Source organism: Podarcis muralis, chromosome 2, assembly GCF_964188315.1.
Source record: "Podarcis muralis chromosome 2, rPodMur119.hap1.1, whole genome shotgun sequence".
NCBI lineage: Eukaryota > Metazoa > Chordata > Lepidosauria > Squamata > Lacertidae > Podarcis > Podarcis muralis.
Window position 1 is genome coordinate 8,770,188 of NC_135656.1, and position 141,222 is coordinate 8,911,409.

At 47.4% G+C, this 141,222-nt stretch overlaps 7 protein-coding genes across 12 annotated transcripts in view; 4 read left to right on the top strand and 3 right to left on the bottom strand.

Moving 5' to 3' along the window:
• Positions 1-5,209, top strand: part of VDR (vitamin D receptor) — an 87,190-nt gene extending 81,981 nt beyond the window's left edge. For both annotated transcript variants that reach the window (XM_028721522.2, XM_028721525.2), the window contains one exon: positions 1,068-5,209. In XM_028721522.2, the coding sequence (XP_028577355.1) occupies positions 1,068-1,327 (260 nt within the window). In that variant the 3' untranslated portion in view covers positions 1,328-5,209. The remainder of the gene's footprint in view (positions 1-1,067) is intronic.
• Positions 5,210-8,332: 3,123 nt separating this feature from the next.
• MYG1 (MYG1 exonuclease) lies at positions 8,333-23,201 on the top strand. The gene is made up of 7 exons (XM_028721526.2): positions 8,333-8,509; positions 10,754-10,866; positions 13,435-13,594; positions 15,607-15,756; positions 17,987-18,109; positions 20,122-20,303; positions 22,931-23,201. Exons 1-7 carry the CDS (start codon positions 8,348-8,350, stop codon positions 23,115-23,117), a joined length of 1,077 nt encoding a protein of 358 aa, XP_028577359.2. The 5' UTR covers positions 8,333-8,347; the 3' UTR covers positions 23,118-23,201.
• Positions 23,202-31,696: 8,495 nt separating this feature from the next.
• On the top strand, positions 31,697-36,899 carry LOC114593041 (leucine-rich repeat-containing protein 3-like). The gene is made up of 2 exons (XM_028721527.2): positions 31,697-32,198; positions 35,468-36,899. The coding sequence occupies exon 2, from the start codon at positions 35,538-35,540 to the stop codon at positions 36,288-36,290; it is 753 nt and encodes a 250-aa protein (XP_028577360.2). The 5' UTR covers positions 31,697-32,198; positions 35,468-35,537; the 3' UTR covers positions 36,291-36,899.
• A 3,314-nt stretch (positions 36,900-40,213) lies between these two features.
• AAAS (aladin WD repeat nucleoporin) lies at positions 40,214-70,479 on the bottom strand. Of its 3 annotated transcripts, XM_077923842.1 has the most exons (17): positions 70,341-70,478; positions 67,015-67,141; positions 66,001-66,128; positions 65,103-65,215; positions 64,278-64,369; positions 63,903-63,949; positions 62,228-62,326; positions 60,431-60,574; positions 58,521-58,641; positions 57,422-57,546; positions 56,883-56,943; positions 56,212-56,302; positions 52,968-53,061; positions 51,225-51,292; positions 48,635-48,716; positions 42,672-42,756; positions 40,214-40,629 (listed from the first exon to the last, which is right to left on the bottom strand). In XM_077923842.1, exons 2-17 carry the CDS (start codon positions 67,135-67,137, stop codon positions 40,486-40,488), a joined length of 1,617 nt encoding a protein of 538 aa, XP_077779968.1. In that variant the 5' UTR covers positions 67,138-67,141; positions 70,341-70,478; the 3' UTR covers positions 40,214-40,485. The 3 variants fall into 3 exon arrangements, with proteins under 3 accessions (XP_077779968.1, XP_077779969.1, XP_077779970.1); XM_077923843.1 differs by lacking the exons at positions 51,225-51,292; positions 52,968-53,061 and having other exon boundaries at positions 70,341-70,479; XM_077923844.1 differs by lacking the exons at positions 66,001-66,128; positions 67,015-67,141; positions 70,341-70,478 and having other exon boundaries at positions 64,278-64,468; positions 65,103-65,181.
• Positions 69,941-77,321, top strand: LOC114593044 (uncharacterized). Of its 2 annotated transcripts, XM_077923845.1 has the most exons (4): positions 69,941-70,188; positions 75,451-75,530; positions 75,679-75,791; positions 76,253-77,321. In XM_077923845.1, exons 1-4 carry the CDS (start codon positions 70,026-70,028, stop codon positions 76,272-76,274), a joined length of 378 nt encoding a protein of 125 aa, XP_077779971.1. In that variant the 5' UTR covers positions 69,941-70,025; the 3' UTR covers positions 76,275-77,321. The 2 variants fall into 2 exon arrangements, 1 of the variants encoding a protein (XP_077779971.1); XR_013391745.1 differs by having other exon boundaries at positions 69,941-70,220; positions 75,451-75,791.
• LOC114593043 (rho guanine nucleotide exchange factor 1-like) lies at positions 76,999-80,712 on the bottom strand. Of its 2 annotated transcripts, XM_077923846.1 has the most exons (5): positions 80,624-80,712; positions 80,345-80,470; positions 79,180-79,343; positions 78,413-78,483; positions 76,999-77,585 (listed from the first exon to the last, which is right to left on the bottom strand). In XM_077923846.1, exons 1-3 carry the CDS (start codon positions 80,684-80,686, stop codon positions 79,272-79,274), a joined length of 261 nt encoding a protein of 86 aa, XP_077779972.1. In that variant the 5' UTR covers positions 80,687-80,712; the 3' UTR covers positions 76,999-77,585; positions 78,413-78,483; positions 79,180-79,271. The 2 variants fall into 2 exon arrangements, 1 of the variants encoding a protein (XP_077779972.1); XR_013391746.1 differs by lacking the exon at positions 78,413-78,483.
• Positions 80,713-113,133: 32,421 nt separating this feature from the next.
• SP7 (Sp7 transcription factor) lies at positions 113,134-117,155 on the bottom strand. Its single transcript, XM_077923847.1, is given in 2 exon segments — positions 113,134-117,073; positions 117,075-117,155. Coding segments are annotated over 2 exon segments (1,215 nt in total). The 5' UTR covers positions 117,129-117,155; the 3' UTR covers positions 113,134-115,912.
• Positions 117,156-141,222: the final 24,067 nt, after the last annotated feature.

A 141,222-nucleotide genomic window follows, 5' to 3' on the forward strand; every position in this document is an offset into this window, starting at 1 on the left:
AAAGTCCGGCAAGTGGTGCAAGGGGTCTCTTTTGCTGCCTACACAACAGGGGTGGGGAGCCTCCAGAGGCCAAATCCAGTTATGGAGGCCTCTCTGTCTGCCCTGTCCCTGCTCCGCACCTCCTTTGAGTATTTTTGCCTGGGCTGGAATGTTTCCTTGAACCAGTCATGGTGCCACTTGCTTGCTTGGATGAAGAGAGTCACTTCTGACTTTTGCATGGCTGGAATGTAAACTGCTGTACAAAAATAAGAGTCTCATCCATTGCTCCACCCACTTTTTTGCTGTTTGCCAATGTCATGGGTTCCTCAGAAGAAAAATGGCAGCTGGGAAAGCTTCCCCACCTGCTATAAAAGCTGCAAAAGGAAAGAGATGGCTGCTTTCTTCAATAAGTTAAGAACAATCAGCAGGGGCAGTAAGAAAGTAACATGAGCCTCAGCTCTGATAATTGCATAAAACACAACCTAAGCTGCATTCAGTGATCTGAACTGTTGCTCTTAAAGGCCCGATGCTCATTTTTCCCCCATACAAAAGAGACCTGGGCTGATATCTTCCGCTGCTTTATTTTAGCAGAAATGAAACATGGTATTTCACGATCCTTGGATCTTAATACTCCATTTCACGCCTCTGCTTTTGGCACATGGCATGAAACGTCTTAGAGCAGTGTTTCCCAACCTTGGGCCTCCAGCTGTTTTTGAACTACAATTCCCATCATCCCTGACCACTGGTCTTGCTAGCTAGGGATGATGGGAGTTGTAGTCCAAAAACAGCTGGAGGCCCAAGGTTGGGAAACACTGTCTTAGAGGATGTGTGAGTGTAACTGCAAATTCAGCAATGTTTTGTAGATTTTTAAGAGCCGAGTTGGTAGCTCTGAGAGTAGTTGTGGGGATGCCCATAATAGGAAACTAGTATCAGACAGCATGGGCCGATTGTCGGGAACTAGCATTCAGAAGACAAAAGAGGGGAAAGGACAAACTTAGCCACAAGTAGAGGGAACAGAAGACTCTTGTTGTTTTTGTCTTTTTGCCTACCCTGGTCACTGGAGGTGTGTTTGTGTTTTCTGTTCCTAGACCGCCCTGGCGTTCAGGACACGGCTCTGGTGGAGTCCATCCAAGATCATCTTTCAGCTATCCTGCAGACATACATTCTCTGCCGACACCCTCCTCCGGGCAACCGCTTGCTCTATCCCAAGATGATCCAGAAACTTGCAGACCTCCGGAGCCTGAACGAGGAGCATTCCAAGCAATATCGCTGCCTCTCCTTTCTTCCGGAGCACAGCATGCAGCTCACTCCTCTGGTCCTCGAAGTCTTTGGCAATGAGATCTCCTGACTCCGTGGCTGGGAATGAAACCTGTTGAAGTAAAGGGAGAAGTCAGCCCAGCTTCCCGCTGGTGGCAAACTGAGAGCTTTGGCCCAAGTTGAAGTTTTGTATATTCTGTCGGCAAGAGTTTTGATTTTTTTTTTCCTTTCCACACTACCAGAGGGACTGCGTTGTTTGTATATCTTCAGCCTCATATTTTGCATTGCTGCTGAGCAGCAATTCGCAAGCTAGCCCCTTCTATCCTGCCTATCAAAACTAAAGAGCTTTCTCACTTGTTGCTTTGCCATGATGAAACCGCTTGTGGCTTTCTTCAATGTTGAGCTTTTCAAGCCAGCAACTGAAACGTCTGTGCTGTGTCTTAAATGGAAGGTGAATGGTTGAATAACAACTGGTGGAATTTAAGATTTGTGATGGATTGGACATGGGATATTCTTTCTTTTAACACGTTGAGAGCTTTTGGTTCAGAATGGCTATAACATGCAGGGAAGAGTAACTGTTATTCTCGGTGCAAAATGTCAACGCCCCTCACCTCTCATAATTTTCTGCCAAACCTCAGAGCTCGTCAGTACTAGAAAAAGTATTTATTAACCTAAGAATAAACAGGAAAAACACAGGCTGTGTACACATTACCAGCTTAAAATGCAGCTAGGTTGCTCTTTTCCTTAATTTGGATCAAAGGTGATTTGGGGGGAAATGCATCAAAATGCAGGAGAGATGGAAGAGAGATACGGATTAAGATAATATCGTATGTACACCTCTTCCGAAACCAGTGGTGGGAGTGCATTGGCTGCAGAGTAAAATGGGGGGGGGGGGTGTACACAGCCAAGTTTACAGGAATAAATAACCTGTGTCATCTTTCTGACTTTTTTTAAGTGTGTATAAATGTGCCTGGCACATTGTTGTCACTAAATAAATTTGTAATGGGAGGAAAATTATATTTGGCCTGTGACCTGGTGTAGACACTCTGGGAGTTGACTTCCTAATAGCCAAGCCCCTGCCTGGAGCGCAGCCTTGTTTCCCAATAAATAAGCCTGCTAACAACTTATGTCCTGTTTGCAGCATTAGTTCTTACACTGTTTCAAGCACGGCCAGCTGCCAAGAGGCGTACAGAACTGGCTTCTCATCTAGCCAGCAGGCTTGAGTTTGTTCAGGATCACATTGGGTTACTTTAGAGTGGCAAGGGGAAAGCCCTGTTTATCAGCCACATGCAAAGTAGCACCTAAAATATTCCAGCCATCATATTGAGAAGTACTCTGCAGAGGTGATTTTCAGATGTCTCCATGCTGGAGCCATAATCAGCCCTTAGTAACACTCAGGGAGGCTGAAAGTGACATTTTGTGAGTTTGACAACTTCTGGACTACTGTATATGACCTCTGGAAAAACAAAGCACATGTGAACTGTGTGCTGAAAAGGGAAGTAATTCATTGCCAATATTAAAATAATTTATTTGCAGAGAACATGCTTGGGATATTTAGTTGTAGCTTCATTGGTCCCACAGAATCCAAAGTAAGATTGGAGGATATATAGCTAATAATTGCACAAAACAGAAATGTAAAATTAACTGTCAACAACAGAGAGAGAGCAAAGATGAATATAGATGTTCTCTCCTAGTCACTTGATAGATAGTGGCCTATTCATCAAATACGTACAAGCGTACTACTCTCTTCAAACACATAGTGTACATTCACCAATGTGTTATTGTATTTGTGTGGGGTTTTTTTATTACTGCAATAGCTGCAATTTGCACACTGTATGCACAGCTACAGATTGTCACTTAAAATCTCTGGTGAGACGATGAGAATTCAGTTCCTTGAATAAAGGAAGGTCACATTGAACCCCTTAGTTTAACAAATCCTTTAGGGTTGTGCTGGTAGGGTTTTGCATATGGGAATAAAGGAAGGGAGCTTCCTTTATTTGGATTGAAATCTCCCTCTTGCTCACTAGGTGTCAGTAGGGTAATAGGGTAGGGTAGAAAGTAATTATGGTGCAAAGTGCCTTGAGTCTGCTCCAGAGCAATGAATCGGTTCCTCCCAAAGTTATGGCTAGATTCTTTTACTCTAAAATTAGTCTTAATTACTAGGATTTGGTAGGATTCATCAAAGTCTTTAACTTCCTTCTATGCTCGTTGGAGAGTTGGCACAAGGGCAGCCCACCCACATGGAGTAAGTCTGTGGTGTCCCACCCCCCAACCTCCCAGCAGTACAACTATTTCCCTTTTCACAGACCTCTGCAGCCTGGCAGTGGGGGCGAAAAGAAAGTACCCATTTGCTTCATGTCTCTTTAGATAGCTAGGCTTGTAATGCAAGCCTTCCAAACTCATTTTCAAAGCCCAGTTGAGTTGCAGGGGCAAATAACAGCCACTTTATTCAGCTACTTCAGAAAGGCTCGTCAAATGTTTTAAATAAAAGAGATATTTTAGGGGTTTGTGGATACTTTAGTGGCATTTGCAACCTGACTTTGCATGTAAGCATACAGCCACTTACATGGTTAGCAGTGTTTCAGCCTCATGCTGTTGCCACGAGTGCCATAAGGTTTGAAAGGGAGATGTGCATCTGTGCACACACGGTGGGCATGCGCCAGGGAGTTGTGGCAATTCCCTGGCATGCGCTGCTGTGCTGAAAGATGCCCAGCTGCTTATCCAGGAGAACATTATTGAGTGGACACACTTTGCAAAGCCTGCCCGCCTCCCAAAATGTGAGAAGCAGCTGTGCTAAGTTAGAGGGCACGCTGCCGATTCTGAGAGAGGTTTCTGTGTGTAGCTTTGCTTGTTAGGCTTATTTGCAAAGGGGAAATTAGCAGTTCCTTGCCATTCTTTCTTTGGTTAAGGGGTGGAGGGAGAGTGGGACTTGCCTGAAACAAAAAGGCGTATAACATTTGTAGGAATCACAGTCTTGGGTGCAAGATTTCCATCCTGTCTCAGGAAATAACCCTCAAGCCTAAAGGGATGGAGGTATCAATATAATGCTTGTTCTGTCAATGTGGAGAAGAGTGGAACCTAACATGCTCCTCCAACCCATGTGTTATTATAAACTGCTTGTAGACGAGCTAGCCCTGGGTTATTTTTTTTTTCATTTTTTAAAGCCAAGCCAGCTCTTAGTTCTATTGTGAATCTTTCGCACAGATCTATTGCTGTTTTTCCTCTGATTCTTTTTTTTTTAAAGAAGGTTTTTTTGGGGGGTTGTCTTTGGTTGTCTGCCCTAAGCCATGAGGATAGAAGACTGTTTGCAATCATTGGAAAACAAACCAGGCCGCTGTATTTTCCCAGTAGCTTGGGAGAGTGGTTTAGATACCCAGCTCCTGTGTTAAATCCATTAATGATGCCTATGCTGAACAATTTGCACCAGGTTTTGTGGTATAATTGAATGTGTAAATAGCTATTTAATATGGGTTGAAAATGGTCTATTGTAAAATGTAAATTGGATTTTAGACATTTTAAGGACAATGATGTTTGAATCATAGCTGCTCTTTTTTCAGAGATGCTGGGGTTTATTTTTGCCAAGTCTGCATGTGAAAGCCAAACCTGTACAATAAGAGAGGAGTAGCTTCTTTCCAAATGTGAAACACAAATCATCTCTTGTTGCCTTGTGTAATTTAAATCATGCAATGCACTTTATAAAAAAATCAGTAGAATTATTTAAAGAGACAAATCTATATTTTAATTATAGTGGTGGTAAATATGATGAAGACCTAGAGGCGAATGCTATCTTTTTATTCCTCTGTACATCTTTGGGCTTTTTTTCTAATGGATAAATAGATCTAATATTTAAAAAACCAAAACCTATTCCAGAGCTTTATTGACAGGACAAAGAATGATTGAATACTGTTTTCGTAGTTGTAAGTGTAGAATGCTGTTACCTTATTAATAAAAACGTACTGCTTTGTGAGAAAAAGATCATTTCACTTGAGTGATTTACTTACATATTATACATGTCTGCTCAGAATTAAATCCCATTGAGTTTAGTGGTGCTTACTCTCCCAGGCAAGTAGAATAGGATTGCCACTTCATTCTCTTTGGGACAAAGTTGAGCTGCTCATAACCAGGTTTTTAAAAGCAGATTTCCTGGCTGCACCAATTCCCCGTTATATACCCCACAAAGAAGAAGAAAATCCAAATGTACACAGAGCTTTGCTCCACTCTTGCACCGGTTGTGGTGGTGTCTCCATAGGAGTCTGTAGTTCTTATCTACTATACAGTGGTACCTTGGGTTAAGTACTTAATTCGTTCTGGAGGTCCGTACTTAACCTGAAACTGTTCTTAACCTGAAGCACCACTTTAGCTAATGGGGCCTCCCGCTGCTGCCGCGCCGCCGGAGCCGATTTCTGTTCTTATCCTGAAGCAAAGTTCTTAACCTGAAGCACTATTTCTGGGTTAGCGGAGTCTGTAACCTGAAGCGTAGGTAACCTGAAGCGTATGTAACCCAAGGTACCACTGTATAGCGACAATTCATTTAAGAACCTGCCTTCTTAGTTCAGTAACTAACAGACACAGACACAGTAAAGGAGCACTTCAAGGATATTTTCAAAGATGCAACATGCCTGAAGATGAAAGCAAAGAAGAGTTTCTGTCCCCAAAGAAGGTGTTTCAACATGCTTTGTGCAGTTTCTTTTAAACACTGAAACAGTGTGTATTCTAATTGGATGGGGGGGGGCTGTGGGCTGAGATTCCTGCATTGCAGGGAGTTGGACTAGATTAAGGTTACCAGATTTTTTTCAATGAATCCGGGGACAGTTTTCAATTTCCTACTAAATAGATGGATTTTGTCAGGGGACTGATTTGTAAATCCGGGGACTGTCCCCGTGAAACGGGGTCGTCTGGTAACATTAGACTAGATGACCCTGGGGAAGCCTTTCAACTGCACAATTACACACACACACTTTAGCACAAGGTTATTCAAAATCACTGCTATCTGCCATCCTCATTTGTACCAAACATTAGAAAATGGGGAGAAGCATTGCCAGAAGTCCCTGTTACACTCTGCATGAGCAGGAAATGCTTTGTTTGGTCTGCAGACTGTCTCGCTCCTCTAGAGGGGTGAAAACTGCCTTTTTTGGAAGGAGGTTTCTCAAATTGGGAAAGAAAATGCAAAAGAAAAAGAATAAAATGCTTGTCCCCTAAATATACTTACACATGGCTTCTATTTGTGTTCAGGAAGGCGGGTGGGTAGGACAATTACTGCTTTAAAACAACAACTCAACAACCTTCACCCTTCCTTAAGAAGGGTCACAACAACCCTGTGAGGTAGGATAGACTCATAGCTGTCAACTTTCAGATTTGAAATTAAGGGCTTAGCAGCCTCAAAAATAAGGGATCAGCAGCCTCACCTGTCCTGGGAACAGTCTATGGGATATATAACAATCCGGGATAGCAGCGGGAAACGGCGCTGGAATAAGGGAATTTCCCGCAAAAAAGGGAAGGTTGACAGTTATGGATAGACTGAGAGGGAAGGAGTGACTGGCCCAAAGTGAGCATGTGCAGCTGAGGGAGCATTTGAACCCAGGTCCTGTGCAAGACGACACGCAACCCACCACAGTGGCGCGTGTGTGCGTGTAGCTTGGGCTTTAAACATTTGAGAAACGCGTCTCGAGACCATGCCTGGGCGCTCCTCACGTTATTTTTCCGAGACATGACAAAGAAGCATTGCGAGGCTGATGGCTTCAACTCGCAGCCCGCTTTTTCGTTGTTTAGTCATTTAGTCGTGTCCAACTCTTCGTGACCCCCTGGACCAGAGCACGCCAGGCACTCCTGTCTTCCACTGCCTCCCGCAGTTTGGTCAAACTCATGCTGGTAGCTTCAAGAACACTATCCAACCATCTCGTCCTCTGTCGTCCCCTTCACTACTTGAAGAAGTTTGTTCCAGCCTTATGTCATATTCATTAGCCCGAGGGAGTGGACTCTCGTCCATAAATTCATGCCACAATGAATTTGGTAAGTCTCTAAGGTGCCACAGAACTCTCTCCTGATCTGGCTGCAACAGATTGATAGCAGGGGTAGCCAGCGTGAACTACATTTCCATCATACTTGAGCATTGGCCATGCTGGCCGAGGATTATGGGAACTAGTTCAAAACATCTGGAGGCTGCCTCACTGATCACCCTTTTAAGGGATAGAATTCTTGTTGTTTAGTCATTTAGTCGTGTCTGACTCTTCGTGACCCCATGGACCAGAGCACGCTAGGCACTCCTGTCTTCCACTGCCTCCCGCAGTTTCGTCAAACTCATGTTCGTAGCTTCAAGAACACTGTCCAACCATCTCATCCTCTGTCATCCCCTTCTCCTTGTGCCCCCCATCTTTCCCAACATCAGGGTCATTCCAGGGAGTCTTCTCTTCTCATGAGGTGGCCAAAGTATTGGAGCCTCAGCTTCAGGATCTGTCCTTCCAGTGAGCACTCAGGGCTGATTTCCTTCAGAATGGATACGTTTGATCTTCTTGCAGTCCATGGGACTCTCAAGAGTCTTCTCCAGCACCATAATTCAAAAGCATCTATTCTTTGGCGATCAGCCTTCTTTATGGTCCAGCTCTCACTTCCATACATCACTACTGGGAAAACCATAGCTTTAACTATACGGACCTTTGTTGGCAAGGTGATGTCTCTGCTTTTTAAGATGCTGGCTAGGTTTGTCATTGCTTTCCTCCCAAGAAGCAGGCGTCTTTTAATTTCGTGACTGCTGTCACCCATCTGCAGTGATCATGGAGCCCAAGAAAATAAAATCTCTCACTGCCTCCATTTCTTCCCCTTCTATTTGCCCGCTTTTTCACCCCTCCATAAAATCCCCCTGATGGTTCATCCCCAGCAATATTTCCCAAACTTGTAGTCGTTATTTCTGGACTATCATCCCTGACCACTGGGTCTTGCTAGCTAGGGATGATGGGAGTTGTAGTCCAAAAAAACAGCTGAGACCCGAGTTTGGGAAACAGGAGGCAAGGACTTCGTAGTGCGCTTGGAGTCTCAGGAATACGGTAGAGGCGGGCGGGGCGAGCGCGGGGGAGGCAGGAAGCAAAGCGCCTTCCCGGGCCGGCGTCCCTTCGCTATGCGCATGCGCCGCGTGTTGGCTGGGCTTCCCCGCCTGACTCGCAGCCTCATGCCCGGCCCGAAGCGCCCCCGACCGGCCCGCATCGGCACCCACGGCGGCACCTTCCACTGCGACGAGGCGCTCGCGTGTTTCCTCCTGCGGCTGCTGCCCTCTTACCAGGTACGCAGCTGGGGGCTTCTTATGCGCAGGCCGCTTACTCCGAAGTAACGCCCCCCCCTCCCCGCACGTGTGTTGCGACCTCCTGAATCCGGTTCCGATTCGGAAGCCTTTTCGGATAGCCTCCATTTCCTCCCACACCCGAGATTCAATTCACACGTGACGTTCCACCCCCGTGTTGGGTTCTTGCAGGGCCTGATCTTGGGACCCCCCAGCAACTGCGTGGATGCGGCAGCCTGCACGCCACGCCACGCCCCCGGGCAATGCACTTGCGCAAATATTTGAATTCCTAAGCTAATTGCACCAGCCGTGCAATTAGAATGAGTGTGCATTGATGTATAAATGGGGGGTCGCGGGGGGTGTCCTATCCTGGTTGTGACAGCAGCGTGGAGATGCGATCTTTAGCTGTTCCGGTATAAATGCACGTGGGCGTAAATCTCCGCTTGCGCATGTGTAAAACCTGGAGGTAAATAGCAGGGAATGTAGCTTGTTTGGTTTGCGGTATTTTATACAGTGGTACCTCGGGTTACATACGCTTCAGGTTACATACGCTTCAGGTTACAGACTCTGCTAACCCAGAAATAGTGCTTCAGGTTAAGAACTTTGCTTCAGGATAAGAACAGAAATCGTGCTCTGGCGGCGCGGCAGTAGCAGGAGGCCCCATTAGCTAAAGTGGTGATTCAGGTTAAGAACTGAACAAATTAAGTACTTAACCCAAAGTACCACTGTATCCTTCCCTTTGGTCAAGACAGCAAAAGCAAGCACAAGTTATTAAATTGTAGTTCTTACAACTCAGTGGCCATTCTGGGTGTAAAGAGAATTCCACCAGCACCATCACAACACTTTCCCCAGATCAGATCCAGGAGCAGAATAGATGGCAATGCCCAGGCCAGAAGGGCAAGGCAGTTTTCCCCTTTACATCCACATGTCTATTTATACCTGACAACTGAAGATCACACTCTGTGCAGCTACACCACAATAAAATTTGTTTGTCTTTAAGGTGCCACAAGACCCTGTACAGTGGTACCTCGGTTTAAGAACAGTCCTGTTTTCGAAGGATTCGGTTTACAGACTCCGCAAAACCGGAAGTAGTGTCCCGGTTTGCGAACTTTACCTTGGTCTAAGAACGGAAGCTGAAGGGTGGAAGGGCACTGGCGGCAAATGGGAAAGCACGCCTCAGTTTAAGAACGGTTTCAGTTTAAGAACGGACTTCCGGGATGGATTAAGTTTGTAAACCGAGGTACCACTGTAGTTTTTGTTGCAATTAATTTGTTGCAAACCACACCAAGTCCTAATAGCATAAAGGCAGGAAGCAGGGGCATTGTGCGACTGGAATGGTGTTGGTTTACTCCCTGCAGAAAGGCAATTTGAGGATTTCCATCTTATTAGGACTTGGTGTATTTTGCACTTAATTATAATTCTGCACCAGGGAACCTATATAGATTATCCAAATTTTCAAGTAGTTTTGCAGTTTCCGTAATTTATACAGCTTCTCCTATCAAGCTTTGGAGGGGGCGGGGGACAGAAGCTGGTGGGAGCTCTCTCCTTGCTTTCTGAGATGTCACCAGGTGTTGCCGAGATACTTTAAATACTGTCTTCAGTGTCGTGAGAGCTAGAAACTGTTCGCTGTTCGTTTTTTTAAGCCATCATCATGCAAAGGGACATGGGTGGCGCTGTGGGTTAAACCACAGAGCCTAGGACTTGCTGATCAGAAGGTCGGCGGTTTGAATCCCCGCAATGGGCTGAGCTCCCGTTGCTCAGTCCCTGCTCCTGCCAACCTAGCATTTCGAAAGCATGTCAAAGTGCGAGTAGATAAATAGGTACCACTCCAGTGGGAAGGTAAACGTTGTTTCCGTGCGCTGCTCTGGTTCGCCAGAAGTGGCTTAGTCATGCTGGCCACATGACCCGGAAGCTATACGCCAGCTCCCTTGGCCAATAAAGCGAGATGAATGCCGCAACCCCAGAGTCGGCAACGACTGGACCTAATGGTCAGGGGTCCCTTTACCTTCACCTTTACATGCAGAAACACACACCTAATGAAGATGAACTCAAGAGCTTGCATATAGGAGCAAATGGTCCCAGTCACAGCTGTTCATCCTGCTTACCTTGTGTATCTTTTTCACCTGAAGGCACTAAGGAATGGTGAAGGGATAGAGCTCAGAAACTGCAAAGTGGACAGCCAGGAATAGCACTGGGGCACGTTTTGTTTCACGGCTTTTGTTTGTTTTCGCCCTGCTGTGCCCTCAGGATGCAGAGATCATCCGGACACGGGATGCTCAGCTGCTGTCAGAGTGCGATGTGGTTGTGGACGTTGGAGGCGAGTATGACCCTCAAAAGCATCGCTACGACCATCACCAGAGGTACTGTGGAATTCCTGCAGCCTTTCCTCCCAGGGCTGCCAGCTTACCCTGGCAGTGGACCTTTCAAATCTCTCTTTTTTTAAATGATGTTTTTATTAAATCTTCCAAATCATTACATAACTCCAAACATATACAGTGGTACCTCTGGTTGTGAACGGGATCCGTTCCGGAACCTCGTTCGCAACCTGAGCAGAATGCAACCCGCATGTGCGGGTCGCGATTCGCCGCTTCTGCGCATGCGCATGACATCATTTTGAGCATCTGCGCATGCGCGAGCGGCGAAACCAGGAAGTAACCCGTTCTGTTACTTCCGGGTCGCCGCAGGACGCAACCTGAAAAGATTTAACCTGAAGCAAACGTAACAAGGTATGACTGTATCTCATTTTTTTGTCACACATTTTCTTCTTGACTTCCTGTCCCTCCTTCCCTGGTGGTGGTGGTGGTGTTATTTATTATTATTATTATTATTATTATTATTATTATTATTATTATTATTATTCCCCCTTAAGAGCTGCATTAAAATACATCTATACAGTCAAACCTCGGTTGCCGAACATAATCTGTTCCGGAAGACTGTTCGACTTCCGAAACGTTTGACAACCGAAAACTGAAAGTGGAAGCCTCAATACAATACAATAGGGAAACTCAAAACGGAAGCAGCGTAGCACGTTCAGCTTCTGAAAATCATTCAAAAACCGAAGCAGTTACTTCCAGGTTTTCGGCGTTCTGGAGCCAAAACGGAGGCGTTCAGTAACCGAGGTTTGACTGTATTTATTTTCTAAGCCCCCCAAATCCATTCTCCACATTCTTCCATTGCTCATATCTCAAATCCTGCACATGATTTCATAGAAGAATGATAGTTTGATTGGTAATCCACCAATGGCTTCCATTCTTTTATGAAGATATCATTTTGTCCTCTTATTTTAGCAGTCAGCTTTGCCATTTCCACATAGCCCATTGGTTTTATAAACAATTCTTCCATTGTGGGGAGTCTCTTTGTCTTTCCATTTCTGTGCATATAAAGTTCCAGCTGCAGTTGTTGCATACAAAAAAAGGTTAGTCAGGGGTGTTGGTTTTTTTGAATCTCCGCCCCAATTATCCCCAACCAAAAGGCTTTAGGTTTTTGGGGGATGGTCAATTTCAACATCTTTTTCAATTCATTGTATATCATTTCCTAGAAACCCTTAGCCTTTGGACCTTTCAAATCTAGTCCTATCCTATCTAGTGCTGCCCACCACCCTCTCATCTGCTGTGCAGTCCATGCAGAACTGAAAAGGTGAAAGAAAATAAGCGCAGGAAGAGCCACATCAGGACAGAGAGCCTGTGGCCCTCCAGATATTGGGCTCCATCAGCTCCAGCCAGCACCACCAGTGGTCAGGGATGATGGGAGTTGTAGTGCAACAACATCTGGAGGGCCACAACCTCCCCATCTTTGTTGTAAGAGGTTCAGCCCTAACTAAGGAGAGTTCTCTAGTGGAGAAAACCTTGGTAACTTGGAAAAAGTTGTGCAAACTGACATGCCTATTTAAGTGCCCCTAATTCCCTTTCACATGGGACGCGGGTGGCGCTGTGGGTTAAACCACGGAGCCTAGGGCTTGCCGATCGAAAGGTCGGCGGTTCGAATCCCCGCGGCGGGGTGCGCTCCCGCTGCTCGGTCCCAGCGCCTGCCAACCTAGCAGTTCGAAAGCACCTTCGGGTGCAAGTAGATAAATAGGGACCGCTTACTGGCGGGAAGGTAAACGGTGTTTCCGTGTGCTGCGCTGGCTCGCCAGATGCAGCTTGTCACGCTGGCCACGTGACCCGGAAGTGTCTTCGGACAGCGCTAGCCCCCGGCCTATAGAGTGAGATGGGCGCACAACCCTAGAGTCTGTCAAGACTGGCCCGTATGGGCAGGGGTACCTTTACCTTTTTACTAATTCCCTTTCACATTCCACGTTTCCTTCAACAGCTTGTTCCAGATATATAATGCACTTCCCTCCTTAGAATACTACAGTTGCACTGCTGTTGCCAAGAGTTGCCCATTAATAGGTAAAGGGACCCCTGACCATTAGGTCCAGCCGTGGCCGACTCTGGGGTTTCGGCGCTCATCTCGCTTTATTGGCCAAGGGAGGCGGCGTACAGCTTCTGGGTCATGTGGCCAGCATGACTAAGCCGCTTCTGGCGAACCAGAGCAGCGCACGGAAACGCCGTTTACCTTCCTGCTGGAGTGGTACCTATTTATCTACTTGCACTTTGACATGCTTTCAAACTGCTAGGTTGGCAGGAGCAGGGACCGAGCAACGGGAGCTCACCCCGTCACGGGGATTCGAACCGCCGTCCTTCAGATCGGCAAGTCCTAGGCTCTGTGGTTTAGGCCACAGTGCCACCCGCTTCCCATTAATAACACACACTAATTGCAGTAGTTTGTATATGAAAGGGAGGGTCTCCTAGTTTTGGGTCTGGGGCCCTGGGAAATTTCCATCTCCTTGTAGTTGGTATTATTTGCTTGGAAAGGGGAGTGTTCCAGGCTTTCCTCCCTCCTTCGGGTTCTTCCTTATTGACTCTCCCAGTCCCTCCTTGTTCCCACAGGTCATTCGGGGAGTCCATGCACAGCCTGAAGCCTGATAAACCTTGGCAGACCAAACTGAGCAGTGCAGGGCTGGTTTACACCCATTTTGGCTCTGAGATTTTGGCAAACCAGCTGGGCCTCAAGGAGGAGGATCCTGTCGTGCGTGTGCTCTATGACAAGGTACTTGCGTGTCTGCATATCTGTGAGACCCCTTCCCAACATCAAAAGCCTCTGGAACAATGGGGGAAATGAACGAACTCAACCGCTTGGCTCTTGCAGGGATGCAGAACCTGTTTTTAATGTTTAATGCTGTTTTTAATGTTTTTAATGTTTAATGCTGTATTGTGTTTTTAATATTTGATTGGGAGCCGCCCAGAGTGGCTGGGGAAACCCAGCCGGATGGGTGGGGTATAAATAATAAAGTATTATTATTATTATTATTATTATTATTATTATTATTATTATTATTATTGCTGGGCATCTCCTCCCGTGCTTGAGAGTCCTGCAAAAGATCCTTGGTGTATTCCAAAGTATTCTGGGCCAAGGTGGAAGAAGCACAATGCACCCTACATTTATTTCTGAATTAAGACAGGAGGTACATTTCGCTTTTGAGGCCAAAATATTTATTTATTTATTTATTTATTTATTTATTATAAGATATTTATTAGCATTTTCACAAATTTTATAAAACATAAAAATCACACAAAAATAACACAAAAAAGAAAATCAAAAATACATACGAAAAAGCAAAAAAAAAAACAAAACCACATATATAACTTCATTCCCTTAAGTTCTTGAAAATTACTTTCCCGACCTCCTCATACCTGTCCTTACTGCATTCCATTCTCTAGTTAATTCTCTTCAACAAATCCTTCCCTTAATTTCGATTAAATTTTTGAGCTTTCTTTTCATATTACATAATAATTACAGCTAGCAACCCCTTAATTTCAGAATCAACATCGTCTTAACATTCAACAATTTTACAATATTTCTTAAGATAGTCTTTAAATTTCTTCCAATCTTCTTCCGCCGTCTCTTTCCCCTGGTCTCAGATTCTGCCAGTCATCTCTGCCAGTCCCATATAGTCTATAACTTTCATCTGCCATTCTTCCACGGTGGGTAGTTCTTCTGTCTTCCAATACTTTGCGATAAGTATTCTTGCTGCTGTTGTGGCATACATAAAAAATGTCCTGTCCTTCTTTAACACCAATTGGCCGACCATACCCAGGAGAAAGGCCTCTGGTTTATTTAAGAAGGTATATTTAAATACCTTTTTCATTTCATTATAAATCTTCTCCCAGAAAGCCTTTATCCTTGGGCACGTCCACCAAAGGTGAAAGAATGTACCTTCAGTTTCTTTACATTTCCAACATTTATTGTCAGACAAGTGGTAAATTTTTGCAAGCTTGACTGGGGTCATGTACCACCTATAGATCATTTTCATAATATTTTCTTTTAAGGCATTACATGCCGTAAATTTTATACCGGTGGTCCATAACCGTTCCCAGTCTTCAAACATAATATTATGACCAATATCTTGTGCCCACTTGATCATAGCTGATTTAACTGTTTCATCCTGTGTATTCCATTCCAACAGCAAGTTATACATTTTCGACAAGTTCTTAGTTTTGGGTTCTAACAGTTCTGTCTCCAATTTCGATTTCTCCACCAAAATATTTATTTTTAAACAATGAAAGAGCCAAGAACTATCTGCCTTGGGTCCCCTTTGTTCCTGCACGAGTCACTGTTTGGAACATGCGATCTAACCGGAGACTGCGTGCTCTAGAGCGCCGTCAGTTGGAGCCAATACAAAACGCCAAATGAGGGCATCACAGCAGGACGTTGTTATTAAATGGGTGCAGAGCTAGACTTGGGTATTGCTATCTGATTGTGGCCACAATGAATGGGGTGGTGAGATCTGGAGTCCCAACAACATCAGGAGGACCACAGGTTAGCCACCTTGGTGGTGGTGGTACTGATCCAGCACTGCTGCAATATGCATATATCTGTGGGGCTCCCCCTTGATGCCCTTTCTGCTGCATGTGACCTTGGGAAGTATCTGCCATGCCCCTAAAGTATGCAGGCATGGGGGCTGAATCTTACCTGGCTTCCAACCTCTCTGTGATCCACAAAACCTACTTTTCCAGGGCAGGTCACTAAACTGAACTTTCTTGTTCTCTCCCTCCCTCTAGTTGTACGAGAACTTTGTGGAAGAGATTGACGCCATAGACAACGGCATCTCCCAGTGGGAGGGGGAACCTCGCTATGCCATGACCACCAATGTGAGCTCCAGGGTTGCCTACCTGAACCCCCGCTGGAATGACAAGGATCAAGACACCGAGGTAGGGATCTGAATTTTAGTTGTATTTTCCAGCTCTCTGTGTCCCCGGGTAGGAAAAGGAATGCTGTCAGTCATTTTGCACTCTGCACATGCTCAGAAACACTGGGCCCATAACCTGTCAGTGTTTGTAAAAAAAACAAAAGGGTTCTGACCTCCCTTTGTCGCCTCAGCCTGGTCCTCGGACCCTTGTCGGCATAAAAGAGTCCACGAGAAAAGTATCCTTGCAGAGTACTTTCTGCTTTTATTCTTAAAAGTCTTTCTGCAAAAGCAACTGACCAACTGTACATACATCAACACTACCAGCTTTCACTAACCAACCAACCAACCCAACAACAAACTAACATTTCTCACTCTATATATACAACCCGGTGCTGGCCGCTGACTCATGCTGACCCAGCTTTTTTTTTTTTTTTTTTGAAAGATATTTATTAAGGTTTTAGACAATAAAACAGACTTCACATTCACAACCAAAAAGAAAAAACACCATCACAATCAATCAAAAAAACCAAAAAAGAAAAAAAGGACAATAAAAAAACCCCCATACAAAATAGAAGAAAAAAGACATGAAAAAGGGAAAAAAACATAAAAAAACCAATTTCTTAGATATTATTTTCATAACCCTCCTTCCAGACTTCCTCACATCTCCCTTTTCTGTGTTCCCTTTTACAAAATCTTATTCAGCAATACTTCACCCTCTTTCAAATCTGATTTTGTATTATACATTTCAACTATTATGTCTCCAATTTTTCCCTTTATTATCAGTTATTTAAGTTTGACATAACCTTATTCTAGCTTCACCTTTGTTCTTATTCTTTTTGCATACTCCTTTCAGCTATGTCACTAATGCCGTATTATCTTTATATCCTGCATCATTCTAACATTCATACAATTTACAATGCTTTTGCAAATAGTCTTTAAATTTCTTCCAGTCCTCTTCCACTAGCTCTTCTCCCAGGTCTCGGATTCTGCCAGTCATTTCTGCCAATTCCATATAGTCTATCAGTTGCATCTGCCATTCTTCCAGAGTGGGCAAATCTTGTGTCTTCCAATGTTTTGCGATGTGTATTCTTGCTGCTGTTACTGCATACATAAAGAAAATTCTATCCTTTTTTGGCACCATTTGGCCATCAATGCCCAAAAGGAAGGCCTCTGGTTTCTTAGGGAAGGTATATTTAAATACCTTTTTCAATTCATTATAGATCATTTCCCAGAAAGCCTTTATCCTTGGGCACGTCCACCAAAGGTGAAAGAATGTTCCCTCAGTTTCTTTACATTTCCAACACTTATTGTCTGGCAAGTGGTATATTTTTGCAAGCTTGACTGGGGTCATGTACCACCTGTATATCATTTTCATAATATTTTCTTTCAGGGCATTACATGCCGTGAATTTCACACCAGTGGTCCATAACCGTTCCCAGTCAGCAAACATAATATTGTAACCGACGTCTTGGGCCCACTTTATCACCAGCTTTTTAAGCATTAAAGAAACAGCGGCCATTTTAGCCGCGACAGGAGTAAATAGACCTCCAAGTAGATTCAGGCATAAAATAATAATAATCAGACACATTTGTTAACTTGTGCCTTTCACTAAACGAGGAGCTGGTTCTGAATGATGGTGCTGCATCCTTAAGAACCACAGAGTGTGACCTCAGCGGTTAATTCTGGAGATCTATGGAAAGAGCAGTTTAGATTGGCACCGGTGCCTCTTCTAATCTGCACGAAGCAGTTGTGAGTGGAGGGCCTCAAGGTGTTGTGCGAGTGTGTACCCCAGATTGGTCAAGCTTTGCAACGTCTCAAAGCGACCGGCAATTTGTACTGGGACGTCCGTTCCAACTTCCCAAAGGCTTTTTCCACCCGTTGCTGCCAACTCGGGTTCAAGTGCTCCGGGGCCTGGCACCGCAGCTCAGCGCCCTAATCTCTTTCCTTGCTCCTTGTGGCGTCTGTGGCCTGGTGTCTGCCCCTGCCTGACCATCACTGGCTAGGACGTGTCTCTCCTGCCCGCTGGAGCAAATCTCAGCTGATAAAGAGCAAAGAGGCAGCAGCAAGATTAAAAACCCGAGTCGTTGGATTATCTCGAACGGTGTTGAGAGAGGTTTTCCAGGGCCGCCACTTTGCACTCTCCAAACAGGCCAGTAGCTCAGGCATGTGTGGGGCGGGCTGCATGACCCGAGGGAGCGATTCCACATGGCTTCAGAGTAGATAATTTGCCAACCCTGTGCTTTGTTTCCCAGCCTGGTTTCCAGAAGGCCATGGAGCTGGTAGGCAACGAATTCTTGGACCGCCTAGATTACTATTACCGGGCCTGGATTCCTGCGCGCACCCTTGTGGAGAAGGCCATCCAGCAGCGCTTTGAGGTACCACTGCCAAGAGGAGGGCTAAAGTACAGTGGTACCTCGGGTTACATACGATTCAGGTTACAGACTCCGCTAACCCAGAAATATTACCTCGGGTTAAGAACTTTGCTTCAGGATAAGAACAGAAATCATGCAGGGGCAGTGCGAGGCCCCATTAGCTAAAGTGGTGCTTCAGGTTAAGAACAGTTTCAGGTTAAGAACAGACCTCCAAAATGAATTAAGTACTTAACCCAAGGTACCACTGTACTCTGAGGTAAAGGTAAAGGTACCCCTGCCCGTACGGGCCAGTCTTGACAGACTCTAGGGTTGTGCGCCCATCTCACTCAAGAGGCCGGGGGCCAGCGCTGTCCGCAGACACTTCCGGGTCACGTGGCCAGTGTGACATCGCTGCTCTGGCGAGCCAGAGCCGCACACGGAAACGCCGTTTACCTTCCCGCTAGTAAGCGGTCCCTATTTATCCACTTGCACCCGGGGGTGCTTTCGAACTGCTAGGTTGGCAGGCGCTGGGACCGAGCAACGGGAGCGCACCCCGCCGCGGGGATTCGAACTGCCGACCTTTCGATCGGCAAGCCCTAGGCGCTGAGGCTTTTACCCACAGCGCCACCCGCGTCCCACTGTACTCTGAACACACCTCTGAATGTGCTTCCTTTCCCGTGAGATGAAATCTCTCTTGAGGTGGCTCCCCAAGGAGGAGAAGGGTGTACACTGCAATTTCAATTTCATGATGTGTGCACATCTTGCTGTGTGTTTGCATGAAGGGGAAGGGGAAGGGCCATAGCTAAGTGGCTGAGCCTCGGTTTTGCGTGCAGAAGGTCTCAGGGTTTAATTCCTGGCAGCTGCTGGTGGGATCCAGGAAAGCCCCCCCGTCTGGAAATCCTGGAGGGCTGCTGCCAGTCAGTGTAGACAATACTGGCCTAGATGGATCAGTGGCCTGTGTTCCTAGCAGGTAGGAGGACATGGGTGGAAATGACTGGTACACAGTAATAAAATAATAATAATAATAATAATAATAATAATAATAATAATAATAATAATAATAATAATATATTTATACCCCACCCATCTGGCTGGGCTTCCCCAGACACTCTGGGCGGCTTCCAACTGAACACTAAAATACAATAGTCTATTAAACATTAAAAGCTTCCCTAAACAGGGCTCGCTTCAGATGTCTTCTAAAAGTTTGGTAGTTGTTGTTCTCTTTGACATCTGGTGGGAAGGCATTCCAAGGGAGGGTGCCACTACCGAGAAGGCCCTCTGCCTGGTTCCCTGTAACTTGGCTTCTCGTAGCGAGGGAACCGACAGAAGGCCCTCGGCGCTGGACCTCAGTGTCCGGGCAGAACGATGGGAGTGGAGACGCTCCTTCATGTATACTGGACCGAGGCCATTTAGGGCTTTAAAGGTCAGCACCAACACTTTGAATTGTGCTCGGAAACCTACTAGAAACCAGTGTAGGTCTTTCAAGACTGGTGTTATATGGTCTTGGCGGCCGCTCCCAGTCACCAGTCTAGCTGCTGCATTCTGGATTAGTTGTAGTTTCCAGGTCACCTTCAAAGGTAGCCCCACGTAGAGCGCATTGCAGTAGTCCAAGCTGGAGATAACCAGAGCATGCACCACTCTGGCGAGACAGTCTGAGGGCAGGTAGGGTCTTAGCCTGTGTACCAGATGGAGCTGGTAAACAGCTGCCCTGGACACAGAATTGACCTGAGCCTCCATGGACAGCTGTGCCTCTTGCTTTCTACCCTGGCGGAAGCTCACTTTGCACCCCCTCCAGTTGTGGAGCCGTAAGCAGAGAGAGCACGTAATACTAAGGACTCGAAACTTTAAAAGAAATATAGAAAGAGGAGAGGTTAAGACCTCCAGCGGCCTGATGGTGCCCCAAGGTTTTGCACAAGAGTCTGGAACAATCTTACCTGGCGGACATCTCTCACCTTCTTGCACATAGTCCTCCTATGTCTGTCGTTCAGGTGGTGCAGTTGGTGACTATGAATGACATGCATCTCCTTCCTTGGCAGGTCGACCCTAGCGGAGAGATTCTGGTGTTGGCCCAGGGTGGCTGCCCATGGAAGGAGCACCTTTTCAACCTAGAGCAAGAGCTGGGCGTCAAGAAGCCTCTCAAATTTGTCCTGTACACGGATCTGGGAGGCCAGTGGCGGGTCCAGTGTGTTCCTGCTGGGCTGCACACCTTCCAGAACAGGTGAGCAAGGACTCCGAAATGCCCCCCCCCACTTGTGTGCTGTATTGTGGGATGGGGAGAGCATTTTGAAATCCCATAGCTCTGGGGGCCCCCCAAATTCAGGACACCATCTCTCACCCTTGCACCCTAGACTTACATTTTTATTTAATCACGAAAAACGAAGATCATGGCCACTGGTCCCATCACCTCTTGGCAAATAGAAGGGGAGGAAATGGAGGCAGTGAGAGATTTTACTTTCTTGGGCTCCATGATCACTGCAGATGGTGACAGCAGCCACGAAATTAAAAGACGCCTGCATCTTGGGAGAAAAGCAATGACAAACCTAGACAGCATCTTAAAAAGCAGAGACATCACCTTGCCAACAAAGGTCCGTATAGTTAAAGCTATGGTTTTCCCAGTAGTGATGTATGGAAGTGAGAGCTGGACCATAAAGAAGGCTGATCGCCGAAGAATGGATGCTTTTGAATTCTGGTGCTGGAGGAGACTCTTGAGAGTCCCATGGACTGCAAGAAGATCAAACCTCTCCATTCTGAAGGAAATCAGCCCTGAGTGCTCACTGGAAGGACAGATCGTGAAGCTGAGGCTCCAATACTTTGGCCACCTCATGAGAAGAAAAGACTCCCTGGAAAAGACCCTGATGTTGGGAAAGATGGAGGGCACAAGGAGAAGGGGACGTCAGAAGATGAGATGGTTGGATAGTGTTCTCGAAGCTATGAACATGAGTTTGTAGGGAGGCAGTGGAAGACAGGAGTGCCTGGTGGGCTCTGGTCCATGGGGTCACAAAGAGTCGGACATGACTAAACAACAACAACAATTCTATCCCTTAAAAGGGTGATCAATGAGGCAGCCTCCAGATGGTTTGAACTACAGTTCCCATAATCCTCGGCCAGCATGGCCAGTGTTCAAGTATGATGGGAATGTAGTTCACGCTGGCTACCCCTGCTATCAATCTGTTGCAGCCAGATCAGGAGAGAGTTCTGTGGCACCTTAGAGACTTACCAAATTCATTCTGGTATGAATTTATGGGCGAGCGTCCACTCCCTCGGGCTAATGAATTGAATACGACATAAGGCTGGAACCAACTTCTTCAAGTAGTGAAGTGATCACCTAAATGGGCGTCTGAAGAACATCAAACGTAAATCATAAAAACAAGATTCCAAGGAATCTCCTGGACTTCCGTCCTCCCCTTTGTGGGTCCTAATTTAATCACTTCCTCCCACATCTTCCGATCATTTCAGCATAGTCCATCGACTTCATCTGCCATTGCCCTCTTCCTCTTCTTGTTGGGTATCATCCTTCCCATTTTCTTCGGATGCCCTTCCTAGAGCTAGTGTCACATACTGGTCAGAGTCTTGGTCTATAACCTGGGAGACCAGGATTCAAATCCTGACTCGGCCACAAAGCTCGCTAGGTGACCTTGAGCCAGTCGCAGCCTCTCAGCCTGAGCTACCTGACAGGGTTGTTGTGGGGGATGAAATAGGGAGAAGAACTCTGTACGCCCCCTGGAGCTCCTCTGAGGAAAGGTTGGTTATAAACATGATAAATAACATTAGATTCAAAGCTTTTGGGTTGAATTAATTTTATAATGAATGATTTTAGAGTGTTGTTTGTGCTGTACTTTTGTACTGTTTTGTTGTGGTTGGCCGCCCTGAGCCCGTTTTCGGCTGGGGAGGGTGGGATATAAATAAAATTTATTATTATTATTATTCCTGGGGTCCTTTGGCTGGGTCGGGACGGTATGGGATTGGGGGCGCAATTAGTGCCAGCACCGTCCTTAAGCCAGTAATCTTCGACACCTCCCTTTCCATGGAGGCGCAGATTGCAGCTATAACAAAGGCAGCATTTTTCCATCTCCGCCAAGCTAAGCAGTTGGCTCCTTATCTCTCTCGCCCTGACCTAGCCACTGTGATCCACGTGATGGTCACCTCCAGACTGGATTATTGTAACTCCCTCTATGTGGGGCTGCCCTTGAGACTTACCCAGAAACTCCAGTGGGTGCAGAATGCCGCGGCGAGACTCCTTATGGGGTCCTTGCTGCAAGATCACATTCACCCGGTGCTATACCAGCTGCACTGGCTCCCGGTGGAGTACAGGATCTGGTTTAAGGTGCTGGTTTTAACCTTTAAAGCCCTATACGGCATAGGAGCCTCATACCTATGGGACCGCCTCTCCTGGTATGTCCCACAGAGGACCTTACGGTCTTCAAACCAAAACTTCTTGGAGGTCCCAGGCCACAGAGAAGTTAGGCTGGCCTCAACCAGAGCCAGGGCTTTTTCAGCTGTGGCTCCGATCTGGTGGAACGCTCTGTCACAAGAGACTAGGGCCCTGCGGGACTTGACATCTTTCCGCAGGGCCTGCAAGACAGAGCTGTTCCACCAGGCCTTTGGCCAGGGCACAGCCTGACTCCCTCCTTCGGCAATCTTCGTGGAGCTCTGGCCCAATGGTTGTCATTGGTTTGATTTGAACTAATTTTATAATGAATGATTTCAGAATGTGGTATTATTTTACTGTTGTTAGCCGCTCTGAGCCCGGCTTCGGCTGGGGAGGGCAGGATATAAATAAAATTTTATTATTGTCATTATTATTCTTTCAGTCACTCTTGGCTCTCTGGCTCTCCCTCCCCTCAGGTTGTCGCTTCTGGCCGAATGGTGTGGTTTACGCGACGAGGAGCTCTCTCAGGCCAGCGGGATCCCCGGCTGTGTCTTTGTGCACTCCAGCGGCTTCATCGGGGGGAACCACACCAAGGAGGGGGCGCTAGAAATGGCGCGGAAGACATTGGCGCAGCAGGTCGAATCCGGCGCATGCAGCTCATGAGGCGCAAAGCCCCACACAGTTGGACTCAGGGGGGACGGGGACAGGTTGTGGACTTGCCATAAACTTTAATTTTTTAAAAAAGCAGCTTTTTTGTATCTTTTGTGAGGGAAATTGTTGATAGAAGCAAAGGGGCTGGGGGAAACCCAGCCAGATGGGCAGGATATAAATAATAACATTGTTATTATTATTACTACAGTGGTACCTCGGGTTACAAACGCTTCAGGTTACAGATGCTTCAGGTTACAGACTCCACTAATCCAGAAATAGTACCTCGGGTTAAGAACTTTGCTTCAGGATGAGAACAGAAATCGTGCGGCAGCAGGAGGCCTCATTAGCTAAAGTGGTGCTTCGGAACGAATTAAGTTCTTAACCCAAGGTACCACATTATTATTATTATTATTATTATTATTATTATTATTATTAATATTTAGGGTCACCAACTGGGGGTGGGGCTAGTAGCGCATTTGGAATTTTGGGGAAGCGTTATTATTTGGTGCCAGTCACAAGACGACTGCAGTACGTGTGGTGGGGTATGACCCAAGACAATATGTCGGTCACTTCTTAAAGAGAAGGAAATGAGATGGGATTACAAAAGGGTGTAGGCAGCCCCCTTCCCCAACTGCTTCGTAAGTGGGGGGAAAGGCATCTACATAAGCCGCTGCCCCCACATTCATTTGGAGAATATTTTTGCACCTCTCCACAGTTCAGAATGGATAGGAGGGTGAGCATTCAATCTTGCCATCCTATGAAAAATTTGTGGGCACATTCAATGAAGGAGAGGCTGAGGCAGGGCAAATGGGAACTGAGCAGGAAGAGCAAACAGCCTCTTGTGCAGTGCAGATTTTTCTGGGTATATTTTACAGAGACTGTTTTGTGGGCACCGCAAGTATTGAAGGGGACACAAGGGCCTGTAGGTAAGCGGTAAACCCTCAAAGCCGCAGCAGGACAACAAATGAAAGCAAGCCTTTGGGAACGGGCTGAAAGCTTCGCCTGCTCTTCCCAGAGTCTTTCAGGAGTTGGGCACATGGGAAGATAACCCGGGCTTTGGGGGCTTTTATTTATATAATAATAATATAATAATAATAATAATTTATTATTTATACCCCGCCCATCTGGCTGGGTTTCCCCAGCCACTCTGGGCGGCTTCCAAAAGAATATTAAAATACTGTGATACATCAAACATTAAAAGCTTCCCTAAACAGGGCTGCCTTCAGATGTCTTCTAAAAGTCTGGTAGTTGTTGTTCTCTTTGACATCTGGTGGGAGGGCGTTCCACAGGGAGGGCGCCACTACCGAGAAGGCCCTCTGCCTGGTTCCCTGTAACTTGGCTTCTCGCAGTGAGGGAACCGCCAGAAGGCCCTCGGTGCTGGACCTCAGTGTCCGGGTAGAACGATGGGGGTGGAGACGCTCCTTCAGGTATACTGGACCGAGGCCGTTTAGGGCTTTAAAGGTCAGCACCAACACTTTGAATTGTGCTCGGAAACGTACTGGGAGCCAATGTAGGTCTTTCAAGACCGGTGTTATATGGTCTCGGCGGCCGTTCCCAGTCACCAGTCTGGCTGCTGCATTCTGGATTAGTTGTAGTTTCCGGGTCACCTTCAAAGGTAGCCCCACGTAGAGCGCATTGCAGTAGTCCAAGCGGGAGATAACCAGAGCATGCACCACTCTGGCGAGGCAGTCCGCGGGCAGATAGGGTCTCAGTCTACGTACCAGATGGAGCTGGTACACAGCTGCCCTGGACACGGATTTAACCTGTGCCTCCATGGACAGCTGTGAGTCCAAAATGACTCCCAGGCTGCGCACCTGGTCCTTCAGGGGCACGGTTACCCCATTCAGGACCAGGGAATCCTCCACACCTGCCCGCCTCCTGTCCCCCAGAAACAGTACTTCTGTCTTGTCAGGATTCAATCTCAATCTGTTTGCCGCCATCCATCCTCCAACCGCCTCCAGACACTCACACAGGACCGTCACCGCCTTCACTGGTTCTGACTTGAAAGAAAGGTAGAGCTGGGTATCATCTGCATACTGATGAACACCCAGCCCAAACCCCCTGATGATCTCTCCCAGCGGCTGCATGTAGATGTTGGAAAGCATAGGGGAGAGGACAGAACCCTGAGGCACCCCACAAGTGAGAGCCCAGGGGTCTGAACACTCATCCCCCACCACCACTTTCTGAACACGGCCCAGGAGGAAGGAGCGGAACCACTGTATGACAGTACCCCCAGCTCCCAGCCCCTCAAGATGGTCCAGAAGGATGTTATGGTCGATGGTATCAAATGCCGCTGAGAGATCCAGCAGAACTAGGAAACAGCTCTCACCTTTGTCCCTAGCCCGCCGGAGATCATCAACCAGTGCGACCAAGGCAGTTTCAGTCCCGTGATGAGGCCTGAATCCCGATTGGAAGGGATCCAAATGGTCCGCTTCTTCCAGGCGTGCCTGGAGTTGTTCAGCAACCACTCGCTCAATCACCTTGCCCAAGAATGGAAGATTTGAGACTGGGCGATAGTTGGCTATCGTGGTCGCATCTAAAGATGGTTTTTTAAGAAGCGGTTTAATAACCGCCTCTTTCAACGGGTCTGGGAAGGTTCCCTCACGGAGGGAAGCATTCACCACCCCACGAAGCCCATCGCCCAGCCCTTCCCGGCTAGCTTTTATAAGCCAGGATGGGCAAGGATCCAGGAGACAGGTGGTTGGTTTCACTCGTCCAAGCAGCCTGTCCACATCCTCGGAGGTAACAGATTGGAATTGATCCCACACAATTTGACTAGACAGGACTCTAGCACTCTCCCGCCCTGGCCCTGCTCCCACGGTGGCGTCTACCTCTTCCCGAATCTGAGCGACTTTATCTGCAAAAAACTTTGCAAAATCATTGCAGGAGATCATGTGGCCCGTACTGGGCCCCGATGTAGCAGGTGGTTCCGCTAAATTGCGGACCACCTGAAAAAGTCTCCTGCTGCTGTTTTCTGCAGATGCAATAGAGGCGGCGAAGAAGGCCTTCTTCGCCGTCGCTACCGCCACTTGGTAGGCTCGACACTGAGCTCTAACCTGTGTCCGGTCAGCTTCAGAAAGGGTCATCCGCCACCGGCGCTCTAGCCGTCTCAACGATTGTTTCATTGCCCTCAGATCCGTGGAAAACCACGGGGCTGTCCGGGCTCCATGCAATCGGAGAGGGCGCTTCGGAGCCAAACAGTCAATAGCCCTGGTTAACTCCACATTCCAGCGGGCCACCAGGGAATCAGCTGAAAGGCCATCAACATGGGATAAAGCATCCCCTACCACTCTCTGGAAGCCATTTGGATCCATTAAGTGGCGGGGGCGGACCATCCGAATCGGTCCCACCTCCCTGCAGAGGGGAAGGGTCGCGGAGAAGTCAAGTTGCACCAGGAAGTGGTCTGACCATGGCACTTCTTTTGTTTTGCTTTTATTTAGTGTCAGAACACCAACATCCATGGAGGTAAACACCAGGTCCAAGGCATGTCCGCGGCTATGGGTTGGGCCAAAGTTATTCAGGGACAGCCCCATGGAGGCCATGCTTTCCACGAAGTCCCGAGCGGCCCCTTGTAAGGTCGTGTCGGCATGGATATTAAAATCCCCTAGGACAACCAAACTAGGTGTCTCCAGGAGAACATCCGCCACGACCTGAAGCAGCTCGGGCAGGGAATCCTTGGTGCAGCGGGGAGGTCGGTACACCAAAAGGAATCCTGTACTGCCCCTATTGCCCAACTTCCAGAACATGCACTCAGAGAACTGGGTCTTCCTAACAGGACGCCTGGTGCAAATTAATGACTTCCTAAAAATCACTGCAACCCCCCCTCCCCGCCCACAAGGCCTGGGTTGCTGTGCGTAAGAGAAACCCGGTGGACAAGCAGCAGCAAGAACAGGCCCATCTGCTTCATCCAACCAAGTCTCTGTTACACAAGCCAGGTCAAATCCTCCATCCATGATCAAGTCATGGATGGCAGTGGTCTTATGAATCATTGACCTGGCATTGCACAGCAGCACCTTCAGGCTATGTGGGTATCCCTTGCTGATTCTAGTATCCGTCCGGACAGGACCAGACCCGGAGGCAGGGATAGTCCTCAGACAACGACTAAACCTGCCTCCTCTGTAATGACATGGTCTGGTCTTAGCGTAACTCCCTCCATATCCCGCCTTTCCCCTGGACTACACAGGTGGCGCTGTGGTCTAAGCCACTGAGCCTAGGGCTTGCCTATTGGAAGGCCTGTGGTTCGAATCTGCGCAACGGGGTGAGCTCCCATTCCTTGGTCCCTGCTCCTGCCAACCCAGCAGTTCGAAAGCACATCAAAGTGCAAGTAGATAAATAGGTACCACTCCGGCGGGAAGGTAAACTGCGTTTCCGTGCTTCTCTGGTGTCGCCAGAAGCGGCTTAGTCATGCTCACCACATGACCCAGAAAAACAGTCTGTGGACAAATGCCGGCTCCCTCAGCCAGTACAGCGAGATGAGCGCCGCAACCCCAGTCATCCGCAACTCGACCTAACGGTCAGGGGTCCCTTTACCTTTTACTTCCCCTGGACTGGAACTCAAGGTGGCTTACAAGACCTACATTGGCTCCCAGTACGTTTCCGAGCATGATTCAAAGTGTTGGTGCTGACCTTTAAAGCGCTAAATGGCCTCGGCCCAGTATACCTGAAGGAGCATCTCCAACCCCATTGTTCAGCCGGGTCACTGAGGTCCAGCTCCAAGGGCCTTCTCTGCAAGAATTAAGGTTAAAGGGAACCAGGCAGAAGGTCTTCTCGGTAGTGGCACCCACCCAGTGGAATGCCCTCCCATCAGATGTCAAGGAAATAAACAACTATCTGACTTTTAGAAGACATCTGAAAGCAGCCCTGTTTAGGGAAGTTTTTAATGTTTTGACTTTTTTCGTATTTTTAATATGTTGTTGGAAGCCACCCAGAGTGGCTGGGGAAAACCAGCCAGATGGGTGGGGTATAAATAAATTATTATTATTATTACAAAATGAAAGCAACATGGATAAAATACAGAACGCTAAAAACATGGAAGAGGCCGGTTTAAAAGTAATTACGCTATAATAGAATTAAAACAATATTAAAACGAATCATTAAAATACAGATTGTGAAAACGGCACAGCACTATTCAAAGCCCTTTTTTAAAAAAAGTCAGTTCCCAAAAGGCTTTCAGAAGAAAATGGTTTTCACCTGCCAGAGGAAGGACAAAGAGAGGCTCACTGGGAAGGATGTTCCGAAGTCTGGGAGGAGCCACCACCAAGAAGGCCCTCTCCAGTGTCTCCACCAACCGTGCCTGTGAGCGTGGCAGGACTAAGCAAAGAGTATCTGTGGATGATCTTGGAGCCCAGGAACCAAGGCAGGTTCATAGGAGGGAAAATGCTCTTTCAGATAGCCTAAGCCATGCAAGGTTCCACCTGTCAAAACCAGTACTTTGAACTGTGTCCAGAAACAGGAAGTAGAGAATCAAACTGATGGGTTTGGAAGCAAATACAAGAGGAAAAGGCTGGCACAACAATGACAATTCTCTGCCCAGGAAGTTAAAACTGAATAAATAATGCAAAGCTGTGGAATTCACTTTGCAAAATAATACTGATTTTTTAATCATTTTTTGTAGTTTGCTTTTACCAACCATAGAGATAGGGACAGTGCTGGCTACCCAGGGCCCTGACCTGCTGCAAATGTTCATTCGGGCAGTTTGCTGGCTTCAGATTTAGGCAGGCATTGCCTCCATGCTTTGAAGCTTCTAGGTTACAACGTTGGGATCAGAAATGAGCTGGGAGCCTTTTCCATGCTCCGTACTGGGCAATTTGGAGGGCCACACGCCTGTGGACCAGGAGCAAAGCGGGCAGTGCAACCAGGGTGAATTTGCCTTTGTGCAGCAATAATAGTTCCCACAGAAGGGACGCGAGTGGTGCTGTGGGTTAAACCACAGAGCCTAGGACTTTCTGATCAGAAGGTCGGTGGTTCGAATCCCCGCGACGGGGTGAGCTCCTGTTGCTCGGTCCCTGATCCTGCCAACCTAGCAGTAAAGTCAAAGTGCAAGTAGATAAATAGGTACCGCTCTGGCGGGAAGGTAAACGGTGTTTCTGTGCGCTGCTCTGGTTCGCCAGAAGCGGCTTAGTCATGCTGGCCACATGACCCGGAAACTGTACACCGGCTCCCTCGGCCAATAAAGCGAGATGAGCGCCACAACCCCAGAGTCGTCCGCGACTGGACCTAATGGTCAGGGGTCCCTTTACCTTTAATAGTTCCCACACATGCTCCATCCAGGCAAACGTGGTAAAAAGAACATTGATGGAGGCTGCAAAGCAGGGTCTGTGAAGGGGGTGGGCCTGGGGAAAAGACCAGACAGAAGCCTGGAGGAGCATGCCTGGCCCCTGGGTCTGAGGTTTCCCCACCCCTGACTGAAAAGATCCAAGCTAGATGGACTAACACAACAGCAGCCATCTTCATACCCTGATTAGTGGCTCCTGCGCTGAAGTTTATTGCATCCAAATTCAGAGACTTCACTGCATTATTATGCTTAGCACCCTCCTTTACTTACATCCATGCCTCCTAAGCCAGGGGTCTGCAACCTTTAAGACAAAAAGAGCCACTTGGACCCGTTTCCGAAGGGGAAAAAACTGGGAGCCGCAAAACTCGTCATTATAAAAATAACTTTTTTGTCACTTTTTTATTATTTCTTTGTTTGACCCCTCAGAATTACTCCTGCTCATAGAAATAAATGTTAAATTAACAAGTTACCTTTTTGTGTGTGTGTGTTCTTCACTCCCCTTCAAAACAGTGACCAGCGTACATGCCCCCTTTCAATGCAGTGACCAGCGTACATGCCCCTTACAATGTAGCGGGCGGGCGGGCAGGAAGGTGACGTCGCGACGGTGCGTGACTAACGCACGCACCGCCCCCATGCAACGTCACAGCCAGTACAGCGCCTGCCACAGTGGGGAGTGTCGGGGCGCACAATGCGCCTCCTCCCCTCGCTAGTATCCACCCCGGAGCCGCAGCAAAGGTGTAAAAGAGCCACATGCGGCTCCGGAGCCGCGGGTTGCAGACCCCTGTCCTAAGCCCTTTTGCCTCCCATCATCCAATGCACTCAACATGCCCAGTCTGGGTTCAATTCTGGGCAATTGAGACATTTTGGTCAATCCTAAATATAGTGGTATCTTGTTTCTCAAACTTAATCATTCCCGAAGTCTGTTCCAGAACCAAAGTGTTCCAGAACTGAGGCCCGCTTTCCCATAGAAAGTAATGGAAAACGGATTAATCCGTTCCACTTTTAAAAACAACCCCTAAAACAGCAATTTAACATGAATTTTACTATCTAATGAGACCATTGATACATAAAATGAAAGCAATAAACAATGTACAGTGGTATCTCGGGTTACAGACGCTTCAGGTTACATACGCTTCAGGTTACAGACTCCGCTAACCCAGAAATACTACCTCAGGTTAAGAACTGTGCTTCAGGATGAGAACAGAAATCGTGCTCCGGCAGCGCGGCAGTAGCAGGAGGCCCCATTAGCTAAAGTGGTGCTTCAGGTTAAGAACAGTTTCAGGTTAAGAACGGACCTCCAGAACAAATTAAGTTCTTAACGCGAGGTACCACTGTACTGTACTGTAAAATAAATAAGATGGTATTGTAGATGATAAAAAAATAAAATTGATTTTTTTCCTTACCTGCACTGATAGTCATTGTTTGGATGGGGGTCTTTTATCCATTTCTACAGTCACACAATCAGTAGCTGAACAGGGTTCCACACAATCACAAAAACAAATGAACCAAAAAAGCGCAAAAACAACAACTCCAAACTTAATCCGTTCTGGAAGTATTTGACTTCCGAAATGTTCAAAAACCAAGGTGCAGCTTCTGATTGGTGCAGGTGCCCCGGAAACAATAGCCGACAACCACATTGGACGTTCGGCTTCTGAAAAACGTTCAAAAACCAGAAGACTTACTTCTGGGTTTTCAGTGTTTGAGAACCAAGGCGTTTGATTCCAACAGATTCCACACGAAAAACGCTTATGTTCCTGTGGAGATGGCAGTACTGAATTCGTGGCGCATGCCCTCCAGGCTTGCAATCTTTATAAAAGACTTGAGGAATGATATTATCACCCCTCTTTTATTGTCCATTCCGGGTTGCCCAGCCACTGCCACAGTCTCCTTCCTCTTGGCACATCAAGATGAGCAGGTGATGGCAAAGGTTGCAAGGTTTTTAGCTGGGGCAATCAGAGTAAGATCCACTATTTGACTATTGATTCAAAACCCTAAAATTGTATTTTATATAAGGGTAAAGGGACTCCTGACCATTAGGTCCAGTTGTGGCTGACTCTGGGGTTGCGACGCTCATCTCGCTTTATTGGCCAAGGAAGCCGGCATACAGCTTCCGGGTCATGTGGCCAGCATTATTAAGCTGCTTCTGGCGGACCAGAGCAGCGCACGGAAAGGCTGTTTATCTTCCCGCCGGAGTGGTACCTATTTATCTACTTGCACTATGATGTGCTTTCGAACTGCTAGGTTGGCAGGAGCAGGGACCGAGCAACGGGAGCTCACCCCGTCGCGGGGATTCGAACCGCTGACCTTCTGATTGGCAAGTCCTAGGCTCCGTGGTTTAACCCACAGCACCACCCGCATCCCCTGTATTTTATATAACTGACTTTTTATTTCTATTCTTTGTATATCGTATTGTTGTTTTATTGCTATGGCAATGGCTGATGTAAACAAAGATTCATTCATTCATTCATTCAACCAAGGCATTTGAGAACCAAGGTACCAGTGTACAGCAGAACTGAGTTGCACAATTATAGCTGTCCCTGCTGCTTCTCTTCATGCAGTCCAGCAGGGGCAGGCTCTCCCCTCTCGGTTCTCAGCGCCTGTGTGTGTCTCAAGCTCTTTTGCTGATGGGCAGTAGACAGAGAAGCTGAGCCAAGAGGATGCACTCCTAGAATCCTGCCCGCAAGGTTTCTGCCACCTGCCCACACGCTCCCAAAGGAAGGCCAGCAGATGTTTCGGGTGCTCCTGAGATGGTCCCTGGAGCCACAGTCAGACCGGACCTGTTTCGGACCAGACTGACCACGAGAGCGCTGTTCACACAGGTGTGTTTGGAGCAATGAGAAGTACGGGGTTGGGGGGTGCAGGGTGAGAGTTGCAACTAAGGCTTAAAACAGACTCTTGTGGTCTTTTGACAGCAGTCCGAGACAGAAACTCAACGGACTGTGCTTTCCCTACCACTGTATTCAATTGATGGTTGTGGTTTTGAAAAATCTAGAAGATTATCTAACAGGAAATCCTGCTAGAGTGGGGGGGGGGGTTGTAAGGTGGGGTTACATGGATCTCCCCCTCCTCATTTAACCCCCACAGCAACCCTGCTAAGTAGGCTAGGCTGAGACGAATTACTGGCCCAAGGTCACCCAGCGAGCTTTTTGGATTTGAACCCTGGCTACCCAGGCCCTCTAACCATTACACAACGCTGAGGTTTTGAGTTCCCAAACTGGGAAGGTGTGTGGGCCTGCTCTCACGCCCTTGAAGAGCATGCTGAATTTGCAAGGGGGTCTTTTTCACAGCATCAAACCAAGTGAGATGACCTGCTAACATCTGCATGCAGCTCTTAAAGGCGCTGCGCAGAGGCTGCTAGGAAATTTGGCAACCCTAACTGAGCAAGTGACTTGAGGAACACAGTCAACTGTTGAATAAGTCACTCAGTACAGACTAACCCACTTCATACAAGTTTTGGCAATGTTCCTGAACGAGCCCTTTTTGGGACGCGGTAGCTAAACAATTTAATACAATCCTAAAATACCAGGAGCGTTTTTTTCATCCTTGCGGCTGCAATCCCATCCCTGCTTAACCTGCATGAGTGAGCCCCAAGGGAATGCACTGTTACAGCACAAATCTACGTGTATTTACCTGGAAGTAAGATCTACGGTGTTCAATGGGGAATGCTCCCCTCAGGTAAGCATGCAGAGGATTACGAGCCTTTATCTACTCTAAATCTGTATTTCTGTCACCTGGGTGCTTAATCCTAAAGGACGGGAAGCATGGCTTGCTAGAGAAACCTTGAAAAAGAGAAACTAGGGCACCAGCAGGAGGAAATATTAAACCCAGGGTTCCTCCAGATGACCTTATTGTGCATTCATCCTGATTTGCTCGCACAAAGCTTAGATGGTGGTTGGACAAGGTCAGGTCTTTAATGTTTTGATTTCCTTTTGTGGGGTGGTTATATGACAATAAGCAGCCGTCTCGATTTGCTTGAGGATTGTTTACATGTCTTATTGTTCATTTAACCTACACTTTTGAGGGCCTTTCCCTGTAATTTTTCCAAACTGCAAGAAGTCTGTCGCTATTTAAGTGGATTTGTTGGGCTAGGGCGACAGGACGCTTTAATAAACTTTTAGTACACAAATCTAAAATTCCACTATGCACTTGAATCCCTGAAAACTGTGACCGTCTGGAGGAACCTGTATTTAATTCAGAGTGAGATAGCAGCTTTTAATATATACTTTGGATCGCCCTCTTTTGGAGGTAGGTGTGTAATTAGTGAAAGATACATGCACAACTCAGGTTATACCATCCCAGTGCAGAGGTGCAACAGATTTACTCACCCTCAGAAGAAGCACAACCAAAACAGTGACTCATATAGAAGCAAAGGGGGTGAGCACTGGTTTTCTTACTCAAGGAATCATAGCTGGAAGAGACTTTGCAGGTTGTTTAGTCCAGCATTAAATGGTTGTATTTTGGTAATTCTGCTCCATACATGACAAAAAAGGGAGATCATAATCTTTCAGTTTGTTCTTGTTTCTGACTCCCCTCATTCTGGTAAATTCAGTTAATTTCACCATCGTTGTAAAGTGGTATCCTTTCATAATCCAGTCTTTTTAAATCTTGGTATTTGAGATGGGCGCCATTTGGCAGCGAGTGATGCATAATAAAATTTCTTACCAGAATGACATGCTCAGAACTGTATCTTTTTCCATATACTCCAGAATAATCAACAATGGGCTTAAAAGTAATTGACATCCAATTATAACTTCAATAGTCTGAATAGTCTTCCCCCAGTCATCCTTTGCTTTTTCAGATTAGTTGCCACTTTTCTAGAACTGATCATCAAGATTCTTGCTACGTTGTGGAAAGTTAGATAGTCCAAGAGTTTTTAGTGTTATTCTTATTACTGCTCCCACACATTTTATAAGCACTGAACATCATTCACCGCCACAACCCCAAGTATTATTCTAATAGACTATTTCCACTGTCGAAGCTGGTTTAGCTGTGATTGTGTGTCTGTCATTCCAATTTTCCCACACTCAGCTACACACACATTTTATTTGCTGCTGAATCAGAGGGGGATGTGAAAACTCTGAAGGGGCATGGCATGGGCATTTAAAAGACCCCCCCCTAAACATATTATGCTGTTGGAGGGTATGTGTCAAGAATAAAATATAAAGCAAATTTGGAAAGAGGCTCCTTTCACAAAACTTATGGGTGCAGAACTGAGCACAGCAGCCTTTGCAACATATAGCAGGATTTAAAATCTGGAGAGAGAAACGCTAAATAAGTTTTAGAGAAGCTAAAGGGCTGGGAGGTGGCAAAAGCCGGGGCGGGGAGAGAAAGAGAGCAGTTGTCCCAAATGGCCACTATGGTAATGATCAGATCACTACAAAGAACCAATTTCCACTTTTAAAAACAAGAAGATCGCAAATCAAGGTGAGATGCAGACTGCAGCGCATACCTGGAGCAGATGTTGAAGCCTGGTTAGAAAAAAATATATATGCTAGTGTGGTCAGTCCTTTGGGGGGGGGCTACTCAAGGGTACAAAGTACCCGCACATTTTTTCTGGAAGGAAAACGTGGGTTAAAAAGGTGGTCCTTACTGTGGTTTAAAAAAGAAAAGAAAAAAGGTAAAGGACCGCTGGATGGTTAAGTCCAGTCAAAGGTGACTATGGGGTTGCGGCGCTCATCTCGCTTTCAGGCCAAGGGAGCTGGCGTTTGTCCACAGACAGCTTTCTGGGTCATGTGGCCAACAGGACTAAACCGCTTCTGGCGAGACGAAACACCGTGACGGAAGCCAGAGCGCACGGAAACGCCGTTTACCTTCTCGCTGGAGTGGTGCCTATTTATCTACTTGCACTGGTGTGCTTTCGAATTGCTAGGTTGGCAGCAGCTGGGACAGAGCAACGGGAGCTCACTCCGTCGTGGGGATTCAAACTGCCAATCCTCTGATTGGCAAGCCCAAGAGGCTCAGTGGTTTAGACCACAGTGCTACCCGCATCCACACTGGGTGTGGTAATATTGTTAAAAGAAACCCATGGAATGTGTTAGGAGGCTCTTTCTCACTGGCTCATTTCTGTCTCCCCTGCCCTCTTTTCCAGGTCAGATTCTGGGCCCTTTGCCACCTCGTGACCCCCGCCATACCCAGAGAGAGGGGAAAGCAATGCAGAGATGCCAGCATCGTTCTCCCTCTTCCTCCTGGTCCTGATCCTGCACGGCGGCCTCCCCTGCCCGCAGAGCTGCGACTGTCCGCCGGGGAGCGGCGTGGTGTGGTGCAACCGGAAGGACCTGGTGACCATCCCTTTCGACATTCCCCACGACACCCGGGTCCTCTACCTGGACTCCAACTGGATCACCCACGTCCCCAACGGGGCCTTCTACGGCCTGAAGCAGCTCCGCGAGCTTCACCTGGCGGACAACCTGATTGAGAGCATAGCGCCGGGGGCCTTCCGCGGCCTGGGCGGGGGGCTGAGGCTGCTGGACCTTTCCGGCAACCAGCTGGAGAGGATGGAGTTTGCCCCCTTCGCCATGCTCACCTGGGTCCGGCTAGAGCTGTACGACAACCCCTGGCACTGCGACTGCTCCCTGCAGAAGCTGGTGGAGGCTCTTCCTCTGGACGCAGAGACCGTGGAGGACGTCGTGTGTGCCACTGCGGAGTGGGAGGAATACACCGGGAAGACCTTAGCTCGCTTGCTCAACACCGGCGTCAACTTCTGCCTGGGCCAGCAGAGGAACACGGACCTGGCCATGCTGCTCACCATGTTCTGCTGGTTCGCCGTGGTCATCACCTACGTCATCTATTACGTCCGACGCAACCAAGCGGAATCCCGACGCCACTTGGAGTATCTCAAGTCTCTGCCCCTGCCCAGCAAGCAGCCCAGCCCGGAGGAGATGGAAGAAGACACCCTCAGCACCATCCTCTGAGAACCAAGGGTTTTGAGGAGCACCCCCCAAACAAATAGAAACCGCTTTGAAAATGGTTATAAAACTTACCGTATTTTTCGCTCTATAAGATGCACCAGACCACAAGACGCACCTAGTTTTTGGAGGAGGAAAACAAGGAAAAAAATATTCTGACTCTCAGAAGCCAGAACAGCAAGAGGGATTGCTGCGCAGTGAAAGCAGCAATCCCTCTTGCTGTTCTGGCGTCTGTGATAGCTGCACATCCTGCATTCGCTCCATAAGACGCACACACATTTCCCCTTACTTTTTAGGAGGGAAAAAGTGAGTCTTACAGAGCAAAAAATACGGTAACTGTTGTCAGCTTCTTCCTGTCAAGAAACCTGGGAATTAGGTGTATGAGGGTGGACCTTGGTGGGTTGGTTCCCCCTTAAAACAGCCCTTGGACCCCAGTTCTTGCTTCCCTAACCCTATGACCTCCTAGCAAATGAAAGAGGGCCAACCCCATATGCCTTCAGGGGATGCTGGTTGGAAGCCAAAAATGAGTTGCTTAAAATCTGATTTCCCCCTTCTGCACAATACATTATTTTTTTCTGAATTACAGGCTGCATTGCTCCTATGCAGCAAACCCAACCCCAACCCCCCCCCCCCCCCCGCAGAGAGTCCTCAAGCTTCTCTTTTCCCATTTGCCAGGGATTTAGGCAAAGATATTACAGCTTAATGCTAGGGGGATTAACCATGAAACAATCGTAAGTCCCTGTTCCCTTAATCCCTTATTTTGACTGGGGCGTTTCTGCCCCATCTGTTCTGCTGCAGCCACTTCCCTTTTCAGTGGCTTTTTCTGCCTCCTTCCAGTCTCCTGTTCTCCACATTGTGGGGCAGGGAAACCTGCAGACGGAACAGCTGCATTTAATCCTGCCTCTCTGCTGACTGCAGAACGTATATACTAAGTCAGAGCTTTGGGTCTATCTAGTTCAGTGTCGTCTACACTGGCTGGCAGCACCTCTCCAGGGTTTCAACTGGTTATGAGTGGCTCTCCAGTGCCCCAAGCAGGGTTCTCTCCCAATCCTACCTGGAGATGGATTGAGCCTGAGACCTTCTGCATGCAAAGCAATTGCTCTACGGCAGAGCTGCAGCCTTTCTCCTTTCTGGGCTGCAGCTAAGAAACCTGTTTCCAAACACACATTTTCCCCACACGGACATTACATTCTACAGACATACACTTTAAACAATTTGGACCAGAGCTTCAAATGAAAGCAGTGTGTGTAAATAAGGTCTCCAGGTTCCCGGTTGTAAGAAATCAATTTTCACAAGCAGCCACCACTATAAAGACGCAGAGACTGTGTCCCATTCCAAAAATGCAAGTGTTTTCTGCAGAGAAGAGGCTACTCAATGGGAGCTTCCAAGGAAAAGACCCTCCAAACTCAGGAAGTTAGGAGATTTAAGAACCCGTAAAATGGCCACTTTTTATTTCAGTATCAAAAAGGAAGTTGAACCCCATAGCTGGGATGGCTAAAAGATTCCTGCACTGCAGGAGGAGGAATAGATGGTCCCCTTGTGGTCCGTTCCAACTCTACAGTTCTATGATTCACATTTCTTGGGCTGAAACAGATTTAGGGCAGGCACTCTCTTTTCAATCAGGTACTCTTGTAAGCATTCCAGATCCTTATACTTTGAACACAGATAGCAGGCAGGTATGATCTTAAAGTGTAAAGGTAGGCTCACTCATAAGATCACTGGTTGAAACTTAGCCAGATCCAGAGTGTTTTCTGAGAGCAATGCAAGGCCCAAGACTCGAACCGGGCATTGGGGTGAGGGAGCGAAAAGAATCTATTTTTATTACTGGATTGCTTTAAATGTCCCCTTTTATAACATTGGTTCTAAAAATGTAACTGTCCTTCATGAGACTTCTGAAAGACACAAAGCAAAATGTCCAAAATAAAATGTATGAAACCCAATAACATGGAGCTTGGTCCTTCCTTCTAAATATGCCTTTGGCGATCTGTAAGAAAAGGCTGTTCAATTTCAGTCCTCAGATTTCATCGTTTCTGCTTATTCCCTGGTGCTTCTGTTCCTAGCCACTTTTAATTGACCGAGCCTTTTAAGTAACTGAACCGAATCTATTTTCATATTTTCAAAAAAGAGGCCTTTGTTTCTCTCCTTTGCATGGCAAACTGCTGGCCATGCCTTCTTATCTTAAAATAACTCTTCCGGTTATTAAAGACTGCAACTGCTCTAGAGAACTTCTTTCCCCCTTTGCAATTATGGTAATCACACGGCACTTGAGCAAAAAGTCTGCGGCAGGGAGGCTCAGATTCAACATCGGGCAGAGGCAGCTGATAAAGGCTGCAACCCACCCTACTCACACTAAGGAGTCAGCTGTTGCTGAAAACGGGAGACTTTTAAATACAAATGCACGGGATGATGGATGAGGTGGCAAAAGGAGGGATTTCAGCAGGTGAGGTCGTCTTAACATTGGTACTAAAAACTACCTGCTGAAAAAGAGGTCTTTCAACACCATTCATGATTTTATAACTCTCAAAAGCCCCCAGACACTTGACAGCTGTGCACACAACTGCTTAGATGTTTTGACAGCTGCACACAATACCGGGATCGAGGCACATATATGCTCCACCATGCGCAGGATACAAGTGCAACAGTTTAACTTCTGTATTGCCCCTAAGATAATACGCTGGAAGGGAAAGCTGCCTTTATACAGAATCAGGCCTCTGGACTACACCTAGCTCAGTACTGTTCACACTGACTGGCAAGGTCTTCTGGGGTCACCCCCTATCTGGAGATCCCAGGGACTGAGCCTAGGATCTTCTACATACAGTGGTACCTCGGGTTACATACGCTTCAGGTTACAGACTCCGTTAACCCAGAAATAGTAAAAAGGTAAAGGTACCCCTGCCCATACGGGCCAGTCTTGACAGACTCTAGGGTTGTGCGCCCATCTCACTCAAGAGGCCGGGGGCCAGCGCTGTCCGGAGACACTTCCGGGTCACGTGGCCAGCGTGACGAAGCTGCTCTGGCGAGCCAGCGCAGCACACGGAAACGCCGTTTACCTTCCCGCTAGTAAGCGGTCCCTATTTATCTACTTGCACCCGGGGGTGCTTTCGGACTGCTAGGTTGGCAGGCGCTGGGACCGAGCAGCAGGAGCGCACCCCGCCGCGGGGATTCGAACCGCCGACCTTTCGATCGGCAAGCCCTAGGCGCTGAGGCTTTTACCCACAGCGCCACCCGCGTCCCCCAGAAATAGTACCTCGGGTTAAGAACTTTGCTTCAGGATGAGAACAGAAATTGTGCTCCAATGGCACGGCGGCAGCGGGAGGCCCCAATTAGCTAAAGTGGTGCTTCAGGTTAAGAACAGTTTCAGGTTAAGAAATGACCTCTGGAACGAATTAAGTACTTAACCCGAGGTACCACTGTACAGAGCAGATGCTCTACGACTGAGCTTGATCTCTCATTAAATGTTTCCCCCTTTTATGAAGTGATACAGATAGCATTGGTCAATTCAGCTCAGTACTGCCTCCAGGACTGACTGCCAGTGGCTCTCCAAGGTTTCAGACAGAGGACACTCCCAGGCCTACCTGGAACTGCCAAGCACAGAACTTGGGACCTTCTGCATGCAAAAGGATATGCTCTGTCACTTAGCCACAGCCCTGCCCAACTTCAGTCTCCTGGTCGCCCTCACACCTCTTTCATCCCAGCATGCAAACAGTGGAAAGGGATGCGAAATTGGCAGATCCATAAGCAGCACAACGATCTGCGAAAAAGATCCTTGCTGGGGAGGACGCAGAAATAATTGAAATATCCAGGGATTGCTGCTTGTGCGGATGGAGGATGTTGACTTGGGATAATTTCCGAGATACGATGCCCTCTGAAGCCGATGACGTAAAAGCCCCAAGAGTGCTTCTGCTTGGAAACGTTGAAGGAATAAAACATTCACCCTTTGTTGTTTTTATTTTCTGTCTCAAATGCGAAAACTACAAAGTGGTCCATCTCTGGCTGACGTTCTTCTGGCTTCAAAGGCTGCTTGTGGATAGCCTTACTAACACTATCAGCATGTCAGCTGCTCAACGCCTCAACTGCAACTGACAGAAAGAAGACGGCGCTCTCCAAAGTTGGACTTGGGAAGAAGCAGCCTTCACAGTGTGTATCTCCAATGTTCTGAAGGCACACAGGCCGGCAGGGAGGAAGCCCAGCATGTTGACCCTTAGAGTTCAGAAAACAATGGCTGCTCCCGGGTGCTGCTTCTACTGCCCAAGGGTATGAGGGGACTCTGCCCAGGGCTGAAAGATGGAAACTGGGCAACCACAAAGAAGAAGGGGATGTGGCTGACCTTTCCTGTTGACCAGCACTGAGAAGAGAGAGAAGAAATAAATAAATGAATGAAGTAGGAGCAGAAGATCACCTTTTGCATATCCTGCCCTGACCTTCCAGGCTTCTCAGTCACACTGTTTAGCCCTCAACAAGAGGGGATCCTTATGGTGGGATGGAACACGGAGGGCCCTTTAGCAGGACCGCTGCATATACACGCCCCTGCACTAGGAACCTTGTTCCAAGAAAAGGTGGGTTCTGTCACCTATAGATATTACAAAACTTGGCATATTTGCTTGCTACGTTGCACCATTTCATCTGCTTGTCGTGGATGGAAGGAGCCCCTCCCTCCTGGACCTGGCCTCTGAAATGGCACTGGACACACACTTCTCCTGTGCTCCCAAGCGGCGGTTCCCAAACTTTGCCCTGGGCAAGCTAGCACCGCCGTAAGAAAACTCCTGGCATGTAACAAAAAAATAAGGAAGCCCCAGAACATCCAACCACAGGGGGAAGCTGCCACTGCCATCCTAGGAAGCGATGCAACAGTGACCCATTCTCAAAAAGAGGTGGTTTCTTGCATCTCTGAGTTAAGTTGCTCCTCTGAGCTTAACTTCCTCCATTAAAGCAGTATTCCCAAATCAGTTCACGAGAAGCACAGGAATTGAGCACCAATAAAAGTGGGCAATTTATACTCTTCACAGTCTAAACCTTTTCAGCTCTTAAGAGGGACGTACGTATGTGTTGGGCTCTCAGAGGTTGGGGGAAAGAGTCTCAAGGGCTAGAAGCTCAATTTAAAAAGCTTGAGATTTGTGGATTGTTGAATTCTGTGCCGAGTCCAGGACAGAATCATACACAAACCTGAGTGGTGCACAAGACACCCAGACCCCAACTGAATAGATCAGCCTCTGCCCTCCAGACACACAGTGTGCCAAAATCACAACAGTACGTGCTCAACAATGATTCCAGAATCCTTAAAGCAAACAAGACGTATTTCACAGCCCGTGAACATTTTGACCCACCCTAAATAAGGTTACAGGTAGCATTCCGAACATTAGCAAAATGCATCCTGCAACTGGTACTAACCTGAATGTGAGTAAAATAGATTATTCAGCTTTTTCACCAAGGAAAAACCCTTGAGCTGATAACAGGAGCTAGGCCAACGTTACTGCATAGCTCATGTTAAAATGGTAAAGGGACCCCTGACCATTAGGTCCAGTCGTGGCCAACTCTGGGGTTGCGGCGCTCATCTCGCTTTACTGGCCGAGGGAGCCAGCATACAGCTTCCGGGTCATGTGGCCAGCATGACTAAGCCGCTTCTGGCGAACCAGAGCAACGCACGGAAACACCGTTTACCTTCCCGCTGAAGCGGTACCTATTTATCTACTTGCACTTTGACGTGCTTTTGAACTGCTAGGTTGGCAGGAGCAGGGACCGAGCAACGAGAGCTCATGTTAGTCTAGCAGTAATCCAGGTGTGCTATGGTGCCTGTGTTTGACTGCAGAGCATGTTGAGTCCTCCAATTAATGCCTCATACCAACATGCATGAGGGACACGGGTGGCACTGTGGGTTAAACCACAGAGCCTAGGACTTGCCGATCAGAAGGTCGGCGGTTTGAATCCCCGCGGCGGGGTGAGCTCCCATTGCTTGGTCCCTGCTTCTGCCAACCTAGCAGTTCAAAAGCACGTCAAAGTGCAAGTAGATAAATAGGTACCGCTCCAGCGGGAAGGTAAACGGCGTTTCTGTTTGCTGCTCTGGTTCACCAGAAGCGGCTTATTAATGCTGGCCACATGACCCAGAAGCTGTACACAGGCCCCCTCGGCCATTAAACTGAGATGAGTGCCGCAACCCCAGAGTCGGCCACAACTGGACCTAATGGTCAGGGGTCCCTTTACTTTTACCTTTACCAACATGCATTATAGTTACTGTTATCCCTTTCTCCTACTAGTCCACAGCCCCGTCTAGGTGCTGCTTAGCCAAGACAGAAGTCATTCCAGCAGCTCCCATCTGGGGCAACAACAAACCCTTATCAGCATTCCCACAGCAGATGCTCCTCAAAATCTCAGCGAAGGCTGAACGCTTACCACTGTCAGAAGAGCTCCCTTCTTAAAGCAAGGGTGGAAAGCAACTAGTTGTGGCTGAGCCCCATCTTCTCCCTGTAAGAAACCACTGAAGAAAGGAGGGGTGGGGGAAAGCGAGATACAGACATCATTATTACAAGGGACACTCATAGGCTGTTGTGATGTGATGCTGCAGGCCTAGGCTCCAATATAGGAACACAAAACGTAGTCTTAGGACAAAAAAACAGCCCATTGGCCTTTGATGCTGTCTTATGTCTGAAACTGCCTCCCAGAGCACAGCCTTAAACTCCCACAAGGCCATTGGGCTTAACCCTTTAGCCTTTTCTTTCCTCCTTAGGTTTATTTATTTTAACCATTCAGATTAACCGAGAGATGGTTGTGTTGGGTTACAACTCCGATGCCAGCAGGTCTGATGAGAACGACAGTCCGCAACATCTGGAGGGCACCAGGTTGGCGGAAGCCGATTCAGACCGTGCTGCTTCTATGAATCTACCCTCTTAAGGGAGAGCCGTAGAACCTTTTGCTTACGTTAACCCTATAAAATACCATGTCCACTGGTGGTATAACCCTAATACTACTGCTTTCTCAAAGGCATCAGAGAACTGACAGGTGCTGCATTTCTGGGGCACGTGCAAAGAAAAGGGCAGGCATCACAGGGGAAGCAGTTGTGATGGGGAGAATCTTTTTGGCAGTATTGTCACCACCAGCAACAGTGGAGAGACTGTGCTTGCCAGTCCCCTACCTCCTATGGCCTTTGTGCTAAGGAGGGCATTCGCTTCTGGGGTGCAGAACAATACACAGTTAAGTGGGACATTTTAAAGCACCAAAGCAAACCACCAGCTCTCATGCAACATCCTTCACCTTGACTACTTACCAATTTTCAGGCAAAGCATCTGTTCCCCCCCCCCCAAAAAAAATTAACATGCACTGGGTTTTAGTGACCAGCATACAGATGAAGGTTTAAAATATGTCTCACCTATCCTAAGATTAAAACACCAAAACAAGATGTTTTGCTAAATACACCTGCTGAAAGCATTTGTTTAGGCAAGCCTATTCAGACATATACAAGAGGTTGATTCTATTGTTACTGTAGATTTTCATTGTTTCTGAATGTTTCAAATATTTGTTTTTACACTGCTTCTTTTACTGATAATTGCACTGTTTCATTTGTTTTGCAAACTGCTTTGAGGTTTACTGTATTTTTCCGTGTATAAGACTATATTTCCCCCCAATTTTTTAAAGTTTAAAATTGGGGGTCGTCTTATACATGGAATGTTGCAATTATTAATTTCTTAATTTTGGGCTCAAAAAACAGGGGTCGTCTTATACATGGGGGCACACGGAAAAATACGGTAATTACAATCAAGTGGGACATAAATGTTGTGAAATAAATACACTAAAGCATAGGAGGCGTGTAAAAATTATTTAAAAAACAACTTTTTTAAAAAAAAATCAGGTCTTTACCAAATGTTTCCTTGTTTTTGTTTTTTTCATTGCTCCCCCAATATACCTGTTTATGGTTGGCAATTTCTTATTACAGTGGTGCCTCGCAAGACGAAATTAATTCGTTCCGCAAGTCTCTTCGTCTTGCGAGCTTTTCGTCTTGCGATGCACGGTTTCCCATAGGAATGCATTGAAAATCAATTAATGCGTTCCTATGGAAACCGCCTTCAGACCAGGTCCGGGGACAGTCTGTCCCCCGACCTCTTCTGAAGGCTGGGGGGGGGACGACAAGGGCTTTTCTTCCCACCCCCAGCATTTTAAAAAACCCCGGGACAGCGGAGGACTTCTCCGCTGTCTGGGGCGATCTTAAAATGCTGGCGGGCGGCATTTTAAAATCGCCCCGGGACAGCGGAGGACTTCTCCGCTGTCCGGGGCGATTTAAAAGCCCCTGGGAAGGCAGGCAGGGGGGACAAAGACTTTTGCCCCCCGCCAGCCTTCAGAAGAGGTCCAGGACCTCTTCTGAAGGCGGGCGGGGGGCGAAAGTCTTTGCTCCCCCCCGCCTGCCTTCAAAAGCCTTCCGCTCTCCCGGGAAGGCAGGCAGGGGGGGAAAAAGACTTTTGCCCCCCACCCGCCTTCAGAAGGTGTTCCTGCCCCGCCGCCCGGCTTCGGAGGAGCCTTCCGAAGCCGGGCGGCGGCGGGAGGTGTTCCTGCCCTGCCGCCCGGCTTCGGAGGAGGTCCGAGGACAGTGGGGAAGACGCGCTGTGCTTCCCCGCTGTCCTGGAGATTTCCCTATGGGCTTTCGTCTTGCGAAGGAAGCCCACAGGGAAATTCGTTTTGCGAAGCGCCTCCAAAACGGAAAACCCTTTCGTCTAGCGGGTTTTCCGTCTTGCGAGGCGTTCGTCTTGCGGGGCACCACTGTATTATTGCATCACTGCCACACAAGACACAATCCCTGCCAGCTCCCCCCATGCAATGCAATTGTTCTTCAATCGTTTTTTAAAGCCTGAAAATCTCAGTTTTCATATTAAAAGAAGAAGCACGCTTCAGAGCTTTGTGGCTGCGGATAAGCTTAAAAGCATAAGGGCAGTAGTGCCTGGGGAAATCTCACAAGCAGCAACAGAAGAAGATGGGGATGGGTGGTACTGGACCAGATTATAAACGCTCAGCATTTCAGGGCAGTACACTGCCATTCCCCCAAATTATATAAAATTGCACATGCCATCTGAGTTTGCTTAATCTGCAAAGTTTATACTAACCCAGACTTTTGGTACGGAGCTTTGATCAGTTTTATTCTTACATGCAGAGTAGTCCATATACAGCACTTTCAGACTATGGTTTTGTGATTCTTATCTCATTTAACATCACAATAAAAGCTTGAGTCATAGGCTAAAGGACACTAAGAGCAAGAGATCTCCAGTGAGGATTACCACTTTATGCAAAAGAACCGCTTTGTTTCAGCTCCCACATGGTCACCCTAACGTGAGAAGAGCCCATTCATGACGAGTGAATATATGAAGGAGGCCAGTATATCTGAAGGAGCGTCTCCACCCCCATCGTTCAGCCCAGACACTGAGGTCCAGCTTCAAGGGCCTTCTGGTGGTTCCCTCACTGCAAGAAGCAAAGTTACAGGGAACCAGGCAGAGGGCCTTCTCGGTAGTGACGCCCACCCTGTGGAACGCCTTCCCAGCAGATGTCAAGGAAATAAACAACTATCTGACTTTTAGAAGACATCTGAAGGCAGCCCTGTTTTTGTTGTTGTTGTTTAGTCGTTTAGTCGTGTCCGACTCTTCGTGACCACATGGAAGTTTTTAATGTTTGAATTTTTTTGTATTTTTAATATTTTGTTGGAAGCTGCCCAAAGTGGCTGTGGAAACCCAGCCAGATGGGCAGGGTATAAATAAATAAATTATTATTATTATTATTATTATTATTATTACTAGTGCACTCCTGTTTTGCCTGCCTGCAACCCACTAGAGATTCCTATGGTACACTTTTTAGACTCAAAAATCCATACTACTTCTGTGAGATGTATCTGTCATGTATGAAGCAGCCCTGAAGAAATTAAGCATTTATTTTGTGGCTAGGTGGATTCAAACCATGAAGTTCCTTTATCCAAATCCAATCCTCCGGCCATATTCACACCGCGCACTGCTTGCATTTTCAGTGATGGGTTTTTAATCCATGTTTACACATCTTTCTAAAAAATGTGTATGTGTACCCTGTGCTTTGTTATAAGAAACTATCATTTGATGCGTTGTATCTCAAACCAGCTTAAAAAGGTAAAGGGACCCCTGACCATTAGGTTCAGTCGTGGCCGACTCTGGGGTTGTGGCGCTCATCTCGCTTTACTGGACAAGGGAGCTGGCGTACAGCTTCTGGGTCATGTGGCCAGCATGACTAATCCGCTTCTGGCAAACCAGAGCAGCGCATGGAAATGCCGTTTACCTTCCCGCCGGAGAGGTACCGTATTTTTCCCTCTATAACACGCAGATTTTTTCTCCTAAAAAGGAAGGGGAAATGTCTGTGCGTGTTATTGAGCGAATGTGTGGTCCCTGGAGCCAAATGGCAAAAAAAACAGGCAAAAATCAAATCACGCGTCTTGGAGAAGGGAAACCTGAAAAGAGGAAGTGGTTGCTTTCCTGCATTCTGCCTCAGGGTCTTACTGCCCACCCTTCTCTGTTTCGTTGCTGTGTTTGCTCAAACGGAACAAAGAGCAGGGAAAGCCCCTCCCCTCCAGGCAAGCAGAGGGGAAAGCAGAGGAAAACATGCAGGAGGGAAAGAGAGAGAGAGAGAGCGCGCGAGCTGGCTGGCTTGGGTGGGTAGGTGAGGGAAAACTTTTGCCTTCCTTTCCTCCCTCCCATTATACCCCTCTTCTGCATTCTTAGCCAGCTGCTTCTCTGCACACCCCTCTCGTGCTCCTTGTCCATTCTGTGTTTTTCCTTCCCTCCCCACTTAAAATGTGGTTAAAAAGCATGGATCCACATGGATCCTCAGGATCTTTGCATTGGGTCACCCCAAATTCACCATCAGATCACATAGCATGTCCATGGCTACAGCCTGCCCCCCCAAAATCACGCACCCACTGTTGCCTGGGGCTGCAATGGTGCAAAAATGTGGTTAAAAAGCATGGATCCACATGGATCCTCAGGATCTTTGCATTGGGTCACCCCAAATTCATCATCAGATCACATAGCATGTCCATGGCTACAGCCTGCCCCCCAAAAATCACACACCCACTGTTGCCTGGGGCTGCAATGGTGCAAAAACGTGGTTACAAAACATGGATCCACATGGATCCTCAGGATCTTTGCATTGGGTCAGCCCAAATTCACCATCAGAGCACATAGCATGTCCATGGCTACAGCCTGCCCCCCCAAAATCACACACCCACTGTTGCCTGGGGCTGCAATGGTGCAAAAACGTGGTTACAAAGCATGGATCCACAGGGATTCTCAGGATTTTTGCATGGGGTCACCCCAAATTCACCATCAGATCACATGTCTGTGGCCACAGCATGAAGCACAAAAATGATACATCCACTGTTTCATTCAGAATGTTTTTTCCCTTGTTTTCCTCCTCTAAAAACGATGTGCGTGTTATGGTCAGGTGCGTGTTATAGAGCGAAAAATACGGTACCTATTTATCTACTTGCACTCTGACGTGCTTTCGAACTGCTAGGTTGGCAGGAGAAGGGACCGAGCAACGGGAGCTCACCCCGTCACGGGGATTCGAACCGCCGACCTTCTGATCGGCAAGTCCTAGGCTCTGTGGTTTAACCCACAGCGCCATCCGCATCCCTAAATTTTAGGATGTTGCTCTTAATGCATACTTTACTATATCCAGTAGTGTTTTATTTATAATAATTTACAATACCATTATTGTCATTGTACAACCTGTGTACAATGAAATTAAATGAGCCTTCCCTTCCCAACACTCAATCTCTTATTGAACAACACACCACATTGCAAGTCAATTTCGCTATGTTATTTTGTATTTGATGTCTTAATGTAGGTTCTGAACCGCTTTGAGATTTACCCCCCTAAAAATATAAAGCAGTATAGAAATGAAATAATAATGATGATAATGATAATAATTATCTGCTCGGTATCCAGAAAGCCCCAGATTCAGTCCCAGGCATCACCAGTTAAAAAAGGGGATCAGGCAGCAGATGCGAAAGTCTGCTTTCTGACTAACCCTCTGGAGAGCCACGGCCAGTCACAAATAGACAGGCTGCATTATTTTCTCAACCTGTGGGTCCCCAGATGTTGTTAAACTACAACTCCCATCACCCCTAGCTAGCAAGGCCAGAGCTCAGGGATGATGGGAGTTGTAGTCCAACAACATCTGGGGACCCATAGGTTGAGAACCGCTGATCTAGAGGGTCGTATACTCTGACCAGGTTATAAGGCACCTTCCTAACATTTTGACACCTACAGCAGCACAAAGGCTGGAATGACACGGGGCTCACGGATTCCATTTCCAGTTTAAGAGCAACCAGAAAACCAAAGCATGTCAATACAAACCACGGCAAGAGCTCAAAGACAGGGCTGTTGCGGGTGCGAAACACGGCAATGATGACCCTGCAGTCGGGAGCATCACGATTTCCTGCCAAAAGAAAACAGAAAAAGGTGAGGGAACAGAGCGACATGTAGAATTTATGTGCAGAAATCTGACAGAGCCTACTGTTTTAGGTCTGTAGCCTTTAAGGCCATGATGATTTGCTTTTAAAAAACTATTGCCAATGCAATCTACAAAGACTGCTGAGGGCAGGATACTAGGTGGGTTCAGTACCCTTGGTGTCTCTGTTGAGGCTTCTAGAACACCTGGATAATGGCCTGGGCTCAGACTGCAGAGATGGAAGTACACCAGACATCATGTTATGTTTATCTTTCGCAACAAGGGTGGCGACCCTTTTTTCAGACCAAGGGTCGTGTGCCCTTGTAGACAGTCTTCCAAGGGGCACCATGTCAGCAATGGGAGGAGCCAAAGGCAAAAGTGGATACACCAACTAATGTGACTGGAATGGTGCTTGTTTACTCCCTGCAGAAAGGTAATACAGTGGTACCTTGGTTCTCAAACTTAATCCATTCCGTTCGACTCCCGGAACCGTTCAAAAACCAAGGCGCGGCTTCCAATTGGCTACAGGAGCTTCCTGCACTCAATCAGAAGCCATGGAAGCTGTGTCGGACATTTGGCTTCTGAAAAACGTTCACAAACGGGAACACTCGCTTCTGGGTTTGCGGCGTTCAGGAGCCAAGCCGCTCGACAGCCAAGGTACCACTGTGTGCTGGTTTCTACATACACTCACAAACCTCTTGCCACCCGCCACCCAGTGAAGCAAATGGCATTAAGAGGGCAGGCAAACGCATTCTAGCCAGGCTACAAAAACACTCAAGGAGGGTACGAAGCAGGGCTGGCAAAAGGTGTGGCTGAACAGAGGGTGTTGCCTGGGCCAGGCAGTGGCCTGCTTAATTAGGAAAACCACAGATGTCTCTTTCCCATTGAAACAAGTCTTTCCCATCAAATACGAAGCCACGAGGAAGGAGCCGGTGTGCTTGCAAACTGGTGCTAACTGCTATCGTCCTTCCCGCGCTCTTTCAAAAGATTCAGGGCTCACACAAAAAACTGCCTGGTTTAGAATTCGGAATCCCATTTTAGGAATTTTGAACCAAGGTGCAGCCTGGACCTCTCCCTCTCTTTTGCTGAAGCCCCAGCCTTAGAGAGGATCACAGAATGCTTTAAAATGCAGCTTAGAGAAGGGTTATTTTAAGCACTACCAAACACAAGCCATTTCGTGCTCTTAAGCTTACGTGTGGGACACTTGCCATCCCTCCAACAGGACAGGGTGAAAAAAGGGGCTGGTTCTCATTTTCCTTTTGGGAGCAAGGTAGGGATGGACATGTAGGGATGTATGGAAGTGAGAGCTGGACCATAAAGAAGGCTGATCGCCGAAGAATTGAAGCTTTTGAATTATGGTGCTGGAGGAGACTCTTGAGTGTCCCATGGACTGCAAGAAGATCAAACCTATCCATTCCTAAAGAAATCAGCCCTGAGTGCTCACTGGAAGGACAGATCCTGAAGCTGAGGCTCCAATACTTTGGCCACCTCATGAGAAGACTCCCCGGAAAAGACCCTGATGTTGGGAAAGATGGAGGGCACAAGGAGAAGGGGACGACAGAGGACGAGATAGTTGGACAGTGTTCTCGAAGCTACCAGCATGAGTTTGACCAAACTGCGGGAGGCAGTGGAAGACAGGAGTGCCTGGCGTGCTCTGGTCCAGGGGGTCACGAAGAGTCGGACACGACTAAACGACTAAACAACAACAACAGGGACGGACATCCTGGTTTTCGGGTGCAAAAGCTCAACAACTTTGCAGGTGTCAGGAATTTTACTTTTTGAAATATGGCAACCTTACCTTAGGCTTGCCATTCAAGAAACGGGGTAGGACGAGGAGAGCCATACAAGTGCAACAAAAACCAAACCACAAGGACTAGAAACTTACAAGTGAGAAGTATGTGCGTATGTATCCTTTGTCAATTAAAACAAATGCACAAAGAGCAACTGGGAAAAGGGTCAGCCACTACCTGCGTGCATTTGAAAAGAACAAACAAGAGGCAGACACATTTTTCACTTGACTATACGCATCTGCATAAGGTGACTGAGGGTGCATATCTGTTGCTCCAAAAAGTAAAATAAGAAGCAATGCTTTATTGGGGTTGGGGGGAATGGGCCCCCCCCCCAAAAAATGTTGTCTTCTGATTTGGAATAAAAATTACCATATTGGCCTGAATATAAGCCAGACCCGCAAATAAGCCACACCTTTAAAATTCAAGGTGGGCGGGAAGACAATACCCAAATATAAGCAGCTCCCTTAAAATTCCACAGGAACTCATACCCACAAATGTAGAAGAAAATCCTACAGCGATATCGTAAAAGCCAATTTTTAAGGTCATGAATTTAAGCCGCACTTTAACTTTTCACAGTTGAAATCTGGAAAAAAAGTGTGGCTTATGTTCAGGCCATTATGGTATGTACTGGCTTATTGTGAGAAACGCACCCAGCCTCCCCAGCTCTGCCTATCTTGTCAAAAGTTTTGGCTGTAGAGGACTTTACCTCTGATGACAACTGCAAGCCTCTCGCCACTGGGGTCCCAGACCATGGAAAGAACCTCCCCTCCAATCCTGGAACACAAGAATACAAAGTGAAAGGCCAATAGAGGAACACTCAAGGTAAGACATCCATACTCAGGCCAAAAGAAGAGTTGGGGGTCACAGTCAGGATGTGGAATGATGACACTTGGGGGGGGGAGTGGTACAGTATTTGTCGAGTACTAGGCCTAGGAGACCACCGGATGACCTTGGGCCAGTTACTGTTGGAAAACCAGCCCCATCTGGAGAGGCTGTCCCCTCTCCCTGTTCCCGGAGCTGGCTTACCGGTGATCTGCCTCTGGCTGCGTTCCCAGACAGACCAGGGAGATCTTGATATAGGCGACATCTCCCAGCTCGGGAAAATGCACACCCACTTCTCCCCCTTCCACAGGGGAAAGAAGAGTAGTCAGAAATCTATTTACATGATGTTTATTTCTGACATTACAGCTCTACAGAAAACGTGTCCGATCACTTCAGTTTCCATCCAGCAAGAGACAAAGACTTCCTGTACATACACAAGAGGAAGGTCTCAAATTACACACGTCACAAAGACTTTTCCAGCCTGTGAACTTCCGGGAAGGTTCTTTCCCACAGCTAGCCATATCACATGATGTCAACAAGCAGACTGTCTGCAGCTGCGATGTTCTCATATTGTAACAGTTACTACCTCTCAGCCTAGCCTACCTCACAGGGGTGTTGTGAGGATAACACGAGAAGGGGAAGAACGCTACCTCAAATTCCTTGGAGGGATATAAATGTAATAAACCAACAAAAATGATAGCTGCAGGGCAGGACTTTTGCATATTCATACACTGATTATTAAAACAGGTTTTTAAGATAAACAAGAAAATAATCAAAATGCTAAAGCCTTTATTCATTTCCTGGCTCGTGCGTATTCAGCAGTGGGTATAAAACTTAACATCTTGTTAATTTTGTTCCTATTGTTATTTTTAAAAAAGCAGGTTTCCAGCCCTCCGAGACTACACAGATACACTTTCATTCATTCGTTTTATTTGTATGCCAAAAATTATGCTCATAGCGGCTTACAACAAAGTAATAGGACATTTCGAACAAACACTACAAAAATAATTTCAGAATAACGTTGCAAAACAAAAATATAGCAACATATTTAAAAAACACCACATTTCTATACTATAAATATAACAAGATTACTTAAACAACATGCAGCACCCAATTGCAAAACTAAGAAGGGAGCTTCACTTTCTAGGCTATAAGCAATGCCTGGAAAAATTCACAAGCTGGTTGTGAATAGCAGAGTCCCCTGTAGTGAGAGTTTGGGAAGGCTTCAAAACCACGGCATATAACTTTTTGTCCCTCCTTTTGCATGTGACTAGCAGAATCAGAATCCAGCAAATTAAGCAAATGTTCATGCATTTTCAGGGTAATAAAAGCATGGATTTTTAGAACATCTAATAAATAATCACATGTTGGGGTGGGGTGAACTCTCTCAAAACAACACAGCACCAGTCTCTCTGATTCTGCTCCTAATGATGAAGGGAGTGCAATATAAGACTTTCTGCTCGGAAAGACCCCAACCCCACTCCCTTTCTGAGATTTCACCCAACATTGTCCATGTTCTGAATCCTATCTTAGCAGCCTTAAAGGGCTAGAATCTTGCACCAACTAACACTCAGTTGTGTGCTTGTGCGGCACTTACAAGACACATGTTTTTCTCCCTTCCTCTCACCTCTCCTCTCCATACAGGGTCTCAAAAGTGGTTTCCGACAGATCAGCCACGATGGAAGCTGTTTTCGACCCACCAACCTGCCCTTGCTGTTCGCCTGAGAAGAGGATGGAAAAAGTCATTCCGAGGGAAACAAAACAAGAGGAGGAGGAAGAACATAGGACATTTCCTTACAGCAGGTATGGGGAACCTGAAGCCTGGGGGAAATGGACCCCCACAGGGCCTCTCTACCTAGCCCTTGGACCTAGCCCCAGACCAAACGCCTCATTGGCTCTTCTTCGCACCCTGAGTGCTTTTGCATGGCTGAGAGATGTGCCACTCTCATTTGCCTGGATGGAGGGGTGTGTAAGCTGACTGTGCAAAGTTATTAATCACATTTGTTGCTCTGGCTGCACCCACCACTGATATGCAGCCCTCATCAGGGAATGTGACCCTCAGCCTAAAAAAGGTTTTCCACTCCTGCCTTATAGGAAATCAAACTATCTGTTTCTCTAATCCAGTATTGTCCACCTGCGGGAAGGAGAGTGTGTACTGGCCAGCAGGTAATGGCTTTTCCCACCTGCCTTGCCCTAGGAGCTTTTATAAGAAAGCTGTTTCCAGAGGAAGAACTGGGAGGGGAGACTCTGTTTGCCATCAGGGGGTGGTTGGTTTCACCTTGGTTCCCCCACCTCCAGCCTGAGGAGCCAGTGTGGTGTAGTGGTTAAGAGCGGCAGACTCGTAATCTGGGGAACCGGGTTTGCGTCTCCGCTCCTCCACATGCAGCTGCTGGGTGACCTTGGGCCAGTCACACTTCTTTGAAGTCTCTCAGCCCCACTCACCTCACAGAGTGTTTGTTGTGGGGGAGGAAGGGAAAGGAAAATGTTAGCCGCTTTGAGACTCCTTAAAGGGAGTGAAAGGCGGGATATCAAATCCAAACTCTTCTTCTTCTTCTTCTTCTTCTGAGGAACCTTCAGAAGGGAGTTGCTGCCACAGGCATTATATGGATTTTAAAGAGCAGTGAAACAGTGAAATATTATGATTAATTGGGTTGTGGAAAGTGTGTGTATGAACAGGGCTTAGTTTACCTTTTGGTTGCTATTTTGTAGCTGCTGTTAATATTGTTTTATAGATTATAAATGCTGTATTGATTTGTTAATCATATACAGTGGTACCTCGGGTTAAGTACTTAATTCGTTCCGGAGGTCCGTTCTTAACCTGAAACTGTTCTTAACCTGAAGCACCACTTTAGCTAATGGGGCCTCCTGCTGCCACCACGCCGCCAGAGCACGATTTCTGTTCTCATCCTGAAGGAAAGTTCTTAACCCGAGGTACTATTTCTGGTTTAGCGGAGTCTGTAACCCGAAGTGTATGTAACCCCAGGTACCACTGTAATAGCACTCTTCCTTAATGTTTAGCTTATTTGCTTTGTTGACAAGCTGGAACATGTGCAGAGGAGAGAGATTAAGGTGATCAAGGGTCTGGAAACTAAGCCTTATGAGGATCGCTTGAAGGAGTTTGAAGGATGTTTAGCCTGGAAAAGAGGAGACATGATAGCCATCTTGAAGTATCTCAAGGGCTGTCACATGGAGGAGGGAGCATGCTTGTTTTCTCCTGCTCTGGAGGGTAGAACTCAAACCAAGGGCTTCAAGTTACAAGAAAGGAGATTCTGACAAAACATGAGGAAAATTTTCTTGATAGTAAGCTGTTCAGAAATGGAACAAACTCCCACGAGAGGTGGCAGACTCTCCTTTTTTGGAAGTTTTTAAGCAAAGGTTGGATGGCCATCTGTCACGGATGCTTCAGCTGAGATTCCTGCATTGCAGGGGGTTGGACTAGATGACCCCTGGGGTTCCCTTCCAACTCTACGATTCTATGAACAGCGTTTTACAGATTGCAATTGTTTCACTGATGATTCATGAATGCTTCTGTATGATTTACGCTGCATTTGTGGTGTTCTACTACTGTGTTCTTTCATATTATAGTTACTTACTGCTTGTAAGCAGCTTTGGGATTCATTCGAATGAAAATTAGAGCAGGAATTCAATAAATAATAAAACATGACAGGCAGCTGCTCTCCAGGGTCTCAGGCAGAGGATGCTCTTCCCCAGCAGCTGCTACCTGATCAGTTAAAACACAGACACACAAAAGTTCCAGACAGAGGCATAGAAGGGGGGGCACTGGGTGCCACATTGTGGGGGGCGGTGGCACCTACCGCGGGACCTGCAGTGTGCCCAAGCCACGCATCTCTCCTGGGATTGACGCGGTGGCTCAGGCGCCTACAGGCTCCACGCTGCACGAAACTGCAGCATGGGGCTTGTGTCTGCCTGCCACTTCTCCCTCAGGCTGCCGCCGTACAGCTGAGGGGAGGGACAGCAGCAAGGCTCCACACAGCGCACCCTGACACAGCTCCCCCCGTCCCCATGAGTGGCTCGCTCTGCTCCAGGGTGCAGGGCACACATGCCGCCCCAGGCACCCAACCAGCTAGCTACGCCGCTGCTTCCAGAGGTGGCCAGGTATGTTATGTGCACACCTTCATTCAGCTACAGTCTCTCCTCTAGTCGGGAGTGGGAGGTGGAGGGGAGCCAGAAGGAAGCTTTTAAATAGAGGGAAGTGCTGGTATACACAGGACGATAAACAATTGCGTGCGGTAGGTCAGAGTACCAAAAACAAAGAAGGTCTGAAATTAAAGGGTGGCGTTATTTGTGGTAAGTACTAGGTAGGGAGAGCATTACATCTGCAAGCAACTTTGAGAGGAGATAAATGCCTGTAGCCAACCCCCAACCAGCCACAGAGTTTACTGGGTAGCCTTACAAAAAATCACCTCTCTCTCAGCCTCCCACACCGCACAGGTTTTGTGAGGATGAAGCAGACACCACGTAGGCTAAATCAAGGTCCTTAGGTGAAGGACAGCCCACATATGAGATGCTAGATAGAACAGAATTGGAGGCTGCCAGGGAGCAAAGGTCCCTGTCGCAGGCAGGATTTCAAGGCCTTCCCTGTAGTGCTTATAGCAAGGTTTCCCAAACTTGGGTCTCCAGCTGTTTTTAGACTACAATTCCCATCATCCCTAGCAAGCAGGACCAGTGGTCAAGGATGATGGGAATTGTAGTCCAAAACCAACTGGAGGCTCAAGTTTGGGAAACCCTGGCTTACAAGTTAGAAACTTATTGAGACAGACAGGAAGATGCAGAGTGGTGGGCTTGGAACCCATTTTTTGCATTTGCAGAATCCACACAGCTTTACTAGTTACAAGTTACAAGTTACTCACCGCTATATTCCAGGAAAGACAAAGAATATATCACCGATTCCCCCTGGACTGTGAAGAGCAAGCGGCTGCCATCCGGACTCCAACAGCCAGTCTTTGAGGGAAGACACATAAACAGACACACTTTTAACTTAGGCAAGGGTCAAGGAGGGTCTAAAAATCCTGTGCTAAACGCATAATATGACTTTCAAGGTGAGAAATGCCCCATTCGGCAAATGGGACCTAGTCAGGACTGTTGTAGCCATGGATATTTCAGAGGCTGACTCATAAAAACCGAGGTGAGTCAGAGTGAGGCTTGGGTGAGTCAGGTTGCTGAAAGTGAGCTTGGAAGAAAACCCATGTGGTCAAGCAAGTAATAAATGGAGGCCTAAGTCTGGGGGGGCGGGGAATCTCAGCAAAGCCACAAACTCGCTGGGCACAAGTTACTCTATGTTTCTACAGCAAATAATAGCCTATATCGATTATTCTAACAGCGATAGGGACCTGTAACCCTGCAGGTGTTGCTCAACGACAACTTGCAACATCCCTGAACGTTGCTCACGCTGATGGGCGTTGTAGTCCAGCAACATCTGCAGGGCCACAGGCTCTGAAAGAGAAAGCAATAGAAAAATAAGAGGGCCTGGACTTCGGGTTGCTTTTGTCCACATATCCCCCAGGCTGCCTCCCTGACTTACCCGGCAAGGACCTTTGATGGTTGGCCACTTCTCACAAGTCCACATCTGAACTTCCCATACCCTGCGAAGAGAAGCACAAGGGGGTAGAAAGAAGCGGAGTTACTTTGAGTGCAATTCAGTATAAGGAAACGCTAACAGGAGAACTGTGGCAACGAATGCTTCTCCACTTTAACCTGCCGCCATGGTCCAGCACTAGACAAGGCGCAGAGGGCTGATCAATGTTGGCTGCTAACCAATGGGAATGGTGGCGTTGGAAAGCAGGGAGGCCAACAGCAGGTGGTGCTAGAGTCAATGGGAGGAGTTTCAGTTCTGTTCCCATATTCTCTGCTCAATTCTTCAAGGGCAACTCTGAGACTAAGGAGGAGGAAACTGGCAGGCAGGACCAACCCCTGGACTGGTTGCAAGTAAGAAGGCAGGAAGGTGGGGGGTGGCTGAGAACAGAATGAGGCTGGTGGTGCAATGTGCCTCATTTACTTTAATGAAGCAGCCTCTTCTGGGGTTGACCCCATACTGCTGGCTTCCAGGCCCTCTCTACTCACCTGAAGACTGCTGAAGGTGTGGCTGCTAATACTTTGCTGCCGTCAGGAGACCAAGCCAGGTATGTGACCCCGCCTCCTCCAAACCACTGCAACTGGATGCAGTTTTCTGTGGATACATCCCACACCTAAAGGGAACAAGGTCTGAGAATCAGAGAAGAGCACCACAACCATCGCTCTTAGCCAGGCATCCCCAAACTCTGCCCTCCAGCTGTTTTGGGACTACAATTCCCATCATCCCTGACCACTGGTCCTGTTAGCTAGGGATGATGGGAGTTGTAGTCCCAAAACAGCTGGAGGGCTGAGTTTGAGGATGCCTGCTGTTAGCAGTATTGGACTTTTATTTTCTGTCTAGCTTTAACACAACACATGTCTGCAGGAATAAGTTACCCGGTATCTTTCCTTCGACAGCTTGGAAGCCCTTCTGCTTCCACAGCCGATGCCCAGTAATCTCTCATTCTTTTCCTGTGGTTGTGAGCTACGGGCACACAAGGTCATTGCATGGCCACAGCTTTACATGCTCTGACCGCCACCGCTTTTGTGGTCTCCCTCCCGCATCATAAAGGCAGAAATTGCCCATGGCACCGAAAATGGTGGCTAGATTGTCAACAGGGACTAGGTGCACTGGCTCCACATAAATTTCTGGAGATGCAGCCCTATGTGGTTAAGGACCCCAGTATCTGATAGAAAGTGTCTTCCCACCTGTGCCTCCAAGGGCTTTCCGAGGTGCAAAGGGTGGCAATGAAGGAGTGAGTCTTCTTAGTAATGGCCCCAACTGATGAATACTCTTTCCCCAAAAAGGCCTTCCTGGGATCTGCATTAATGTTGTTTCCATGCCATGAAAGGACTTCTCTTTTCTCCCAAGTCGTTTAAACTGCTTAAACTGCTTTATTATTTCTTATACTGCTTTCCCCCTGTGAACTGATGGTGATTCCTTCTCTGGTACTGAGGTATTAGTTGCTTGGCTCAGTGTGTTGCTTCTACTGACCAACGGGTATACTGTTACATTGGATCATTATTAACATTTCATTTGTACATCATCTAAAGGCTGTGGGAGCAGCCAAGTAACACATCTGGTAAATAAATGAACTGCCCTACTTACAAGCATGGCAGTGTCAACAGGTGAGGCTGAGAGGAGCAACCCTCCACTGGGTGCCCAGGCCAGGCTGGTGACGGGGCTGTGACCAGGGTGGCTGAGTACCTGGGCGCAGCCAGATGAAGGCCTGTTGGGGGACAGGAGAGAGAGACAGTATCATTCCTCCACAGGCAGGAGGAATGCAAACAAAGAATCAGTAATAAGCAGGGCTATGTATATTCTGTACACCTGAGAACACACAGCTGTCCTGCAGTCCATCATCCTGAGAATGCTTGCTTTGACTGTATATGCAGCTATAGAAATAGGCAACATGCACATTGCCTAGTGAAATACCAGGAGCCAGAGAAGGGGGAGATGAACATCAAAAGCAGAGCATCGCACCCTGATGGCCATGCTCTCTTGTGGGCAACCTTTCGGGGGCCACATAACAGTGGTGGGTGTAGTCAGAGCAAAAATGCTCCCCATCCTTATCCAGGCAAGCAAGAGCTATTATGAGCATGGAGGGGTACATTCCAGCCATGCAGAACCACAAGTGGAGGGCACACAGCAGGGTCACTGAGAGCTGAGACCTGGGGCGGGGGTCATAATCTTGAAGGCCAGATAGAGAGGCATTGGGGGAGGGGCACATTCAGGCCACGGACCTGAGGTTCCCCACCCCTGATCTAACCTTCAGCAAAGTGTCCATCCCACAAGGGGAGCAAAAGAAGAACCGTTGTGTACTGATTTGCTTGCACCATCTTATCAGATTGGATTGGGGAGCGGGGCTTAGGAGAGGTACAGTTTTCTGAAAAATGTGGAAAGACAGGTGGATAAAGGTTGTGGAAAGGGGAAGATCAGCTACTTGGCATCTTCTGTGGCCCTTCTTTATGTGCCTCCTCCATGAGAGGTCCGGAGAGCGGCAACAAGAGAACACGCCTTTTCTGCAGTGGGTCTCCATTTGTGGAATGCTCTCCCCAGTGAGGTTTGCTTGGCACCTTCATTATACACAAGGCAAAAACGTTCCTCTTTAACCAGGCCTTTGGTTGATGCCCTTTTAAAATGCGTTTGGGAGGAGGGGAATTATTGGGTTCTTTCTGTTTTTTGTTTCTATTATGTATTTTGTGTTTTAATACTGTGATTTTATGCTATGAACCACCCTGAGACCTGTGGGTATAGGGCACTATACAAATTAACAACAACAGGACAGCCTTTAAAGACAGAGCCCAGGGTGAGAAAGGAATCCCTGACGATCTCAAGCACCTGAAACCTGCTAAGTCAGGAATGGCGGAAACTGTGGGGGCTCTCCCATTGCTGACTCCTAGCTCCCATCAGCTCCAGCCAGTACAGTGGTGCCCCGCAAGACGAATGCCTCGCAAGACGGAAAACCCGCTAGACGAAAGGGTTTTCCGTTTTGGAGGTGCTTCGCAAAACGAATTTCCTATGGGCTTGCTTCGCAAGACGAAATGTCTTGCGAGTTCCTGCAGGGTTTTTTTCCCTCCTCCCCCCCCCTTTTCTCAAGCCGCTGCCGCTTATCAGCTGATCCGCTAAGCCGCTTAACAGCTGATCTGCTAAGCCGCTAACCCTCTTATCAGCTGATCCGCTAAGCCGCTTATCAGCTGATCCGCTAAGACGCTTATCAGCTGATCCGCTAAGCCCGCTAAGCCGCTAATAGCGCTAATCCGCTAATGGGCCTGCTTCGCAAGACGAAAAAACCGCAAGACGAAGAGAATCGCGGAACGGATTCTTTTCGTCTTGCGAGGCACCACTGTATTGTTGATGATTAGGAATGTTGAGAGTTGCAGTCAAGCAACATATGAAGGCCTCAGGGGGTTCTCCTACCACTTTGGCGAGTGTTTCCTTACAGCTCAGATCGTGGCAACAAGCAGCCACTGGGCCAGTCAAACTTCAGACAGGCCCTGCAGCAAGTGGCTGGTTACCTGGTGGAAAGCGAAGTGGGGTCCAGATGCCAAACCAGCACACAGCTGTGGCATGCCACGGCAAGGATAGATGCGCACAGCGGCTTCCATGCCACTGATGCCACGTTCCTCTGCAAGCGATGCTTCAGGATCGGGATGGTGGCGCTGCAGAAGAGAAGCAGGGAAGAGGGAACCACAGAACTGAACCAGAAACTTTCCAGCCAAGGGGATAGCCATGGGCTGTATCAGAACAAGAACTGGCAGCTCTGATTGGCCCATGACCACCCTGTGATCTTCATAGCCAAGGATTCTGAAGTCACATTCAAGCCCAATACTTTTGGCCACAGCGTTCTGCTGGTTCACAGGGTGGACTGGACCTCTGCTCATCCTCTATGCCCCTTAGCACAGCTGTGACAACTACTTTTAGCCCCTTGTTTACAATGGCCAACAATGCTATGGTCAATGGTGTTGAGTTCTACAGAGGGCACGGGCAAAAGATGGTGCAGAAGTCCCCTGCGGTCTGTTCCTGGAGGGGGATTTAATTAGCACCTGCAGGTTGCTAGGATCCTAGGAAAGAATGCTGGACTAGTTCAATCTGGCTTTGACCCAGTCAGCAAGACACTTCTTATTTTCTAAGGAGTGCACACTCAGGAGCACTTAACATTGGTACGTTATGCTTAACTGACAGGACACTCTTGCATTGTAAAGTTCAGAATGCATCCACGGGCCATGAGGTCACTGGATTAATTAAAAAATACAGTGGTACCTCGGGTTACATACGCTTCAGGTTACAGACTCCGCTAACCCAGAAATATTACCTCATGTTAAGAACTTTGCTTCAGGATAAGAACAGAAATCGGGCTCCGGCAGCGCGACAGCAGCGGGAGGCCCCATTAGTTAAATTTGTGCTTCAGGTTAAGAACAGTTTCAGGTTAAGAATGGACCTTCAGAATGAATTAAGTACGTAACCAGAGGTACCACTGTATATATATTGTGCAAGACTGAGGTCAGAGCACCCGTATGGCAGATTACACTCCTCTGGGAATTTTAACTTGTATTTGTCCCCAACACCCTTGGCCAGCTTAGTCTCTAGTCAGCACTGAGGTCTGCTAACCTATTATAGGCTGGGAAATAATTACATAATTCAATTCAAACCTAGAAATGGCAGGGGAGAGCTGGAGTGTCCTCATGGCTTACAAGGAGACCATCCCAGGAGCCCAAAGAGGATGTCCATGAGGGTGGAGGAAGCCCTGAAGAGACCGGAGGTGCAGGGGGGGCTTTGTTTATGCTGCTCAACCTCCCCGCATGACAGCTGATGTGAGAGTTGGCACAGCAGCAGCAGCCACTTTCCTGTGTGTCCTTCAGCCTTTTGCCGGCCCCTGAGCTTCAATTCTAGTTGTGAATACAGTATTTTGGTATGGATTGAAGAGAGAGCAGCAGAGAGGATGTTTAAAGGGTGCTCCCCACTTACGCGATTTTCACTTATGCATGCAGGGGCCCAGAACATAACCCCCGTGTAAATAGGGGAGGGGGCGCCTGTATTCTTTTTTGAGGCTCAACTCACTTATTGGTTGTTGTTGTTTTTAAAGATTACTCTTATTTGTATTTAACTCAGTTATTTTCCTTGCCCTGAGATGACAAATTTGCAAACCATTATGCTAGGTTGCACTGCTGCTGCTGCACACTGCTAGAGAGATTCTGGCATGCAAGCTCCATGCTTTGTTCAGAGTTGCCTGTGAGCAGATAGATGGGGCCCTGCCAATCCTAAATAGAAACTTGGCTGCTCAGGTGCGGAGAGGAAAACCCCAACCCCCTCACCTGCTTGCGTTGTAAACACGGATGGAGTCATCCAGCAGGGCCACAGCAAACTTGCTGGTGTGAGGATGCCAGGCGAAGGCTCGGATTGAGCAGCCTGCCCTGGAGGGTGAAGACAGGAAAGGGTAAGGGCGCATTAGGCAAGTTTCAATACACAAAGAGTCAGATGGCAGCTAAGGTATGTGGAAGCTAGACACATTCGGGTGGATGGGACCCAGAGTATACACTCAAGGAAGACTACATGCAAACTGCTCACCCCCTGAGCACACTATATTCATCTTGTATACATAAGCAGGATGGCTGAGTACTGGTTTATAGGAGGAGCTCCTCCATCACCAATATTTCATTGCATAAATGCAGGTGAAGTGAGGGTATTTGTTTGTGCTAGTACCGTATTTTTCGCACCGCCCCATAGGACGCACCTAGGTTTTTTGGGGGGGGAGGGAAATAAAGGGAAAAAAAATTATTTCCCCCCAGGCGCGGGGCTGGCACGGGGGAAGCCCGAGCTTCCCCCAACCCCAGCCCCGAGAACAGCCTGCTATCCGCAAGCCTAGGGAGCCCAGCGGGAAGTCGCGCCAGTCTCCCCAGGCTTGCAGAGAGCTGCGCCAAGCCCGGGCACGCTCTTCAGCGCGCCCCAGGCTTCGGAATGCAGGCAGCTCTGCGCAGCCCCTGGGAGCCCGGCGCGAAGCTTCCCCCGACCCCAGCCCCGAGAACAGCCTGCTATCCGCAAGCCTAGGGAGCCCGGCGGAAAGTCGCGCCAGTCTCCCCAGGCTTGCAGAGAGCTGCGCCTTCACGCCGGTCTCCCGAGGGTTGCGCAGAGCTTCCTGAAGCCTGGAAAGCAAGAGGGGTCAGTGCGCACCGACCCCTCTCGCTCTCCAGGCTTCAGCGAAAGCCTGCATTCGCCCCATAGGACGCACACACATTTCCCCTTCATTTTTGGAGGGGGGAAAGTGCGTCCTATAGGGCAAAAAATACGGTAATTATAAATGAAGAACCAATGAGTGGTAGTTATTCCAGGTTCATCAATCTAGTGAATATAAGAGTGGGGGAAAGGCCAATGCATGTTTATATGGGTGCAGATCATCCCGCAGGGACCGCTTGGGAATAAGCCATTCATACCTATACCGCACAGTTTTAGTGCCTAGATCCAAGGTTCAATCTCACCAGGAGGTACAGGAAGATGTAAACAAATGTACCACTGCCTCCTTGCTTCAGATCGAAGATGAAGCAGAGCTTTCCTCTACACCCACTGGGTACTTGGAGCTTGGGGGGAAGAGGCAAAGGAAGCTGAGCCATCTCCAACTCTCCTCTTTAGCTCCAAGCTAGAGAAGGGAGCTTGCCTTTACAGCCGAGGGATGCTCCCAGTGCCCCTTCTGTACAGGGGCAGAGCAAGCCTCTGAGCTGTTGGAGGGGGGCTTGTTTTCTGTACCCCCACAGCTTTAAACTTAGAGCTGAAAGGCGATTCCCCTCTAGAACTGAATTCGAGATGTAGCATAAGGTATGGGGCAATCCTTGCCCTGATGGCAACTGGTTTTTTGGACAGTCTAAGCCAGCGAAAAATTGCTGTCCCCTGCCTAGCACCTAAGTAGATAGGAAACTGCTCAAAACCGTACATGCATGCCAAGAAGTGTACACATACATGCACACACACACACACACGGGTGGGGAGATAACTTACCAATCCACAGCCTGGGAGAACTGTGCTATCATGTCTTCACTTTGCAGCTTTGGAGGAAATGATAAGACAGAAAAATTTAGTACTTCTAACAGCAGCCGCTCATGATGTGACCCAGCTTTAAATCTGGATCTGAAGCAAGCTACATGTTGAACACAGTTTCAAGGGAACTGGTGGGTGGCCAACATGTGAATGGGGTGGGGAACAATATTCCTTCTAGAAAAAAGGGGGATGGGAAACCATCCAACTAATGTTCAGTTGCCATGGCCGTCCTCCCTCCCCTCCCCCACAGCCCTGCTCCCAGTGTGGACCATTACATTATCCACCAACTGCCAATGTTCTTTGGTCCTGCTCAGGCCTACTTTGCATGAGCCTCACCGACAAATGGGGAAAGAAGGAGCCATGGAGAGAGGAGGCCCAACAGCAGAGTGCTAATGTGTAGCGGGATCCTGCCTTCATCCATCGGAGAGCTGCAAAGGCAAGGAAGGAGATGATGGAAGAAATCTGAGCCATTTGTCAAAGCAGTGTGGAGCCTCAAGAAAGGATTTGGCAAACAATGGGTCTTATTCCTGTATGGGGTGGGGGGATTAAAAGAAGCCGGGGGAAAAAGACAGTGTGACATCGAAGCATCTTTGCAGTGAGTTTAAAGCAGGGATGGGAGCCTGTGGTCCTCCCTCTGTGTTGCATCACAGCATCCATCAACCCCAGTCAGAATGGCCAAGGTTCGAGGTTGATGGGAGTTGGAGTCCAATAAAATCTGGAGGCCTCAAGTCCCTTGTACAGTCCCTTGTACAGTGGTGCCTCGCAAGACGAAAAGAATCCGTTCCGCGATTCTCTTCGTCTAGCGGTTTTTTCATCTTGCGAAGCAAGCCCATTGACAGCTTAGCGGATTAGCGCTACAGCGGTCTAGCGGCTTTTCGCGATCAGCTGTTAAGCGGCTTATCAGCAGAACAGCTGATAAGCGGCTTAGCGCCTTAGGAAAAGGGGGGGGGGGAGCGAAAAAAACCCGCAGGGACTCGCAAGATTTTTTCGTCTTGCGAAGCAACCCCATAGGGAAATTCGTTTTGCGAAGCGCCTCCAAAACGGAAAACCCTTTCGTCTAGCGGGTTTTCAGTCTTGCGAGGCGTTCGTCTTGCGGGGCACCACTGTACCTGGTTTAAAGTAGGTAATGGGTCCAATATGTACAACTGTATTGAAAGCTACCTAGCTCCTTTGCAGAATCTGTCCAAGGCAGCTCATCCATCTCCTGGTCCAAGTCACCATCCTCCTCTGCATACGCAAGCTCTTCAAGAACTCCAGCGATTCCAACGTCACGCCTAGGGGCAGAGCATTTTGTGAAATCTCCTGCACTTCAACGGGGGGGAGGCAGCGCTGTGCAAATGTTACTTTCATTGTGCAAGCTATTAATGGGCAAATATGCTATTTAATAGCAAAAGGGAGGTGCATGTAAGGTGTGCAAAACTTTCCTCCCAGGGATCAGTTATCTCCCTATAGTCTGACCTTGCTCCTCAAAGGTGCTTTCTCCTAAGTGGTGCTCTGATAGCAGAATAGGTAACGGTAAAGGGACCCCTGACCATTAGGTCCAGTCGTGGCCGACTCTGGGGTTGCGGCGCTCATCTCGCTTTACTGGCCGAGGGAGCCGGAGTACATCTTCCGCTTCTGGCGAACCAGAGCAGCGCATGGAAATGCCGTTTACCTTCCCGACGGAGAGGTACCTATTTATCTACTTGCACTTTGACGTGCTTTCGAACTGCTAGATTGGCAGGAGCAGGGACCGAGCAACGGGAGCTCACCCCGTCGCGGGGATTCGAACCGCCGACCTTCTGATCAGCAAGTCCTAGGCTCTGTGGTTTAACCCACAGCGCCACCTGTGTCGCATAGTACTTGCCTAAGTGAGAAAGCTTTGCATGGTGGGGTGTGGGGAGGCAATCAGTGAGCAGAAGGAAGGAGGAATTTGCATTCTTCCCCTCTGTGCCCCATCTGCTGTTAAGAATGGGTTCTTCCCCCCTTCCCAGCCTTCCCAACTCATCCCTTTTACTATGTGACTGGGGCAGATCAATGTTTTAACAGCCAGGTCAGATCAAATTTGGCCCATACTCACCAGGCGTTGATGCACCTCTTCCATAGTGACTCACGGTGATGGATGAAGGCAGGTTTAGTGCTGTGTTCCTGTCGACTGTGAGCTTTCAGAGTTTCTTTGGGGATGCTCAGGACAGGCAAGTCTTCTAGCTGTACAGCCAACCGAGACAATCAATAGTAAGTGAAAAGGCCTGGGCGGGGGGGGGGGGGGATGCTTGAACAAACAAACAAAACTAGGAAAGAGAATCAACCAAAGCAAAAGTTTTGTTTTACACTGCAGTCCACAGATGCAGGAACTGGAATTCATGGGTACAAAATTCAGAATAGGTAAAATCTCGCACTTTTTGGAAGAAGAGGGGCATGTTTCTAGTCCTTCCAGCTGATTGAAGCACTGGAAAATGTGCAGGCAACACATAGTGAAATAAAAATAGCCAGAAACTGGGTCTACATAGGACTTTTCTTATTAAAGGTGTAAAGCTTTGTGCGCTGCATAAAACTTTGCCCTTCTTTATGACTAGTAGAAGTAGAATGAATTGTGAAAATAAATGTGCAAATCTGCATAAGATATATAGGTCACAGAATTCAGGTGTGGAACATAACTTAAGTATCTCGTACATCAGTGATGTCCAACCAGTCGACCGTAATGATACAGTACATGATACAGGCAACTCCCATTTTGTGCATGTTTGATCTATGCATAACCACGGATCCATTTACCATGTTCAGCACCAGAAGAGGGCGGAAGAGGCTTACACACACTCCACTGACACATGCCATGACCTGGAACGTAACCCCTGCGTAAATAGGGAGTTGCCTATATTTGTTTACTAAATATGCCCACCAGTATTCTTTTCAATAATTTTCTCTGGCTGACTGCTCCTTTTCTGGCTGCACATTTATGTGACAAACAGCATGTTCAATTAGTAGTTATGGAAGCCTTTTGACAGCCAAAATGACTCAAGTACAAGCTAGAACATCTATTCTCTCATCGCTACCTAACATTAGTTTCTTCCTGTGACTGAAAACTGTTGCTTACCTGTCCTTGGAAAGAAAGTGGAAGCTTCTCAAAGCTGCGGCCAGAAACCAGGGCATTATTAAATTCATAAAGTGTGATGTCTCCCGGAGGCGGAGGGGGTGGGAAGAGCGCTAGGGAACACATCCTCCTGGGAATCCAGACAAAAAGCCACACGTTGCAGGGAGAGAAAAGATTTTGCTTGTTCAGTGCCATCAAATGTACCATTTTCATATTTTTCTAGTAATCAGTATGATTTGGACTATATGTTTACTGAATTTCCAGGCAGCTTGGAAGAAACACCACTTCAAAAGTACTTCAGGTCTTTCATTTTTGAGGGGGAGTCATTTTCAGATTCTTCTAGGAATTGAGATGTCTTAGAAGATATATGTGCTCATTAGGAGGTATCCTAACAAGTCCAACCAACCCAACCAGTGTGTTCTGCATGTCTTTGTAGGGAGAACATAATAACATTGACTAGTGTATATGTTTTGTGGGAAAGGGCAGAATGAATCCAGACTCCTCCTGCTGAACTGGTGCTATCACCAGTGATCTAGCCAGTGCTACAGCTCCTGGATTGGGCATGTGCAGTATAAGAAAGAAAGAGATAAAATGCTTATGACTCACAATTGTGGGTCATTTCCCTGTATAAAGTGTTACTTATTTCCAACCAAATATGTACAGGATCGGGTTCTAAGTGTTCTCAGGTGGCGTTAAAGAGAGATTCAACAAAAAACATTAACGCACTATTGTTTTGTCAAATACATGTTGCAGAAAAAGTCTGGAGGGGCACCGCCCACTTTTGTTAAATAAGGGAAATTGTAAATAGCAAGCGTCTGAAATGCAGGGGCAATGTCACCAGGTGAGTAGCCCCCAGAACACTATGGCATAGGCCTGATTCCGTGTATATATATTTTGAAATGAAAAGTTCAACCAGAGGATTTTGTCACCAGTAACATACTAAAAGCTGGGGGGAACATGCTTCTAAAACATGCAAGAATGTTCCTCTATAACCAGGAATGTGGCCTTCAACTATCTGTGGCTGTTTAGAAGTGGGTAGCGTGTTTTTACTGCATTTCTTTTTCCTCTTGGCTTTAATGTGTCTGCGTGGAGTGGGTTGTTTCCCGTCCCCCTTGTTGGTCCATTTCATAAATTATAGAATTGTAGAGTTGGAACGGACCATCTTAAGGCCATCTAGACCAATCCCTGCAATGCAGGAATCTCAGCAAAAGCATCCATGACACACGCCCCCCAACTTCTGCTTTGAAACCTCCAAGGAAGGAGAGTACACCACCTCTCGTGGGAGCCTGTTTCATTGTCAAACAGTTCTTGCTGTCAGAAAGCTTTTTCTTTTGTCTACAGTAGTTGGAATCTCCATTCCTGTTAACTTGACTCCATTGTTTCTGGTCCTACCCTCTGGAGAAGCAGAAAACAAGCTTTCTCCATCCTCCATATGGCAGATTTTTAGATATCTGAAGAAAGCTACCATATGAACTGAGGAACGCGGGTGGCGCTGTGGGTTAAACCACAGAGCCTAGGACTTGCCGATCAGAAGGTCGGCGGTTCAAATCCCTGTGATGGGGTGAGCTCCCGTTGTTTGGTCCCAGCTCCTGCCAACCTAGCAGTTCGAAAGCACATCAAAGTGCAAGTAGATAAATAGGTACCGCTCCAGCGGGAAGGTAAACGGCATTTCCATGTGCTGCTCTGGTTTGCCAGAAGCGGCTTAGTCATGCTGGCCACATGACCCGGAAGCTGTACGCCGGCTCCCTCGGCCAATAAAGCGGGATGAGCACCGCAACCCCAGAGTCAGTCATGACTGGACCTAATGGTCAGGGGTCCCTTTACCTTTTTTACCATATGAACACTGGGAGGAGTGTGGAGAGAGAAAACGCCATGGTGCGCCTGCAACAGTGAAACTGGACACCTCCATCTGCAACAAAACATGTCTCTCCTGTATTGGTCTCTACAGCAGGCGCTGTGACTCTCCAACAGTTTGACTTTAACCCCCCAAAGCACGCTCCTCCACTGTCACTTCAGACAGATGGATGCCAGCAACCACCACATCTCCTCTGAGTCTCCTCTTTTCCACGCTAAACATACCCAGCTCCCTCAACCATTCCTCATAAGGCTTGGTTTCTAGACCATTGGATCATCTCGGTCGCCCTTGTTTGGTTGTTAAGTCGCTTTGGGTTGCCCTGAGCAAGATAAAGTAACTAACAAATTTAACAAATGACGACGACGATATCCTTATTCCAGAACTTCTTTAATTTTTTTACACTATCCAAAGATACGGCTTCCTATTTTTGGCGAAGTAAAGAAAGAGCGAGTTAAAACTTGACTTTCAGGGTTCAGTTCGCTTGTTGCGGCACAGAAAGCTGTCAACTTTAACACAGGATTTAGTCCAGGATTTTAAAAATGATGCTTGGTAGCCTGGGAAGCATTATTATGTACAGTGGTACCTCGGGTTAAGTACTTAATTCGTTCTGAAGATCCGTACTTAACCTGAAACTGTTCTTAACCTGCAGCACCACTTTAGCTAATGGGGCCTCCTGCTGCCGCCACACCGCCGGAGCGTGATTTCTGTTCTCATCCTGAAGCAAAGTTCTTAACCTGAAGCACTATGTAAGCAGAGTCTGTAACCTGAAGCGTATGTAACCTGAAGTGTATGTAACCTGAAGCGTACTGTACAGTGGTACCTTGGGTTAAGAACTTAATTTGTTCCGGAGGTCCGTTCTTAACCTGAGACTGTTCTTAACCTGAAGCACCACTTTAGCTAATGGGGCCTCCCGCTGCCGCCGCACAATTTCTGTTCTCACCCTGAAGCAAAGTTCTTAACCCGAGGTACTATTTCTGGGTTAGCGGAGTCTGTAACCTGAAGCGTCTGTGACCCGAGGTGCCACTGTATTGGCTGCCTCCCATCCACGTCACAATGCCATGTACAAAATGCAATAAAAGCAGCGGGAAGAAATAGCAAGCTGCTCCTGTTGGCCAGAGCGTGGTGCTGATAACGCCAAGGGGGCAGGTGCGACCCCAGTATGGGGCAGCTATATATTCCTGCAGTGCGGGGAGGGGGGGCTGGACTAGACGACCCTCAGGGTCCCTTCCGACTCTATGACCCTGGGATGCCGAGGCCCTGCGCTGCGGAGGCAGGGCGGCCTGGTGAAAGAGAGGGCAGCGGCGACGCCTGCACTTCCACAGGTGAGGAGGAGGAGCAGGCGGAAATTCAACAGGTGAGGGTTTGCCTGACCCCGGGGCTGGCAACTCATCGCTTAAAAGCCCCATTCCTCGATTAATAGGGGGTTAATAGGCCTGCCCACCCACCGCCCGCCTCGGAAGCGGCCCTCACTCACCCTCAGGCCCGCCGCTTTCGACGCAAACGCCTCACAGCCGACTTTGGCTTTTCCCGGGCGCCGTTCGGGCAGCGGCGACGGGAGCCGCGAGGCGCCACAAGAGCCCGGCAAGCGAACCGCCTCGCGCAGCCGCAGTCGAGGAGGGGAGAGCGGTGTGTTCCATATGGCTGAGCTCGCGGCCCGCCACCTACTGGCTCTGGCGGGTAGCGCAGCACGCTTCTCCTCCCGCAGTCCGGCACGCGGTGCTTTCTTAAAGGGTCCGACGCCCGGTTGCAACACAGCAAGAGGCAGGCGGGTTGTAGGCTGATACTATTGAATTCAAGGGCCAGTCTCCCAGCCAAGGCGATGTGGTGCCGTGATCTGCAACATACCTCCTTTTGCAGTAAGACTTGCATGCATGGGCATAGCCAGTATTCCCTCCCCCATCTGTTTTTCTGTTTCCTTTTTTCTGTATTTTTATTTTGTACTTTTCAAGTTTATACATTTCACTAATTTTATGCGTTTCACTCATTTTGCAATCATTTTGACGTTTCAAAACTTGACTTCCTTCCCCCTCCTTCTACAGTTCCTTAAATTTATTTTTAATATCTTCTGCATATTCAAATTCTTAATTTGCTCATTTATTCATCTTTAAATATACACTCTTATAAAACTGCAGGTTATTACAATAATCCTGCCAATGTTTTTATCTGTTTATAATTTATCTGTAAATGTTCAACAAACCATTTCCATTCTTTTATTTAAAAATTGTTATCTTGATTTCTTATTTTTCTGGTAAGGTTCGCCATTTCTGCATACTCCATAAGTTTTTGTATCCATTCTTCCTTCGCTGGGACTTCTGCTTCTTTCCATTTGGGGGCAAGTAACGTTCTTGCTGCTGTAGTAGCATACATGAATAAGTTTCTTTATGTTTTAGGTCCCTATAATTCCCCAAAGAAAAGGTTATTTTAAACACCCTTTTCATTTCATTCTATATCATTTTCTTTTCTGTTTTCTTTTGTCAGTCACTTCCGTTTTCTTCACTTCTCACTTCCTCCTGTGATGCTATAGTCCCATGCCGTGGGTCTCCATTTATGTGATTTTCACTTGTGGCCCCCTCGGAATATCTTGGGGGTGGCCAGGGGCCCATATGCTTGGGAAACACTCTTGTAAAGCCACCCGTAAAATGTGATAAATGTCCCAGAGAGGTTGCAGTTCTTTTGCGGCAACGAGATAATCTTTTCTAGAGGCCCTGCTCTTGGAGTATGGAAATTTAGAACTGATGAAGCTTTTCCTGCCAGGGATATAAATGGTGGGGAAAGCTTCACCTGTCTGAAGTTAATGTGCAGGAATGCTCCTCAGTACTCAAGGCCGTGCCAGGGAGGAACTAAGACAGAACTGAAATCAAGATACACTATGCCCACAGCATTCCCCTGATCCACCAAGCTTGTAACTCCATCAGGAAAAGAAATGAGATTTGTCTGGCGTGACTTGTCTTTGAGAAACCCGTGCTGCGTCTTAGGAATCGCAGCATCCTGTTTGTTATGTACTGAGTTGAATGGTATCCAAATTGCAGCAGTTTGATTGGTCCTAGAACAATAGGATCCAAAATGCAGCAGTCTGATTGGTCCTAGAACAATGCAGCAGTATGATTGGTCTGCAGGAGCCACCCAATCCAGCTCTAGATGGAAGTGAATCTACAACCTGATTGGCCTACAGGAGAATTCCGGAATTAGCCAATCACGTGCAGCCCATTGTAAATAATGTATATGAAGCAGATACTTTGGGGGGAACTTTCATTCCTCCTCCCACTATGAGCTGAATAAAGAGCATGAAATCCACTCTCAACTCTGAGTATATTTCACTGTTCTAAGAGCTCACAGACCTGCTGGGATGCTTGGGATAAGGGGAGTTTGGGATGGTGGAATGGGGTGGCCCCATCTTTTGCAGAAAGGGTGGGCGCTGCCCCTATCTTGGGCTGTGGGGACTGGGCAGCAGGCTGCTCCATCTCTTGGTGTAAGGAGGGTTTGGGGCTGCCCTTTCTATTGGGATGACATGAGGACCGCTCCTTCTCTTTTTTTTTTTTTTTTAATTCTTTTTATTAGGTTTCATTATTCATACACCAACAATAACAAACAAGGATTAAAAAGAAAAAAGGAAAAACCCGACAAGAAAAAACACAAAAAGCAATAAAAAATAAAGAAAAATAGAGAAAAAAGCACAAAAATGTAAAAGAAAAAGAAAAGACAAGAACATAAAGCTAAATTACTAAATAAAATCGACTTCCTTCCCCACTGGTTTCGAGTTGTATTTTTCACGTTGCGTGTCACTGCTGGTGTTAATTTTTAGTTTCGTTTGTATGTCGGAAGTTTTATATTACGCCTGCTATAGTTGTTACGTTTTTAAAATTGCTTTCCATATAGACCGAAAATTTTTTCCATTCCTCATTTAACTTTGCATTTTTTTGATTTCTGATTCTTTGTGTCATCTTTGCCAATTCTAAGAAGCCATATAATTTTAGTTGCCAATCTTTTACTGTTGGTAAATTTGCATTTTTCCAATTTTGGGCGATTAACATTCTTGCCGCTGCTGTTGAGTATTGAAATAGGGTTTTATCTGTTTCTCGAATTTCTTTTCCTACCATTCCTAGCAAGAAGGCCTCTGGCTTTTTGGGGAATGTGTATTTGAACATTTTTTTTTGTTCATCATATATCTGATTCCAAAATTTTTTCGTTTCATCACATGTCCACCACATATGTATAAAATTTCCTTCTTTTGTTTTGCATCTCCAGCATGCCTTATTGCCAGTCTTATACATTCTGTTTAATTTTTCTGGTGTTAGGTACCACCTATATACCATTTTTTCTAGGTTTTCTCTGATAGCGGCACTTGCCGTAAGAGGACCGCTCCTTCTCTTGGGGGTGTGTGTTCCTGGTGGAAGCTGCCCCCTTCTCCCCTGGGTGGGGCTGTGGTGTTAACTGCCCCCTTCCCTCATGGGGGGACCTGGGAAGGGGAGGGAGTTAGGAGGAGCTGCATGCCCTAAGGGTCTTCCTGGCAGCCTCTGGGCTGAAATGGAAAGAAAAAGAGAGTGACACTTCCTTCCTTCCTTTCTTCATTCATTCATTCATTCATAAAATTATTTCTATACTGCTTTGTCTCATACACACACACATTCATGGAAGCTGTTCACAGCAATCCAAGCCATAGAATAATTAAAGACAGGCATGCATTAACCCTTTCTGGAGGGCTGTGTCATCCTTTGGTCATGAATATAATGCGTGTGGCTAAGTGCATGCCTACAAGTATACAGAATCATGAATACAGTCCCATACCCCGAAAGAAAGCGCTGCGGAAAAATGCGAGTTGCCCTTTAAATTTAAAATCCCCTTAGGAACAGCTGGCCTCTCTAGGAAAAACTGTGCAAGTAGCAGGCTAGGCTCTGCAAAACCTTTGCAGAATAGCTTGTCGGCACCTCATCCATCAAACAGCAGAGACACCACCTTGTGGAAGTTATTATCATTAAATGTATTTATTAAAAGTGTACATTGCCCTTAATCCACAGAACTCAGGGTGCTGACAACATAAAAATGCAATATAAAAGCAGTAAATACATGACAACATGAACAAAAAATAAACAACCCATCCCCCACCCACCAAATAACAACATTATTAATTAAGGCCTATAAACTCTCTTTTATGAATGAAAAACTCTGTAAACATTAAAATAAAATGTTCCATTTCTTTAATCTTCAATCCAAATTTTAAGATTAAAATTTTCAATCTATTTGCCAATCTCTTTGTCAATTCCTGCTCACGGGAGTCATCTGTTGGGGCCGGCTGCAGCCACGGACGGCTTTTATTTACAATATTTTGTTCAGGTTGGCGCCCATAGGTGCTAAGTCCAGGGGGGCCTGGGCACACATTTTTTTTTTCATGGACCATTTATTGATGTTCCAGTGCATATACATAATATTTACATAGAATTTCATATTTCCTATACAGTGGTACCTAGGGATGCGAACGGGATCCGTTCCAGAGCCCCGTTCACATCCCGAAGCGAACGTAAACTGTGTCTGCTCATGTGCGGGTCACATTTTGGCGCTTCTGTGCATGCGCATGACGTCATTTTGACGGTCTGTGCATGCGCACGTGGCAAAACCTGGAAGTAACACGCTCCGTTACTTCCGGGTCGCCGCAGAGCGCAACCCGAAAATGGTTATCCTGAAGCATATTCATCCCGAGGTATGACTGTACAGTGGTACCTCGGGTTAAGTACTTAATTCGTTCCGGAGGTTTGTTCTTAACCTGAAACTGTTCTTAACCTGAAGACCACTTTAGCTAATGGGGCCTCCTGCTGCGCCACCGGAGCACGATTTCTGTTCTCATCCTGAGGCAAAGTTCTTAACCCGAGGTACTATTTCTGGGTTAGCGGAGTCTGTAACCTGAAGCGTATGTAACCTGAAGCGTATGTAACCCGAGGTAACACTGTGGTCATTATCATTATGGAATGGGACATCCCTATTTCCATCGGAGAAATGTTGGAGGGTATGTCTTTGGGCATTTGTGGAAAGCTCTGCCAAGAGGACTACGTCACTGCAGGTCTTTTGAAAAGGTCCTGAAGGCTTGTTTATTTTCTATTGCATTCTCTTGGATTTTTTTAATACAGTGGTACCTCAGGTTACATATGCTTCAGGTTACATACGCTTCAGGTTACAGACTCCGCTAACCCAGAAATAGTGCCTCAGGTTAAAAACTTTGCTTCAGGATGAGAACAGAAATCGTATTCTGGCAGAGTGGTGGCAGCGGGAGGCCCCATTAGCTAAAGTGGTGCTTCAGTTTAGAACAGTTTCAGGTTAAGAAAGGACCTCCAGAACAAATTAAGTACTTAACCTGTGGTACCACTGTACTGTATTTATACATTCACATTTTCTATTACATTGTAGATCCAAATTTAGTTTTTACTTAGTTATGTCATACATGAGACATATTATCTCTCCACCACTGACAAAGTGACACTAAAAACAAAACAGGATGATCTCCGTCCCCCTCCTCTCCCTGCAGGGGTTATTCCTTATTCCCCCATTCCCAGTTCCCTTGCTCAACCTCCCCTCCCATGTCTCTTCCCTCCCAGGTTCTCTGTTGGGGAAAATGAAGGATCTCCAGGAGAAAGGGCCCCTCATTGAGGAGATCTGGGACCTCCTGCTTTCCCAGGTAAGGATCCCAGAGCAGGGCGGAGAGGCTGGCTGCAACTGGGAGGGGGCTGCCTGTGGGTCTTCAGTATCCTTGGGCCCTTGATTTCCTGATGCTCACCAGGCATGTTTCCTCTCTCTCCCCTGCCCCCTTCCTTCCTTCCCCCCAGTTTGGGGTGGCTGCAAGCGAGGAGCTCCAGCAGGCCATTACCAAATGCAGCTTGCAGCAGGCCAGGGCCCTGGAGTTCCTTCAATCGAAGCAGCAGAGGGGTGTGTCATCCAGGTAAGCTGTGTGAGAAGAGGGGGCTGAGCTCAGGGAAGGGGCCTTCTCGGCTGCTGGCTTGGCACTGTCTCTCTTTTCCCATGGGGGGGGGGGGGCGGGCAGGCAGCCTGTCCTCTTCTCCCTGCTGCTCACTCCCTGGGCAAATGCCAGAGTGCATGAGAACCAGCTAGGTGGTGTAGATTAGGTGACATACTCTAGTTGCACGGCACCCAAATCTCCAGGTGGTGCGAGATTCCAGGGGGTCCGGGGGCTTTCTCTAGGTTTGGTTTCCTTGGAATGAGGGGCAGCCTCCTGTTCTGACAGCAGCCGCCCAGTTGCCCCGAAGGAGAAGCCCCTAAGCAGGCAGGAGCTGAGCAGCAAGCCTCACCCCACTTGCTTTGTTGCTTGTGATCCTGGAGGTGGCTGACTCTCTGCTGTCCAGAAACATGTTGTCTGTCTGCTTCCTTCTCTGCCTCTCCCAGGACATCAAGAGCAGCTCCCTGAACGCCACCACCGCCAGCTGACCAATTTCCTGGATTGTGAGGTGCGGCACCTGGCCAGCTACTCTCTGCTGCTGGATAACACCATCCAGCACACTAATGGTTTGCTCTGGGAGCTGCTTTGGGTTTCAAACTAAAACGAAACCAACTTTGCCCGTGTCTCTCTCTCTATCACCCTCTCGCTCTGCACCTTCTTCGCTCAGGGGCGAGCTGGGAGCACCAGTGCCTTTGCCTGGCAAGCAATGAGTGCAAGGAGATCCTTGAGGACGACCAGGCAGAGCTGAGGCAGGCAGAGAACCACCGACGGCTGCAAGCCTACCAACAGTGCCTGGATGCCCGATCCCTACGCAAGAGCAGCCGCCCACTGGCCAGGCCCTTCCTGGTAAGGTCTCCTCTTTGCCCTCCCCTCCAATCCCTGGCCTTGTCCTGCTCTTCCCCTCCATGAAATGCTGCCTTTTTCTGCCCCTGCTGTGCAAAACCTTGACCTCACAGAGCACCACATAATCCAGGAGGGGCCTCTGCAGCTGCGCATCAGCAAGAAGAAGACTGTGGGTATGTGGAAGAAATGACATCTCGTGCCAAAACACACACACATGGTAGAGACACAGGCCCAGTCACCGGAGTGGGTGGCAGGGGGCAAATTTTTATGGTGCCTGGGCCCCCAGGACCCCCTGGACATGGCACCTATGGGTGCCAGCTTGAACAAAATATTGTAAATAAAAGCAAAGACAAGGATCCTCACAGCAGTCCTGAGCAGTGGTGCCGGGAGCTCAGGGGCCCAGCTTAGACAAGGAGACCTGAATGGAACTTCTGCCTGACCGTATGAGCAGGAATTGATAAACCAACAGCTGTTGGATAAGGAATTGAAGATGAGGAATAAATTGTCAGAGATAAATACATTACATCAACTGCAACAGGGGGGAAACAGGGATGCATCAAGGAACTAGAGCCGGAAGTTAACTTTTTTGTCTTAAATTTGATGTAATTTGGCACTGATTTGTTAAAAATTTGGGGGGACGGACCCCAATAAATATTGGCTCCAAAGAAGGAACTTCTGCCGTACAAATGGAGTCATCTTCAAGGAGGATAAGATCAACTACTGAATAACACAATAACTCCCTTCTGCAACATAGAGTTTTGAGGAGGAAAATAGGCACTTGCCATCTGTGGCTATCGGAACAGGGTGGCGGTTTTTTTGGTGCTCGTATGAGAAGATGCTGTAGAAGACATTTCAACACAGCTGGTTTTTGCTAGATGTTCCTCTTTTGCAGCAATTCACAGGCCGTGTAACGCTCCACTGCTTCTCCTCCATCTCCTGCAAAAGGGGGAGTCCAATGGAGAGGGGTTAGGTACCCCTGAGAATGTGGGCAGCCGCCACTTGCCCCCATGGGAAACCTCCTGGGGACTTCTTACTGACAGTGGGAGGGGCCAAGGCCCAAAGGTTAGGCAGCCATGGATGCAGCTCCCACTTCTGCCCTGTTGGCTATAGTCCAGCCAGGCCAAAAGTCACCCACCCCACCTCCTCTGCCCACGTGGCCTCTTATCCCAGCTCAGGGAAGTGGTCCAGCCAGGCAAAGACCCTTAAGTGGAGCGTGCCGTCAATATGGGGGCTTTGAGGGGTCTCTCAAAGACCCCTCCTCCGGCTCTCTCCTCCAGCTGCTTCTTGCTCCAGGGGCAGACGTTGCCCTCTGAGGCTTGGACCAGCTCCTTCTCCCTTGCCTGTGACTCCAGGTGGGCACGGGGTGGTCGAGAACTGAGAAACAGTGGGGTGTGTGGCAAGGGCGGTTGAGGGGTATGACAATGGAGCTCAAAGTGGAAACCTATTTTGTTTTCTTGGCCTGCGTGGACAAAGAGGGGCTGGCAAGGCTGGAGACCCTGCCCCTACATGCCCGCTGTCTCTCATCCTTTTGATTTTGGTCCTCCCCCTCCAACTCACACAAACACACAAAGCTTCCACTATTGCATCTTCTCAGGCTCTGGGTTTGGACACAAGATTCAACTCATTGCCCTGCCTCCCACAGCAGAGGCCATGTGCAGATGTTGGAAAGTGTTCAGAGGAGGAAATGGGACTGGAATAGCAAGGGTCTGCCCCCACCTGCATTTCTTTGGCCTGCTAGGACACCCTCTCGCCCGACTGCTCACCTCCAGCCTCTCAAGCTTCCTTGGGATCTTCCTTGGAATTCTCTGGGTCTTTATTCTTAGCCGCTCCACCTCTGCTGAGAGACAAGGAACCCTCAGTATAAAAAAGGTCAGCCTTTGAGATGCTTCCAGGCTCTTTGCACACAGGGAGCCTGCTACCCAGGAAGTTTCCTAGTCTTGCCTCCTACGGGGCCCAGAAGTTCCCTGGGTGGCCAAGCAACCCCAATGAGCGAGGAACTGATGCCCACCACCCAGCCCTGTTCTCCAGGCCCAAATACCCATTGCACACCTGCTTAAATTCTACCCCAGGCCAGGAAACCTCTGGGAGATGGCACCTGGTGGGGCTATCCTGCAGGCCAGAATGATGGTTTGCCTGCTGGTTTTGGCACCCTCTCCAGATGGTGCAGCCACCTGCCAGGAAAAGCAGGAGGAGGGGAGACAGAGAGATTCTCTTAAAGCCCCAGAGGAGGGGCTTTGATTCGCCAGTTGGAAAGGCAGGAAACCAAAGTGTGACCCCACATTTATTTCATATATAATCTATCTATCTATCTATCATCTATCTATCTATCTATCTATCTATCTATCTATCTATCTATCTATCATCTATCTATAAGACACACATACCTCTACCCTGCTTTTTGACACTTAAGGTATGTCCCTCCCAAAATACATCTCATTTCTGTGTTTATAGCTTGTTTTAAACTGCTTGAATGGTTGTAATTCACCCTGGGAGAAGGGGAGGGGGGGAGAATAAGAGGCAAACATCTTACGCTTATATGATCCTTTTGTTAGGGCTGGACATCACCATCAGAGAGACCATCAGTGTGCTGGATGGCGTTATTCAGCAGCAGAGAGTAGCTGGTCAGGTCTGCATCTCAGACTGAAGGAAATCCTTTAGCTGGTGGTGGTGGCATTCAGGGCAGCTCTCAATTTTCTGGGAGAGGCAGAGAAGGAAGCAGACAGACAACTTGTTTCTGGACAGCAGAGAGTCGGCCACCTCCAGGATCACAAGCAACAAAGCGAGTGGGGTGAGCCTTGCTGCTCAGCTCCTGCCTGCTTAGGGGCTTCTCCTTTGGGGCAACTGGGCGGCTGCTGTCAGAACAGGAGGCTGCCCCTCATTCCAAGGAAACCAAACCTAGGGAAAGCCCCTGGATCCCTTTGGAATCTTGTGCCACCTGGAGATTGCGGTAGCGTGCAACAATAGTTTAGCACCCAAGAGCCACAGAAAAGGGTCACCGACCGTTCAAAGTGAATTTGAGTCATTTTGTACCTTGGTAGGTACAAAACAAGCCATAGCACGCAAACCACAACTAACACATGTCTCATACTTTTTTGTAGAATGGGCTAACCATGAACTTGTTATATTTTAAAAATAAGCTTTATTGATTATTTAATAAAATACGTCTCAAAACCCTTTTCTGTGGCACTTAACGCCATTTTTAATGCCTTATTTTGAAAGAGACCAAAATTAGCTTTATTTTGATACCAAAATAAGCCCAATTGGTTGAAAAATAAGTGAAACAGGAGGTTTTTTTTCTAAACTGACACAGAAATTGCATTAGCCTAAATCATGTGAAAATAGAATTTAAAAAATATTACTCCTGCGCCCAATTTTGGACCAAAAAAATCTTTAAAAAATAAATTTAAGGATATCTCATAGGCATCTACACACAAAAATTTTTTTGAAGTAAATCTGAGTTGTGAGAGCACGGTTGAGTATTAAAATCAGGTGATCTGGCGTGGAATGACCCCAATTGACATCATCTGGCTGGTTCTTCTGCACTCTGGCATTTGCCCAAGGAGTGAAGAGCAGGGAGAAGCAGACAGGCCTCCTGCCCCCTCCCCCAGAATGGGAAAATAGCCCCCCAGGAGAGTGCCAAACCAGCAGAGAAGGCCCCTTCTGTGAGCTCAAACTCTTCTTCTCACGCAGCTTACCTGGATGAAGTGTTGCAAGTGAGCATCCTTCCGCTGCTTGGTCCGCAGGAACTGCAGGGCCCTGGCCTGCTGCAAGCTGAATTTGATGCCGGACTGCCGGTCCTCTTTGCTTGCACCCACGTCAAACTGGGGTTTAGGAAGGAAAGAAAGAAGGGGGCAGGGGAGAGGCAACAAGCCTGGTGAGCATCAGGAAATCAAGGCGCCCAACTCAACTGGAGACCCACAGGCAGTCCCCTCCCAGTTGCCACCAGCCTCTCCGCCCTGCTCTGGGATCCTTACCTGGGAAAGCAGGAGGTCCCAGATCTCCTCAATGAGCGGCTCTTTCTCCTGGAGATCCTTCATTTTCCCCAACAGAGAGCCTGGGAGGGGAGGGAAGATACATGGGAGGTGAGGTTGAGCGAGGCAGGGACAGAAGGGGGACAGAAATGGCCTGCTCTGTTTTGAGTGCCACTTGAGTGCTCAGTGGTGGAGAGACAATGTGTCTCATTTATTTATGTCATTTACATCCCGCTTAATGCTCTGAGATCATTACCTGGGAAAGCAGCTTAGGCATTGGTTCAAATTGAAGCTGGCCCAGAAACTCCAGCGGGTGCAGAGGTCTAGGATCCTCGTACCTAAGGGACCACCTCTCCCGGTATGCCCCACGGAGAGCCTCAAGGTCCATAAACAGCAACACCCTAGTGGTCCCAGGCCCTAAGGAAGTTAGATTGGCTTCAACCAGAGCCAGGGCCTTTTCAGCACTGGCCCCGGCCTGGTGGAACGCTCTGCCTCATGAGACCAGGGCCCTGCAGGATCTGCTGATAATATCCTGCTCACTGAAATTTTAATAAGTACACCTGAAATAGGAAAATATTGATAATCAAAATGTTTTCCCCCCAACCCACAATAAAACACAATAGAATGACAATGACTCGAATTCCACAGTATTGAGTTAGCAATACGAGCATATAAACACTGCCTTGCACAGACTCAGACCAATAGTCCACCTAATCTAATATAATCTACCTTGTTCCACAGTGGCAGCTTTCCAGGGGTTTTAGTCTGTTGGTTGCTTCAAGATTCATAGGCAGATGCCCTGGCCACCTGATACCCATCTGGCATCTTTGATATGTGAGCAGAGAGAATACAGGGGATGGCAAAAGAGAAAATACTGAACACAATCCTATGCACATCAACAGAAACAAAGCGCTGAATTACACTGATACTGAGAGTCAAGACCCACAGTTCAAAGAGTCCCAACAGAGCATAGGCTGGCAGAGTGAATGCATGTCATGCATTGATTAGAAATGGGCTTGGACAATTCTCACAGACCCCCATCACATTTTATGAGCCACAAATGGATACATAAAACTGCAGGAATGGGGAACCTGTGGCCTTCCAGGTGCTGTCAGACTCCCAACTCCTATCAGACCCAGTTAGCATGGCTAATGTCAAGAGAGGGGATGGTGGGAATTAGAGTCCACAGCATCTGGAGAGGAATAAGATCCCCAATCCTGATGCAGAGAAAGGACAGTGACCCAGGAATACATTAAACTCTCCTGGTATGCCCCACGGATAGCCTCAAGGTCCATAAATAGCAACACCTTAGAGGTCCCAGGCCCTAAGGAAGTTAGAATAGCCTCAGCCAGAGCCAGGGGCTTTTCAACACTGGCTCCGGCCTGGTGGAATGATCTGTCTCATGAGACCAGGGCCCTGCAGGACCTGATCTCTTTCCGCAGGGCCTGTAAGACAGAGTTGTTCCGCCTGGCCTTTGGCTTGGAGCCAATTTGATTCCCTCCCCCTCTTTCTTTTTTCTTTTTTCCTCCTATGATGAGGCTGCATTTTAATGTTTTAATGTTGTATTTTAATCTTGTTTTTAAGTTGCAATCATTCAACTTGTTTTTATTATTGGTTGTTAGCTGCCCTGAGCCTGGCCTTGGCTGGGGAGGGCAGGGTATAAATAAAATTATTATTATTATTATTATTATTATTATTATTATTATTATTATTATTATTATATTGGTTGGTGGAGGGGTAAGTGCCTACCCCTCCAAGGGAATTCCGTTAAAGGAATCCAGGGGCTTGCCATTCTTTTTGTCCTTGTCCCTGGCATTGGACTTGGGCCGTGCAAGCCACCAGGAGCATGAGGGTGAGAAGTGAGGCCCAGCTTCATTTTCTCCCCAAAATTGTTTCCCTCACTGGCTTCCGCTGGAATCCGGAAGTCAGTTCTGTCCCTGGGCAAGGACAGATAGTCGGAACCAATGCCTAAGCAACCACTCACATGTGTGTATTTAAATAAAGTTGTGGCCAAATTCATGCCAAAAACCTTAAACAAAAATTGATGTGTGAAGTGTGAGTTATTTGGGGTGGCCTGGGGAACCTCGACACGCAAAGCAGCTTGGGTGGGAACGCAGCATTTCCCCTGTGTTGTTCACACAGTAAAGTATTTCTGAGACCTGAGGTAAGAGCCACAGAAAGACATCCCCCCCCCCAGTCACCACCAGCCTCTCTGCCTTGCTCTGTGCCTCCTCCTTCTCCATCCTCCTTGCAGATTACCATATTTTTCACTCTATAAGACACTTTCCCCCTCCTAAAAAGTAAGGGGAAATGTGTGTGTGCATTATGGAGCTAATGCAGGCTGCGCAGCTTTTGCTGAAGCCAGGTCCCTCTTGTTCACCTGGCTTCAGGGATAGCTGTGCCAAGCCTCTTCAGGGCAATGGGAGGAACGCTCCCCCTGCCCTGAAGAGGCTTGGCATAGCTATCCCAGAAGCCAGAACAGCAAGAGGGATCACTGCTTTCGCTGTGCAGCTATCCCTCTTGCTGTTCTGACTTTGCTTCGCTGGAGAGGCGCTGCGCAGCTTTCCCTCTATGCGCAGCACCTCTTCAGTGCTTAAGAGGCGCTGCTCAGAGAGGGAAAGCTGCGCAGCACCCCTTCAGCAAAGCAGAGGAGAAACGGAGCCCCTTCCATTTCTCATCCCGCTTTGCTGGAGAGGCGATGCGCAGAGAGGGAGAAAATATTTTTTTTCTTGTTCTCCTCTAAAACTAGGTGCATCTTGTGGTCGGGTGCGTCTTATAGAGCGAAAAATACAGTAAGTGCCTGTCAGCCACACACACATTTTGAGGGGATTTTGCCTCTCCTCAAGGAAAAACTCACCGAACTAACTCTGTGCCAAGTCACTACAGTGGTACCTCGGGTTAAGTACTTAATTTGTTCCGGAGGTCCGTTCTTAACCTGAAACTGTTCTTAACCTGAAGCACCACTTGGGGTGCCTCCTGCTGCCGCCGCGCTGCAGGAGCACGATTTCTGTTCTCATCCTGAAGCAAAGTTCTTAACCTGAAGCACTATTTCTGGGTTGGTGGAGTCTGTAACCTGAAGCGTATGTAACCTGAAGCGTATGTAACCCGAGGTACCACTGTACAACTTTTTAAATAGACAAAAGGCACCACAAGTTACGTCTCATTTTCCAAAGAGGGCAGAGCGGATCCCCAGGGCTGCTCTCCTACGGATGACTAACAAAGTCCTTTCCTCCACTTTTCACATTGGACAGCGAGTGATTAATTCTGGCTACTCATCAGGGCCAGGATAAAGTCCTGACCAGTCACCCAGGTCCATGATGCCAAATTACCCTGATGTTTTCTACATCAAGCCTCCCCCAAATGGTGGTGCCTTCCAGATGTTGCTATGGGACTCCAACTCCCCTCCTCTCCCTCCCCCTGCCCTCCTGGCCTGCTATCTGGGGCTGGTGGGAGTTGGGAAACTGATTCAAGATGCCGGAAATGTACCTGAGGCAGAGAGTCATTCTGCTCCAGTTTTGATGGTAAAGTAATGTTAGCAGGCATCCCCGGTTCCCAGTGACAGTCCCCGGATTTACAAACCAGTCCCCATACAAAATCCATTGAGGTTGAAAAGTGTCCTCGGATTCATTGAAAAAAATCTGGTAACCTTACGGTAAACCAAAAAGGGAAACTCGGATAATTCCCCAGAAAAACTCCCGGGGGAAATTGCTGGCTCACGTAATAGCCAGCGTGAGATTTAGAAAGGTCAAATGACCAAAGAGCATCTTTAAAAACTGGTCATGTTTTTGGGGCATGAATCTTCAGGCTGCCTCGCCTATTGCCCATGACTTTGCCTTCTGTGCAACCAGCACCACATTGTGCCATGGGGGTAGAAGATTAGCTGACTTTGTCCACAAAGTCAGTTAATCCGAAGGGCTTTCAACTGTTCCAGCTGACTTTCAACTGACTAAGGAGCCTTTCAAAAAACTCAAATGGTCTCCTAGGAAACGGAATTCCGCAGCAGGATTCCGCCGCCGGTTGTGATGTCAGAGGCTGGCATGGGCTCTGGGCTCCAGGGACACTCCCTCCTTAGCCAAGCCCATGTCACCACTGGGTGACTTCTGGCAACTGCCAAGCCCCTGGCACACTCCTGCCTTTACCCCCAAGCAGAAAGCTCAGGCAGCCTTGCACTTTAGCAAATGGAAGGTGCCTGAAGGCCTCCCTCCACAGGTATCCCTCCCCATCCCCTTTTATGAAGATCACCCGCTCTGAGACCCCCACAGCTAATTCTCCCCTGGCCTCCTCGCTGGCCCAAGTAGGACAAATTCAGCCAACTAGCCCTGGAGATTATCTAATGCTTATTAGATGGATTTCCACTAAATTGATTTCTGAACTTTCAATTTTATTGTTACAGTGGTGCCCCGCAAGACGAATGCCTCGCAAGACGGAAAACCCGCTAGACGAAAGGGTTTTCCGTTTTTGAGTTGCTTCGCAAGACGAATTTCCCTATGGGCTTGCTTCGCAAGACGAAAATGTCTTGCGAGTCTTGCCATTTCCCCCCCGCTTTCCCCCCCCCTTTTTCTAAGCCGCTAATAGCCTTTTAGCAGCTCAGCCGCTAAGCCTTTAATAGCCGCTAAGCCGCTAATAGTGCTAATCCGCTTAGCCGCTAATAGGGTTGCTTCGCAAGACGAAAAAACCGCTAGACGAAGAGAATCGCGGAACGGATTCTTTTCGTCTTGCGAGGCACCACTGTATTCATGTTTTTATACTGTATTTTAAGCTGCTTTTACAATTAAGTGTTTTAAATTTGTTGTTAGCCGCCCTGAGCCCAGTTTTTGAACTGGGAAGGGTGGGGTATAAATAAAATTATTATTATTATTATTATTATTATTATTATTATTATTATTATTATTATTATTATAGCAGGGCCAATAGGAACATTACAATAAGTCTGACACATTGTTAGCCTGCCTGTTTGAGGGCTGGCACCAGGAGGCACCAGGGCCAGCCCAGCCCAAGACATTTTGGCACCTGAGGCGAATCCACCAAGGAAGGGTGAATGAAGATCTACATCAGGAACACAGAGGGAATAAAGATGTACAGTGGTGCACCGCAAGACGAATGCCTCGCAAGACGGAAAACCCACTAGATGAAAGGGTTTTCCGTTTGCGATGCGCTTCGCAAGACGAATTTCCCTATGGGCTTGCTTCACAAGACGAAAACGTCTTGCGAGTCTCGCCATTTCCCCCCCGCTTTCCCCCCCTTTTTCTAAGCCGCTAAGCCACTAATAGCCTTTTAGCAGCTAAGCCGCTAAGCCTTTAATAGCCGCTAAACCGCTAATGGGGTTGCTTCGCAAGACGAAAAAACAGCTAGACGAAGAGAATCACGGAACGGATTCTTTTCGTCTTGCGAGGCACCACTGTACATCAGGATAAGCAGCACTGGTGGATCCTGCCGCCTGAGGCAGTCACCTCACCTTGCCTCATGGGTGGGCTGGCTCTGGGTCATTGGGGAGGGCTCAATTCAATCCCATGGGTGCAGTTGCACATGCTGGGAAGTATGGATCATGCCATATTCTTCATTAGGAAAACTGGGATTTGTTTTATTTATTTATTTATTTATTAAATAATGTTTATTGAATGGTTTTATATTACAAAAAACATTACAACCATACTACCACAAAATACAATTGAGAAATAAAAATTACATACATCAATATTTTGTTTGTTATTTGTTATTTACCGTCTTGTTTCCTCCCAAACATCCCATACAAAACACACAAACACACACAGAAAATAATAATAATGATGATGATGATGATAAATTTGCCCCCTTTTATCTTACAAAATCTTTTCTTCAATTTTGACTTCCAGGAAAATTGGGATTTGTTTTAAAGCAATACCATTTCCTGGAATTACATTTGGTCTACAAAATGCATTCCAGTAACGCAATAAAAGGAAACCGTTGTTTCTTGTGAAGAGTCGTCGTCCTTTCATCTCCCTTCTCAAGGATAACTCCGTGACGTAGCTACAGTTTCCTCACAATTTAAGACAGCCACTCTTGTGTGCTGGGGTTTCCAACAGTGAACATTTCAAAGCATTGAGCTTCAGCGCCAGTTATATTTTGGAAGGTTCTAGAACTTGGAGACCACAGGGCCAGCAATTCACCCAAAAGAGCACATATGAAGGTTGAGCAATTCAGGTTGAGCGCTTTCGGGTTGCGCTCCGCGGCAACCCAGAAGTAACAGAGTGCATTACTTCCAGGTTTCGCCGCTCGCGCAGACGCTCAAAATGACGTCACGCACATGTGCGGAAGCAGCAAAATGCGACCCGCGCACGCGCCCACGCACCGTCACGTCTTACATTCCATTCAGGATGCAAATTGGGCTCCGGAACGGATCCCATTCGCATCCCGAGGTACCACTGTATAAAGACAAGGGAGATTTCTTACCGTTCTTTTTTACTCAGTATTTACAGAGGCTATAGCACCCAGCCTCTTGGATAATATAATTTATTAATTTAATTTAATTTATTTAATTTATATACCGCCCTATACATGAGGGTCTCAGGACAGTTCACAGAATAAAATCAAAATACATAATAAAATAAAATACAGAATACAGAATAAAATCAAAATACAGAATAAAACCAAATACAAAATACAGAATAAAATCAAATACAAAATACAGAATAAAATCAAAATACAGAATAAAATACCGTATTTTTTGCTCTATAAGACTCACTTTTTCCCTCCTACAAAGTAAGGGGAAATGTGTGTGCGTCTTATGGAGCGAATGCAGGCTGCGCAGCTATCACAGAAGCCAGAACAGCAAGAGGGATTCCTGCTTTCACTGCGCAGCGATCCCTCTTGCTGTTCTGGCTTCTGAGATTCAGAATATTTTTTCTCTTGTTTTCCTCCTCCAAAAACTAGGTGCATCTTATGGTCTGGTGCGTCTTATAGAGCAAAAAATACGGTACATATACAAAATACATAATAAAAACAAAAACAACCTAATATCCCCCAACCCAATGGCGTTGTCCTGAGCAAATCTCCACCCCCGTCTCTCCCACTTCCTCATTCATCACTTCTACAGGTACTCTGTCTTTGAGCTCTTTGCTCTCCTACTTTCAAGGCTTGCCGGGTTCTGGGAGGGGTGGGATTGGGTCTGGAATGCTTTCTAAAGACACCATCTGTCGCCCCTCTGCTGCTGCTGCTTCCTCCTCCTCCTCTATTTAATTTCCCAATTCCCCCCTTCCCCATCTGCCTCTGAGCTGTGCCCTCCCACAAACCCCCGTTATAAATCTAAATTGCCTTCCTCTTCCTCCTCCCTGGAAGGGTCAGGCTGGGGAGGCAGTCTCCACCATTCATTCTCTGCCCAGTCCCTGACATCTAGTCACTCTTTCCAGTAGCAAACTCGTGATGATTGCCAACAGGACTTGTGGGGAAAACAGGGCTACTGAGTAAACAAGTACGTTTCTGAGCACAATTCAAAGTGTTGGTGCTGGCCTTTAAAGCCCTAAACGGCCTCGGTCCAGTATCTCTGAAGGAGCGTCTCCACCCCCATCGTTCTATCCGGACACTGAGGTCCAGCGCTGAGGGCCTTCTGGTGGTTCCCTCACTGCGAGAAGCCAAGTTACAGGGAACCAGGCAGAGGGCCTTCTTGGTAGTGGCGCCCTCCCTTGGAATGCCTTCCCACCAGATGTCAAAGAGAACAACTACCAGACTTTTAGAAGACATCTGAAGGCAGCCCTGTTTAGGGAAGCTTTTAATGTTTGATGTATTACAGTATTTTAATATTTTTTTGGAAGCCTCCCAGAGTGGCTGGGGAAGCCCAGCCAGATGGGCAGGGTATAAATAATAAATTATTATTATTATAAGGGAGAGCTATCAGCATGTTTGTGGAACCCAAAACTTTGCAGAAGTGCAAAAAAAAAAAAAGCTTTAAAAATAAAACACCTAAGGGGCTGTCTTTCCTGGCCCCAAATAGCCCACACAGGACTGAATACACACAGCTGCGCCGCCACAGACTGCACAAAAGTCTTCCCCAACATGGTGCCCTCCAGATCTTTTCGACAACTCCCATCAGACCCAGCCGAAACATGTCGAGGGCACCAAGTTGGAGAGAGCTGCTGTAGAGTGACAGGAAAGAAAAACACAACAACTGTGGGATGGGGAAAGCACTCAGACAGGGGAAACACTGCAACATTTTGTTGCAGATTTGTTTCTTCTACTTTCCAGCACTTTGCTCTGGTGGGTAAGGATTTACATACCCAAAGAGAGATGTCAGCAGCTTTGGTTGTTGTGCCCACACAGGTGTGTACAGGCATGTAAACATGTGTGCCTATTTAAGTGTGTACAGGCATGTAAACATGTGCCTCTGTGCGTCCAGGTTTGTACAGGTTAGGTAATGTGAGTCGAAAGCAACAGCGTTCTTGTGCAGTCATATGTGAATATTGTGGCACCGTCCACATGATCTTCGCTTCATCGTGCAAGCCCACATTTGTGCACCTCCTTGTGCATGTGTGTGTGTGATCCCTGTTCCATTTATGCCCCTCCTGGATCCCAGCCGTTGGTTAGGAAAGCTTCCAGTCCCTTCTCTGGGGCTATATTTTCGTCTCACTTTTATTATATTTATCTTTGTTTTTCCTAGCGGCCGCAGAAGTTATTTTAATTTTTTTCAGGATATTAAATAAACGCTGTGGCTGCGGGGGGCGGGGGCCCAGAAAACCTAAAATTCCTGCCCCATCAGAAAGAGAGAGAGAGAGAGAGAGCGCGCACAGGAAGGGCTCGATAGGAGCTGTGTCTATTTAGATGGAGCATTAGCCTTGAAGAGATCAGAGGCACCACAAGCCTGGCTCGAGTTCTCTGGTGTCTGGACACAAACATAGGCAAAAGGCAGGCGGGGAGTCAAAGGGAACACACAGTATGTGCCTGGCTGAGAGATGATGATGAATCAGAGGCGTGACACTTTCCCCTAGTCAGATAACACCATTAGGAAGCTAGTACTGAAAACTGCTAATTATTTAGCACCTAGTGTGTGCCAGGTGGTATACTGTATATTGTATATGCAATATACAGAAACGATGCACTCCCATTCCAGAGGGTTATATAGTCTATGTTGGAAGAACTGGGAAGGAGGTCGGGGGGGGGGGAGGGAGTCAGTGGGGCAGGAAGTGGTGCAGACTCCCTTCCCCAGGGAGGCAAAGTTTTCAGAAGCTTGGAAGATTAGTGGCTGGTCAGAAGCAACACCAGGCTGGGGTCAAATGAGATGCACGACTGCTGCCTAAAATAGCAGCTGCTTGACTCGCTCCACCACCACCCAAACTGCAACATCTAGTAAATCTTACCTGTCTCCTGGTCTCCCTGGGTTCCCCTTTTTTACACCCGAAAGCAGGAGCAGCCAGATATGTGGGGAGGAATGCTAGGTCGTCACAGGCAAAGGCAAACTTCTTGTTATTGTTATGGGAGTGGAAGCAGGAAACAGACTGCCATACAGATAGGTGTGCAAGGTAACAAAAGGACGTCTCTAAAAGTTATGAGTCCATATTACCCAAGGCCATCCCCTACGGTGGTCTGGAAGGGGCTTCCAAGCCTGCCTCCCTCCCTTTTTCAACCTAGATCCATCTGTCTCCATCTGTTTCAGACCACCTGGAGATATTTGACAACTGGGGTTTCCAGTTTTTGCTTTCCAAATTGTTATAGGAATTCTAAGGTCCCAAATATAAAATAAACACTCATAAATGTACAAGGCAAACATATACATAAGTATGTGGACTGCGCGTCTGAAATAGTGCAGGAGAGCAGTCCTGAAGCCATTTTGACTCTCAAATTGACCTCAAATATTTCTCTGCAAGGAGGAAGGAAATGGGAAAGCCTCTCATCTTTTGCTTACCTGTCTTAAGGCTATATTTGTGTATAAATAGGGTGAGCCTGTGACCTGGATTCGGGAATTAAAGTATTTACCATCACAAAAGAATGGCCAGGCTGCCCAGGTAAAGCAATCAGTGACCATTATCACGTATCCTGGCAGACAGGTTTCCTGCTGTAGACAGCCTCCTGTGATGTATTTCTGCTGTAGACCCGCCTCCTTCTGTGATATATGTATGATGTTTTGGGGGGTGGTCTTGGACTACAGGGTGGGCAATTTCAAAAGTCTATATAAGGGCTTGCGCACCATTGTTCTGGGTTCCTCCTCGCTCCTGCATGTGATGAGTGGGGACCCTGTTGCAACAGTTTAATAAAGATCAGGCTTACTAGCTGCTTTGCTTCTCAATATTCTCTGGTTGGCCTCTGTTATTTTCTCCTACCAATAGGGAACCCACTTAAGGACTCTATACGGGCTCTTGGATACCCCATAAGGGGAAAGGAGCAGTGTTTTCTTATAACAAAATGGATTCTGGTATCTCATGTTGAGTGTTTTCCCCATGGATGGGGAACCAACAGTGTTTGTTTTAAAAATTAGCAACCAACAACTTAATTTGACAGAGTTTTTCTAAGCATGCATACCCAAATCGTTCTGTTTCTAAAATGTGTATCATTTAAAAAACAGTTGGTTGTGTTGGTCTGCCATAGTCAAAACAAAAAAAATTCCTTCCAATAGCACCTTAAAGACCAACTAAGTTAGTTCTTGGTATGAGCTCATACCAAGAACTAACTTAGTTGGTCTTTAAGGTGCTACTGGAAGGAATTTTTTTATTTAAAAAACAGAACAGTGGTACCTCGGATTAAGTAATTCGTTCCGGAGGTCCGTTCTTAACCTGAAACTGTTCTTAACCTGAAGCACCACTTTAGCTAATGGGGCCTCCTGCTGCTGCCGCACCGCCGGAGCACCATTTCTGTTCTCATCCTGAGGTAAAGTTCTTAACCCGAGGTAATATTTCTGGGTTAGTGGAGTCTGTAACCTTAAGTGTATGTAACCTGAAGCGTATGTAACCCGAGGTACCACTGTATTCCACAACAGCTTTCAATAACAGAAACATCCCAAGGCTGTGAACACGCCACCAGCTTAAAACATAGATGATGCTTTTTCTCGATCTTTGATTGAACCTGGTTTTGGGGGTAAAGGGAAGCATCAAAACACAGCATTCTATGAGAAATTGTGGAATGGATACATATGATTGATATGGAATGTGGCTAATGTTGTTTGTGCACTGCTTCCCAAGAGAGCAGTGGGCGCAAACGGGATGCAGAGTAAACAGAAGGATGTACACACCTCAAGTTGCCTGCAAGCATATCAAAATTGGAGTCATAGCTATTTAGAGAAGCTGTAATCCGGAAGAAGGAGAAGCTATAATCTGGAAGGAGAAATCTTTTCTTTCTTTTTAAGACAGACCACCTTGCAACACTAAGTTTTCAAAGGCTGCACCGCAAAAATCAGAAAAGTGCAAAATCAAAAGGATTGCTACATTCCAATCCGCACATTAGTTTGGGAGGTGCAAAGCTGGTCAGCACACTTTGAAATACGGAACGATCAACTTCCTCAAGTATGCCTCATTTTAATATGTTTAAACTGCCAATAACTTTCTTGCCACATTCAGAGAAGTATAAATAAAACCAGTGTATAACTAAGTTCCCATCTGCACCTTGGTCTGCGAGGTGTGGACCAGGTCCATTCATATCGGAATTCACAAAGATTTACCGGTAATTTCACAAGCATCCTTAGCTAGCACTCATGGTTAAAAGTGATCCCCTTTCAAAAGGTATTGGAACATTGGTGGCAAGACGATACCCTCTTTCTCTTACCAACTTTCACTCCTCTTTCCTCCTGAGAATTCTTTTTGCTAGGTGAATTTATTCTTATATCTGTTCCAATCATTGCCGGATTTACGTATAAGCTAAACAAGCTATAGGTTAGGGCCCCACTCTCTTGGGGCCCCCCAAAAAAACTAAAGAAAAAAAAATTGGATGTACATTTCCAAAATATAAGATAAAAACCAAATTAAAAAACCTATATACAACAACAGTGTTTTGTTTGAGTAGGCTCCTATGATGTAAGTAATGGGCCCCGCCTGCTAGCCTGCTCCCTAAAATATCACCTGTTCGCTCATTTCTATATATAGGGTGCCTACATTCTGCATGGACTGGTTGCATGCCAACACGTGCTAATGGCTTTAGATACCTATTAGGTCCATAAATTACCATATAGCATATATTCAAAACAAAAAACAGCGACAATTTGTTGTTGACAAAGGACAGCTGGACATATAAAGGACCCCATTACTTTCAGTAGCTTAGGGCCTCATTAAACCTAAACCCGGCCCTGGTTTCGATGTAACTGCACATTAACTGAACATACTGTTCCTTATCGCCAACAGAATTTTGGATAACGAAGCTCCTCCTTTTGTTTCATGGAGTAAAATGTGTGAAATCTGGAAAAAAAGAAAAGCCATATTCTTTTCGCTGTCATTCCAGTGACACACCAGAATGAAATTATTATTCCGACAGGCAATGGCAGAGATTGAACACTCACGCATTTCTCAAAGATAGATAGCGCTGCTGCTTTCTCCCTCCCAACCCCCTTTTTTCTGCCAAGCTACCACAAAAAGCCAAGGAATGAACTGCAAAGCATTCAAGAAAGGGAACCACTTCATAGGCAGCTGCCTTGGACCTTGGGCAAAGACCTCCCCTCTCCCCCAGCTGCCACCCACAACAGCCACTCAGGCGAGTGTGGTTAGTGGAAGAGTCTACACACCATCAAAACACACCGAATGGTCCGATTAAAGGACGACCTCCCAGAAAGTCAATCACGAATCATCATCCACATAAATTGGGCAGGGAGCCACGAGTTTCTCCCTCCTTCACTCCCAACCCCTCTGTGCAGGCCTGTTCTTTGGAAGAGCCAAGGTTCCTCATGTATAGGGAAAAAACAAAACAAAGGGAAGGGTGAACGAGAGATTTAGAGAAAAGCTTTGAAGACTTTGCCTGAGTTTTGGTTCCCCTCAGCTCACCAGCTTCACAAATTACCAAGAGTAAAAAAGAAGAAGAAGAAGGGTTTGTGTGGATGTTCTTTATTAACCTTGAGGGAAGATTTCTAAAAGAATGAACTGCCCTGGAAAATGTAAGGAGCCGCAAGCAGGCGAGGACGGGCCAAATTAAGCATTGTGAGTTTGATCCAGATTGAGGCTACAATCCTAAACCTTGGAGTAAAGGTAAAGGTACCCCTGACCATTAGGTCCAGTCGTGGACCACTCTGGGGTTGCAGCGCTCATCTCGCTTTACTGTCCGAGGGAGCCGGCGTTGGTCCGCAGACAGTTTTTCCGGGTCATGTGGCCAGCCATCCCAGCTGCTCTTTGCCCCATTACAATAAACATGTTGTTGTTGTTGTTTAGTCGTTTAGTCGTGTCCGACTCTTCGTGACCCCCTGGACCAGAGCACACCAGGCACTCCTGTCCTCCACTGCCTCCCGCAGTTTGGTCAAACTCATGCTGGTAGCTTCGAGAACACTATCCAACCATCTCGTCCTCTGTCGTCCCCTTCTCCTTGTGCCCTCCATCTTTCCCAACATCAGGGTCTTTTCCAGGGAGTCTTCTCTTCTCCTGAGGTGGCCAAAGTATTGGAGTCTCAGCTTCGGGATCTGTCCTTTCAGGGCTGATTTCCTTAAGAATGGATAGATTTGATCTTCTTGCAGTCCATGGGACTCTCAAGAGTCTCCTCCAGCACCAGAATTCAAAAGCATCAATTCTTCGGCGATCAGCCTTCTTTATGGTCCAGCTCTCACTTCCATACATCGCTACTAGGAAAACCATGGCTTTTACTATACGGACCTTTGTTGGCAAGGTGATGTCTCTACTTTACTTTTACAGTAAACATACAGGTATATTATTGCTATATCTGTATTGTTGCTCCACTCTCACTGCACAGGGACAGAGTAAAGCCGGGATGGAAAGACACTGAGGAGCTTGGTTGTTGTTGTTTTAGACGAACCAGATTTAACAAGGAAAAGGTGGTACAATGCATAAGCTAACACCAAAAAGTTAACACAACAGATCCTTTCTGAACTCACTTTTCGCTGCACTCAAACTTTTTTTAACTGCCAGTGTCACCCCCTGCTCATTCTACTCAAACCTCTGCCATTGTTTAAAATCTACACTTTTTAACACTTTGACCTCATTAATTATCACAGACAAACACACACCTGCTGATACAATATGCATGTTTTTTAAAAAAACCTTAAATGCTGAGTTAAGCAGAAACACACTCAAGTGTTGTTTGGCACTTAGCCAGAATCTAAAGATGTATGAATATTATTATTCAGGGAAGTTTTTAATGTGTGACATTCTAATGTATTTTTAATCTTTGTTGGAAGGCGCCCAGAGTGGCTGGGGGAACCCAGCCAGATGGGCGGGGTACAAAGAAATTATTATTATTATTATTATTATTATTATTATTATTATTATTATTATGATGATGATGTCACCTGAAGGTATGATTGAGAGTAGATCTCATGTTCAAAAGGGGTCTGCTGTGGAAACTTGTGTCCTGTGTTCAATCCTAGCTCAGATTGTAATCTCAAATAGCTCAAGACAAATCCCAAACAGCCACAATTTGTTAACAAAAAACATGAGCGCTCCCTCTGTCATTGTAACATGCAGTATTATTCAGCCTGTGTCATTACTGTGACATCATCACACGGGGTGTTTTCCTGTCTGACATCATAAACAACTGCTGGGCAGTGCTGAAGGCACTTCTAGACTAGCTGTTTGTTGAGCATTCAGATGGATAACGTTTCAGGGGGGGGGGGATTGCACAAAGGTTATGTGACGTCACCTATTCACAGAACATTCATCCTGAAATGGGCATTAATAAAAAGTGCATAACTCCCTAGCATATTTGAGATTTGGTCGCTTATCTTCAGTGCAATTTTCTGTCACTTTTCCTTATCGACGTTTTTTGCAGCTAGCAGAGGGAGGGAGGATTGCACCAGAAATTGTGGAACGGCAATGTCATGTACTGAGTTGAATAGGATCCAAAAAGCAGCAGTCTGATTGGTCGTAGAACAATAGGATTCAGAATGCAGCAGTCTGATTGGTCCTAGAACAATAGGGTCCAGAATGCAGCAGTCTGATTGGTCCTAGAACAATAGGGTCCAGAATGCAGCAGTCTGATTGGTCCTAGAACAATAGGGTCCAGAATACAGCAGTCTGATTGGTCCTAGAACAATGCAGCAGTATGATTGGTCCGCAGGAGCCACCCAATCCAGCTCCAGGTGGAAGTGAATCCGCAACCTGATTGGCCTACAGGAGAATCCCAGAATTAGCCAACCACGTGCGACCCATTGTGTAAATAATGTATATAAAGCAGATACTTTGGAGGGAACATTCATTCCTCACTACTATGAGCTGAATAAAGAGCATGAAATCCACTCTCGACTTTGAGTATATTTCAGGCAACCAATGGAAAAGGGTGGCAGTGGGGAGAGAGAGAGAGAGAGAGAGAGAGAGAGAGAGAGAGATAACAAACAACCATTTATGTGTGCAAATAAACATCTGGAGGAGTCCAGGCTCAAAGCGTAATGCCATAACGGTGCTATGACCTAGCAGAGGAAGAAGAAGAGAAGAATTTGATGCCTGTCATCAGCATCAGCATCAGGGAATCCCCCAGGGAATCCTATCGCCAGTCAGGAGCAGCAGTTGTAACCATTTGCATGTGTCTCGCCGCTGCAGCCTAGCCAGCGTTGCAGTTGCTCCCACCCGCCCCTGCCCGCTCCCTCTTCTGTGTTTGTACTGGCAGAAAGAGATGCTGATGAATTGAAGGCCTCTCTCTCTCTCTTTTTTAATCTTTCAGAAACCAAAAAAGCCCCAAACTGAAACTCCCACAGATCAAAGGGCTGGCTGGAGCCCAAGGCGCTGTGAAGAGCCTGCCTGCGGCAAACTTCGCTTGGCACGGCTCAGCCCCTATGGAGCCACCCAGCACACAAGCTTGACTTTGGAGGAGGCCTTGAAAAACCTAGCCAAGGATGGGGAAGGGGGCGCACGTCACATTTCCAGAGATGTTGCGCCCCATCTACCAGGTACGTGGCAGAGACCGTTCAGCCTCTGCATCTAACGTTTGCAATTCATATGTAACACTGCGGGGTGTTCAAAGTACTCATTCAATCTGCACGATAACCCTGAAAGGTAGGCCAGCTAATAATAATAATAATAATAATAATAATAATAATAATAATAATAATAATAAATTATTATTTATACCCCGCCCATCTGGCTGGGCTTCCCCAGCCACTCTGGGCGGCTTCCCCAAAAATATTAAAATACCGTTGTAAAATAATATGGTGGGTGGGAGTCTGAGAGAGAGAGATACAGTGGTACCTTGGGTTACATACGCTTCAGGTTACATACACTTCAGGTTACAGACTCTGCTAACCCAGAAATAGTACCTCGGGTTAAAAACTTTGCTTCAGGATGAGAACAGAAATCGTGCAGCGGCGGCACAGCGGCAGCAGGAGGCCCCATTAGCTAAAGTGGTGCTTCAGGTTAAGAAAAGTTTCAGGTTAAGAAGAGAACGAATAAAGTACTTAACCTGAGGTACCACTGTACTCTATTGGTATTCAGTATATGCCACCGGGTGGCGCTGTGGCCTAAACCACAGAGCCTAGGACTTGCCGATCAGAATGTCGGAGGTTCGAATCCCCGCGACGGGGTGAGCTCCCATTGCTCGGTCCCTGCTTCTGCCAACCTTGCAGTTCGAAAGGACGTCAAAGTGCAAGTAAATAAATATGTACCGCTCTGGTGGGAAGGTAAACGGTGTTTCCGTGCGCTGCTCTTGTTCGCCAGAAGCGGCTTAGTCATGCTGGCCACCTGACCCAGAATCTGTCTGCGGACAAACGCCAGCTCCCTCGGCCAGTAAAGCGAGATGAGCGCCGCAACCCCAGAGTTGTCTGCAACTGGACTTAACGGTGAGGGGTCCCTTTACCTTTAAACGCCACCTTATAAGGCCATAACAACAGGACCTTATGTGGAGGCGGGGGGGCGGGGGGCGGGAATGAATTAAAAATGGGAGCTTCATGGTTCACAGCAGACCTTCCAAGTTTCCCTATTTTCCAGGGGCAGTCCCGTCCCGGGACCCAGCTATACAGCTGCAAATAAAATGTTTTAAATGTGTTGTGAAGCGCAATATGCAAATGCGACACTAGATAGCGACAGTGAGCTATGCCAAATTCAATGTCTTTTTCAAAACCTTTTATATTTTAATATTTTAATGTTTCAATATTTTAATGTTGTATTTTAATTTTGTTTTTAAGTTGTAATCATTCAACTTGTTTTTATTATTGCTTGTAAGCTGCCCTGAGCTCGGCCTTGGCTGGGGAGGGCGGGATATAATAATAATAATAATAATAATAATAATAATAATAATAATAATAATAATAATTTAAATTCCACAGCGTGTTTTTTAAGTGTGTAGATTCCATCTAGTTTCTGATTTGATCCCGGAATGCCCCACTCTTCCTTGTTGTTGTTGTTGTTTAGTCGTTTAGTCGTGTCCGACTCTTTGTGACCCCATGGACCAGAGCACGCCAGGCACTCCTGTCTTCCACTGCCTCCCGCAGTTTGGTCAAACTCATGCTGGTAACCTCGAAAACACTATCCAACCATCTCATCCTCTGTCGCCCCCTTCTCCTTGTGCCCTCCATCTTTCCCAGCACCAGGGTCTTTTCCAGGGAGTCTTCTCTTCTCATGAGGTGGCCAAAGTACTGGAGCCTCAGCTTCAGGATCTGTCCTTCCAGTGAGCACTCAGGGCTGATTTCCTTCAGAATGGATAGGTTTGATCTTCTTGCAGTCCATGGGACTCTCAAGAGTCTCCTCCAGCACCATAATTCAAAAGCATCAATTCTTCGGCGATCAGCCTTCTTTATGGTCCAGCTCTCACTTCCATACATCACTACTGGGAAAACCATGGCTTTTACTATACGGACCTTTGTTGGCAAGGTGACGTCTCTACTTCTCAAGATGCTGTCTAGGCCTGTCATTGCCCTTCTCCCAAGAAGCAGGCGACTTTTAATTTCGTGGCTGCTGTCACTCTTCCTTAGTTAGAACGTCCCTATTTTCATCTGTGAAATATTGGTGTGTATGTGACCCTTGAGCCAAGGAGATAAGTAACTATACAACATTTAGAAGACATCTGAAGGCAGCCCTGTATAGGGAAGTGGGTTTTTTAAAAATATTTAATGTTTTATTATGTTTTTATATATGTTGGAAGCCTCCTGGAGTGGCTGAGGAAACCCAGTCAGATGGGTGGGGTATTAATTAATTAATTAATTAATTAATTATAAAAATAATAATATTTGTATACCGCCCTATACCCACCTCAGGATGGTTCACAGCATATTTGTGAGAAGTAGGAAGGTCCATTCTACTGCCGTATGTAAGCAAAGTGGGTTTTATGGGATGATGGGATGTAGCAACTCCCAAGCAAATACACAAAATACTTCTCCACAGACAGCAGTGCTAATCTTTACTGTGCCTTTTTTGGAACTGTATTCTGAATGCTTTTCTTTCAGAAATGTAACTCTATGCCTTTCGGCCGTCTCTGAATTTGTAAACGTAACGGCGGGATCTCTAGCTTGAGGTCTGGCAATAAGATTTTATGAGGAAAAGCCAAATAAACTGGGTACGTTTGTCCTAAAGAAAATGTTTTTTGTTTGGTTGTTGCTTTTTACTCTATCTATAGCTCAGCTCTCTCCATAAAATGAGGTCACAACCTCACAGAAAACAAGTGCAGAACAATAAAATATCCATTAAAGTGATACAATCAGCAATATTTCCAAACAAAACGAAGGCATAAACAACAGCACGTTTAAAAACAACAACAACCAAACACTCGTATTATATTATTGCAAAGGATTTTGGGGAGAAGGAATAATAGAATTGTAGAGTTGGAATGGACCATATTATAATTATTTAGTCCAACCCCTTGCAATGCAGGAATCTTACACTGAGAAAGGAGGTATCTTATCTCGCTGGAGGTAGTTCCGCAAGTGATACGTTGCTATAAAAAAAAAACGCCTAGCATTTTGTAGCTTCCATCTTAAGCTTTGAGGCACGAGGCATGTGGAAATTTGATATGAAGGGAGAGGGAATATGCTAGCAGCGTTCATAGATTTGAAACAGGCCAGAGGGAAGAGGGGAAAGAGAGAGAGAGTAAAATACAGAGAGGCAGATGTAGGAGAAACATTAGGAGAAAAAGCATAGCAGTACCCCCCACCCACCCTGCCTATTGGTATTTACCGTATTTTTTGCTCTATAAGACTCACTTTTTCCGTCCTAAAAAGTAAGGGGAAGTGTGTGTGCGTCTTATGGAGCGAATGCAGGCTGCGCAGCTATCCCAGAAGCCAGAACAGCAAGAGGGATTGCTGCTTTCACTGCGCAGCGATCCCTCTTGCTGTTCTGGCTTCTGAGATTCAGAATTATTTTTTTCTTGTTTTCCTCCTCCAAAAACTAGATGCGTCTTGTGGTCTGGTGCGTCTTATAGAGCGAAAAATACGGTATATATTTATTTAAAAGGAATGGAGAACCTCTGACCTGGGGACCGAATATGGTCTTTCAAGCCTCATTATCTGGCACTCTGGGCTCTTCTCTAGGCCTCACCCCTCACCAGTCCTGCTTTGCACCATCTTTTGCCTGACAGGCCTCAAATTCCAAGTGCCTCCAGAGTCCAGGCAGCTCCATAGCCTGACTTGGTATAAAGAAAGAACCTTTTAATGAGGGTGAAAGAGGAGAGCGCAAAATATGGTTTGAAGCTCAACATCAAAAAAACGAAGATCATGGCCACTGGTCCCATCACCTCCTGGCAAATAGAAGGGGAAGAAATGGAGGCAGTGAGAGATTTTACTTTCTTGGGCTCCATGATCACTGCAGATGGGTGACAGCAGCCACGAAATTAAAAGACGCCTGCTTCTTCGGAGAAAAGCAATGACAAACCTAGACAGCATCTTAAAAAGCAGAGACATCACCTTGCCAACAAAGGTCCATATAGTTAAAGCTATGGTTTTCCCAGTAGTGATGTATGGAAGTGAGAGCTGGACCATAAAGAAGGCTGATCGCCGAAGAATTGATGCTTTTGAATTATGGTGCTGGAGGAGATTCTTGAGAGTCCCATGGACTGCAAGAAGATCAAACCTCTCCATTCTTAAGGAAATCAGCCCTGAGTGCTCACTGGAAGGACAGATCCTGAAGCTGAGGTTCCAATGCTTTGGCCACCTCATGAGAAGAGAAGACTCCCTGGAAAAGACCCTGATGTTGGGAAAGATGGAGGGCACAAGGAGAAGGGGACGACAGAGGGCGAGATGGTGGGACAGTGTTCTCGAAGCTACCAGCATGAGTTTGACCAAACTGCGGGAGGCAGTGGAAGACAGGAGTGCCTGGCGTGCTCTGGCCCATGGGGTCACAAAGAGTGGGACACGACTAAACGACTAAGCAACAACAAGGTTCTCCAGTTCCTACCTCATACTCCCTTGCTTCTTTCAGGAGAAGCCCTGATCCCTGGATATCACAAATGAAAGGATTGCCCTCCCTAAAATGAAGTGATACATTTGTTAAGAAACCAGAAGCCTTTCTACTTGGAATAATAGGATTGGAATTGCCCCAAAAAAGATGGTAGACTGTTTTTGTATGCCACTACAGCGGCTAGAATTTTATTAGCAAAAAATTGGAAATCGCAAGAAATACCAACAATAGAAGAATGGCAGATGAAGATGTTGGACTTTTTGGAGCTGGCTGACCTGACTGGAAGAATCCGTGACCAGAAGGAAGAGGAGACATAAGAGGATAGGAATTAATTCAAATAATATTTAGCTAAATATTGTGATATAAGATAAATAGAAAATTCTTGGAAGTAACAAATAGGCCTAGGGGTGGAATAAGATTAGGTAGTAGTGAATATTAAGGATTAGAATTAATAAAGGAGAAGAGGTTAGTAAATGAAAGGAGTCAATATTATTAGAAATATGAATTTGAAGAACTGTTATATAAGTGATATAATGAAATTCAGTTAGAGGGGACTTGAGGAGGTCAGTTATCAATGTGATGAGAGTTGGGTATTTGAAGAGATAATTTGTGTGTGTGTGTATTTAGTTTGTTGTAGTGTTGTATGTTTTTCTATGTTGTGTGTTTTTTATGTCATTTTTGGAGATAAATGTTGAAAATCAATAAAAAAAAATTGGGGGGAAAACAGTCGGGGATGGAGGGCAGGTGTGGCGGGGGTTTGGAACAGCAAGGCCTTCTCGGTGGTAGCCCCCATCCGTGGTGAATGCTCTTCTGAGGGAGCGGCACCTGGCGCCTAGTTTGATGTATTTCTGGCACCAGGCGGATATATTTTTATGTCCCTGACCTGTGCCGAAGGGCAACATGAATCTTTTGAATCAGGGGCAAGGAATCTTATTTTAAGATTGAGGGCCACATTCCCTTCTGGTCTGCTTCCTGGGGGCTGTATTCCGGAGGTGGGTGGGGCCAGAGGCAAAAGTGGGTGGAGCAATTAACCTGCTACTGCCTTGTACCTAGTCGCACTATTTTGCTATCTCAGTGTTTTCTAGTGGCTCTCCAGGGTTTGAGACAGGATTCTTTAGCTACCCTACCTACAGATTTTAGGGCTTGAACCTGGGAACTTTAGCATGTAACGTGCGTAATCTGCTACTGAGCTGCAGCCTCTCCTTGTGAGATGAGTTTTAATAGGTGGGAGAGAATATATGAATTGCAATTTATCCCTCCAGGCCCCCACATGTGTGGGTTGATCATGCAAACAGATCAGCTTACCACTTTGTTTAAAATGTGGGGCTGAGCAAAGTTCAAAGTCCCCTCCTTAGCAGAAAAGTTGAAAGCAGAGGAATCGGCTGTGACGCCTTCTTTTAATTAAGTCCAGCTGTGAAGCAAGCCGGCTCCCCCTTTCTTATCCCACGTAACAAAGAATCAGACGACAGACTGATAAGTAAGTTTAAAAATGCAATTTACTTACTCACAGTCATGCATTTGTTAGCAGCAGCAGCAAATTAAATGCAGGCGAAATACTTATATCTACAGTATAAGCAGCCTCAGGCTACTGGATATATGTTTGCTTCCATCGCTGGTCGAAGAGGAAGAGAGAGAGGGAAGGAACAGGAAATACTTATTTGAAGAGAGAAGGGGAAATGACGTCACACAGGGCCTTCTCTACCAATTATGTTTCTATGGTCGGAATCCGCCTGTCAGCAAGGAGCCTATCAGCTCCTTTATATGCTAACTCGCAAGAATATGCATCGTTAGATTTGGCTTCAAATCTCCCACAATCCTTGCGGATGATCTGTGCGATGGTGGGAGGAGCGATCTGACAGTGTCCAAACATTTCTTTAAAGAAATAATTTGCCATATGGATCACAGAAGCTTCCATTTTTCACACTGAGAAGTTCCATTCTGGAGAAAGGGGCAGGGGAGTGCATTAAGTTTGATTTAAGTCCGATGAAGCCCCTTAGAGCAGGGTTCAGCAAACTTTTTCAGCAAGGGGCCGGTCCACTGTCCCTCAGACCTTGTTGGGGGCCGGACTATATTTTTTTGGGGGGGAAAGGAACAAATTCCTATGTCCCCCAAATAACCCAGAGATGTATTTTAAATAAAAGGGCACATTCTACTCATGTAAAAACACACTGATTCCCAGACTGTCCGTGGGCCGGATTTAGAAGGCGATTGGGCCAGATCCGGCCCCCGGGCCTTAGTTTGCCTGCCCATGCCTTAGAAGGAGGGGGGGGGACCTGCTTTTTTTGCTGCAAAATTGCAATCCTTCCTTTTCGTTTGTCAATTCTCCTCCTTCACAGTGTCACCATGACACTTTAAAGCAAAAACACTCTCCAGCTATTTTTGGACTACAATCTCCATCATCCCTGCTAGCAAGGGATGGTGGGAGTTGTAGTCCAGAAACAGCTGGAGGCCCAACTTTGGGAACCACTGCTCTAAAGCAAGGAAACCGCGGCCCGCCAGATATTGTTGGACTCCACTGCCCATCAGCCCCAGCCAGCATGGCCAATGGCCAGGGATGATGGGAGTTGTAGTGTAGCATCACCTGGAGAGATGGAGTTTCCCTATTCCTGCTTTAAGGGCAGTAGACGCTTCCACCCATGTTTGCATGTCGTTGAAATTATTCCCCCTTTTGCAAAACATCCTATTTAAAAAAGCGCGATGGAGCTCCACCCTAGTAAATACTGTATATAGTATAAATATTAGGGTGTTGTGTGTTGTGGAAGAAGCCTGTTGTTGTACGTAAGCTAAGACCCTTCCTGCCCGCAGACTGTCTCGCCAGAGTGGTGCATGCTCTAGTTATCTCCCGCTTGGACTACTGCAATGCGCTCTACGTGGGGCTACCTTTGAAGGTGACCCGGAAACTGCAATTAATCCAGAATGCGGCAGCTAGACAGTTGACTGGGAGTGGCCGCTGGGACCACATAACACCAGTCCTGAGAGATCTGCATTGGCTCCCAGTACGTTTCTGAGCACAATTCAAAGTGTTGGTGCTGACCTTTAAAGCCTTAAACGGCCTCGGTCCTGTATACCTGAAGGAGCGTCTCCACCCCCATCGTTCAGCCTGGACACTGAGATCCAGCGCCAAGGGCCTTCTGGCGGTTCCCTCATTGCGAGAAGTGAGGTTACAGGGAACCAGACAGAGGGCCTTCTCGGTAGTGGCACCCACCCTGTGGAACACCCTCCCTTCAGATGTGAAGGAAATAAGCAGCTATCCTATCTTTAAAAGACATCTGAAGGCAGCCCTGTTTAGGGAAGTTTTTAATACAGTGGTACCTCGGGTTAAGAACTTACAGTAATTCGTTCCAGAGGTCTGTTCTTAACCTGAAACCATTCTTAGCCTGAGGTACCACTTTAGCTAATGGGGCCTCCCGCTGCTGCCGCCGTGCAATTTCTGTTCTCATCCTGAAGCAAAGTTCTTAACCCGAGGTACTATTTCTGGGTTAGTGGAGTCTGTAACCTGAAGCGTCTGTAACCTGAAGCGTCTGTAACCCGAGGTACCATTGTATTTAATGCTGTACTGTTTTTAACATTTGATTGGGAGCCGCCCAGAGTGGCTGGGAAAACTCAGCCAGATGGGCGGGGTATAAATAATAAATTATTATTATTATTATTATTATTATTATTATTATTATTATTATTATTATTATGGTTTATCCCGTGGAATGGAATTGGAAGCTGCTTAGGGAGTTTCTTTGCCTTCTTTTCCTCAAGAATTTGGGCTGGGGGCAGGGAGCTGGGCTGGCATCTGTCAGGGATGCTTTAGAGCTAGGATATCCTGTCTTAAGGCCGTGGGTTGGACTCCTTGACGATGTACCGATTTCCTTCCAGCTCAGGGTTTCCGTGGGGTTAGAGACGAGGGCTGCACGTGGCCATGTGTTTTCGCATAAGGCAAAGGAAGAACAGATGTGCTCCCAGCTGCGCCTGGCTACTGTACATTAACGGTGGGTGGTCCACGCAGAGGTCGTTCTGGTGAGCGCTTTGAAGGCTGCTGGAACTGCCATGGGAGACTTCGCCCCAGAGGGAGGCTGGGCGGCGTTTGCAGGGAGCAGATGCCTTAAGCCAGAGGCTTCTTTCTGGAGGTGCGAGGGAAGCATTTTATCAGGCGGTGCAGTTTGGTAATGTTAGACTCTTATCTCCCCCTCTCCCCCCCCCCCCCGCCGTATTATATAGCAATGTGTAAACTGTAGTAAACCAGCTCTGCTGTGGCTTCTTGTCCTCCTGCTTATTGGGGTTTCTGGCCAAAAGCCCTGCACAGATTTCAGAACCAGGACAATTTTCCTTTTCATCGTTGCGCACGATTGCCAGTTTGCTCTTTTTAATTTTGCAAACTGGCCTTGCTGCCATGCCATTCGCTCCATTGCATTCCAGAGCAACTTCCCTTAAAGGCCAGGGATAGCTCAGTTGGTAAAGCACAAGACTATTCATCACAGGGTTGTGTGTTTGAGCCCCACACTAGGCAAAAGATCCCTGAATCGTAGGGGGTTGCATTAGACGACCCTTGCGGTCCTTTCCAGCTCTGCAATTCTATGATCCTTCGTGGAAATGTGTTATAAGGCTGGTTTTTTCAAAGATTGTTGTCCCTGTTCCTACAATAGGAGTGGGGAACAACAGCCAAGGCGACATTTTTTCACCTTTGCTGCATCAAGCAGTTGATCCCTTACCTTTCCCGCCCCGACCTGGCCACAGTGATCCATGCGATGGTCACCTCCAGGCTTGACTACTGTAATTCGCTCTATGCGGGGCTGCCCTTGAAGCTGTCCCAGAAACTCCAGTGGGTGCAGAATGCAGCAGCGAGGCTCCTCACGGGGTCTCTGCCATGGGAGCATATTCACCCAGTGCTTTTCAAACTGCACTGGCTCCCGGTGGAGTACAGGGTCAGATTTAAGGTGCTGCTTTTGACCTTTAAAGCCCTTCACGGCCTAGGACCCTCGTACCTACGGGACCCCCTCTCCTGGTATGCCCCACGGAGAGCCTCAAGGTCCATAAATAGCAACACCCTAGAGCTCCCGGGCCCTAAGGAAGTTAGATTAGCCTCAACCAGAGCCAGGGCCTTTTCAACACTGGCTCCAGCCTGATCTCTTTCCGCAGGGCCTGTAAGACAGAGTTGTTCCACCTGGCCTTTGGCTCAGAATCAGTTTGATTCCCTCCCCCTCTTTCTTTTTCCTTTCTCCTCCTATGAAGAGATTGCTCCCTAATTGTTTTAATGTTGTATCTTAATTCTTTTAAATTGTATTTTAATCAACTTGTTTTTATTATTGGTTGTTAGCCGCCCTGAGCCCGGTCTTGGCTGGGGAGGGCGGGGTATAAATAAATAAATAAATATAATATAATATAATATAATATAATATAATATAATATAATAATATAATATAATATAATATAATATAATAATAATAATTTGACCTGGGGTCTGCATTGATGGGCAATATTCCAGGTTGACAACATGCCAGAGGGACCTGAGGCTAAAAATGGAAGAACAAATGGATGTGATTCCAGTTTTATACAGAAGGCTACATTCGCCATGCAAAAGCCGTAGATTTCTATACCACCACCCTGAAGGGACAGAACAAATATTAAAAATTGGCAAGCCTGCCACTATAGGGAGAGCGTTTTCCCCCACACTTTTGTCCCATGGAACTGGGTAGTATTTGGGGGCACGTCTGTATGTCAGAGACTTAATTCGCATTGTAGATTGGAAGCCTCAAATAAACATGTCCTGGTTTGTTTGTTTTTGCCTCTTTGCCCGTGTTGTTACATCAACATGTGAATGCGTGGGTATGAGCTACCCAAAAAGTTGGTAAAACTTTCCAGGATCTGGACCAAAGAGAAGTATTGGCAGGATCGTGTCCAGAAAAGGAGGCAAAAGGAGAGCTCAGGGTAAAGACTGAAGCAGCGGACTTAATTTTTTCCAAATGCAGAACCTCCTTTTAATCCCAGGCTGCAGCATGTGACTCCTGTTTCATTTATTTAATTCTGTTGTCACCTTTACTCTTTCTGCCTAGTTCTGTCCTTTTCATTCCTTCTCCCTATCTATTAATCTTGCTTCAAAAGGCAGTTATAATGCTACTGGCACAGCCCATCTTAAGTAAGGTTGCTACTGTCCAATGGCGTAAAGGAAACATTAAGATTAAGAGGAATTTAAGATGTGATCCTATAACTATTTACCTGGAAATAAGTCCCAAAGCGGCGCTGTGAGTTAAAGTGGCGCTGTGAGTTAGACCACAGAGCCTAGGGCTTGCCGATCAGAAGGTCGGTGGTTCGAATCCCCGTGACGGGGTGAGCTCCCGTTGCTCAGTCCCTGCTCCTGCCAACCTAGCAGTTCGAAAGCATGTCAAAGTGCAAGTAGATAAATAGGTACTGTTCCAGCGGGAAGGTAAATGGCGTTTCCATGCGCCGCTCTGGTTCGCCAGAAGCGGCTTAATAATGACCCGGAAGCTGTATACCGGCTCCCTTGGCCAATAAAGCGAGATGAGCGCCACGACCCCAGAGTTGGCCACGACTGGACCTAATGGTCAGGAGTCCCTTTACCCTTACCCTTAAGTCCCACTGAACTCAAGGGGATTTACTTCTGAGTAAGCACTGATAGAACAGAGCTGTGAAATGTGCATGCAATTCGGCTCCCCTGGTTTCAGTACCTGGCATACTTAGATTTCTTGTTTTTGCCACATGGGGGCATATTGACGCAGTCCTGAACAGTGGAAAAATTGCACACACACACACACACCCCATACTATATGTCAGGGAACTGACATCGGAGCCGAGTGGAGAGGTTAGGTTCCCTAATGATGCCGGAGAGGGAACCAGTAAAGGAAGAGAGAGAGCTTCCTCTGAGGAAGGAAGTCAAGGTGACACCAGGAAGAAAGGAGAGGCAGAGAGCACTTCGGAGGGGAGGCTCCGAGACTCTTCCAGTGAGGTCAGCGAGGAGAGTGGAGGACCACCGCTTGGCACGCCCACTCTGCGCAGAAGGCTTCCGCGCAGAGAGGCGAGGAGGAGGTTGTCCGTTAAGGAATTCTTATGTTGGAAGAAGTTTAGGAAACGCCCACTGACGGATTCTGCCAGCGACTGAAGCAGCCGTGCCAAGGGGCTGCTCAGCCTGGGAAAGGCGCAACCACCCCAAGCAGTTTGGAGCAGTTTGGAGGTTTACACACAAGCAACCCCAATTCCCATTACACTATAGTACAGGGATCAGCAAACCTTTTCAGCAGGGGGCCGGTCCACTGTCCCTCAGACCTTGTGGGGGGCCAGACTATATTTGGGGGAGGGGGAGAACAAATTCCTATGCCCCACAAATAACCCAGAGATGCATTTTAAATAAAAGGACACATTCTACTCATGTAAAAACATGCTGACCGTTCACGGGCCAGATTTAGAAGGTGATTGGGCCAGATTCGGCCCCTGGGCCTTAGTTTGCCTACCCATGCTATAGTACATTTGAACCTCCTCCCTGCTAGTGGTGGCATATTTTCCCAGACATTACTGGGATTTGAAAGGTGGAAGGTAGTGAAACTGGAAAAATCACGTCTTTTTGCGTTTTTGTAAAAAAAGAACTTTGGGGCTTGTCTTTAAAAAATCTCAAAAACTTTTGGGGGATTTTACTTTTTGAAATATGGCTGTTTTCCATGTGCCCTGACTGGGGCCTAAATTATAATAATAATAATTTATTATTTATACCCCGCCCATCTGGCTGGGCTTCTCCAGCCACTCTGGGCGGCTTCCAAAAAAAATATAAAAACACTGTACTACATCAAACATTAAAAGCCTCCCTAAACATTCAACAAAATTCACCTTTTCTTCATTGAAGTCTCTTCCGTTCCATGAAAAGCCTCACCACCTCCTTTATTCCCTATTGTTGTACTAATAGCAGTTACAAAATGTTAGGATGAAAACTCCAAGTTAATTTATATACCTGCCAACAGAATTTAGTGGGCATGGGATCACCCAGTGAAATCAATTGGTAGTGCTGTAGATCCAGGAAAGACAAAATAAAGCACTTCACACAATGCATGTTTTTTGGAATCCACCGGCTCATGCTGCAGTCCTATGCGTACTCAGAAATAGGACATAAAATTATAGAAGTGGGAGGGTAACTCAAAGGTCATCTAGTCCAACCCGCTATTTCTGATGCAGGAACTCCTTTGCTACAGCATCCCTGATAGGTGGTCATCATCCAGTCTCTGCTTGAAAACCTCTAACAAAGGAAAGTCCACTACTTTCCAAGGCAGTTTGTTTTCTGCTGGAGTTCAGTGTGAATTCCCCCCATGTAAGTTGGTACGTGTTGCAACCTGAGAATGATTCAAAAGGGGACCAGGAAAAAAAAAATCATGAAGGGTAGGTCTGTTAGTGGCTATTAGCAATGGAAGCTATGCGAAGTCTTCACGTTCAGAGACAGAATGCCAGCAGCTGGGAGTGACAGCAGGAGAGGGCTATGGCCTTAATTTATATTAATTGATGAATTCATTAATTCATTTTTATCCTGCTTTTCAGTCTACAAGTATCAGTGATGAGACAGCCCTTTCCTACGCTCAGGTTTACAGTCTAAAAGACACGACACAAAAGGAAAAAGGGTTGGGAGTGAGGAGGAAAAGAGCAAACTCATACACTAGTTATTGTTTACTCAGTTCTTGAAATGAGTTGCTAGCCTTTCAGCAGGGCTGACGGACAGGTTCTGCAGTCCCATCTCTCTCCCTTTCCTATATATACAGTCATACCCTGGAAGTTGAACAGCCTAGTTCTCGAACGTTTTGGCTCTCGAACGATCGAAACCCAGAAGTGACTGTTCTGGTTTTTGAACGTTCTTTTGGAAGCCGAACGTCCAATGGGGCTTCCGATTGGCTGCAGGATCTTCCTGCAGCCAATCAGAAGCCGCGCTTTGGTTTTCAAATGTTTTGGAAGTTGAACGGACTTCCGGAATGGATTCTGTTTGACTTCCAAGGTACAACTGTATATCCTGTTGGAACGGCTGCTGCAGATGCTGGACTAGATGGGATCTTGGTCATATCTAGCAAGGGTCTTCATCTGCTCTTAATGAAAACCAAAATAAACAGGGGAGAGGTAGCCAGAAATTGAACCTGTTTTCGCAAAAGCTTCAGCTGGAACCATATTATATGTGAGCCACATGGAAGTATCCTGGATGTACAGTATAATTAAAATGAACCCAGTAAAAATCTTGCAGTGCCTTTCTGCTGGTAATGGTATTGTGCTCTCCTCTTGATCGGCTTTTAGTAGACTTTCCCACTTTGCTTTCCCCAGTTCTGTCTCAGCATCTAAAGGAGATCAGGCTGCAGGAAAAGAGGTGAAGAGAAGTGTGAACTTTTTTGGTGGGGGATCGTTTCATAGTTTATGATGGGCTTTGTATATTGGACTTGTAACATCTGACATACTGTGGAGAACCAGTCATTGAGGAGCAGTGCTTTTAACTGTGAGGAAACATCAGCGGAGGTGAGGAAGAAATCTGGCTTGGGTCATAGCCAACGCTGCTATTCCGCTAGCACAACAGACTTCACAGGGGGCGGCCTTTGTTTGGGGAAAGTTGGTTTGAGAATTATCTTCCTATTTGATGTAAGTTCAGAGAAGTGATTTTGTGTTTTGGGGCTCAGAACCTCACATCTGCATTATACCCAGGCTCTTGGGCAAGTTACTTACCGTATTTTTCGCCCTATAGGACACACTTTTTCCCCTCCAAAAATGAAGGGGAAATCTGGGTGCGTCCTATGGGGCAAATGCAGGCTTTCGCTGAAGCTTGGAGAGCGAGAGGGATCGGTGCCCACCGACCCCTCTCGCTCTCCAGGCTTCAGGAAGACACCTGCAGCCTAGGCAACCCTGTGAGAGGTCCCGCAGGGATGTCTAGGCTGCGGATAGCAGCCTGCTTCCCGGAGCGTCGGGTGCCCTGAAAGCAGAGCGCCCGGCGCTACGGGAACACATCCGCAGCCTAGCAGAGCGCCCCTCACGCCGGGCAGGCATCCACAGCGTGGGGAGCCTTGCAGGAGTTCCCCGCAGGGCTCCCGATGCTGCGGATAGCAGCCTGCCGCCCGGTGGGCGGGGCACCCTGAAGCAGAGCGCCCCTCGCGCCGGGCAGACATCGGCCAGCCCCACAAGCTCGGGGGACAGCAGGGAGGCGCAGCACCGCCATCGCGCTGTTCCTCGACCTGGTTCGGTTCCCCCGAACTGCTTTTGGGGGGGAAATAAAGGGGGGGGGGGAATTCCTTTATTTCCCCCCCAAAAAACTAGGTGTGTCCTATGGGATGGAGCGTCCTATGGGACGAAAAATACGGTACCTTTTGGCCTCACCACGATTCTGCGAAATGGGCACTGCCATATTGTGAATGGGCACACCTCCACAGCAGTCCATGGCACGTTCTCAGAGTTCCAAATGTGCCCACTGGCCCAGAATAGCTGAAGACCCTTCCTCCATCCTTTTAAAGATGGTTTCAGACAGCAACACAACAGTGTTGCCACAATGGCGCCCAGTTATCACTTGTGAGGAAGAGGACCTGCTGAGCATCTTATATTCCCTTTAGGCTGGGCTAGGACAATATAGTGAATCCCAAGGAGTTAAAGTCAAGGCTGGCTGGTGTTAGCTGTAATTGCTGCTCCTTCTGACGGGAGCTTGTCTCTTCACAAAGGTCCATTGTGCCTTTGCGAAAGCCTTGCTGACAGAAGGCCTTTGTTCCAAGGGGGGCTGGGATCTCTGGTAGTCACCATTTCCCAAACAACAGTTTGGGGGCTTTGCGATGATTGCCCTGCGGGAGTGTGATTCCTTCTCCGCTATGGGAACTAAACGCAGGAAAATCCCATATGGCCCCCCGGCTGACCTCCAGAGGCAATATCTACCTCATAGTCACTGAGGTTACCTACAGGCAAGCTGACAGATTCTCAGGCTAATGAGGCAATGTAGTTGCTACCGTTATTTTTTTTTTTAAAGCTCCAAAAAGTGCCGGGACTACAGCTGCTGTCTGCCCCCACCCATCCCTTAAGAAACAGCAGCGTCCCCTGTCCCATTTAGGATGCCTTTTTGTCCCAATTTCAAAGTCATGAAAAAATAAAATTGGCATTCAAGTTTTCTCCTTTGTGCGCTCACCCCAATTTGCTAGACACCTTGGAAGTTGAACATCTACCAAGGAATCTGTACATGTCTGGCCCTGAATGTCGCTGTATTTCATGGGATTGTGGGGGCATGTATAAGGGCACGTACTCAGTTCACATGTAGAAGAATTGGGACTTGCCCAGGGGTAGGCAACCTAAGGCCTGGGGGCCGGATGCGGCCCAATCGCCTTCTCAATCTGGCCCGTGGATGGTCCAGGAATCAGTGTGTTTTTACATGAGTAGAATGTGTCCTTTTATTTAAAATGCATCTCTGGGTTATTTGTGGGGCATAGGAATTCATTCATCCCCCCCCAAAAAAATATAGTCTGGCCCACCACATGGTCTGAGAGACGGTGGACCTGGCCCACGGCTGAAAAAGGTTGCTGACCCCTGGACTTGCCCATTGTGAACTGACAGAATACCATAGATCAGGGGCGAGGGGACTTCAGTATCGTGTAGTCTTCTTTTCTAGAATCCCTGTGGCCTTAAATTTACAAAGCAAGAACGAATGCCACACTATTAAGCAGCTCTTAAACAGTTGAGGCATGCCTAGTCTGTGTTAATAGATCCTGAGTGCGAAGTCTTCTTACGAACATACCTCACCTAGTCCAGCATCCTTTGAAGAAGCCCTAGCAACCGGCAGACCCCAGGTGCTCCACCGGAAACTGGCCAGTAATGCTCCAATAGGTGTGCTCCTTGTGTATCCCTTTCCTAAAAGTCACAACAAACTTTGCAGCTGTGCTCTGCAAAGGAAGATCCACTACGGTGACTCTTTCCCCTTTTAATCTTGTGAGTTGCAAGTTTGATTTATTATGTGATTTTCGAATGGTGTGTTGTAACCCTCCTGCTTGTTTTGCAACCGAAAGGCAGTTTTTTAAAATAAATAATAGTAGACCTCAGGGTTACCCACCATGACTGTAAGGCTGTTTACAACTATAAAGGCCCAATCCATAAATAGTCACATTGCAAGCCTTAGGAGTGCAATTTTATTTGAATTGTGGTACAGAAGCACTGGATTGTGCTTTCCTCCAAAGATAAGAATCGAGTTTCTTTAAGCTTCCCCCACAACATAGCTTATATTTTATTCTTAATTAAATTAATAACAAGCAAAGTCCAAACTGTTGGTTTTTAAAAAAAAAATCCATGTGACATGTGCCACCGAGCAGGCAAAATGTTGTTGTTTTTTTAAAAAAAGATTTTTTTACTTCTGTTGCTGAAATAAGTGTACTTCTCTTCTTACACAGATGCTGAAGCGTATCTGGTTTACTTGCTTAATAATGGGCAGCCCTCACTCTCCCAATAATGTTTAGGCATGCTGACACCATCAGATGATGTGTACCCTCTTCCAGCCAATGAACAATGTGGGAACAAGCACCCAACATAAAGCCACAACCTGAAAAAGGTGCCCAAATGTTACAGGAGAAAAGTGGCAAACACAGGAATGCCATTTTCCATGGCAGCCTCTTTGAAATGTGTCGTACTTCCAATGCCCCTGAAACGGCAGGCTGATCTAAGGGAAATGGAAGCAGTTCAGCAATATGCGTCCACAGAAAGGTACTGTCCCCAAATCAGAGTTGGCCATACCGTTGGGCAGAGAGAGGTGGCATATGTCAAAGATATCCCCTGTTTGTTACTTCTGACCACTGTCTTCTGCTGCAGGTCAGCTGTGTATGCCTCATGGCCAGTCCTACACCCCCAAAATTAACCTGCTGAGCCTCAGGTATGGTGAAGGCTCATCATCAGCCCTGAAATAAGATTCACCTGCCAGTCAAATCAGCTTCTGATCATGGAATGTGGGACACGGTCCTGTTCTTCGCCACAGGCGGCAAAATGTCTTAGACCAGCTCTGCCCCCCCAAAATAGGGGCTTGTGCCAGTGGCTCCCAATCACTGATGATTAAGCCAGAGGTCTTAAAGCAAACTAAACCCTTTCCCCCGAAATATGTGCACTTAGCAAGTTGAAAATCTGGCTCTGTATTTCTGATATTAACAAGGGGTTTTCAAAATCCCAATGGATCGTAAAAAAATGACACAGAACTTAAACAAAAAAAAAAAGCATTTCAAGATTATAAATACTCCATTTTTTTTCACCTTACGAAGCGAACAAAAAACAAAAGAAACCGAGCAAGTTATAGATCATGCTGTTTTGCACAGAGCAAGTCCCCCAGTTAGCAGAGAGACTACCCTGATAAGATAACAGATGCCTCACATTACAGAGGCCTCTTGGAGAACCTAGTTGCCTCCTTCCTCCTGTTAATTTGTCATCATAATTTAAGGCATAAATATACTTCTAGATTAAATACATGGGGAGAGGGAGCTCCAAGGGTATTGTAGCACCTTTGTGGGATAACTTGCCCCTTCTTGACTTCTACAGAGTGGTTGGCCTTCGTTCCTCTCCAACCCTCTTTACCTCTGTGCATCTAGCAGAGTGCATCAGAAGAAATTTCCACATTCTCTGGATTTCAATGGAAAGAGAGTCCCGTTTTTAACAGTATGGCGCCATGTCCATCAACTGTCTGAATATAGTCTCTTATCCATGTGGACGGCTTCCATTCCCATGGTCCTCAGTTTGGTACATGTATTCTAAACCAGAAGCAAAGGCATGGCTGGCACCTGCAAAAGGCAGGCACCGTCTCTGGAGCGATGTTATACCACCAACACTCTGCTATGGCCTTTGCCAGACTTGCATTGACAGGAGAGGGAGCGATGGAGCCCTTGTTGTGTGTGAAGAACGGAGAGATGGTTGTGTAAATGGATGCCCATCCGTCCCCCTTCAAAACTGTCCTCTGAACTTGCCTGCTACTGCCCAAGAGCAACATGCTTCATTTTAAATTGAACGGGATTTTAATGGCAAAGCTCCCATTACCTGTACAAACCCTCAACCAATGGCTCCCAATTGCATATAAAAGGGCTTCAAATTTATTCATGCTCCACCAGTCAGTTCTATTTCCCATTAGTCCCACTGTCAACTGCATGTCCAGACTCGGAGATGGCTTCTGTACCTTTAAGAGTGTCACCAGTTATGGCTTTTCTTATCAGTGCTGCTGTGTACCTGAAAAGCCGCCTCTAGTGGAATTTGCCCTAGCTTGCCATTCTTAAAGGAACAGCAGCCCCTTCCGAATCTGGACCTATAAAGCCTATTTGCCATGTCCTGAGCTAGAGATTGCGCTTGCCTCTTTAAGAGCTCTGGACCAGGGGCATGTTCTGTGGGGACAGGTATTCCACCTTAGTCTCAAAGCTGCTCCAGACCTCTCACCGTCTTCTTCTCTCCACCTGCTGCAAGACTGCTGCTCACTGCACAAAGTTAGAGGAGGTGATTCAAACTGAATCCTCAGTGGGTTACGCTAGACAAAAGGTGATTCCTATACATACCCTGAGAAAAACCCACTTTATTCCTGCCTGGCCTGCTAGTTGGCCAACTCTGCATGGCACAACTTCAGATTTCTTGTCCATTCCCTTGAGTGAGCATGCCGAGACCAAGGCAGGGACGCGCTTTGGTTGTAACCATCCAGAGGATGACCGGAGACTTAGCTTCAAGATTTTGGCTCGGATATTTGTGTCTTTGGCCAGAAAGTCGTGGACCTTCAGGGGTCTCTCAGCGAAGTTCGTTTGGGGGGTTGGAAGGGAAGGGAAGTTTGGCACGAGGTCTGCGTCTGGGCTTTCCCCCGGGAAATAAATTATTTCGCTCAGTTAAAAAAGGGGGTCGGTGGTGTGACGCAACAAAGGTGGAGCAAGCACTCAGCACCAGCGACCTAGATCTCCAGCAGGTTGCTCTGCTCTGGGCTGGTGGCGTCTTTCTCGTCTCCAGGGAGGCCCTCCTGCAAGGCGGCACTGGGAGAACCGGCCACTGCGGCCACCTCTTCCCGTTCTGCTTCGCCCTCGGGGGGCTTCCCTACCCCCATCTCGTTGTGGGTCTTCTGGTGCTTGCTGAGGTGGTCGCTGCGGGTGAAGCGCTTGTTGCAAAGCAAGCAGGTGAACTTCTTCTCCCGGGTGTGGGTGCGGACGTGGCGCTCCAGCTCGTCCGAGCGGGTAAAGCGCTTGCCGCAGAAGAGCCAGTTGCAGACGAAGGGGCGCTCCCCGGTGTGCCACCGCAGGTGGGCCTTGAGGTGCGAGGCCTTCCCGTAGACCTTCCCGCAGCCCGGGATGTGGCAGCTGTGGATGGGCTTCTTCCGCAGGCTGGCTGCCGAGGCCCCGAGCCTCTCCAGCTCTTGGCAGTTGGGGCAGTCGCAGGTCGACCGGCCTGCCGTACTCCCAAAGGAGCCGCCTCTTCCGGACTTCAGTCCGATCCCGCCTTCCATCAGGGAGTTGTTGGCCACCGGCTTGGGCTTGTACATCTCTTGGGGCAGCACATGTTGACCAGAAGGGAGAAGGTGCGACGAGGAAGTGATGCCCACAGCCGGGTATGGAGCAGGGTTTAAGGTGGTGAATTCGGAAGTGTAACTGGGCAGCTGGGGGCTGATGGGAGCCTGGCTGGGCATGGTCTGCAAGGAGCTCTGAAGTCCATCTGACTGGGGCTGGGAGCTCAGCCAGTTGCTGTTGGAGTGCATGTCCCACCAGGAAGCTGTGGGGTTGCTAGAGGCGGTGGAGATGCCCGGGTGGATGCCAGCTTTGTACCAGGAGCCATAAGGGTGTGCCATGTCCAAAGAGGTGTAGACACTGGGGAGGCAGTCGGAGGAAGGGTGCCCCTTGGATACCAGCAGGGATGATGGGTCTTGAGATGTTGGGGAGGAATGGGAGAATGGGCTGTAATCATTGCTGTAAGTGGTGGAAGCTTGAGGGCTTGCTGAAGGAGACAGGAGTCCATTCCCGTTAGGGAAAGTGGCCGTATAGGAATCTCCCATGCCTTCTGCGCTCCAGATTTTTGGAGCAAAAGGCTCCACACCCAGAAGATTAGGTTTCTTCCCCAAGCTTTCCCTCCGCTTTTCCCAACAGGGTCAAATCCAATTTGTGGCAAGTGTCCGTCAACATTCCCAGGGGGCTGGAGCCATTGGAAGCTTCTTCCTAGACGTGGGAGGGGGTGGGGAAGAGAGAAAAAGAAAGCAAAAATCTTTGACAAAGGGAAATTGAATACACAGTTTGTGATTACTGTTTGGGATTACTGTACAGTGTTTTTATTTTGTAGTTTTATGCTGTAAACCACCCTGAGATCTTCGAAGGAAGAGCAGTATACAGTGGTGCCTTGCAAGATGAAATTAATTTGTTCCGCGAGTTTTGTCGTCTTGCGGTTTTTTTCGTCTTGCGAAGCACGGTGTCGGGAAAGTTTTGGAAAAGCTTCAAAAATCACCAAAGTCTTTAAAAACCTCAAAAAAGGCTACCACACCGCGTGCTATGAGTTGCTCCTCGAAGTCAAGTCGCAACTGTATTAACGGTGTTAAGAAAAAGGAAACAAACTTGCAAGACGTTTCCGTCTTGCGAAGCAAGCCCATAGGGAAAATCGTCTTGCGAAGCAGCTCAAAAAACAAAAAACCCTTTCGTCTAGCGAGTTTTTTGTCTTGCGAGGCATTTGTCTTGCGAGGTACCACTGTACATGTTTTAAATGAAATAAATAAATCAAACAAATTACTATTCAGCATGATGTCTGAACTTCGGCTTGTGGTTTGTCTCCCCGAAAGCAGGAGTGGTAAGCCAAGAACAAGAAACACACCATGAGCCGGGTTCAGATAAAACCATGGCTTAGCGCACAGCTTTGCTCCAGAAACAAGAGCAGGGGAGGAGCAAAGGACCTGCGATTTTGACAAGATGCACTAGCATCTTAAGTTTAAATCTTTAGTTTAGCTTATGCCTTTAAGCAATGTGCAGCCAAGGCGACTGCTGTGTGATGATACTGATAAGTCATTGAGCAAACCCTATTGAAACAAATATGAGCCATGAAAACATGTGGCGTTTTTGCACAACTTCACTTGGATTAAACTAGTCTCGTTGTTTTTGCAATAGCTGGTAACCTGCTTTTCTGTCACTTTCCCCCTTCTTGGAACTGAGCTGTGAGCTACATTCGCCATGGGGTTCAACTTTCCTGTGAGATGTTTTCCACATCCCAACAACACTCACCGAGAGAATCAGAACCATTACTTAACAGGTAATTTTCCCGTTCCTATTCTGGGCTGCTGGCTGTGTTAAATTCTGTCCACACCTTCCCTTTGTTCTGTTGGTTTCAATTAGATGGTAAACCATATGGTCTGGAACAACTATCTGCTTCCATACAGTGCCTAGTTGTTGCATAACAGTGGTAGTAAAGGGAGGGCCTTTTTAGGTTTACTGGAAAAATTCATGTCCTGTATCATGGAAAAGGTCCCCATTTCGTATCCAGAAACAAAATTTGAAAAGACTTGAAATTCAAGTAGTTTTGCATTTCATTCTGGCTGTTTCACAAATCTCACCTTGTGGCATCACAGCCAGAGGTGAAATTCAAACCCTGCTTCTAAAAGCAAGGAAAAATACTATTACAGTGTGTGTCTGTCTGTCTGTCTGTCTGTCTGTCTGTCTGTCTGTCTGTCTCTCTTTGACATCAGAAATGAGTCTGGGCAAATGCATGAATTTTATCTTTAAGAACTGTTGACTCTTAATTCTAGCATGTACCTACAAAGTTCATTTCATTCACCCAACTTGACTAAGACAGAATTGACCACAATATGAACACCCACAGCACATTGTCTAAATGAAAACCATTTTCAATTAGTTGAACTGTAATCTCTTCCAAATTGACTGTAAGGTATAAAGAAGGGACAGGGAAGCTCCCATCTGCCCCAACCAACATGACCAATGGTCAGGGATGATGGGAGTTACATTCCACCAACATCTGGAGAGACAAAATTTCGCTATCCTTGAGATAAGGCACACATTGCTTATATACTTCCATGAGACTATGGCTGGTCAGTCATTAAGACATGTTGCTAGACTACAAGACAGGGAAGAAGGGACTGTAGTCTAGTGTTAGAATGCATGCTTTGCATAGAGAAAGTCTCACGCTTAATTCCATATTTAATCCCTTGAACCTATGGATTAAAGGACTGGGTGACAAGTGATGGGAAGGACTCTCTGCTAGTGATCCAGGATCCAGTGCTACTCAGAGTAGACAACCCTAGGTGAGATGGACAAATAATCTGACCTTGTATAAACTTGCATTTTACAGCCCCATATAGAGGTGGACTTTGGTACTATGGCATTCTTGCCCCCGCCCCCGCCCAGAAAAATAATAATTTTATTTTCACAATAATTCCTTTTGGTACAGTTGCTTTTTTATGGATCTCCTCAGCAGGTACCCATATAAATATAGGGTGGTTGTTGTTGTTTTGTACCCCTCAACTCCGCACCCTGTGTGGCACCAGTCCTGAATCTGGCCCTGGCCCTTCCTCCAACTCAATTCTCATGGTAAGGTTCTGCAAGACAGGGAGTAACTACAGAAGTATTTTGAAAACTTTGGAAGATCAACAACAGCAGGGGAAAGATAATGTGTTTGGGGGCTCTGTTAATTTGTCTTGCACGGCGAAGCTTGTCACGGCCACTGCATTGACTAAAAAAAGACTGTGTTGAAATGGTACAAAGGTTAAGTTGCTGAGGCCGATACGAAACATCTCCATTTCAAAAGGCCAGACTTTCAGGAGAACTACAAACGTTGGGGGAGAGCGTGTTTGGCACATCTTAACAGTGGGCAACTGTGTTCACTGCTGCAATGGTTTCTCTTGGGTGGGTTACGCAGCCGCAGTATTCGTATTGGTGCCTTCTCCTTCATTAGCATGAGATGGAGACCACTGGCTTTAGGCCAGAGCCTCCTGATTGAAGGCATTTGCACTTTCATTTTGCACATGACGTGCTGACACAAAGCACCGCTTGAAGAAGTTCTACCCTGGGTGCCATGTCCTCCGAGCATCCATGGCTGCTCCTTACAAGTATGGCATTTGGCGAGTGGTAGAGAAACCAGCAGGGACGCAGGTGGCGCTGTGGGTTAAACCACAGAGCCTAGGACTTGCCGATCAGAAGGTCAGCAGTTCGAATCCCTGCGACAGGGTGAGCTCCCGTTGCTCGGTCCCTGCTCCTGCCAACCTAGCAGTTCGAAAGCACGTCAAAGTGCAAGTAGATGAATAGGTACCACTCCGGCAGGAAGGTAAACGGCGTTTCCGTGCGCTGCTCTGGTTCGCCAGAAGCGGCTTAGTCATGCTGGCCACATGACCCGGAAGCTGTACGCCGGCTCCCTCGGCCAATAAAGCGAGATGAGCGCTGCAATCCCATAGTCGGCCACAACTGGACCTAATGGTCAGGGGTCCCTTTACCTTTTAGAGAAACCAGCACCCAAAGAACCTCAGCTTATGCTTAGACAGGAGGGCCACAGAATTTGGTGCGTGTGATGCAGAGAGGTTTGACAGGTGATGGTGTGCGGGATAATTGTCAGTGGGTGTTACAGGCATCTCACTCGCCCTTTTCTGACTCTTATGCATGTGTTCTCAATCCCATATGGGGCGGGGAAGATGATCAGGTATTGGGGATGAGTGGCGTTGCTCAGTTTGCACCAAAAGAGTTGCCACTGGGCGGGCAGAGGAGACTGAAAGACCGAGGAGCCAATGAGAAGAGCCTCTTTCGTACATCATGATGAACATTCACACATGGGATCACAGCCACTGGTATCTCTTCAAATGAAGGCATAGGAAAAGCATATGCATGTTCTGACCACAAGCAAGTGCAGTCTCACTCCCCTACCTCTCACCGCAACAATGTGTATGCTCCTCATAACATCTTATCTGGAGACCTGTTCCACACAATGTTGGAAGAAGAAGAGTTTGGATTTGAATTTGATATCCCGCTTTATCACTACCCTAAGAAGTCTCAAAGCGGCTAACAATCTTCTTTTCCCTTCCTCCCCCACAACAAACACTCTGTGAGGTGAGTGAGGCTGAGAGACTTCAGAGAAGTGTGACTGGCCCAAGGTCACCCAGCAGCTGCATGTGGAGGAGCGGGGAAGCGAACCCGGTTCACCAGATTACGAGTCCACTGCTCTTAACCACTATACCGCACTGGACACTTCGCATTATGGCAGCTGCCCTCCACTTGCCTACTGAAGATCTTCCTCTTTTAACCGGCCTTTTCCAGTCTGCATCTGTACTAAAATAGTTTTTAAGATTTGTAAAACAGCTTTATCCCTTCTTGTTTTCTGCCCTGGGATGAAGGGCGGGACACAAATTTAACAAATAAACAACCAGCGCAACCCATCAACTTCCACAATTTTATACTATCATGAGTCTCTAATGTAGGAGTGGAAAATATTTTTTGGCTCTGCCAACCAGATCCTGATCAGATTCTAGCCTAGAAGGCGGATAGTGGATCTGGAAGGTGGATCTGTCAAACGCCTGGCATCACTGTGTGCTGTGATTTCAGTTTTACTGTTCATCAGCTGATGGGAAGTAGAGTTCCCAGGATTCTTTGGGGAAGTCACACGCCTTCCCCATATGATGTGGGTATGATGTACCGTATTTTTTGCTCTATAGGACGTACTTTTTCCCCTCCCAGAATTAAGGGGAAATGTGTGTGCGCCCTATGGAGCGAATTCAGCCTCCTTGCCTTCAGCAATAGCAATGCGAAGCCTCCGAAGCGTAGAGGGAGCGCTCCCTCTGCGCTCCAGAGGCTTCACATTGCTTTCGCTGAAGCCTGGAGAGCAAGAGGGGTCAGTACGCACCGACCCCTCTCGCTCTCCAGGCTTCAGGGATAGCCGCCTGAAGCCTCCGGAGCACTGTGGGAACTCGCGCTGCGCTCCGAAGGCTTCGGGTTCCTTTTGCTGAAGCTGGGAGAGCAAGACTCTCCTGGCTTCAGCAGAGAGGGAGAGCTGCGCAGCGCCCCTTCAGCCAAGCGGGAGGAGAAATGGAAGGGGCTCAGTTTCTCCTGCCACTTTGCTGAAGGGGCGCTGAGCAGAGAGGGGGAGAATTTTTTTTTCTTGTTCTCCCCCTCTAAAACAAGGTGCGTCCTATGGTCGGGTGCATCCTATAGAGCAAAAAATACGGCGAGTTAGGGACAGTCAACATCAGCACTCTTCACCCTTGAGCACTGACCAGGCTGGCTGGGGCTTATGGGAGTCGGTCCACCAACATCTGGAAAGGACCATGTTTTCTACCTCTGCAATAAGTGGTTCATGTTAGCCCTTGGGAATTAATCATATGCATCTGCTTTAAAAATCTCTCAGAGTAAAGAACTCAGTGTAACTTCACAGACGCAGAACAAGGCTTAAGATAATGATGAGAACAGACTAAGACAACCATGCAATTTACACGACATTATTTGTAAAGTCATCACTGTACACCAGAGAACAAGAGGAACTCAAGAAAACAAGCAAGGCAATAGCTGTTGTATGGTCAGTTCTGACCACAGGAAGTGGAGGAAGAAGGAAGGATAAGAGGAACACGCAGGAGAAGCCGAGGCCGTGGCGTCTCTGCCTTAATCATCAGGTTTAGCAGGAGAGAAGGAAATCTCAGGTTTGGAAGCCGGCAAGCCTAGATAAATAATATTTAAGTTACTTCAGGTAGGCGTCTAATGCCAATGAAGAGATTGGCAGAACTTATGGGGCTGGAAATGGCAAAAAATCCTATAACAGTAACTGTCCTATTCAAAGCTATTCTCTCTCTCTCTGCTCAAAAACACACTTCTGTGCTAGCAAACAGTAAGTGTGTAAGGAATGCCAAATTATATCGTAACCCATCTAAATCTTGCTTTTGAACATCTTATTATTATTGTGACTTCTGAGCAACTCCTGTTTTCAATCTCCCCAGGTTCCCTCCCCCCACTGCCCCGCTTAATGGCTTCTTTTAATTAAATTACGTATGTTGTGGCATTTTAAACCAAGCTCTTTCCCTCCCCCAAACAACTTCCTCTTCATTTGCCCCCTTTATGTTTTTCAGTCTGGTGTTTCACATGAGCACAGTTTTCCAAGACCGACATGCAGTACCACATTATTATTATTATTATTATTATTATTATTATTATTATTATTATTATCATCATCATCATCATCATCATCATCATCAAACACATCAGATGCGCTCTGTTCTCAGTTAATCCCTCAAAGGCTTAAAAAGCAGAGGAGCTGGGAACCTGCGGCCCTCCAGATATGGCCAGACTCCAACTCCCAACATCCTTGATCATTTGTCCTGCTGGCCAGAGCAAACAGGGGAATTCAGCGGCATTTTGGGGACCCAGCCCTGGCTTAGAGCCTCCCTGCTTAGGGTCCCTTTATCTCGTCACCAAGGCTCGTGTTTAAAAGCTTTCCGTTAGCAGGAGAGGAGAAGCCTCTTCTAAAATTAGAACATTTCCGTGACGAAAGATTCTTCCCGATTCAATAAATAATAAAATAAAAATACTAGTTCAAATCTGCATTCATTACTATAAGTACAATGCATTATCTCCCTACCTATGGGACCGCCTCTCCTGGTATGCCCCACAGAGGACCTTAAGGTCCATAAATAGCAACACTCTAGAGGTCCCAGGCCCTTAGGAAGTCAGATTGGCTTCAACCAGAGCCAGGGCCTTTTCAACACTGGCTCCGGCCTGGTGGAACGCTCTGTCTCATGAGACCAGGGCCCTGCAGGATCTGATTTCTTTCCGCAGGGCCTGCAAGACAGAGCTGTTCCGCCTGGCCTTTGGCTTGGACTCAGCCTGACCCTTATGTTCCCCTCCCTTTATGTGATCTATGGGCTACTTTTAAAATGAGGCTGCATTTTAAATTGCATTTTAACCTATATTTTAAATTGGTTTTGGTTTTTTGTCCCCCCCATTATGTTTTTACTCAACAACTATGCCCCCCCCCAAAAAAACTCAACAACTTTGGGCAGTTAGCCACCATCTTGGGTAGATCGCTGCCCAGTTAGCCACCATCTTGGGTAGATCACTGCCAGTTTTTTTATAGTGGGAGTAGATCACAATCACTTGGGGGTTGGACGTGCCTGGACTAGATAAGTGTTCTTCAACCTTGATTTCCCAGATGTTGCTTTGGACTCCAGCTCCCATCATCCCCAGCCAGCTTAACCAATGGTAAGGGATGATGGGAGTTGTAGTCCAATAGCATCTGGGAACCCAGTGTTGATGAACACTGTACTAGATGAACTTACAAAAAGTACTTGGGAGATGGTCATGACCCACAGGGATACTGGCCAACACCAGCACTTTCGTAGTTCATAAACACTCTGGGACATTACTAAGAGTTTGTTTAAAGATTTAGATGTGTTCTCCACAAGTACAAGAACAAGGCATTCCAAAGTGTTTCAACATAAAAAAAAAATAACATGTAGGAACGAATCCCTTATGTCCTAACATTGATAAGTTGTGTGATTCTCTAGCCCAGCTCAATGCTATTAGCTGCCACCAAGGAGTTGTCAGGAAACAGTGGACGCTCAGGTCGCGAACGTGATCTGTGCGGGAAGCACGTTCGCAGCCCACAGCGTCCGCAACCTGCAGTGCTGTGTCTATGCACACGCGGGTTGCGATTTAGGGCTTCTGCGCATGCACAAGCGCTGAAACCCAGAACTAACCCGTTCAGGTACTTCCGGGTTCGGCATGGTGCATAACCCGAAATCGCGCAACCCGAAGCGTCTGTAACCCAAGGTGTCACTGTACTAGGTAAATTGCACTTTATCAGCCTTTGCCAATCTGCTGCCATCCAGATGTTTTGGGCTACAATTCCCATCAGCCCCGGCCAGGACAGCACAGCACAACATCCAAAGAGGGAGAGAGGGAGAACTTAACAAAGGGCTGCCATTGTTGGCTGCCAGCACTTCTTACAAGAAATATATATTGCCCTCATATTGTGTATCTTCATATGCCTTTAAATACTGCGCACCAAGATTGACAATCCCAGAATCATAGAGAGGTAAAAAATCTAGAGCTTGTGGTCTTTACAACATTATTGACAAGTGTACTACTACTCCCATTTTGAGATAACAAATGCCACTATCCAAAACAAAATTTGAAATCCAAACTTCACATGCCAACTTTTGAGTGGCACAATGTGGTATCAAATCGGAACTATCTGTGAATATCCCTTTTGGATCCAGGCTACAGTTGTTGGATATCGGCACCTAGGAACTGGGTGACGGCTGTCTTGAAGAACCCCAATAGATTGTTGGTCAGTCAGGCACTGCGGAATGGAAGCCAGATCCCCGTAAGTCAGGTGCTGACTGAATCTCAGTTCCTTGTGCTGTCAAATGAAGAACTAAATTGTCCAGTTTTGTGTCACCAAAACGAGATGTTTGCATAAATTTTGCATGTGCTGATTTATATTCACAGAGTCAAATGTAGAAATAATTACCGTATTTTTCACCCCATAGGACGCACCGCCCTATAGGACGCACCTAGGTTTTTTTGGGGGGGAAATAAAGGGGAAAAAATATTTTTCCCCCAGACACGGGGGTGGCGCGGGGGAAGCCCGAGCTTCCCCCGACCCCAGCCCCCAGAACAGCCTGCTATCTACAAGCCTAGGGAGCCGCGCCAGTCTCTCCAGGCTTGCGGACAGCTGTGCGAAGCCCGGGCGCGCTCTTCAGTGCGCCCGAGGCTTCGGAATGCAGGCAGCTCTGCGCAACTTTCCGGAGCCCAGCGCTGCTTGGCCCCGGGCTCCGAAGGGTCGCGCAGAGCTGCGCGGAGCCCGGGAGCGCAGGCAGCTCTGCGCAACCCTCCGGAGGCTGGAGAGCGAGAGCCTCTCGCTCTCCAGGCTTCAGCAAAAGCCTGTATTCGCCCCATAGGACGCGCACACATTTCCCCTTTGTTTTTGGAGGGGGGAAAAGTGCGTCCTATAGGGGGGGAAATACGGTACTAGAATACCTGTATAACATCCTAGTGGGAAAGGCTGACTAGGTGTGACCTCTGTGTCTGCTCCGTTGGCGGTCGATGGGCAACTTCAAGACCTCATTTCTGCTTTCCTCCCTTCTTTAGGGTTCCATATCTTTGAAACAGCCTTCAACCAAACAGCCATTCAAATACAGGACTCCTTAAAAATGCTGAATGAAGGCCTCAAAAAAACTTAAGCAGGAGTCTTAAGTCAGTTTTTCAATGTTATGATCAGTTTTAGCTGATTGTATCTCTATTTTATCTTACTGTGCACTGCTTGGAGAGTAAGGGGTTAAGAAAGAACGAAAGAAAAATAGAGGACTGTCCCCCTGTCAGCCCTTCAAATAGAGGACTGTTCTCTATAAAGTAGAACACATGGGCACCCCAGAAGGAATGGAAGGCCTTGTAAGCCATGGAAAGGAAGTCTGTGTAGCTCAAGGGAAGCAAGTGATCTGACGTTAAACAAGCAATGCTTGAATTTGAGCCAGGGATCAGTAAAAAAAAAGGTAAAGGACCCCTGGACAGTTAAGTCCAGTCAAAGGTGGCTATAGGGGTTGTGGCGCTCATCTCGCTTTCAGGCTGAGGGAGCCGGCGTTTGTCCACCAACAGCTTTCCGGGTCATGTGGCCAGCATGGCTAAACCACTTCTGGAGCAACTGAAACCGTGATGGAAATCAGAGTGCACAGAAACGCTGTTTACCTTCCCGCCACAGTGGTACCTATTTATCTACTCGCACTGGTATGCTTTCGAACTGCTAGGTTGGCAGGAGCCGGGACAGAGCAACGGGAGCTCACTCCGTCGTGGGGATTCGAACCGCCAACCTTCTGATTGGCAAATCCAAGAGGCTCAGTGGTTTAGACCACAGCGCCACCCGCATCCCCAGGGATCAGTACCAAAGACTGTTTAGTATGGAAGGAGTTCATCACTGGAGCCTATGAAGACACATCTAATATGTCAACTATTCACCACCATGGATTGTGGAAGCCCCTGCCTATCTGCATTTAGAAGGGAAGGCCATTGTGGTCTGAGATGACCTGGACTTTCAAATAAGCACAAACCCAAATCTTGATTTTTGTTTCAGTCAAAGAAATTAAGTACTTAACCACTAGCTCTTCTTTAAGACTGTTAACCTAGCACAGCCTTACCACCTTGGTGCCCTCTAGCTGTTTTGGACTACAACTCCCATCAGCCAGGACAGCTGGGGCCAAGAAGGGACAGAAGGCTCTGCAGTGGCAACTTCTTCCACTGACTTGGGACTAGGGCTACAGCCTAGCAAATATGAGCAATGAGTCATAGGCCTTCTATTGCAAAAGCCAGCAAGCGACTTGCCTGGAGGTCAAGCAGTAGATTCCTGCCCTGCTGGAAGTGTAATTTCTATCCCTGCTCATTGTGTAGTTGGCTCGGAATTTGTTTGCTCCTGAAGAGAAATTGTCATCTTAGAAGCTGTGTTTTTATATGTTTCATATTTCGTTATTTGTGGTTTATACCATCCTTTTCTCCCTCTCTTTCTCCCTGAGTCGGGGCTGTTTTTATGAGGATTCCGGTCATGCTGACAGGGTAGGCTGTCTTTTCCAAGCATAACAAGTCAACAGGGCCCACAATAAGCTGGAAAATGCGCTTTTGGTGTGCGCACACATGGCTTGTTTTGCAAAACGGACTTTGTAAAACGTTTGGTTAAAAGGCAGCAGTTTTACGGTGAGGCAAAACGCGGATGGGCTTCATCATTCAAGCCCGTCTCCTGCATCAGAGACACACACCAATTAAAAACCAGGGGTTGTCAGTGAATCTTTCCAGCAAGGTCAACACAAGGAGAAATCAACTGTGAAAGCTAGGAGCAAGATCTAGCCAAAAACTGTTATGCTCTTTAAAGTCACACTGATTTCAATGGAAGAAATGTAAACACTGTAAACACTCTTTCCTGCTTTTCAAAGCTCCAGTTCATTTCACTAGATCTGATTTTTGCCCAGATCCCTTGGAAAAGTGACATTTGTGTGCACACTTTCCCTCTTTCCGTGGTGGCTGAGCTGGGGGAAGGGAGAGAGGTGTGGTCAAGTGTGGGCCCATGGCACTGGCTTAGAAATCCTAACTTGACCATCAGCCAAAAGAAAGTTGTTTACCCCAGGATTAGAGATAAGGTTCTCAAACGACAATGTAACTAAGGGTGGAGCGTAGTCTGCCAGGTGACCTCGGTCACTCCAGCAACAACTTAGTGAAAAGCAGATAATGTACTCATCAAAACACTCCATTGCTCAATCACCCAGTGGGCAATTTGTTCAACCAGACTGGCTTGTTCAGAATGTGGGTGCAGATTTTGGCAAGCATAGAAGTGGCAATGCAACAAATTCCTTTTTACAGCCCTATCATCTGGCTGACCAGCTTTCAGTAACTTAGGCCTAGTGAGGTGGGAAAACTGGGCTATATGAGCCTGTCCCTGTGAAAAATAAATGTGAGGGGAAGTTTATCACCGCAGTGAGACTTGGCCTTAGTAAAGGTAAAGGGACCCCTGACCATTAGGTCCAGTCGTGGCCGACTCTGGGGTTGCGGCACTCATCTCGCTTTATTGGCCAAGGGAGCCAGCGTACAGCTTCCGGGTCATGTGGCCAGCAGGACTAAGCCGCTTCTGGCGAACCAGAGCAGCGCACGGAAATGCCGTTTACCTTCCCGCCAGAGCGGTACCAATTTATCTACTTGCACTTTGAGGTGCTTTCGAACTGCTAGGTTGGCAGGAGCAGGGACCAAGCAACAGGAGCTTACTCCGTCACGGGGATTCAAACCGCCGACCTTCTGATCGGCAAGCCCTAGGCTCTGTGGTTTAACCCACAGCGCCACCCGCGTCCCTTGGCCTTAGTAGGGACCCATAAATGTGGCTTACATTGTAAGCTGGGTATAGCCTGAAAGGAGATACAGTAGTACAGTTCTAGCGTGGCCACTTATTTAGGAAACGCATCAACCCGAAAGAGGACAATCTGCATAAAATGTGCAAAATCTAATTTATATGTATAGGTGCACATTTAGAAATACTTAATAGAAATTAAATAGAAAGAGGCACATTTAGAAATAATTAATAAAATTTAAGTAGAGATGCAATACAGCTCACCAGGTGTGACCAGGTGAACTGTGTTCCTGCTCAGCCTACTGTCCAGGTGCCCAAACGTTGGTGAGCGAGATGGCTCAGTCGGTAGAGCATGAGACTCTTAGTCTCAAGGTTGTCTGTTTGAGCCCCACACTGGGCAAAAACGGGGTTGGGCTAGATGACCACTGCTCCCTTCTTAGGGTTCTTCAAACCGAACCTGGACTGAGCAGCCTGTCCTCTGGAAAGCTGTAAGCAAATCAATAGGGAGGCAAACATACAGCCCACTTGATCCTCCTTTCACCGCATGTGCCAGCAAACTTAGAAGTCTTCCATTAACCCAGTTTATCTATATCAGGAAGCTTTGTAACCAGATAGGATATTGACCCATGGTTTGAAGTTGAATTAATATCCTGGCTTATTCCAAAGCTGCTACCCACATTTTCCTGATTCAGGTGTAAGTGGGAAACTATGGTCAGAGGCTTAGTGTTTGTGTGAAAGGAAGAGTGAAGGAATGACTTATTCACGTCCCAGCTTTTAAAGCCAATATATTGACCCAACTGACTCAGTGTTAAGAACACTAGAAAAGGCCTGCTTGAACAAACCAAAGGTCCATCTACCTTTCTCTTCCCGACAGATGCTTCCAGGAAGTTAACAAGCAAGACACAAAGGCAACAGCCTTCTTTTGTTGTTTATAGTCCACATCTTCTGGTGTTGCCTCTCTCTGAGCATTTATTGTGGTGCGTTTTCATTTATGAAATTTTGGTGCCACTTTTCATAGAAGTCCCAGAGCGGTTCACAAAGTGTTTCGATAAACCACAGCAATAAAATATACACTGACATTACCAAGTCAACAAACAATGCACATTCAACACTCGATTTGAAACAGCCTCAGAGTTCAGAGGAGGGTTTGGGGACTAAAATCGCTTTGGCTGAAATTGCAAAAGCAGGGAACCTGTGGCCCTGTAAACGTTGGTGGTCTTCATGAGCCCAAGCCAGCATCACCAGTGATCAAGGATGATGGGAGTTATAGTATGACAAAATCTGGAAAGTCACAGGTTCCTCTTGTCTTTGACCAGAGTTCGACAGCAGTATAAATCTGCTCATTCTCTGGGACTTCTCAGTGGTACTTGATACTTCCATAGGGATCAGGAGACTGTGGCTCTTCAGATGTTGGTGGACTCCACTTCCCATCACCCCTGGCTATTTGCCATGTAAGTTGGAGACCAAGAACGTCTGGAGGGATACAGATCCCCCATCTCTGCTAGGGAGTGATGCTTTCTCTGTAGCAGCACCCACTTTGCAGAATCCAGTGCCAACGGAAGCGATTCTGGCTACGTCTCTACTGGCTTCTTGACACAAGTTGGTCACATGACTTTTCAGAAGGAGCTGCATGTTGGCTAAGGACTATTGGAACTGTTTGGGCAGTGGGGTTGGCCAGGATTTCTGCTGGAGTCTTTTGGGCTGTGTTTATTTTGATACCAATTTTAAGCTGTAGAAAGTGTCCCTGGTGATTGATTTTGATGTTTTATTTATTTATTAAACATTTTCCTTGCATTTATATGTGACATTCCTTCCATCACAGAGCCCAAGGCAGCATAAACACAGCACCCAGGTGGTCGCCCATCCAAGCATTGACCGTGCCCAGACCTGCCAAGCTTCAGCAAGGCTTGTTTCATAGAATCATAAATCATAGAATTGTAGAGTTGGAAGGGACCCTGAGGATCATCTAGTCCAACCCCCTGCAATGCTGGAATATGCAGCTGTCCCATATGGGAATCAAACCTGCAACCTTGGCTTTATCAGCACCATCCCCTAACCAACTGAGCGATCCAGCTGGTTTCTTATCCAGTTGGCAATAGCCTCAAGTGCCTTCAAACCATACCCTGGGGTCTGTCTGAAGGCACAGGAGGCCCTGATTTTCACACCACCATCGTGGCAGAGAAAGTAGCATTTAAATGACGAATAAATCTATGAACACTGATCCAATGAAGGGATGATTGGGAGGAGTCGGATGTGCTACCTAGCCACAGCCTCCGCATCGCTATGCCCTTCTTTCAAATCCCATAGCTGTAGAACCAGCTTACATTTCTAACAAGGTCATGTTCACTTTTGCTCGTGGTTTCAGCTTGTGGGTTTTCTGCAGTGTCCTGGAGACATTCCTGGACTCTGAGAAAACCGAGAGAGGAGACAGCAAGCCCATCCCAGACTCGAGATCACCAGCAAATGGAGACAGGACCTTTCTTGGAGTGGGGAGGCATTAACATCCATTTGCTTTCACCACAGACAAGATCAATAGAGTCCTGCTGGCTACAGACTCTCCTGGGACATTCAGTGCCAGGCTTATTCACACAGGTCTGGTGTCCCACAATTTTGGCAGCGCCGTTTTAATTTGCCGGCGTTGTTGTCGTTGTCTTGGGATTCTCTGCAAACATTCCTAGCCTTACACTCCCGAATTCTGCTTCTCCCGAGCCAAATGTGGCCTCTTCAAACAGACTGGAGATTCTTGCTGGCTTCTGCAGCACAAACAGAAGCCCCTTCGAATCACAGGCAAGCCAATGGGGCCGGAGGTAGGCCAAATTGGCTTTGGGGAAGGTGGTTGGCTACCACATCTTACTGGCTACTGCGCTGGTGCCAAGCAACGAAGCACCACTGCCTCCCCTTTCAGCCCCAGGAGAAGCGAGAAACACCAGGACTCTCAGTTACTTGCACAAAATATGAAGGCACTTGGGCACACAAGGATGGCATGAAGAGTTTGGTCCAGGGGTCGCCCAAGATTTAAGGCTCATCAGCACAACTGGATTTGGGGGGAAAGTGCCACAGGTCACAGACCCTCTGGTCACTTCTCTCCCCATAAGAGAAAGAGTGAAAATATTGATTCCCTATTTGTATATTTGTATAAATTAGGTAAAGGTAAAGGGACCCCTGACCATTCGGTCCAATCGTGGCCGACTCTGGGGTTGCGGCGCTCATCTCGCTTTATTGGCCGAGGGAGCCAGCATACAGCTTCCGGGTCTTGTAGCCAACATGGCTAAGCCGCTTCTGGCAAACCAGAGCAGCGCATGGAAACGCCGTTTACCTTCCCGCCGGAGCGGTACCTATTTATCTACTTGCACTTTGACGTGCTTTCGAACTGCTAGGTTGGCAGGAGCAGGGACCGAGCAATGGGAGCTCACCCTGTTGCGGGGATTTGAACCACCGACCTTCTGATCGGCAAGTCCTACGCTCTGTGGTTTAGCCCACAGCGCCACCCGCGTCCTTGTATAAATTAACTATCCCAAAATACAGACGTGCCTTCACACTGGCCAGATTGGATGTGATGCCCTCCGCCGTACTTGAGGGCAGATACCAAAAGATTCCAACTGAGGAACGACTCTGCCCCTGTGGAGATGGCAATCTGGAAACAGTGGCTTGTGTTCTCCTGTCCTGTCCCCTTTATAAAGATCTGAGGAATGAGATCATCACCCCACTCTTACTTACTATCCCAGGCCGCCCATCTGAGGCCACATTGTTCTTTCTTTTATCAGACCAAAATGATCAGACAACAGCAAAGGTTGCTAGGTTTATCGAGGGTGCAATGAGATTAAGGGACACTATCTGAACGATAATCTTGGCCATTTGATTGCCCTTTTTACCCATTGCTGTCTTTTTTCATCTGTATATATATTTATATATTTTATTTGTATATATTGCTTGTTTTATGTTGCTATGGCCGTTGGCTAATGCGAATAAAGTTTATCTTATATATGTGGGAATCTGCTTTGCTTTTCCAAGGGAGCTGGGTGAAAGTCGGAACCAAGAGAATTAATCCGAGCTTCAAAAAGTACATAGGAAAAGTGGGAAAACGGGTCACTCTTCCAACTTCCTCCTCCAGTTCTATGCCCCTTTTAAGGGAGAAAAGGGCAATGCCAGTGAGAGGGGGTCTCAGAGGATTTGTGGGTGCCAGGGGAAGACCTCAAGGGCACCATTGCACCCATGGGCACCACAATGGTGACCTCTGGTCTAGTTCATTTCTTGCCTAGAACACAAGGAACCATTGGTCACTTTGTCTGCACTACAGTGGTTCCACTTTGTCTCCTTTAGGAACAATCGTTCTGTAGCAGGGGTGAGCCTAAAGATCTCCGACAGAGAATTCCCAGCACTACAGTGGTACCTCGGGTTAAGAACTTAATTTGTTCCCGAGGTCCGTTCTTAACCTGAAACTGTTCTTAACCTGAAGCACCACTTTAGCTAATGGGGCCTCCTGTTGCTGCCGCGCCGCCGGAGCACGATTTCTGTTCTCATCCTGAAGCAAAGTTCTTAACCCGAGGTTTCTGGGTTAGCGGAGTCTGTAACCCGAAGCGTTTGTAACCTGAAGCATCTGTAACCCGAGGTACCACTGTATTTCCAATCAACAAACAGAAGGATATTGGAAGATACAAGCTCTTCCTACTGATTAAATCAGCAAGGGCCATTCAGACAGGGAACTTACCCAAAATAAATATGGCCACTTGACTCAGATAGGATCCATGCAGTGTTAGATATGAAAGCTAGGAGGGAAATGACACCTTAAGCCTGGGTTATGGGCGCAACAATGGGATGTCTAGGCACGCTTTTTTAATAACAAGAATACAAAGCTGAAAATGAATGAACTGTAGTTTCACATGGTCTAGTCTTTCCCTTGCCCACTCCCCTAATAGTCTTAAGAGGGTCTCTTCTCAAGTCTTCAGAGAGCAGCTGGAAGTGGGGAGGCAGAAAAAGGTCCTCCTTTCCTTCCACTCTGCAGTTTTAATCTAAAATCTTAGCCGCAGTACTGAGCCCAGAGCTCAGAAACTGCTCATGCTAATGAAATTCCCCATTGCAAAATGTGCCTAGAACAATGGGAATTTTGAACACTGGATCCATGTTATAACGATGTGCCCTTCTGTGGTGCAATGGGCCGGTATGTCTGATTGTTAACCAGAAGGTTGGGTCCACCCTGGGACGGCTGTGGACAGAATTCCTGCAAAGCAGGGGACTTGACTAGATGTCCCTTGGGTTCCCTTCCAGCTGTACAATTCTATGATTTTATGACGTTTGACAGGTGTCTTCACATAGAGAAGCATGCAGAGGCAGCTTCAGGTTTCCAGGGTTTCCTGGGTATCAGTGGGCCAAACCCTTCCCTCTTGACCCCTTCCATTTAAGCTAAAACGAATTAGACCAATATGCCAATGCCCAATTTCCAAAGAAAAGCACAAACTTTACTACTTCACTAGTCTTTTCCATATTTCTTCCAACAGTTAAAAGGTTAATTTCTTCCAGTTAAAAGGCAACTTCTACACACGTAAAAAGGTAAAGGGTAAAGGGACCCCTGACCATTAAATCCAGTCGTGACAGACTCTGGGGTTGCGCGCTCATCTTGCTCTATAGGCCGAGGGAGCCGGCGTACAGCTGGTCATGTGGCCAGCATGACTAAGCCACTTCTGGCGAACCAGAGCAGCACACAGAAACGCCATTTACCTTCCCGCCGGAGTGGTACCTATTTATCTACTTGCATGTGTGCTTTCGAACTGCTAGGTTGGCAGGAGCAGGGACCAAACAACGGGAGCTCACCCCGTCGCAGTTATTTGAACCGCCGACCTTCTGATCGGCAAGCCCTAGGCTCTGTGGTTTAACCCACAGCGCCACCCGCGTCCCTTTCTACACACCTACAAGGGAGTAAATCTTACTGAACTAATCAGGACTTTATATATATGCCCAGGTGAATCTATTTCCCACCTGATGGGGTGGGGAGAGAAGCCCAGTTGCTTCTGCAGCAAGAATTTGGCACGGAAATGTTAGTTGTATTGCAAGTAGCACATGTCCTCTGAAAGATTATAAAGAAACAAAGGGGGGATCCATACACCATATGAACATAAGGAAGAACAACACAGAGCAGATGCAGACAACCAAATGCAGATACTCTGTTCAGCCAAAGGAACCCAAATCATACTATTGCTTTATTTTTAAAATGGAATAGGCCGCCTTTTAAAGCACAGCTCATCCAAAGCAGGTGGAGTGGAATTAGGTAACTTCCAGTGCAAGCAAACCTTTCCTCAGAGAGCCTTTGATGAGGCTCAGGTGTAATTCGGCATATTCGAGCCACACAGCAATAGATCGGATCTCTCTCTCTCACACCCCATCCTTGGTCTAGTCAGTAGACCTTTAAAGCCCTAAACGGCCTCAGCACAGTACACCTGAAGGAGCACCTCCATCTCCATCATTCTGCCTGGACACTGAGGTCCAGCTTTGAGGGCCTTCTGGAGGTTCCCTCACTGCGAGAAGCAAAGTTACAGGGAACCAGGCAGAGGGCCTTCTCAGTAGTGGCGCCCGCCCTGTGGAACGCCCTCCCAGCAGATGTCAAGGAAATAAACAACTATCTGACTTTTAGAAGACATCTGAAGGCAGCCCTGTTTAGGGAAGTTTTTAATGTCTGATGTTTTATCCCTTCATTATCATCGTCATTAATTTTGTTGGGAGCTGTCCAGAGTGGCTGGGGAAACCCAGCCAGATGAGTGGGGTATAAATTATTATTATTATTATTATTATTATTATTATTATTATTATTATTATCATCATCATCATCATCATCATCATCATCATCATCATCATTGATCAGAGGAACAGGAAAGGCAGCACAACCTCCTTTTTACAGGTCCCAGATAAAAGGCACTGTCTTAAGAGGCAGACCATTGTTCCATCTCCCCTTGTACCATTTACCCCATGTTATTTTTCTAAAAAAAGAAGCGAGGTAACTCACCATGAACACCTCTCTCATTCTCTTAGAATGCAAATGGCGCCCAACTGAGTTCCATGGAGTTTCGGCTGAAAAAATGCCCTGCCTTTATCCTGATTTGCTGCGTCTCTTCTGCAGAGGTCTTTCCCATTCTTTTTAACTGGGAGAGGTTCAGGATTGAACCTGGGGCTTTTACATGCAAAAATCGTAGTCTATTCTTAGAGCTATAGTCCTTATCCTTTGCCACTTTTCTCCCTTGAGCAAATGAACTTTCAAGCTTGCAAGCTCTTATATAGAAAAGCCTTAGGCTAAAGCCCAGAAATTGTGGGCTTTAAAGCGCATCAACCCCAGCCATTGGTCAAGAATAATGGGGGTTATAGTTCAACACATAGGGGACACGGGTGGCGCTGTGGGTTAAACCACAGAGCCTAGGACTTGCCGATCAGAAGGTCGGCGGTTCAAATCCCCACAACAGGGTGAGCTCCTGTTGCTCGGTCCCTGCTCCTGCCAACCTAGCAGTTCGAAAGCATGTCAAAGTGCAAGTAGATAAATACCGTATTTTTCGCACGATTGGACGCACCGGACCATAGGACGCACCTAGTTTTTTTGGGGGGAAATAAAGGAAAAAAATTTTCCCTTTATTTCCCCCCCCAAAGCAGGTCAGGGAAACCGAACCAGGTCGAGGAACAGCGGGATAGTGGCGCTGCGCCTCCCTGCTGTCCCCCGAGCTTGTGGGGCTGGCTGATGTCTGCCTAGCGCGCAGGGCGCTCTGCTTCAGGGCGCCCCTCGCGCCGGGCGGCAGGCTGCTATCCGCAGCGTGGGGAGCCTTGCGGGGAACTCCTGCAAGGCTCTCCACGCAGCGGATGTGTTCCCGAAGCGCCGGGCGCTCTGCTTTCAGGGCGCCCGACGCTCCGGGAAGCAGGCTGCTATCCGCAGCTTGGGGAGCCTTGCGGGGAACTGCTGCAGGGCTCCCCAAGCTGCGGGTGTATGCCTGGCGCGAGGGGCGCTCTGCTTCAGGGCGCCCCTCGCGCCGGGCGGCAGGCTGCTATCCGCAGCGTGGGGAGCCTTGCGGGGAACTCCTGCAAGGCTCTCCACGCAGCAGATGTGTTCCCGAAGCGCCGGGCGCTCTGCTTTCAGGGCGCCCGACGCTCCGGGAAGCAGGCTGCTATCCGCAGCTTGGGGAGCCTTGCGGGGAACTGCTGCAGGGCTCTCCACGCTGCGGATGTATGCCTGGCGCGAGGGGCGCTCTGCTTCAGGGCGCCCCTCGCGCCGGGCGGCAGGCTGCTATCCGCAGCGTGGGGAGCCTTGCGGGGAACTCCTGCAAGGCTCTCCACGCAGCGGATGTGTTCCCGAAGCGCCGGGCGCTCTGCTTTCAGGGCGCCCGACGCTCCGGGAAGCAGGCTGCTATCCGCAGCTTGGGGAGCCTTGCGGGGAACTGCTGCAGGGCTCTCCACGCTGCGGATGTATGCCTGGCGCGAGGGGCGCTCTGCTTCAGGGCGCCCCTCGCGCCGGGCGGCAGGCTGCTATCCGCAGCGTGGGGAGCCTTGCGGGGAACTCCTGCAAGGCTCTCCACGCAGCGGATGTGTTCCCGAAGCGCCGGGCGCTCTGCTTTCAGGGCACCCGACGCTCCGGGAAGCAGGCTGCTATCCGCAGCTTGGGGAGCCTTGCGGGGAACTGCTGCAGGGCTCCCCAAGCTGCGGGTGTATGCCTGGCGCGAGGGGCGCTCTGCTTCAGGGCGCTCCTCGCGCCGGGCGGCAGGCTGCTATCCGCAGCGTGGGGAGCCTTGCGGGGAACTCCTGCAAGGCTCTCCACGCAGCGGATGTGTTCCCGAAGCGCCGGGCGCTCTGCTTTCAGGGCGCCCAACGCTCCGGGAAGCAGGCTGCTATCCGCAGCTTGGGGAGCCTTGTGGGGAACTGCTGCAGGGCTCCCCAAGCTGCGGGTGTATGCCTGGCGCGAGGGGCGCTCTGCTTCAGGGCGCCCCACCCGCCTGGCGGCAGGCTGCTATCCGCAGCGTGGGGAGCCTTGCGGGGAACTCCTGCAAGGGTCCCCACACTGCGGATGTGTTCCCGAAGCGCCGGGAGCTCTGCTTTCAGGGCGCCCGACGCTCCGGGAAGCAGGCTGCTATCCGCAGCCTAGACACGGCTAGCAGAGCGCTAATCCCGAAGCTTGGGGCGTGCGAAGCTCAGCGCGCCCCAAGCTTCTGGGCGCCGGCAAAGTCTCCGCTAGCCGTCTAGCGGAGACCTTGCCCGCACCCAGAAGCTTGGGGCGCGCTGAGCTCCGCACGCCCCAAGCTTCGGGATTAGCGCAGTGGTCCGCTAGCCCTGGGAGAGCCGCGCGACGTCGCGGGGCTCTCCCAGGGCTAGCGGAGACCTTGCCGGCACCCAGAAGCTTGGGGCGCGCTGAGCTCCGCACGCCCCAAGCTTCGGGATTAATGCAGCGCTCCGCTAGCGGTGTCAGAGCTGGGTCTCCCACTGCTAGCGGATAGCTTCCTGAAGCCTGGAGAGCGAGAGGGGTCGGTGCGCACCGACCCCTCTCGCTCTCCAGGCTTCAGCGAAAGCCTGCATTCGCTCCATAGGACGCACACACATTTTCCCTTGCTTTTTAGGAGGGAAAAAGTGCGTCCTATGGTGCGAAAAATACGGTAGGTACCGCTCCAGTGTGAAGATAAATGGTGTTTCCGTGCGCTGCTCTGGTTCGCCATAAGTGACTTAGACATGCTGGTCACATGACCCGGAAGCTGTACACCAGCTCCCTCGGCCAGTAAAGCGAGATGAGCGCTGCAACCCCAGAGTCGGTCACGACTGGACCTAATGGTCAGGGGGCCCTTTACCTTCACCTTTATTCCAACACATCTGGAGGGCACCACGTTGGCTATCCCTGCCATAGATTTGCATCTTTACTGCAATATTTATGCTATGCCTTTTTTCTGGCAAGTTGTCTAACACAGATCCTCCCTCGGAGCTGCAGTTTTAGTATGAGGAGACTGCATTGTCTAGTCTCCTCACAGGATGTTCTCTGTACTGTACTTTGAAACAGAATGTGGTGAAACTTGATATAATGTACAGAAGGACTCATATTCTTCTTGACCAGGTTCCAGCCATTTTGTGTACCAAAGCCAAACCACAGGTTCTTCATAAGAAGCTGCCTTATGCTGAATCAGATCATTAGGTCCACCTAACTCAGTACAGTGGTACCTCAGGTTAAGTACTTAATTTGTTCCAGAGGTCCGTACTTAACCTGAAACTGTTCTTAACCTGAAGCACCACTTTAGCTAATGGGGCCTCCTGCTGCTGCCACGCCACCGGAGCACGAATTCTGTTCTCATCCTGAAGCAAAGTTCTTAACCTGAAGCACTATTTCTGGGTTAGCGGAGTCTGTAACCTGAAGTGTATGTAACCTGAAGCGTATGTAACCCGAGGTACCACTGTACAGTGGTACCTCGGAAGTCGAATGGAAGCCATTTGAATGGAAGCCAAGTCCGTTCGACTTCCAAAATGTTCGGAAGCCAAGGCGCGGCAGCCCCGTCAGACGTTCGGCTTCCAAAGAACATTTGCAAACCAGAACAGTCACTTCCGGGTTTGTGATGTTCGGGATCCAAAACAGACGAGTACCAAGGTGTTTGACAACCAAGGTACCACTGTATTCTCTACACTGACAGGGGTTACTTCACATGCTACCTATATCCTTCTTTCCTCCTGGCTCGCGGTAGGGACTCCGTCTAGGTATTAAATAAGTCTCTGTGTCCAGTTCTGAGATTGTAACCAAAATTCCTTGGGAACGGTTCAAAACCCAACCGTCTCATGAAGTCACAATCCACACTTGAAACGAGGAGCTTTTCTCATATTAAAAAGGGCGTGTGTGCTTTTCCTCGCTGCTTGGAGTCCAGGTTGAGAGAGTGTTGCTTGGTCCTCAGAGAGAGGCAAGCCCAAGAAAGTTTGGTGACTAAGCCAGAAGTCATATGGTGCCCCCTCCAGTGGAAGTAAAATGTAATAAAAAACACCACGGCTCCCTATACAGTAATTGGGAGTTCGGTGGAACGTACTTGTGAGTAAACATGAATATGATTATTGTAAATAATAGTACCCCCCATAAAAAGTGCTGGTCTTTAATGCTTCCCCCAAAATCCACCATCTGTGGCAGGCTGTGTCACCCAGCCTAAAGACTGGGACCAACCCTCGCAAAAATTCCTACCGTAGCTTTTCTTGAGACAATGTTACTTAATGTTGCCCTGAATGAAACTTAATTCAAATATCATCAATTTGTGCCGGAATCTAGACCACTTAATGCTGATCTTTGTTTTTCTGGAGTCAGGTACCGCGTAGAAAACCCAGCCGAATTCTCACAGCCAAGGAATTGGGGAAAACAAAACACAACAAGCGCCGTCCTTTTTCACATCCTGTTGACTCATATTTGGTCTGTGACCCGTGAGTTGAGAAACCCACTTCTAAAATCTTGGCAAGAAGGGATGGTGCCATTGCTCCTTGGGGAATTCCTTCGACTCTTTGTGCTGGGAAATTCGGGAGAGAGATCAAAGGGAGGTGTCTATAGGATGGGGTGTGGGGTGAGGAGAATAGACTCACACCTGCGCTCTGACCTCTGACCTCCTAAACAGCCTGGAGCTCTCCATCTCAAGAAATCAAAAGGAAGGTGAACAACAAGAAGATGCCCCGAGAAAAGGGGGGAAATGGCCAGTCACTACTTGTTTGGACTTAAAAAGACAAAAAAAAACCTTATCACTGCAGAACTGCACCACATAAAGACGTAAGACTGGGTCCTTTGTGGGGATCTGTTGATCATTCAGTGCATAAAGATGTAAGACTGGGTCCTATGTGGGGATCTGTTGATCATTCAGTGCCTTGCAAAATCAATTGACCCGCTGCCTATGGGAATAGACTGTGGCATTCAGAACACAACACAACAGACAGGATTTTTACATCACGACACCAGGCACAGAGTTCCCAATTTCAGCTGCCCATCAACACAGATAGAGTAACATCTCAAATGCAGAGAAATCGGACGATTCATATGAATGTATTCATGACACAGGTCAGGAGCCAGAGAGCAGCTTAAGTTGACACGAGGGCCTTGTGCTACCCCAGCAGAATTTATTTTTCTCCTTTTCCTTTGAACAGCTGGCCACCGTGCCATATCACGAATTGTTTTCGAAACTCCCCCTTCATTTCAAAAACAGTTTGCCATGCAGCCGAGAGAGGCTGCTATTTGAGAAAAATAAAGCATTCTTTGGATCCACACTGAGATGATTATGCAGTGCTCAACTGTTCCAATTCACTTTGGATGAACAACAGGACGGGTTTCTCGTAGGGATGGCCTGAACAATCCATCACACTCGATGGACTGTTAACATTTAGGGAGAGATCTGTTCCTCCCTTTGCTTGCTGCCATTTGCAGAAATCAGATTTTTGAGAACAGCTTTCTGTCTCTTCACATTTTCAGTCAAGAGTTCC

Excerpts from the sequence above, each read along its gene's own strand:
- LOC114593044 (XM_077923845.1), top strand. The coding sequence starts at position 70,026 with ATGGGGCAGCTATATATTCCTGCAGTGCGGGGAGGGGGGGCTGGACTA. Across the intron at positions 70,189-75,450 it reads CGACGCCTGCACTTCCACAG|GTTCTCTGTTGGGGAAAATG; the intron begins GTGAGGAGGAGG and ends CTTCCCTCCCAG. Across the intron at positions 75,792-76,252 it reads CAGAGGGGTGTGTCATCCAG|GACATCAAGAGCAGCTCCCT; the intron begins GTAAGCTGTGTG and ends TGCCTCTCCCAG.
- LOC114593043 (XM_077923846.1), bottom strand. The coding sequence starts at position 80,686 with ATGAAGGATCTCCAGGAGAAAGAGCCGCTCATTGAGGAGATCTGGGAC. Across the intron at positions 80,471-80,623 it reads GGGACCTCCTGCTTTCCCAG|TTTGACGTGGGTGCAAGCAA; the intron begins GTAAGGATCCCA and ends CCTAAACCCCAG. Across the intron at positions 79,344-80,344 it reads ACTTGCAACACTTCATCCAG|AAAATTGAGAGCTGCCCTGA; the intron begins GTAAGCTGCGTG and ends TGCCTCTCCCAG.
- LOC114593041 (XM_028721527.2), top strand. The coding sequence starts at position 35,538 with ATGCCAGCATCGTTCTCCCTCTTCCTCCTGGTCCTGATCCTGCACGGC.
- MYG1 (XM_028721526.2), top strand. The coding sequence starts at position 8,348 with ATGCGCATGCGCCGCGTGTTGGCTGGGCTTCCCCGCCTGACTCGCAGC. Across the intron at positions 8,510-10,753 it reads GGCTGCTGCCCTCTTACCAG|GATGCAGAGATCATCCGGAC; the intron begins GTACGCAGCTGG and ends CTGTGCCCTCAG. Across the intron at positions 20,304-22,930 it reads CTGCACACCTTCCAGAACAG|GTTGTCGCTTCTGGCCGAAT; the intron begins GTGAGCAAGGAC and ends CCCTCCCCTCAG.
- AAAS (XM_077923842.1), bottom strand. The coding sequence starts at position 67,137 with ATGTGTTCCCTAGCGCTCTTCCCACCCCCTCCGCCTCCGGGAGACATC. Across the intron at positions 48,717-51,224 it reads GCTTGCAGTTGTCATCAGAG|GAAATCGTGATGCTCCCGAC; the intron begins GTAAAGTCCTCT and ends TTCTTTTGGCAG. Across the intron at positions 42,757-48,634 it reads GTCTTTGAGCTCTTGCCGTG|TGGTTTCTTACAGGGAGAAG; the intron begins GTTTGTATTGAC and ends TCCTTTCTTCAG.